Consider the following 143,495-nt stretch of genomic DNA (forward strand, 5'->3'; position numbering starts at 1 on the left):
CCAAATCCACCATACCCGGTCCCTACTGCTCTGTGCTGTTATGGGGTGAAGAAAAAAAAGGGGTTTAGGCTCTATATGGGGATTTTTTTCTTGCCTTGCACCCCCAAACCCTATATTGTCCCCATGTGGGGATACTCGCTGGGCTGGCTGTGACCGAGAAGCCTTGCCTGGGGGGGAGGGAATTAATCCCTCCCTCTATAGGGTTTCAGGGCAGGACTGGGAGTTGGGAGCATGATTGGGTTTTGGGGTCAGGATCTGGGTTTCAGGGCAGGGTCAGGATTTGGGAGGAGGATGGCATTTTGGGGCAGGATCAGGATTTTAGAGCAGGACTGGGATTTGGGGACAGGATTGGGATTTCAGGGCAGGATCAGGATTTTGAGGCAGGACTGGGATTTTGGGTTAGGATTGGGATTTTGGGGCAGGATTGGGTTTTGGGGGCAGGACTGGGGTTTGAGGCAGGATTGGGATTTTGGGGCAGGATCGGGATTTGGGGACAGGATCGCAGTTTCAGGGCAGGATTAGGATTTGGGGGCAAGATCAGGATTTTGGGGCAGTGTCAGGATTTTGGAACATGATTGGGATTTGGGGGCAGGATCAGGATTTGGGGGCAGGATTGGGATTTAGGGTCAGAACCAGGATTTGGGGTCAGGATCAGGATTTCGAGGTGCAGACAACACCACGTGAGAGCAGAGGGCAGCTCTGACCACAAAACACCAGCACGGATCCGGACAACTGGCACAACCCCAAATTCCTCCACCCGGGCTCACTCCAGGGAGGAAAACCCTAAAGTTAAATGAAACGGGTTTTCCAGTCAAGAAAGAAAACCGACTATAAGGGATTTCTCCACTTGGCATCCACAAAATCTCTGGTCCCACCCAGCACCCACCGCTCCCCCCCACGCCTCCCAGCACCCTCCCGAGGGGCCTGGCCCCAAAATACCAAAAAAAAAAAACCCAAATCCTGTCACATCACCGTGCTTTCCAAGAGAAAAACTGCCACATCACCGTCGCCTTCGCACGTAAAGGCTCTGAGTCACCGGGATGTGCAGTGCCTTTTAATAGGGTCCGAACTGCCCCGGTTGGGCCCGGCCCTCGGCGATCCCGTTGCCGGGCTCCCGTTTTGATAAATCTTCATTAATTAATTAATTTATTTATTTAGAGGGAGGTTTTGTGGGATCTGGGGGGGGGGGAGGCGCTCGCTCCCGTGACCACCCCGTCCTGTGGGGTTTGAAGCCAAAACCCCGCAGCCCCACGGCCTGCTGAACCTCTCATGGGTTCGGGTGTTTCCCTCTGCTTGTGACACCGGGGAGGATGAGAAATGTGTAAACGCACCCAAAAAGTGATTTTTTTACCACCAAAAGGTGCTGCAGATGGGGATAGGGGATGGGGTTCAGCACAACCTGCCCTCATGCTGAATGGCTGAGGGGAAGGTCGGCCGGTGGGGTGCTGGGGGGGTCCCCAAAAAGTGGCTCCATCAGGGGGGGTCCCCAAAATGTGGTGCCATCAGTGGGGTGCCCTAAATGTGGTGCCATCAGTGGGGTCCCTAAAATTGGCTCCGTCAGTGGGGTCCCCCAAAGTTGGTTCCATCAGTGGGCCCCCCAGAAATTGGTGCCATCAGTGGGGTCCCCCAAAAAGCGACTCCATCAGTGGGGTCCCCAAAATGTGGTGCCATCAGTGGGGGTTCCCCAAAACTGGCTCCATCACGGTGTCCCCCAAAAGCGGTGTGCCCCCCAAAGGATGCTCAGCGGTGGGCACGCCGCCCTTTTCCCCTCTTTTTGATGTTTTATTTCTCAGCTTTCTGATTTTTGGGGTGCTGAGGGGGTCGGGTCCCTTTGGGCACCCCCAAAACTCAGCCCTAGGGCCCCCTCCTCACCCTCCCCACGCGTTTTGCAGAATTTTGTCCCTAGCGGTTGCCCGTCCATTGCCGCAGAGCCTGCTGGGATTTGTAGTTCTTCCCGCCTCCCCTCCACCACGCATGCGCACATCTCCCCGCCCGGCCAGTTTGAGCCGTGAAACGCGAGCCGCTCGCCGATTGGTCGCGGCGGGCGGCCGGGCAGGCGGTCGCCTGCTCTTGATTGGTGGGGGCGCGCCTTCTCCTTTCTGATTGGCCGGGGGCGGCCGGTGGGCGGGGCCAAGGGACGGCGGCGGGAATTGTGACGGCGGCGGGGCCGGGCGCGAGAGGCTGGAGCGGAGCGGTGAGGGGGGGAGGGGCGGGGGGGACCCTGAGGTGGGGAAGGGCCCTGAGGGGGTCTGAGGGGACTTGAGGGGGGGAAGGGGGATGAGGGGGGGCTGAGGGGCGAAGCAGGGGCTGAGGTGGGGAAGGGTCTGGGGAGGGGAAGGGCCCTGAGGGGGAAAAGGGCCCTGAGGGGGAAAAGGTCCCTGAGGGGGAAAAGGGCCCTGAGGGGGGAAACAGGGGCTGTGAGGGGGCCTGAGGGGAGAAACGGGCTGAGGGGGCCTGAGGGGAGAAGCAGGGGCTGGGGAGGGGAAGGGATCTGGGGGGGGAAGGCTTGAGGGGGCCTGAGGTGGGCAAAGGGCTGAAGGGGGAAGGACCTGGGGGAGCCCTGAGGTGGGGAAGGGCCCTGAGGAGAGAGGCAGGGGCTGTGAGGGGGCCTGAGGGGAGAAGCAGGGGCTGGGGAGGGGAAAGGGACTGGGGGGTGAGGGCTTGAAGGGGTCTGAGGAGAGCAAAGGACTGAAGGGGGAAGGGCCTGAGGTGGGGGAGGGCCTGAGGGGGGCCGAAGGGAGAAGCAGAGGCTGAGGTGGGGAAGGGCCTGAGGAGGGGAAGGGGCATGGGGTGGGGAAAGGCCTGAAGGGGCCTGAGGGGAGAAGCAGGGGCTGGGGAGGGGAAGGGGGCTGGGGGGGGAGGGCTTGAGGGGGCCTGAGGAGGGGGAAGGGCCTGGGGGGACCTGAGGGGGGAAGGGGCCTGGAGTGGGGAAAGGCCTGAGAGGGCCTGAGGAGGGGAAGGGGCCTGAGGGGGAGAAGTAGGGGCTGGGGAGGGGAAGGGCCTGAGGGGGGTGAGGAAGGGCCTGGGGTAGGGAAGCGCCCTGAGGGGAGAGGCAGGGGGTGAGGGGCCCGGGGTGGGGAAGGAGCAGGGCTGGTGCCCATGGAGCTGGGGGGGCTGTGTCTGGGCTGGGGGGTGGGTCTGGGGGAAGCTCAGGGGTTGGGCTGGGGGGAGTGGGGGGAATTGGGTGAGAAAATGGAAGTTTTGGGAAAGGAGTATGGGTACGGGGGGAGCTGGGGTGGGTTTGACCTGTGCAGGTGCACGGGGAGGGAGCTCTGGGACACGAGGGAAGCTAAAGGAGTGGGAACATGAAGGGTTTGGGATCTGGGACCAGAGTACAGCTGGTAGGAAACCATTTGGCAAAGCGCAGGGAGATGTTCCATCCCTCGGTGGATCGGTACGGTTACACGGGAGGAAAATAGGGCTGCGAGAACTCGTGCCAAACCGGCGTTTCTGTCTCGCTTTGCTTCTCTAAAAGTCAATTGTGCTCAAGCGAGCTCGGCTGCTCCCCAGCAGGTCTCCTCCTCCCTTTCCTGCACCGCTCGGCGAACGTGTCCGCCTGGCCCTTTTTCTTTTTCCACAGAGCTCGGGCTGCTGCGGACAAATCGATGCCGCTCCCCATGCTGCCGCACCCCGCTGTGCGGTCAGGATTGTACCCGATAACACCTCCCAGTTACCATGGATATGGGCTTCCTCTCAGAGCCCTGCTCTAGCCCTCCTCGTGCAACTACATCCCGTAATGATGTCCCTGGAAGTATTCGCACTTGGCAGCTGGGTGAGCTGCGAAGTTTTGAGCTTTTTATCCTCTTTTCTTCCAGGGTTTTGCTGCGGATTGTCATGACTCCGGGTGTTTTCCCCTGATTTGCTGGGCCGAAGCAGGAGATGGCGACGGAAGCCAAGTACAGCATCGTTCGAGAAGTGGGCCGAGGGAGCTACGGGGTGGTTTACGAGGCCGTCCTTAATAAGACCGGAAGCAAAGTGGCCGTGAAAAGGATGCACTGCGACGTGCCCGAGAACGTGGAGCTGGCTTTGCAGGAGTTCTGGGCCCTGCAAAGCATCCAGCGGCAGCACGAAAACGTGATCCAGCTGGAGGAGTGCGTCCTGCAGAACGGGCGGGCCTTCCAGCCCATCGGCCATCGCCTCAGGAAGTCCGACAGCCACCTGCTGCTGATCGAGACCTGCCTGAAGGGCCGGAGGTGCATGGACCCCAAGGCCGCCTGCTTCCTCTGGTTCGTCATGGAGTTCTGCGACGGCGGCAACATGAACGAGTACCTGCTGTCGCGCAGCCCCGATGCCCAGCTCAACAACAGCTTCATGCGGCAGCTTAGCAGCGCCGTGGCCTTCCTCCACAGGAACCAGATCGTGCACAGGGACCTGAAGGCCGACAATATTTTGATCTCCCACAAGCGTGGCAGCCCCATAGTGAAGGTAAGGGGATAAAAGCTCTGCCCAGACCAGCTTGTCGTCCGCATGCTCGCACGGTCCCGTCTTTGGGAGCGGTCTCTTGGTAAGTTTTGTGATAAGCTCTGCTCGGAGCTCGTGATAAGGGCGTCGAGAGCATCTGATGTCCGCTGTGGGCTGGGTTTTAAGAGCTTTGGAAGGAAGTGGAGCTCACGATGGCTTGTATCTCTCAAGTCCTTCGTCCCCTGCTCGTCCTGCGGAGAGCTGCAGCTCAGGGTTGTCGAGCTGCTGCGCGCTAGATAATCGGAGAGATCAGCCAAAGACGAGGCAATGTTTTCTCTTCCCTTGAACCTTAAGAACACACAGTCCTGTTACAACAGCTAATGCTTCCAGTATCGCCGCCTCAAGCACGCGATTCTCAGCTTAAGGGGAGGTGGGGAATGCTCGGGCTTCGTGTGAGGTGGTGCCCGATCGAGGTAAAGGTGAGCCAGCTGCGTTTCTGGAAGCACCGGGGTGAAATTCGGCTGTGTTGCCCTGAGAAGCAGCTGCAAAGCTGGGAGCCGGCTTCCTCCTGAACTCGCGGTCCCAAGAGTTCCATAGCCGGGCGTAATTTTATAGCTCGGTGCCTCGCGGATAATTCACGTCTTGGCCGCTCAGATCAATAATGCTATTTGTGCTCGGACCCGGAGAGCCATCGAGGGACGCTTAAATCAATGCCCTCTTCATCACGGGACGATAACGGCAAGGCCAGAGCTTCGGTGCGCTCCCCGTGGGGCAGTAAGAGCCGCTCCTGCCTCAGCTGTTGCTCCAGGTACCTTTGTGCCCAGTCAGATTTGGTCGGAACGAACTTCGCACGCAGAGCAATCGGATATTTGGTTCCCTCCCCCTGGGGAAGGGAGCAAACATCAGGGAAGGGGCGAGGGACGGGCACCTAAAGGACAGGACGCGGTAGCTCTGCTCCACGAGGGGTGCCACCCGACAGCTCTTGGTTCTCTGGGGGATTTCTGACTGGAATTTGTCGGGCCGCTGCTTGTAAACGTCCCTGGGAGTTTGGTGTCTGCGAAGAGCTCATTTTCCTTCTCGTCTTCGTCTTCGCAGGTGGCAGATTTTGGCCTCAGCAAGGTGTGTCAGGGGAAGGGGAACGTGAACCAGCACCGCTTCTCCTCCGCCTGCGGGTCCAACTTCTACATGGCTCCTGAAGTGTGGGAAGGGCACTACACGGCCAAGGCTGACATCTTTGCCCTCGGCATCATTTTCTGGGCTATGGTCGAGCGGATCACCTTCCGGGACGGGGACACCGAGAAGGAGCTGCTCGGTGAGGACTGGTGCTTTTTGCCCCAAAAGCGCAGGGCGAAATCCCTTCTCTCTAGCGCAAATTTCTCCTGAAGTGGCTGCTGTTCGCGTAGGGTTTCCAGGGCCTGAAAACGTATCAGTAAGGCAGAAGGAACACTTCTTATGTCTGCAAATTATTATGTTCAGAAGGTCGTTCTTCTGCCAGTGAATGTGTGTGGCTGTTGTTTTTTTTTTTAATCCCAAAAACACTTTGTGGGGTTTAAAGGTCACGGGAAACATCGCTTTTGGCTTCTTTGCTGCCGGGCTTTCCTTACCCCAAGGAGCTCTGCTCAGAGCGGGGTTGGCCCCGGTGGACACCAAGGAGTTTTAAGACAGAAAGCTCTTGGTGAGGCTTGGTCTTCGCGGAGCATTCCGTGTCTGTAGGCTGCCGTTCGCTCAGGAGCGCTCCTAATGCTCCCAAAACCCAAACCTGCCCTGCCCGGAACTGCTTTTAGGAATTTGCTTCTACCCTTGACTTGGCACGTCCAGGGGACGGCAGCGCTGGAAGGATGCTCCAAGGAGCCAAGCTATAAACTTGGCAGGGACGTTTAGATCAGCCTCGCTGCGCCCTGGCTGAGTTTCCTCGTTTCGAGGTGCAAACTCTCCCAGGGATGACTCGCCCGATGGCCTGCTCTGTCCCAAACCCCCAAACCCACCCCCCACACACGCGCGCTTGGAATACGTGGTGCTAAACGATTTCAGAAAAGTATATTGCGGTGGGAAAATCCATCTCGAGAGCAGAGAATGCCGGTCATGCAGATTAGCATAACAATTGCAGGCATCTACCCTGGCTCTGAGATCGTAGAGCACCTGTCCGTCTCCTAAACGTTTACATTTTAAACTTAAAAGGGATTTCTACACAGGGACTTGGATAAGCTTTTGCGCTACCCCTTTAATTATTATTTTTTTTTGAGTAGGCTCGGTTCTAATTGTATTATTTATTTCTCTTTAAAACGCCAAACGTTGATAAACGTTTTAGTTCCTGCCTACAACAGCAAGCAAATGGTTGCAGCTGAGACCAAAGCATGAACAGATCTCATTAAAATAGCCGCCCGCCAACTCGAGATAAGGAGTTTGCGTGGCCAACCTTTTCCCCACGCAGACAGGTCGCTGCCTTTGAAACGTTTATTCTTCGCCTGGTGCAGGGGCAGAGCAGCCCGAGCGAGCAGAGCTGTTTTCACTGTCTGTTTGGGAAGCCGGTTAATCATTTTTCAACAAGCGGTGAAATTATTTAGATGGCCGGGAGTAAATTTACATTTCCCTTCCTTAATCTCGCCGAGGAGAAGTTGGCGAACGGCAAATGGCGTGCGCTGTCATTTTAATTGAAAATTGTTTGACTTGCTGAGCAAATAGGGTTTGTCTTTAACTCTTTCGAGTCACCCGGGCCAAGCTCAGTCCCTTCCTTCCCCCTTTGAGAGCTTCCAGGCCTGCTGTCGGGGTGAACCAGGACCAGATGGAGGAGGTTCCTTTCCGTATTTGACCTGGCCTCCCGAGCAGTGATCTTCCCGGTGATCTTTCAGATGTTTTGTCCTCCAGATTGCCTCTCCCTGCTTCTCGTGGCAGTCTTTTGCGTAGATTTTCCCCTCGTTTAAGCCGACTCCTTCTACCCTGTGTTCAGGAACTTACATCTGCCAAGGCAAGGAGCTCATTCCTCTGGGCGAGGCGCTGCTGGAGAACCCCAACATGAAGCTGCAAATCCCTCTGAAGAACAAGAAGTCCATGCCGGCCGATCTCTGCGAGCTCCTGCACGACATGCTGGCTTTCAACCCCAAGGAAAGGCTGGACGCCTTCCAGCTGGAAGCCCGCATCAGGCAAATCTCCTACGGCAAGAAGCGCCAGCGCTCGCTCTCATAGACCAAGGGCGCTCAGGTCAGTGTCTGTGCCAGGCCCCTCTCGCTCCCCGTGTGGGTTCACGGGGTTTTTAGCTGCTGACCTGCTGGCCAAAGCCCTCTAAAATCGAACGTGACCTGGGGCAGTTCTGAACGCTTAGCGCCAGAAGGGTGCAGTCAGATGGGAAGGAGCCACCTCGTTAAATTAAACGTGTGGGAAATCTGGGTGAATTACCTCTGACAAAGAAACCTCTGTCTCTTTAACGGTGTGCAATCAGGGAATTGGCCGTGTTGCTCCTCGGTCTGCCTGTCCTTCATCCGAAATCTCAACTGCTTCCATAAATGGGGGCAGACTTCTGGCATCCCTCCAGCGCTTCCCTGTGCTGTGTTTGTCCCTTTTGTGATGTATTTGCTAACGAAATAGAACCCAAGGTGGGTGAAGTTGCTGTATGTCTGTAGGCGTGCACCCTGGGTATGTTCAGGTGTTTTTTATGTTCTCCTGCCCTGGGCTCGTTAACACAAAGGCCTCGATCCAGCCTTGAAACGACACTGACTCACTTTCATGCCCACTTTTCTTAAAAACAAACAAAATTCCCTATCCTTCTGAGTTTTTGGTGACCTCTAGTCCCTACACAGATGGCGGTTTGAACGCCCAGTATAAAATCCAAGACGTTCTGTTGGATTTCATGTCTTTGAGCAGTTAACGGCAAAGACATGGACTCGCAGAAGGGAGTTTCCAGGATTTTCAGCTCCTGTTTTCTGCTGTCGTGGGCATCGTGGGGTTGAATTTGTTGCATGCATCGTAGCAATGAAGTCTCTTAGGTCCTTGTAAAGCACTAGTACTTATGAACTAGCCTGGAAGTCTTCCTCCCGATGTATTCCAGAATTACCTCTCCTCTTTCACACCTGTATCGCTTATTCCTCTTCTAATTACTTTGTATCCTAAGGCCCTTCTTGACCTGAGTCCTTTCAAATAATAACATCTGGGTTACAGTAAAAACTTTTGTTTGCAGACGCGTAACCTTCTGTTTTCTGTTACCCAGTCTCGTCTCCAGTCAGTTCGAAGGTGAACGACCCTGACTGTCTTCATCCTTTCTTGTAATCATAACCCCTCAGCCTTGGTGCGCTCCTAATTGCTCATCGGATGTTAGTGAAAGCATTTAATTAAACAAGCCTCTTCCCAGTGCCCATCTTGATAAAGCTCTGCTCTGGTGTCTTCGTTTCCAAATTACCCACTTCAGTTTTTCCCTTGGGCCAGGTTAGCTGCCGCGCGTCTTCCTCTTTACTAATTGCAGTCTTCTCCTGTTCGTCTAATACTTTCTCGAGCGGTGCTACATCAAACGTTTCCGGAAATCTCAGTGGACAAACCCAACGCTGCTTAGCCAGGAACGCCGCTTTTGTCACCAACAGCTGCTCGAGCAGCAGCCTGCTGCGCTCGGCGGTTCTGGGGGCTCCGTCCCGAGGCTGGCCTGGCGCGCTGTGCTAGCAGCAGTGCCACTAGTTGGCAGGCCAGCCCCGAAGTGGTTTGTCCTACGGGAGTTTGAAAGAACAAAGTAAAAAGGTTGTAACGACGCGGCGTCAGGTTTAGTACTCTCCATTTTCCTCTGATTTTCCTTTTTTATTACGATCCCTTAATGGGAAACAGGCTTGCAGAAAAAGGGCGGCACAGCCGGGGCGTACAGACTGCCCTGAAAAGCCCCATCGATCTGCCTCAAACCTCTTAATTTATCTTATTTTCCTGTTAGGTAGAGTGTGATGTGAATACCTGCCCTGCCTTCTTGGTGCGTGCATTCTGAGCTGGTGCAGTGGCACGGCGCTCTGTGCCACACGGCGCCGTTCACAAGCTGAGGCACCGATCTGTGGGTGCTCCAGCCCAGAAAACAGACCCGTTTCATATCCTCTCCGTATCGTTTCCTAATCTAAAATCAGGAGTAGCCCAGAACCGGGGTAGGGTTCCTCACAGTGCAAGGCCTTCAGAAAAAAAACCTCTTGAACCAAACAAGGCACACCTTTTCCCATAAACAGTGGGTATGGGGACCTGTGGTATGGTCGGTGCCCTTGCCAAGCGTATTATTTTGTAACTTCATCACGTTTCTTTCGTAGGCGCTGTGTCCCACCACGGTCTGGGGGCCTCGCAGACGGTGAACGACTGATTTCTTTCGCAAGGAGTGGCCGGATCAGGAAAGAACGAGACGCCAACCTTGCAGGCTTCCGGTTTTCCCAAACGGTTGTATTTAAATGGACGATAACTTTATTTATTTGTACAGTAATTTTAAGAGAACTACAAATATTTTATTTTTGTGCAACATCCCCCCCCCCCCCCCCCCCCCGTGCTTTTTGTACTTGTGTTCTTTTATGCAGCCAGTAGGTAGGTCAGAGCTTGGCTGGGACGCCTTGAACCGTTTGGCACGGCCGCACAGGAGTTTCTGAACCTGCTTTCCGTTGCGTGTCCTTGGCGCGGAAGGCAGGAGTTGTCTTTACCAGGTTTACTTGGAGCTTTTCGTGTTAATTCTTCGCCCCGCGTCGCTGGGCCACGTAACTAAGCGATGGCTGCGGAGCGAGCTGGCAGAGCGTTCGGTGTCTGTTCTGCAAAGTTTTAACAGAAACAAAAAATGTATTTTCCTCCCAGTAGCTTTTGAATATTCTTGCTTAGATTAACTAAAATGCTTTCTTAAAATAAATACAAAGAATGTTAAAGATGCCAACTCTTGATTAGAACGTATGCGTCACTAACACTTAAAGTAGCTTAAGGAATCGTGCTTCCTGCTGTGCTAGCTGCTTGTGCCAGCTGTTCTCACAAGGGAAACGAGAAGGACTGAACTGGAATCTTGGCAGGTAAACGGGGAGTCTAATTTGTGCCCTGTTTGAGAAATATTTTCATGTATCTGCAAACTACTGCTGATCCCTGCTTTTCTTAAGCCGGGAGCTCCTGGAAGCTTCCTCCGATGCTCTTCTGATGTGCAGGGGTGAAATAGTGCCCTTCAGGGAGAGCTTCCTTCTGTAGGAGAGGAATAAACTGCCAAAAAAAGATAACTTAGGGAGCTCCTTTGCCACACAGAAGACCTTGGCTGACTATGGTTTTCCCACCCTGTCCTACTCCAAGAAGGCTGGTCCTTAAGTGGCACGATACGAGCTAGATTCAGGGAAAGCATCTTTCTTCCTGCGCTGCCTTCACCCAGGGGCTCCCCCGGCCTTCCAGGGGGAGGTGCAACGCTTCCTCACCTGCTCCCCAGGCTGTAAAATTCGGTCTTTGCTCGTCCTGCTCAAACAAGCAGCAATTGAGCTCTACCTTTTGTCGTTCTGCTTCGCAGAGCTGCCCCTCTGAAGTACGGTTTCTTCATCTCTTCCTAATCCTGTAGCTGCTCCAACTCCCTCGTCTGCCCTGCCGTCTGCTCTCAGAGCAGGCCAATGCTGCCTGCCCCACGGGAGTGTTTTTACTCGAGACCAGCTCCATTTTTCTGGAATACCGATGGGTCTGCACGCCCTCACAGCACGTGGACAAACGTGGGGCACACAAATGGGTGTTTACTCTTCTTTTTTTCTTATTTTGCTGTCTAGCAGTGTATCCTCACAGCTGCTGCTGTTTTTAGCTCTCTGCACATCCCTCGAATCTCCGTGCTTTATAAATTAATAAAATGTTTGGTTTTTTTCTTACTGATGCATCAGAGTGCAGTAATACTTAGCATCTGCTTTTTTTTTTTTTTTAAGTGCCATACGTGGTTCTAGGTACGATAATTCAGTAAGTCTTACTCTAATACCGGCTGAATTGGTAAATGAAATTCTGCAATGACAACCTCTAATTTAACTGACTGCTTCGGGAAGGCGGGGGAGAATCCCGGAGCTGCTGGCTGTGGCTCTCTGCAAACAAGCTCAGGATTCAAAGGTGATCTAAAGGGTGCACGTAATGCCCGCACCAGGGAAGGAGCGGGATAAAATGGAAGAGGGAAGGAATCCGTGGGATCCTCCGGGATCAAAAGCTGGGTACAGCTCTCATTGTAACGATATTTTGGTGGAGAAGAAGGGAAGGCTGCAGAAGAGTTGGACAGAGATCTACAACTGGAAATGGGGGCTGGGGAGAAGAGGCTGGGAGCTTGCTTGTTATGGAGATGATGAATTCCTGGTCGTTGGATTCCTGGTCCTCCCTCCTGGTGCTACGGGAGCTGGGGGATGCGTGGGTTGTGGAGATGTGGCATGGTGCACGACCGGGCTGCTGAACGCCCTGCTGGCAGCAGGTGTGTAAGAGGGCTCCAATTATTAAAGTTTTTAGAAGATAAATTTGTGAGTGGCTACTGGCCAGTGATTTAGAGCCAGTTTTCGTTCAGGGACTTCCTAAACTCAGCTGCTGCTGGGGCTGAGGCGCCCTGCTCCTACAGCTTTCTGTCCTCCTGGCTCTTTAGGTACGAGGCATCGGGCGGAGCAGCAGGGCTGCTTTCCTAAAGCACCAACCCCTAGGAATTCCTGCGCTGGGGTAAAGTAGCTGGCTCTTGGTTAAAGCTGCTGCTCTGGTGGCAAGAAAGGCCCATGATGGTGACAGTGACAGCGGCAGCGAGTGACTGCAGTGTGCTCAGGCTGAGAGCAGCACTGTTGAGCGTGTCGCCAGGCGGCAGGGCTGAAATCGGGTGCCTCAGCACCCTGCTCCCCAGGCTTTGGTGCTCCTCCGGGTCCGAGCACGAACCTCAGTGACTAAGGATGCGCCACGCCATTGATTACCTGTGGGCCCAATCTCCCGAAACGATGGAAGAAGGGAGAGCAATGCGGTGCCGTGATTCAGCCTTGTATTTCACCAGCTAGCGAGCGTGGAGCTTCGCCCTTCTGCTGCGACTGGGAAAAATGTGAGTTGTTCCTCATTGTTCTCCTCTCCGAGCCGTGCGTGCATCCGAGCAGCTCGTTAGAATCGCCTCCAAATGCCGTTTGTCCGTTGGAGGCAGGCACTGAAATTGATTGCTTTGGATTAAGGATGCTTCAGACTAGTTAACTTTTTTTTTTTTTCCAGTGGGACAGAAATAACATCGCTCACAGAGAGGCGAGATAGCCGGGGGCAGAATTTATCAAGGGTAGAATTAAAGACTTGCTGCGGCCCCGGTCAGGATGAAGTCAGTTAACGCTGGTCTATCTGTCTCCAAAATTAAGCACCGTGTCCAACTCATTCATCAGCAGAACCCTCCGTTAATCACAGGGCCCGGCACGTCTCGCCACGCAGCAGAAGCAGGAGAGCTCTTCCCCGTGCCGGGTTCCTGTGCAGGCAACGTGTGAAGACACCCACGTGCCCCGGCTGACGGCGTGCGGGACCATCGTTAAGAGTTCGGCTCTGAGAAGGCAACGAGCTCGTACGGCTCGAGCTGTCAGTCCCTGTTGGTCTTTCAAGATTCTTCATGCGCCCTTAATTGATTTTTTTGCCGAGGCTTTTTGAAGTCGGAAGCAGAGGTTCACACCCGGTAAGGCTTGCTTGGCTCGCCTTTATTCTCGCGGAGCCGCAGGATCAGAGACTTTAGATTAAATTGTTTTTAAATGGAAGCAACGTGTGCTCTGCCGGGGTTATTCACCCTGCCGAGCAGTGCCTGGAAGGAAAAGAGGGAAAAGCCCCCGGGCTGCCCTGCGAGAGGGGCCGTGGTCCCACCACGTGCTCCACCGTGGCAGCAGGACACAGGTGTAGTACCCAAAAACCCATCGCTGTTGTCCCTCTTGCAGCCCCTCCAAACATTTGGCTGTTAAGTTTTGGAGAAAGCCGTTTCGATCCTGGCTTTTTTCATCTCTTCCAAGCCGTGCTGAGAGTCCCAGCCCCATATAACTGAGGGCACGGATCCCCCTGCGCTCTGCTGGGATCAAGCCCCTGGTCTCGTGGCCTTGCCACCTTTTTTTTACAGGCTCCCCTAATCCTAGAGACCCAGGGAACTTGCCAAGCCAAACAGCATCAGGCTTTACTTAAAATATACTAACGGGAAACAAATTCCCAGCACTTCTGTCTGCAATGAGGCAGGAGTTTGAAATCCCGGTGTTAGGGGAGGGGAGATCTGCTAAGGGTGAAACTTGATTTGCACAAGTTCTGGGGGAAAGCATCACGGGTGGCGCCTTACCAAAGGCGGGCTGATGGCTGCAGAGTGGTTCGGAGATGCTCCCTAAGGCAAACAGGCACCCACAGAGGAATTTGTACACACTGACTTCAGGTTAAAAAAGAAAAAAAAAAATCTTTTCCATTTACTTCTCACCAATGCCTGCTGCAGACAAGCCCCAGATGAATTCAGCTGTCAGCCTGGCACTGAGGAGCCTCAGCTTTTTGCTTACGTGAAAGATCGAGGCCAAAACCACTGCATTCGACTTTTCCCCCGCAATTTTTAACAGACCGAAATAGGGGAAAAAATTATAAAGGCAGCTGTGGTGCCTCAAGAGTTTAAACCCACCGAAGCAGCTCTGGGGGGGGGGGGTCAGAGCGGAGGCTGGTGGTCTTTAGAAGTGGGCTTGGGGAATGAAACCCCACAGAGCCACAAAGGGCCTGAACAAACTCGTGTCCCTGGCTGAGACGGGGCAGGGGAGGTGACAGCACCCATAAATCGATGTCAGACCTCGCCTTTCACAGGGCAAAGGCCCAGTGAGGAGCCCAAAGGTTTCCTGCTGCTTACCCGTGGTCTGAGTGCTGCTGTTTCACCTTGCCTTTGTTTTTTTTTTCAAACCACTCTCTCCTTAGTCTCATTAACCAAGGCCGATGAGCACAGCCTGATCACGACTGCTGTATTTTTTTTTAACTCGGGCTCCTTTCTGGCTCCTGCTTCTCTTGATTTAATTTTCTCCTTTTCTTGCAGACTCCCCGAGCCCCCGGCGTGCCGGCTTATTGCCCTGCAGGCAGGAGGCCGCCCCCGCTGCTGCTGCACCACGGACACGAGCGAAGAAGGCAAACAAAAAACCCGAGCTGGCAGGAGGGGCTCGGTCCTTGGGCACCTGCACAGCCCGGCCACCCAGCGAGCTGCTGGGGCACGAGGCTTTGCAGGCACCAGAGAGCCTACCTGGTGTCTTCAGGTATTTCTGGTTAGTGTATTTTTTCTTTCCTTATTTCTCTCTTTTTTCCAGTTCACTTTTTGATATTGGTTAGAGCTGCCGGGGTTTCGGAAAGCTAACCGCGGCGTTGAGTTACCAGCTGGACACAGGAGGTGCCAACCGGAGTCTGAAAATGGAGATTCTTTATTTCCCCCCCAGCTGAACGACATTTGTTCTGCTAAACTCAGCCCTTCCAAACGTCGCTGTACAAATCGCCCCCAACAGCAATGTCAGCAGAGCAGCTCGGCCGCTCCTGCCCGTACCACGTTCATCGCAGACTCGGCGGCCTCTTGTTTTATGGCTCAGCTCCCGCAAGCGACGCTTCATCAGGCTTGAACGCCTCGATTTTTGGGGTGGCATCCCCCAGCTGCCCTTAAATCCCCAGCTCCCTGCTGTGGTTGCTCGGGCTGCAGCCAGACGCACTTCCCCTGGAGCTGGCCCTTCACGGCGGAGTTCCCGTCCCGAGCCGCTCGACGCTCTGCCAAAAGCCATCAGCGTGTCAGACCCTCCCGTGGCTCCTGGGAACAGCTTTTTCTCTACGAAAAGGTTGACTCGTGGCCAGCTCGTTCATTTTGTTTGATCTGGGCGCTCACCCACGGAGCTGGGAGCAGGACCCACTTCAGCCGGCAAAGCCGCAGGCAGACAGCGCAGGTACGGCACCAGGGCAGGCAGCGAGCAAGCCCGCTGCACGTGGCCACTCGTGGGTTTCTGTAGGGCAGGGGGCTGAACATCTCTTTTCTTTTTTCAGCTGCAGAGCCGTGCAAGCAGAGCGATGCCCGCCGGGTCCTGCAGGCTTGGGCTGAGCACCGCAGCAGCATCAGGCCCGATGGACGCAGGACGCCTCGGTGCAGTGCTGACGCAGGGAAGAAAACCGAGGGCTCAGACCTGCCCGAGGAGCGCAGGCACGGCCCTGCCTGCCTCCACGCTGCTCGCTTGCAGCAGGGGCGAGCACCGGGTGCAGTGGCGTCCTTCAGCAACGGGCTCGCGGCACGCTTTACCCGGGCACAGAACGTGCTTTCTTCTTGGGGTGAGCACCTGCGGACACCTGCATGACGTGGGCAGCAGCCCCAAGCCCCCTGGTAGCAGCTCTGAGCCCCCTGGCAGCAGCCCCAAGCCCCCACCGGCAGCCAAGCACCGCTGGGATGCACGGCAGCGGTGGCAAGAAACAAGGGCAAAAGCCCCCGTGGGCCCCTGGGGAAGGAGGAAGCCTTGTAAGCAGCGGCCAGAGGCACCCCCAGCCCCAGCAGGGCTCCCCCTGCCTCTGGCAGCAGCAATCCCGCGCGAAGAGCGGCTCCCTGCAGCCGGGGAGAGCAGGAGCTGCTCTGCAGCCCCGAGCTCACCGCGGGAGCGGTGGGTGCACTTAGCAGGCTCTCGCTAATCGCTACCGAGGCAGGGGCAGAAGAGGATTTGAAAGCAACGAGGAAGAGGTGTATAAATAGAAGCAAGAGAAATATTGAACCTGGCAGGGCTGCTTTTCACATCAGCGAACGTAAAAGCACGGCAACGGAAGCGGGGCGCGCGCCCCGGTGCTCCTGCCCCGAGCTGGTTATTGCTCCTCCCGCTGCACCTGAGCTCCTGAGCCTGTCCCCCCGCTGCAGCCAGCGCTGAGGAGCACCAGCATCCCAAAAACGACAGCCCAGGAGAAACGCAACACGCTAAAATGCCGTGCTGCCCGAGCCAGGCGAGCGAAGCACGAACTGCTCCTGGCATTCAGAGCAGCGCTGCCTTTGGCAATTAGTTGCCGAACGCTATTAGCTGACTTCCTACAGCACAGCTCAGTAAGGAGGAGGCGCCTGCTCTGACACGGGTGTTGTTTTAACGAAGGACAAACCAAACTCGTGTAATATCCCCGACTTTCGGAGCGTTGCAAATAATACATAAGTGGACAACTAGAAAAAAAAACTTCCTTGTGGCTGAGCCGCCTCCTGGCCCCGAGGACCAGCAGCCCGGCCGGGAACAAGCCAGCCCAACTCGCCCAGCCTCGGCCCTGGCTCCTGGAGCTCAGATGTCTGCACGTCACCTGCCCGTGTGAAATCCGTTACAAGGCAGCAGCGGCGACACGGCGAAACAGCGAGCAGGGACTGGCCTGGCAATGAGCAAGACCGTGGCTGTGCCGTACAAGCCCCGGTGCAAAGAGCAGCTCTGGGTACAGCTGAGCTGTGCCTGCTGTACGGGGTCGATGCCGTGCGCCCACAGCCCCACCAGGAGCCTGTTGAACCCCCCCCAGTTTGTTATTTGGGTACCAGGTCCCGTACGCTGCCCCTCTGCCCACCCAGCGTTAATTAAGTGCAGCTCAAGGGGCGGTCACAGTGCTTCAAGCACCGGCACAACAAGGCTCCGAGCGGCCCCTTTCCTCCCACAGGTTCTCACTTTGCCTCTGCTCCTTCCGTTTTTGCAGCTAGAGCTGTGTGAAGCCCTCCTGGCCATCATGGATTTATTACTGGTTGTTCCCGGTGTGCTTCAAGCCCAGGAACGCTGTCAGCCCATCGCAGCGGCAGCGGGAAGCGTGGTTTTGCTTCGCCTCCCCCCCGCCAGCCTGCGGCGTGCAGGGCAGGCAGCGGCCGTGCCCAGGCTCGTGTCCAGGCACCGCAGAGCCCCCGAGCTCTGCTCGAACCCGCTGAGACCTCGCACATCCGAAGGCACCTGCTAACAGGGCCGGCTCCCTGCAGGCAGTGGACACGTCCCAGCGTATTTCTGAGCCCAGGCAGACGCACGAAGCAGCAACTCGGGGCATCAGCCTCCGCAAAGCCCAGGGTGGATGCAAGCAGGGCGCGCACCAGGAGCGGGATTTGGAGGAACTCCCCCTGCCCAGCGGAAGAAAAAGCTCAGGCTGAAGCACAAAGGCACTGCTCGTTCGGCTGCGTTCATCTCACCCGGTCGCATCGATTCGTCACATGGAGAAACCAACCCCAGCCCCTGCAGACCAGCCCGGCGCGCCGGCTGCGCGCAACGCTGAGCCAGTGCAGCATGAAAGCAACACAGAAAGAACAGGAAAGCTAAAAATAAGAGCCAGAAAAAAGGTTTTATTTCTTGATAAATCGGCTAGTAAGCTCAAAATGGCCTTAAATAAATGTATCCGGTATTTCCTGGTTTTGCCAGAGGGCCAAGCTTTCAGACGTGTGGAAGCGTTGAGTTTTTCTGGCGGGTACCTGAGAGCGGGGCCGGCAGGGCTGAAAGCATCATCGTGAGTCATAATTTGGTACCAGAACACCTAAATTCCGCGGAGCACCTCAACGGTGCTGCACAGCGATCGCGTCCCTTCGCAGCACATCCATTTTCATCTCTGCTTTTAGTGGCAGAAGCTTAACATGCCCCATTTACCAGTGGCTCGGAGGAAGAAAAAGCAGTTCAAACACCTCCAGAAGCAACAGCCTCCGCCTCCCCTCTTTAAACCAAGCCATCCGTAGAGGGCGCGAGGCTCGGCCACGCGCAGGATTAGGGTCCCAACAAGGTTTTCACCCTCCAGCCCTTCAAAGGCAGGGCACAGGAGCCTCCCCTCGATCATTAAACCTTTATTGCCAGGTGTCTCAGCTCCCCCCCGAAGGGACGCGCTGCCCAGCAGCCCGCTGCCTTCGCAGCCCGTGCGTCAGCAGACGTCAGCGCGGTGCTCGCCGCTGACCCCGGCAGCCGCCGTGCGGGAGCAGCAATAGATCACGGTGGCAGAAGCGCATTTACTGCCCGGCGCCGCGCCGCGCCCGCCCGAGCTTTCCTCGCGGAGCTGCTCCGAGTTAATCACGTGTGGCCGAAGGCTCGTTATTTGCGAAGTTTCCAGAAGGCTCCTGGCAGAGTCATTTGTTATATTTACTCCCCCAAATGTCAAGTCCTCTACAAGCCGCTGCTCCGCGTTTCTACCCCATTTTTTGATTGAAGCGCTACGAGGAAGCAGCGGAGGAGTTCAGAGCTCGGCCGCTGCTTTCTGAGCGTGCCGGCTGCTGCGGCGGCGCCTTTCTGCTTCGTGGCTCCCACAGATTTGGTAAAGTCAAGCAGGCAGCATCACCGTGCTTTTTGAAACCTGGACTTGCTCATGACACTGGACACCCACCTGCCCTGCACCCTCCTCACCCACCAAAGGGCTGGGAGGAGGCGAGGAAGGTGTTGAGCTCTTCCCCCAGGGCACAGCTCGCTCACACCTCGCTCCCTTTGTGCAAGGAAGCTTTAACATTCCTGTATTTTCCAGCTGAATGAATCCCGTCCTGGGGGAAGTTAGGGCCCAAATGCTCCCCAAAGCCCTTTCCAGAAAGGAGGGGAACAGCCGGGAGCAGCCCTCGGGAATTCCTCACGGGCGAATCGTGCCTGAGCAGCCTGACTGCCTTCAGCAGCGAGGTGACAGCAGTGGGGACGAGGACAGCTGATGCCGTACACCTTGACCTTGGCAAGGCTTCCGGCACCACTGGCAGACGGCACCTTGTGCCCAAATCTGTGAGCTACGGGTCAGAGAAATAGAAGATTGGGTGCAGAAAATGAAGATTAAACTGGATTGAGCCTAGTGGAGGGCACCGGGGTGGTTGGTGTTAGGGTAAAGCTTTTTCACACTAGAGGTGGTCAAATATTGAAACAGGGACCTGGAGGGTGTGGGCTCTCCACCATGGAGATATCCAAGCGTTGGCCGGACCGAGCCCTGAGAAACCTCAGCTAATCGAGCCTGCTCTGAGGGAGAGGTTGGCCTGGAGACCTCGGAGGTGCGACTGTGTGTCTCCGCAGAGGTTTGGGTTACATTTTAGTCCCAAATCCTACCACTAGCAAGGACTGTACTGGCTTCCAATCCTCAGTGGCCTCCCACCATACAAGGATCGACGCGCACGTCTCGGGATGGACAGAAAGCAGCCAAGGCAGCAGAAATGATATGCAAAGAGAAGGAATTCATTCGTTTTGAACGCAATTTCAACGCACGTTAAAAGCCCGAAAGATAGCATCAGAGAAATAATGGACGTTTTTCACACTAGGCTGCCTGACAGGGCCCCCAAATTCAGAGCTTTCAGTTCACCTGTGCTTCAGTCCTGTATTGCAGTGCCTCGGAGCCAGCCCCGGATATCCGGCAGGCTGACGTGGGTAACAAGACACACGTCATGCCCATCACCTCTCCTGGGGCAGGGGCAGCTCTCAGGAGAACTGTGTGCCCCAGGGGAGATGCCCCATTTGCTGCTGTGGGCTCTGGCATAAGCAAGTCCTTTGCAGGTGGCAGGCTTTGGTTTTCAGCTTCAATCCAGCACCGTGAGCTTTCCTCCCAGGATGAGGCTGGTGTCGTCCTCTCCTCCTGGCAGCTGGAGGGTGAGGGCCTCCCGGGGCTCAGTCCAACCTTTTCACCATGTACGGCCCTTCCAGCTCGTAGCCGATCTTCCTGTAGTAGTTCCTTGTGCCAACACCTGCAAGAAGGACAAAAAGTTTTGATTCAGGGTGGTAACAAAGCAGTTTGAGAAGCCAGGGCCAGGCAGGGAAGTCACTGGAGGGATGGTGCCAAAAGGAGCTGCCTGCTTTGACCTCCCTGGCTGCTGTGCCAGGGTAGGGATATTTGCTCATTAGCACCTGGACTAAAAATGCTGTTTTTGAGGGAGAAAGAAAATGACGTAACGTAGCTGTTCTTTCTACCCTGAATCACGCACCCTGTCCTCTGTCCTGAGAAAGTCTGCGAGCTGCAAGGGGAAGAGAAAGAAAACAACAGCGAGACATGTTTGAGAGCCAGGAGTTCGGAGCACCCCAGGTACAGCAGAAACCAAAGACGGGCTCTCGAGAGGAAGCAGCCCAGCTGCAGGCACCATTACCAGGAACTGAAGGGCTCTAAAGCCCGGCGAACTCTGTCCAATCGCTCTCAGAAATGAGCTCAGCTCCACTTCAGATAGACGAGTGGGCCCCGCCGCCACAAATCCAATTTCCTCGTTGAAAAGGCAGCCTCCGAATGCCTCCCTTCTCAGACGGCCTCTTCCCTCGCCTTCCTCTCTTAATGAGGCCCCGCAGCGGCGCAGCGCGGGGTGAGCCCGGCCCCACAAACAGCTGCCTTCCCCGCAGCGCCCTGCAGCAGGACAGGGCCATTAGAGCAGCCTTCCCCCTCACCTTATCTAATTACTCACAGATGCAGACATTAGTCATCAGGAGGAGGAGAAGGAGGAGGAGGAGGAGGAGGAGGGAGGAAGGATTTGGCATCGCGGCACCGTTGTGAGCGCAGCTGGTGGGCAGGGACAGGAGGACAGCCAGGACGCAGCCCTACGAGAAAAGCAGCCCCTCGTTCCTCTAACCTCCCCCCTCCGGCCGGTTCCTGGAAGCTGTGGCACTTGGAAGCGGCTCTCCAGGAGTCGGCTGCCATCTCTGCCAGGCGGTGACCCGGTGCAGCTGGCGACCCTCTCGGACCCCACGCCGCTCCCTCTCCGGCAGCTTCAGCCTCTGCCTTTTTGGCAGACTCGGGGACAGGAGCCCCAAGGTGCTTCCTGAGTGCACGCTGCAGTAGCTACCGAGCTGCTTAAGTGCCCCAGCTCCAGGTAAATGCCCAGCCAACATCCTAGAGAAGCGCTACGTTAACTTCGGCATGGGAAGAGACGCGTGAAACATCCTCGTCTCCCCTCATCCTGGCTGAAGCTGAAGGGATCCGAATTCACTTGGCTTCAGAACAAGCCTGAAGGCAAGGAGAAACACCAGCCCGCTGCAACCCTTCCACTCCCTCCTCCTGATCCCTACCCAGGGGAGTCGGGATCTCCGACCCGCAGCAAACCATCCCCTTTATCAGTATTTTGCCTAAAAACCCTCTGGGTTAGCAGAGATGCTGGGAGATGACACGCAGATTTTGGCAGTAAAACAGCAGAGCCACCCCAGCGGTGGCACGACTCAGATAAAAGGATTAGCGAAATCTAAGCCGAAGAAGAGTCCTCTTGAAGCTAAAGAACAATTGGAGTAATTCAGGTGATGGTCTTAAACCCACCTTGATTAGAGTTATTTAAAATTCCCCTTTTTTTCCCCCAAGATCTTGGGAGATGCGTGGATTTTAAAAGAAGGCAGCCGAGGAGGTTGCATCGGAGCACTGTGTGCTGCCTCCATTAATCTCGCAGCTATTAAGAGGCGCTAGTTAAGTGCCAACTTCTTCTCATTTGAGGGCGATGGGTTCAAGCCATTAACAAGACGGATGATGCAGTCGGCCGGCCCCGTGCCCCCGGGGTCCCACGCGGCGCTGCCCCGCAAGGCACCTCCGTCGTCATCCCAGCCGTGCTCGCGGCGCAACTTCTCGCACCATTACCGTCCTTCAGCAGCGAAGTCTTCTACGGGGAGGAGGCAGGAGATGTCCAAGCTGAGGGCTGAGGTGAAGGCACAGCACGGCTGCCTTGCTGCACATCTCCAGCTTGGAGCTTAGCTTGCTCTGAAAGGAACCGCACTGAAATGCAGCAAGGTGTCCGTGAAACAAACCCACGCGCAGCACGGGAGGACGAGCAAAGGCTTCGCTTCAGCTCTGAACCCAAAGGCTAACCAGCCCAGCCTGCAAGATCCACCAGGATGCCATTCACACGAAGGCCTTTCTTTGTAGTCAAAGCCTATCAGGAAATCACGGGCGCTACGGAGAAAGGACATTTTGCGATCAGCGTGACACAACTGGAAGAGAAACAGGGTGTTGGAACGTGGAATTAAAAGCAGGCTGGCAGCCAGAAACCACTCTGCCTTCTTCATCCACCAGAGAAGTAAAACCCAGTAGGCACCGCTACATGGAGTAAAAGATCCGTGGGGCACTAATAACTGCCGGTAAATCATCTCCGTTGTGAAATTATCTCAACTTCGTATGAATGCAAAGCCCAAACGACAGACAAAGGAGCAGGACTATGCTGCTGCCTTCTGCTCGGGAGAGTATCAACGTAAGAAAAGTTAAGAAAAATCACAGGTATTAAAACTACGTGCCATTTCGGCTGCTCACAAGTCACACTAAAGCTAAGGGCTGGAGAAGCAGCCCGCAATGCCTAACACGCACACGGCACTTATCCATAAAGCGTGCTGGAAAGGAAGGCACCCGTCTCTTCCCAAATCCTCGCTGCTCTGACTTAGGGCTCACCTACACAGGGTGGGCCAGCTGGATCCAGGGCAGCACGCATCCCACTCGAAGTTGCACCTGCACTCACGGGACAGAAGAGGCATCGTCTGAGATGTATCACAAAAGAAATTTATCACACGAGAATGGAAGAGAAAGGCCGGAAGCTGTCCCGAGAAGCTGTCTGACCTTCTAAGCCAGGATTAGTTGCATCTCTCATTCTAGGTTTTTTAAAATGGGGTTTTAAATATTCCACATCAAACTACGTGGTCGAGTAGAGCCTGAAGCCAGCAGAGGTTTCAAACAACCACTTCCAGGCACCGCCGGTGGCTGGGAGAGGGGCTGGGGCTCTCGGCACACCGACCTGGACAGAAACCCACGGCTCGGGGCCAGCTGAGGCGTTTTGGAAGCGTCCCTCGCTGCAATCTTCCAGTGACACATCCCCTGGCAAGGGCTGCCGCTTCGTTTCACAGCCTTTTGTTCTCTTCTTTTGGTAGCGGCTGAATAACGGCGCAGCCTACTGATAAAACCCCCGAGCCTGGCTTGTTACCATAACATTTACACCGCAAAATTAAATAAATTAAAAAAAAAAGCTCGCCTGTGTTAGGGGATGGAGAAAGGTGACCGCTGTGCCAGGGTTAAACACTCCTCTGGCCCAGGAGGAGGACGGTGGAAATCAGCTGTCATGGCCCACGTGCAGCCCCCCTGCCCGTGCCCTTTTCTGTGCAGAGCCCATAAATACACTCTTCTGACTCAACTCTGCCACACGGAAATGTTGCAGTGCAGCAGCAGAGGCCGAGCATCCTCAAAGCTTCCTTCCCCATGGCTCACTGGTCACAGAACTAAGTGAAAATGAGACTGTTTTCAGGATCATTAAAGAGCTCCTAATAGTTCATAAAATTTCCATAGCAGAGACTTACTGAGGCACACGAGAGGATTGTCTCCACGCAGGCCTCCACATCTTTTGGCAGCAACCGAAATCCTTCCCGAAGCAGCGCGGTCGGGGCGAACAACAGCTCACGGCTTCCTTCCCCCTCTGAACATTTCTTAGAAGCAGCCACGGGGCAGCACAAGGCACCGAACCCGAATCGGCCGAACTTCCCAAACTGCCTCCAACCATTAGCGTGCCGACCGCAATTCTGCCGAGAGCGAAACCTCTTCCAAATCTTGTGGGACTAAACTACCAGGCTCGGTGCTTTGCCTTGGGAAGAGGGAGCTCTGGGCTCGCTGTGCGGGCATCACCTGTAGGATCTGTCGAGTAGGATCGTCCTCCAAGGGTGCTGCGAGAGGGATTCGTGGTTAGCGCAGGAGAGGGAGACCCTACACTCGAAGCACCATGAACTTTGCCAGAACCAGCAGTGAATCTGAAGCCAGGCAGTGATTCTGCCACAGCTGGGATGTCATTTTTGTGGTTGCCAAATGGCACAGAGGAGGAAGAGACCAATGCTTCCACGCACGCACAGTACTCACAGGGACATCAGCAAAAAACACAGCGGCTGCATGGAGCTGGGCTGGGGGCTTGGAAGCCACAGGACAGCCCAGAAGGATCTGAATTTTCAACACAGCTAAAAGAGCAGAGGGAACTGAAGTGCTGGGAGGGTCTCCCTGGTCTCCAAGCACGTCTCCCGTGATCGGACTGCTGCTGCCAAAGCGCTAGGAGCATTCAAAGGCCATCTTTCATGGATCACAAAGCTCACATTTTGGAGCTCTCAAGACTTGGGGTCGGGTGACTTGGAGCGTGATGTCAGCGGCGAGCGAGCAAACACAACCCTCTTTTTCCCCATGAGTGTTGGTGGAGACTCTGGACTGCTAGTAAAAGAGAAGTTTTAGGTTTTTCTTTATGCTTCTTGCCTTGACCTCCACCAAGTCCAAGAAGAAACTTGGCTGGCCGAAAGAAAAATGCCTCGTTGTGAAATCCACTGCTGTTCAAAGTCTTGTCTCCACGCAGGACTTCAAAGCAAAGCTGACATTTAATGGCACTTGGCAGCCACTCAGAGCATCCAGAGCTCGGGCAAAGAGACTTCTTCAAGTTGGTAGGACCTGCTTAAATGAGGAAGGGTCAAAACCATGGGTTGAAATACTTAAGAGTGGCAGGGAAAGATGAGAAGAAAGAACTTTTTCTTGTCTATTGTGTACTGGACGCTAACTAAAAAAAACCCACATCGCGTTTCCAAAATGATACATGAGTTAAGAATGCGCAGAACATCCATCCCCGACCTCTGATTAGTTTGCTTTGGCATTTACAGTTTTCACAATGCTGGATTTTGTCTTCAGGGAAAACACAAGGCTGCTTCATGTGAATCGCTAGCAACCAACCGCCGAGAACGGTAACAATGGGGAAAAGGCGAAGGATTTGAGATAACCAGAATGCCTTATCAGCACCCAGGAAATGGGAAAAAAAAACACCATTATTAACATTGCTGAGGAAACCCGAGCGTTTCAGAGCAATCAGAAAGAACATTATTAATTTAAGAAACCAACGAACAATCCTTACATCAATCCCTGCAGCAAAGATTTCTTTTTTAGATTGGATAATTGTCACCTTATTTCCCCAAAGTTCCTAAAGATACAGGGAGATTAAAAAAATAGAAGTAGGGGCTTTTGGAAACATTACCCAGTGTCTCACAAATGTGATACTCTCAATTTTCCAAATAGCATGGAGAGGAAGCACAGACATGCTCACTTTTCTTTTAAAACAGCGGATTCTGTTGAGAATTACTGAGAGCTACGCGTACTCTGGCAGTCATCAGAAAACATAATCCAGGAAATGCAAATGGAAAAGAGGAATATAATATTATTTTTTTAAAAAAAGAAGATCAATGAAAGTATACATCAGCTTTAAAAACTGAGCACTTGAAACCATCTTTAATATTTTAAAGCATTTTGCATCTCTAAGCATGTCAGAGCTCTAACAGAGCCACTCTTCCCATGTTTCAGCCATCTCTGGAGGGACTGAAGGCAGGCATGGGAGAGTTCAGTATTTCGTGACCTCCTCCTGCTGCAGCAACCACAAAGAGCTAATTAGCGTCGCAGTTAGAGCTGTGATTTAGATATATCTTTATGTACTTACACAACTCTTAATACCACCGTGCGTGAAGGGCTTCACAAGCCTTGCTCTTGTAAGGGCTGGCTGATTAACAGCACCAAAGGCACCGGCAGCGATCGTGCCTAACCTGTGTTTAGTTTGTGCGCTGCCGTTTTTTGAACCTGGAAGCGAGACCCGCACCTGAAAGCCTCTATTTTCTTCTGTCAAATGAAAGTTGTGCTTTCTTCCTGCACAGATTGCTTGCCAGCAATTTTAAATTACTATTTTCACAACACCTCTGTCTAGCAGGGAGGTACTGTCATCACCACGTCCCAGAAGAAGAGCCGAGATCCCAGGCAGCTGGGTAATTTGTCTGAAATCACAAATCAAGGCTGTGATAAAAAGCATTTTGAAGCCTGCGTCTCTCTTCATCAGCTCACCAACTCACCTCTCTGCTACAAAACACCGATAGCTTTCATATTTGAGATTGGATTATTTCTGAAGCCGTGACCCACCAGCGGAAAGCCCCGCATATCCCCGAGCGTCCCCGCAGCCAAATCCAGTCCCTGCTCTGAAAATCCACGTTAGAACCAACACTGGGGGCTTGATGCGAATGCAAAGAGATGCCGTCCCTTTCTGATAATGTTGATCCCTCCTCCAACTTGCGCTCGGCTTCTGCTTGATAAATAAAATTGATGGAAAACTCACCTCTAAGTAACGCCAAGGGAAACCTTTATTCCCTCCTTTGCAACCTGCTCTTTGTACACCTTTAATTTAATTTAATCCAATTTAAATCTGCGATGGCTTGGCCTAGTCTATGACCTGGCTAATTTGAAAAACTCTTTTCTTCTTTTACATCTCCCGCACGAAAGGCAGCATCCCCTCATCCAGCTCCCGCAGTGACGAGGTGGGAGGCTGGAGGTGCCAGCAGGAGTCCCGTGGGCTCCAGCAAAGAGTCTGACCGCAGCCTCGTAGGCCCGAGTGCTTTGTGAGACACAGATGCACCAGCCCCGCTCTGGAAAGGTATCTCAGTACCTTGACAGAATGATTTAGTGAACCGCTTATGAAGTTTTACTAAAGCAAAGAAGATACACCCCATTGCTCTCACCCTGCCCCGCAAAAGCCTTAGGTTGTTAACAAATTGATCATTCGGGCTGATCTGTTCTTAAAGCCAAGTCTCAAGCCCAAGACTGTCACCAGTGATGCAATAAGTAATAAATCCAGTGGTAGCATTAAAGAACTGGTTTTGCAGCGTTCAACTTCCGGGGTGCCGTTCAGCACACAGGAGGTGCCCTGGTTCTACTTGCAGACCTGCCGTTTAGAAATCAGTTAAGAACCATCCCAGAGCTTCCAGATGGTGAGATTCCATCTCATTGATCTCCTTATTACAGAAGCAATATTTCATTAATGACTACACCGGCCTGCCCCAACCCAGCTGCACTGAAAGCAGCCCCGGTCGGGAGAGGGAAAGCCTTTAACTGGGACAGACGAAGCCAGAGCTCACAGATCTTCCGACTCTACCCCAAACAAAATGAAATATTTAAGACCTAATACAATAACTTCTTTTTCACTTTAACGAAGTGCTGCCACTGGTGTGGCCACCGGGCATTGAGAGAGACAGGGAGAGCGAAACGTTTCTGCTACTAACCCCCAAATTTGTCAAGTTAAAGGTTTGTGAGATTTTAGATGCACAGGCTATGTAATGTCTTGAGGCTTCTTCCAGAGACAGTTGCTGAAATATTCAACCCATCTGGTAAAGTATTACTGAGAGACCGGGGATTTAGGATGACTCACCAGGCACCAGAGGAATTCATGATCAATTTTCTCTCCTATGGCCTACGAGATTTTAAGCACCAAGGAAGAAACACTCAGCAATCTCGAGAGCTAGCCTACCAGTTATTAAACTGGCGTTACCTGAGCACCCACCTCATCCCATAGCAGCTCTCCAAGGAAGCTCTCCCCACGCAGTACACAGCTTCGGAAACAAGTTTCAGCAGCCGCCCAGTGCAGGAAGGTGGGGTCTGAAATCAGCCTTTGCTTCTCAGCTCTCTCTCTTGCTCATCAGAAGCGGGGGGAGACCATTAGCGGTACAAACATAATGTCTGTATCGAGGAGCAACTGAAAAGGTTTCCACAGATCTAGAGCTGAAGAGCTCAATCAGACGTTAATGACCTCTGGTGAGCAAAAGGAGGGAGAGAAAAGAGCAGAAAGAAGAGAGCAGAAAGGCTCCCCACACCTCTCAGGAATCCCTGCAATGCGTTCCCGTAAGCGACAGGCACATTCAGCAGTTCAGGTGGCTCTGCCTGAAGGTTATGGCCCCGCACACCTTTAATAAATGCATCGAGACACTCCAAAATACACTGCTACTGATTAACGAGAAGTGAGAATGACCAGGCAGGGAAAAATCCATCAGGATTTAACCTCATTGCTGCCTGTGTTTTGCTTTATTGCCCCTCTTGCAAATTCCTGAGACGATTCCTAAAAGTTTGTGTGTTGCGGAGCCCAGGAGCGCCACAAGTGGACGGAGTCACTCAATTAACACATTTGTACCTCTGCAGTGCGAGGAGGTGCTTAAAAGGCTCCAGCGTGGCAGCTAATGAATGAACACAGGCTACCTAGCCTCTCGCTTAGAACTGTGCAGGCATCACCCCTTACCTGCTCTGCAGAAACACCGTTCGCTTGGCTTTGTTCTGAACAAAGCGCACGGGGATGGGCGGCTCGTGAGGGCTGCGAGCGTTTTTCTCCAGCTCTTCCCCAGCTCCTCGGCTCCTCTGCTGATGCAGCTAACGAAGCAGGCCGGCGACGCTTGACATCACCTGATCCTCCACACCCGCCATTCAGAAATCCAGCCTGCCTTCCCGTCGCCACCTTCACCCTCCGCGCACTCAGGCGTGAAGCATTCCTGGCCTGCGTCCACGTTAATTTTCTACTTGACAGAACACAAATAGAAACCTGGTCTGGGGGAAAACTGATCATCTTGCCGCATAGTAATTAGCTTACAGCGGCGGGGGGGGGGAACGGCGGCAGTGCCAGACCTCCACACCGCCGCGATAAGGCTGCTACGTCACGGGGCTGGAGCGAGGCTACAGCGAAATCTCGCTGCAGGGAGACATTAAACTACTGCTTCAGAAGATGAGGCGTGCCGGCGCGGATTTGGCTGCTGTTCCAGCCACCTCTCCAGTCTCGGAGTAAATTATCAATGAGGTGCGTTTCAAGGCAACCGGGGACGGTGTAGGCACAGGTGACAAAATGCCTGCACTTCAAAGGAAAAAAGGAAAGGGTGCTTATTAAAGGACCTCTGTGCGTTTGGCTTTAACAGGGCGAGCACCTGCGATAGGGGAATTCAATCTCATCCCCCACCCCTCCCGAACAAGCATCTTCTGCACAGAGATAAGGAGACAATCCTGTTGGTACAAGCCAAGCTAGCCTGCTTTTCCGATGCCAGCATAAACAGATAACGCTGACAGACGTCACAGCAGATACTGCAGTTGAAAAAGCTCTTCCGTGCAAGAGCACTGTATTTATAGAGCTGGCTTTTACTGTTCGAAAAGTAATTTACAGTCTTTACAACACGTAAATACTTTGTCCGCTCATTCCCGGCCCCTGCCCTTGGAGTCACCAGCAGGCTCACCTAGGGCACCTCCGCTTTCAGATTCACTAAAGCAGGGAGCCAGCTCACCTGCTGCGAGCGGCATGCTGTTCAAGGACAGCGAGTGAAACACCAACCCGTTAAGGATGACACGGCAGCAGAAAGTTGCTGTCTGTCTCCTTCTGGCAGCCGATTTAAGACGGGTAGGTAGAGGTAGAGACAGCTACTCGGCGGCTGGGTACCTTCAGTTCCTCTGCTGTGAATAAAAGGAGTCCTCAGTCACAGCCCCACCTTGACTTGGTAGGTGAAACTTGGATCACAGAGGTAAAACAAAAAAGCCACGTACTGTCACTGTTAGATGCCACTGGTACTAAACCTGCTGATCTCTGCTGTCTCCACAGTAAGTACAGGTGGAGGGAGCTGCTTGTGCTGAAATATACCTGGTGCCGATAGGGCTCTGCACATGCCAGTGCTGTAAAGCTTAGAGGAAAGTGGCTGTCACACAGAGATGTGTGTAAATATGTGAAGGGCACAGAGAGGCAGTGCCGGACAGCACAACCAGTGTTTTGAGATGATACCGTTGGAAATGTACGTGTACAATCAGCGGCTATCCTTGAGGCAGGAGGGGACACATCCTTTAAAGCAAAACAAAAAAACCCCACACATCAATATTACACCCAGAGTCAAAGCAAGGCATTTCGGTGCCAGGACAGGATGTTGGTTTGGCACAGCCCCAACCCTTCTCACAAAGAGGAGCACGCGATTAAGGACTTGGCAAGGAGCTAGCAAAGCATAACAGCCCAGATCGTGCTCGGAGCCAGGGGAGCGTAGCGTAAAGCCAGGCTGCCTGGGCACGGGCAAGCTGTGACGCATGGATGTCTCGTGCTCATTTATTGCTAAACTGTGTGTTGGCACCGGCTGGCCAGAGCTGCTCAGGTATCTGCCAGGGCGCTGGGCCATTCCAGGGGCACTAAGTCCTTGGGAGGGAGCTTGAGAGTGTGTGTGTGTGTGCTGCTGCCATCGCTGCGCTGCCACGTTCACCCATCTTCACCCTTCTGTCCCTGTAGACCTGCTGCTGATAGTTTCTGTCCAGGTTTCCTAGATGGCTGAAGTGAACGACACATGCGTTAAAAGAACAGAAGCATTTGGGATGGGAACTTCCTCAGAGCTGCACCTGCATCCACATCATTTAAGTGCACAACTGTTATTTGAAAAGGAAGTAGGGAAACATTCCTGCTACATGTCTTTCAGTATCACGTGTAACTATCGCACATTGAAGAGGAAGGTCTCAGTCTTGAAATTTTATTTTTCAGATGCTTCACGTAATTGGAAAGCACTGGCTTCAATCTCTCTGGTCATCATTACTGCAAAAGCCAGCCACCAAAATGAGAGGATGACAACAGAACAATCAAGTCGATGCTTAGAGGAAAAACAAAAGCTCCATAATGGAGGAATTTGTGTAAGTACATCAAGGCAGGAGCTTTATGCTTCTGTCATCCGGGGGGGAGGACTCTGGACTTCCAATATTTAAAAACGTTATATGCTACGTTCACATGCTCATCACTGGTGCTGTTTTAAAGAAAGTGTAATTCTTTAAACACGTGACTTTCCTGAAACCAAAGCACTACAGTGAAAAACACAGGCCCAGCTATCTTACCTTGGGTCACTAGTGTGTGCATCCCCGTACGACTGCCTGATACTTGCTACACAATGAGGGTCAGATGGGGCTAGTTATGGGATGCCGAGCAGCAAAGCCAAAATAATGGTAACAGGAATACTCAGGGAGACAACGGGAAAGGTTTTAAAGAGGGCTGCCCTTCATCCACCGTCACTTAGGCTAAAGGATGACTTCTCCCAAGCTCAAGGTAAGCCAGCGAGGCATTACAACCAACACTAGAAAGCTCGCGGAAAGGGATGGGGAGAGAAGTTTATCAGTTGTTGCAGGCAGACAGACTGGCAAGGCAGCAACTCCCTCGAGGCTATCGGATACAAAGGCACTCTCTCTGACTTTAGAAGTCCTTGAGCAACACGCGGCTGGGGAGCGAGACGACGTCTGTACGCTCACCCGATCTTTACTCCCCTCCCCAGACACCCAGCATCGGCCGTGTCAGAAATGACATATTGATCTGCCCCGCTGCAGCGCGCTCATGTCCTGACGGAGGCAGAGTCTGGAGCAAAGGCGTTGCAAGTTGGATCAAAGAACAACAGGTACGAGGGCTGCGCCATGCTTATGCCGCAGGCTGGGAGGAACACGGGTAACAAGCACAGAGCTCATTTGTTTGCTCTAAATCATCCTCTGAACGCTGTGCAGCTTCTGACAAAAAAAAAAAAAACACGTACTGGTTGAGTCACTGCATGCAACAGCTCCTCACTGACTCCCAAAAGGAAGTGCCAAGACCTATGGGCTGCGAAATGGGAGAGGCACATCGAGCTCTCCAAAATCCCACCCTAAATAAACAGATACCTGTCCGCTGCTTCAGTGGTCCCCAGAAGTCCCCAGAAGGGACTGGAGCAGCATCATCCTTCCAAAAGGAGAGAAAATGCTGAATGCAGAACTCGAGCACCTAGTTATTGCCAAAAAGGAAGAAGCAGTTACAAATTCAACAAGCTTACTGGCCCATCCACCGGTCTCAAACACCAAGGTTGTTGTTTTTTTTTTTTCCTCCACATTTTCAGCGCCTAAAGACATGTGGATATCAGAGGAGGAACGTGTTTGAAATTGTTTTAGTGTAATTTAGGTTTTGGGGGGGGCTTTATTAAAGGGGAAAAAGATGCAAATTCCAAGCAGGTACAAGTAGAAGCAAAAACAAAAACAAAACAAAAAAACACAAAAAGCAAAAAACACACAAAAAAACCACACACCACCACCAACAACAAAAAAACAACAAAAGGCAAAGAAAACACACATGCAATTACAAATGCTGGAAAATGGAAAAACAGACATTTCAGATCAGACCTCCCCAGAGCTCTGAATAATAGAGTGATGCCTCCAGGGTCTACCATTCAGCTACCCAAGCCTGCATACTAATATACTACTCACATCAGAAGAGTAGAAAGGCACCACTCATGCAGAAAATTACCTTAAATGAGCAACGACTTCATGATAAACAAGCCGCTTGCTTTTTTACTTTGCTCTTTGATTTAGGTGGTGGGGGGCACCTCCTCCCTACCACTGAGGAGCAGAGAGCACGCTGCTGGCTCTGCGCAAAAACCCTGCCAAGCAGGCCCCCAAACCGCCCCGTTGCTGCAAATGTTTAATTCTGGTTTGTTTGGTCAAACACCCAGGGCTGAGACTGCAGTCACCAGCATCCAAGGAGGCAAGCTTTGAAAAGAGCATTCGGAGAAATCTGCATGTTGGCAGTACCAGAGGTATCACCACAGCACCATGTAAAACACGAAGGGAGGATATCCAGGGCTTTTCTCGTTTCCCGTGCCATCGGTACCCGAATTTCCCCATGCAGTGCCAGAATCCAAACTGCCCGTCCTAACCTGGCTCGCAAATGCTCGTCTTGCTTTGCAAATGCACTCCTAGTGCATTTGTCATTGATTCTATAGTCAATTAAATGCAGTTCTCCCACCGGCCCTCTTCAAATGAAGTGATATTTAACTAGATACTCCACGAGGCAGCTGCTGTACAGCCGAGCTTGCTTTGTGCATCATTCCCCGGTTCATTGCCTGCGATGACTCCTGGGTGCCTGATGCAGGGGACCTCAGATTTTCCTTTGTTTGAGAGTAACCTTGCATGGTTTTACATACCGTTGTAATGGCGATCCTGTTAAATCCTGCTGCATCTTTTGCCTTGTCTGCTTGCAGATTAAACATCTCCAAGAGCAAAGAGACAGCTTTTGAGAAGGCAGGTTCAGCTGAACCTGTTTACCCCAAGAACAGCAAGAACAAAATACCGTGGAAAGAGTCTGCTGGGAAACACTGACATTTTTTTTCTAGGAGTACAAACTAATGTACTCTGAAGGAGCGCAGGAACTGATGGCGTTCATTTGCACAGTCCTGGTTTGTATGTGCTTGAAAAGGAAAATCTGCTAACTGCTTCATGAGCACCTCAGCTCCTGGCACAGGGAGAGGTCCTCACCCTGCTCTGCTTAGGGCGAGCGCAGCTGATGAGACGCAGGATGCTCCCCAGCCCACAGGGTGAAACCAGTAAACCAGGGAGCAGAGTTACTGCTTCTGTACCAGCCTCCAGAAGTGGGCAAAGTGCACTGGAGATAAGTCTGCCTTAAGCCAGAAGTAATTCTTGGCTGAAGCAGCGGTTGAAAAGGTGGACTGCGAACCTGCATCAAAATTTGGGTTGTAAACACGACAAAAGATGAAACCCACGACTTGACGAATTCCAAACCCAAAGCTTTGGCTAAAAACAAGCTTTAAGCCCTTAACCCCTGTGCAGGCTTGAAAAGGAGGATTACCACTTGTGGGCAGTGTGAGAACACTGGCGGTCAGAGAGGAAGATTCCTAAGAAAGAAAACTATATTTATTTTTAAATCCCTAAAAACTGCAATTGCTCACAGTTCTGATTCAAGGCTATTTATACCGCTGCGTATTACAAGTCGCTTGCATGGAAGTCACCTCCATTTCCTCATGAATCTGATCTCTGAATACTTCCTGCCTAAGCCAGCCTCACAATTTGTGGGTATTTTTTCCCCAGCTGTTTGGGTTTTATAAACTAGGGGATTGTTTGGGTTGAGGTTGGGGAAAGAGTTGCTGAGGATGGAGGGAGCACAAAAGGTATCCCCACACATTCAACCCCTGTGTCAGGTTTGTCTTACTGGTTCTTCCTCGGCCCGCTCTAAGGAAAGCTCCTGCAGATGGAGACAGGAAAAAACACGATGGAGCACACGCTAGCAAGGAAAGCATGCACGGAACGGTCAGACGGATACACTCCCCTGAATTGATCGGATTTTCAAAACTTAAACAGAAAAACAGCAAGGTATCTCAGTGCAGCATTGCCTGGAGATTGTGGGATGTCCATATACACAAAGCCTTACCGAATGAATATAGCTGAACGTGTTTTAGGAAGTGGGAACCTGGGACAGATGCAAGCCAGCCAAGAGTCTCTGGTGTGTATTATACAGAAGCAAGGCCACACGACTATATATTTTATGAAACTATACACTTATATATGAATTTATAAAAATATAAAAGCTTCCTTCCAAAACATGCCTGCAGAATGCTGTTTTTTGCAGCAGTGTCCTTGCTTAAGAACAGCAGTATTCCTGTTCATGCCCGTACCAAAATCCCAGTTAAGACAGTATCAAGCCTATTTTCAAAGCTGTTACATTCTTAAACCTGCAAAAGTGAAGTTCGTTAAGAACCAGGGGATTGTACACAGTAGCTACTCCATAGCACCAACCCACTAGCATGGGTTTATCCTTGGCTTCTCCCAAATCCACCTAATTAATTTTTTTTTTCAAAGGCCATCAATCTAAAGCAGACAAACATCACAGAGGCAATTCATTAACGTCCCTGTATTTCCACTTATCTTGGGCCACTTCTTCTCTTATTAATAGCTAATAAAATTGGCGTTTCTAAAAATATCCAACCAGCAATGGAAGTAAAACTCCGGGGAGCCCTAGCAAACCCCATCAATCCTCGCAGCACTTCAGAGCCTCGTCCTATGGTCTCCTGAGTGCACCTTGCCAGTTGGCAATCTCCGAGGCAGCCCATGAATCAACAACCAACAGGAACTCTGAGGCACTGATTACTCGAGTAATTTATTACTTCGAAGGTGACCAAAAGGCTATTTACATGAGCAAATCAAGATACTTCAGAGTACCATCGAATGTGCCCTGAAACTTTACCTCTGACTTCTGTGCCAGCTCAGTTTCTCTCCCCTTAACGCTTTCCCTTGCAGGTGAATTTAACACCGGTATGATGCATCACATTTACTTTTAGAAAGTTCTGAACCTCCGTAACTGCAAAAGGCAAAGGCACAGTTTCCTTAAACACATGAGACAGTGTGCTCGAGCAGCACCAACAGACTGGGAGATGAGTCACCGACTGTAATGAACGATTTTATCTCTCGTGGAGACCACAGAAAACAGGTGGTATTAGTTTAATTTCTATTCGCAGCCTTGTGATTGTGGATTCCTGACTGCTGCAGCATGCATAGGAGAAAGATGTTGGGATCAGTCACCCCAAGCTGATTATTATGGCCCTAGCGATCTTAATCAGGAGGCAATCACGACTTACTCACTTGTCTCCCATTTACATGTTTGTATCAAGTGATTTTACAGTACCGCCTGATACAGCATATAAAAATGTGAACACGGTGAAATACGCCACTGACTCACTGCTGAGGGGGAAGGAATTTTTGCCCTCCTGGAAGCAAGAAATGGGAAAGTGCAAGACACGACGCCTGACCCAGCGAAGGGGACATGCGAGCTTGCAGGGAAGTGAAATACTGTTTAATTAAGAGCATTGACTGGGTTACACGTGGGAAGGAAGCGGAGTCAGAGGGGAAAAGATTGTGACTGAAGTCCTCTGGGGTGCCTGGACAAAAGAAAATTGGCTCTGGCAGCTAACACGCTCCTCCACGGAGAGAGGTTTCCTAGCAAGTGGTTTCCTAGCTCTAATGGCCACAGCCCGAGATGTCAGGAAATGTTGGCTGCCGCCTTCATCAGGAAGGGCAGCAAACCACCTGGACAGGAGAGAGATGTTGCTGCTGTAACCTCGCTAAAAACAGACTAGCCATGATTTTTTTTTTATTTCTTCCCTGTTTTTCGTAACAGTTGTGACAGCACTGCTTGTTTTGGATGTTGTACATCGATACTTTCATTTGAACTGACCTTAACCTGCCTTGAATTAAATGCATTTCCGAGGTAACTTCAAGCCACGCTTCAGTCCAAGGCTGTGGCAAAGAACCTGCCAGAGACTCCTGGAGCCCTCTGGACATACCTGGCTCCCCCATTCCTCCTCTACAGGGTGAGCAGACCCCAGAGCAGCCGCATGACTCCTGGCGTGCAGAGAGGAAAACATCTTCAGTGACGGGCAGAGCAGAGCAAGGCTCCCTGGCAGCAGCAGGGCACCAGGGGACTCCCTGCCGCTCGGGGGCCCAAGGAAATGTGCTGCCCTAAATAAATCAGTAGGAGAAGCCAGGGCAGGGAACAGTCGCAGATGATGACTGCTGCTGATTTCTAACCAGAGCTGAACCCGAATCTTAGAGATGAGCCCTAACCTACAGCCAATAATCACAATCCTTTGCAACGCCTTACCTTAAAACCTCACGCATTTCTTTTGGAAGAAATGAAAGAGAGAAGAAAAGTATTCCTAATTTGCAAAATAATAATCGTCAGAGTACAGAAACTCAGCCATTCACTCTGTTACTTTACCAGCAGAGCCTCGGGAAGGTTTTGGTCCAGAAGGACTAGCACTGACCCACACAGTTCTCTGGCAGAGAGCATGCATCGGGGACCATTCCCTGAAGAGGCAGTTTGGACGTTCTGGCACTATTTAATTAACTAGTACTGATGTAGCCCTTGAATGCCAGACTGGAAAATACTGTTGAAGAAAGGACACTTAAAGAAAACACTGCAACAAAGCATTAATAAAAACATGTAGTACTAATGAGATAGGGAGCCCTGCGAGAGACATTTTGAAAGCAGATTTCCCTTCCAGGCTTCTCTCTAGACAGTAGTGAAAATTTTGCAGTATGTTGGAGACCTAACCTCTCAATGGCTTCTCAGATTTAAAATCTATTCCGAAACCAAAAGCAGCAAAAACAAGTTCATCCTCCGATGCAGAAAGAACTTCTGTCTGCATTTGTATTTCAGATAAAAGTTACAGGAGAACTGAAATTCAAGTGGAATCATCTCCAAGGAAACAGCTGGAAAACTTCTGTTCTTTGCAGATGCTGTAGTATTCTGTTATAGAGACAAATTGTACCATATCGTACTTTGCAGTTCAGGAAAAAAAAATATTAAAAATCACAGACAAGGTCTTAGTAAGATGACACAAACTGTGCACGCAGCAAGACAGACTTCTTGCACTGCATTTCAATGCAAAGAATACATTCTTCGTATCAGATTCCTAAAATACAGCTAAAATTAGTAACGTGAATGCTTCAACAGATCATTTTTTAGCAATTGCTACGTGTTTTCTGTTCCTGATGAACTAAATGTTCTTCATCACAGAGAGACTGTGGCTGCCTCTCTCCATGCATCCCAAACCGAGACGTTACTGGCAAAAATAACACCAAAAAACCAACATTTCCACTTGAGGAGCTACCTGGTACGGACATTTCTTAACCAAATGAAATTCCCAGTTCAAATTTTCAAACTGACTCCTATGCAGCAGCCATAGGGAAACACGAGTGGCCTGTGTCTTAGGAAAAGAAGGAACAGGGAAATCTAGAGAATACAGAATTATCTTGAAGCATCTGGCTACTGCCGGCGCATTGTCCTCACTCAGGCTCTGGCCCTCGTCACAAGTACTTGTTGAGACAGCTCACTTCAGCTATCCTACACCCCGTGACATGACACAGCTGGAAACACGCACACAGGCTGTTCCCTTCAGCACTCGGCAGCTTGGATCAGATCTGTGGTTTGCTGCTTTTCAGTGGCGTTTGGTGAGGAGGGAGAGGATTATTGTTTTTTTTAAAAGGCCTAAGTTACAGCTCTTCTCGTCAAGTCCCAAAGCACAAATGAATCTTAGGCCAATAAGAGTTTCTCTCCCCATACAATTTACCAGCTTCCTCTGTTATAGAACCTGTAAAAGCTTTCTGTAACTACCGTAACTGCTAATATAGGAATAAATTAATGCACAAAAGTAGTTCTGACCTTGACTTCACACACACGCGCGCGCACACACTATGAGCTGATGCCACTCTTTTTAGTCACAATGCCTTGAAAATGAAACAGGAGAAAGGGCTGCAGCTCTTTCTTATACAGCTCGCTTCTTCATGATAATGCTTAATGTATCCTAAAAGCACATCTGTCCACCCTAATGACGGTACTTGCAGAAAGGCTCGAAAATGGAGCCTGGCAATTTTCTATCCTCACAAACTCTGGAAAGCAGCCCTCAGCAATAACAACCTGTGACGGGGCCAAATCAGCGAGTTCAGAAATAGCAGCCTTCGGAGGAGGAAGCCACCCATGGTCACGCAGTCTGTCTCCTTCGGCACTAAGAGCAGGATGGATCCCTGCAGCGCGTCCTCTGGTATGCTGCTTACGATAATAGTATTGTACTGGACAAAGCTATGATGGAATTTGACTCCATTACTAAGAAGCATCTGCTGATGCTCATTTTCAAGCTAATACGATGAATGTTCACAGCAGTGGTGCTAGCTGTAGTGGGTTTATTTTCAGATTAAGAAGAAAAAAAAAAAAAAGGATAAAGCAAAGGTACCTGAAATTACAGCAATTTTCCATGACCCATGCTCCTCCTTGGCTATTCTTTCTGCCTCCTCCATGAGCAACATACCAAATCCCTGTAACAGGAGAAATAACAGGAAGAAAATATAAGTTCTGTAAAAATAGAAAAGTATAAGCAAGGTCAGGATGTAAGCATTAGTACATTTCCAACAGACCTATGTTCAGGCACAGGAATGATCAGAATCTTATTGCAGGAGAGGGCAAAGTACAGCGGCTTGGGAAGAGTCCTGCACAGAGGTGTACAAACACTGAACGTTACCATGCAGCTTTCCCAGTTTTTGGTTCTTTCTTTTTCAGAACATGAAATTATCCACACGCAGCTCTAGTGCCTGGCAGCTTCGCAGTGGCAGAAACAGAATGAAGTTAAATGCAGTGAAGGTTAAGTCAACTTGGTGCGCGTCCCATGACTCCTCGTGCTGCAGAGTCTATCCTGCTGAAATTACCAAGCCCAAACACAGCCATCCATCTGGATGGCTGCCTTGCTGGACCTGGCTTAATGCTAGGGATTAAATATGGAGCACGGGCACTGGATGCAGGTGCCTATACTGTCAAAGTGCAATTCTGGCCAGGGACATCGGTTGTAGTGGATGTGCCTAGAGCTGCTGTTGGCTTTTCTGATATAACTGTTGCCTTAGCGCCTCACAATCTTAATTTCCACTGCCCCTCTGGGAGCCAGGAGCTGTTACCGTGCCCATTTCAGGCTGAAGAACTGAAGCACGCAGTGGCCACCAGGCTTGTCTGAGTGTCAAGGCCTGCATCAAGTCACCTGCATGCCTCCTGCAGACCCACACCGCCCTCCAGAGCTCGTGGGACACCTACGAGGCTCAGCTCGTGAAATAAAAGATGCCAAAGCAAAAAGAATTGCAGAAGATCACGTTAATATTCTGGACCAGATCCACACCTCTATTTATGTTTGGAAATCTTGCACAGCAGGGGTGCTACTGGAATCAAAATAATGCTTCAAAACAAGGGAAGAGCCTTTCCACTCTATTTAACAACTTAGTTGTCTTATATATCTGGCAATAATTGATGGGATTAATTCACTTCTAACATTAGGATGCAGGAACTATCCTTGGCTCTTTGTTCATCTCTTTTCCTGACACGATGTACAGACTCAGGCTGTGTTGAAACCGAAGTGGATGTGATTTAATTCTAAAAACACTTAACACTTACAGGCATTTTTAAATAACACACAGAAATTCTTCATTCTAAAATGTTCTTCTAATCAGAAATTGTCCCCGCAACAGCAAAAGACGTTTTCTGCTTAACCTCTTGAACGCTGACAACTCTGAATGAACATCAGTGCGTCATATGCCATGAAATTTCAATTTCCAGCCTATTTTAAGGTTTGCAGTTGGCCACTTCCAATTGATTTTTTTACTTTTTATTTTTTTAATACTTTTTGATGACCACTTTTTCCTTCCAAAATTTTGAAATGTTAGCTGTTTTGCAGTGGATAAATTCACTGCTCCTTTATTATTATTTTTAAACCAGCCACTGCATTACGGCTATACGTCATCAGCGTCCAACGAAACCGCATCTTAACACATATACTCAGGGAAAGATTAATAAATACAAGGAAGTTAATTTAAAACATCAGCCCTGAGCAGTTCTGGCACCGAGGACAAACTGATTGCTTTTTTAAAAGCTCAGTTGAAAGGTTCAAAATCTACCAGGGCAAAATTTAATTCACATTTTTGCTCACCGCAAGCCACAGCATGTTACATGCAGCAGAAGGATAATGTGCAATTTTCATACAACTCACTGCAAGGAATCAGAAACACAGCTTTCCACTCGATTCTTTGCATTTTAAGATAAATATTCTCTCGTTCGGTAAATGTTCCCTTGAAGGAAAACTGGGAAGGACCAAAAAAATCTCGCCTTCCCATCTGTAATTACTTTCGATTTCAGAAGTGAAATTCATCTATTGAACAAGATCCATTTTAGGAGGAAATAAAAAGACACAATGGATGTATCCCTTTGTTTTGCTCTTACTCAGTTTGCAGTGAAGTCTGATGTACATACAGTACAGGATATCACAGGAAAGATACCTCAGAACCAGAGCTGCTTAGCACTTGAAAGCCAAATTAGCAGCAGGTAATGAGCTCTCGTATTGTATGGGCATGAGTAACGCCGATAGCATTCAGCCATGCTTTTTTTTTTTTATCTCAGAGCAGTAGCGACTGCCTAAACACCATCACACTAGCAAAAACTCAGAAACAGCAGGATTTCAGCACAAGAAATGCAAGAAGGAGCTTAGATTCGATTCTGTTTTTTTACTGCAGTTGACCGTATTCCAAACAAAGAATGAACCTCGGAGATGAAATTAAATTCTTCTCTAATTAAACTGGGAGGGGTGAGGTGCAAAAAAGAAGCACAGATGAAAAATAAAGATGGCCTGAGGTACCTGGTGCTGAAATTTTGAAGGATCCCGGCTGCTCACTGGGACCACGCTCCCATACACGTGCAGCTCCCGGACGATGGAAACACCTCCTTTCAGCTCGGGTCTGAAGGACTCCTCGGAGCACTTCCGCAGTCGTAGAAGGCCAACGAGAATATCTTGTTCTGGGTCTTCATAGGACAGGAAGGTCTCCCAGCCACCATTAGCCACGTAATCTCTTCTAACCAATTCAATCTGGTCGAAGAGAAGAAGCAGTGAAGAATACAAAGAGGAAAAGAGAAAAGAAAAAAAACCTTCAAAATATTTAAGCAACATGTTGAACAGACCGAAACCAATTTCATGGATCCATAAACTATTATGATTCAGAGAAAACATGAAGTGCTTTCTTAAAGGCCAATTTAATTCTAGATGGATTTTAGCAGTACTGGATAAGAACTGATATTCCTGCAATCATTAAAGATAAAAACACGGACCACTTTAACAGAAACGTTTTTGACAACGGGACAGAACTAGTCTTCTATGCCTATTTGCATGCTTCCAGAAGGGCTGGTAACCCACGTGGCTGCCAGTTTGTAAGTCAGCAACCTAAAACTGTGATTCTTAAGTTACTTTTCATAATTACTGCAAGATCAATGGGGGCAGCAACTCTTTCGACTAACCAAGGGACTTGCTGTAATTGAAATTCAGTTCCAATAGCAACTTAGCTAATGTAGAATGAGTGGTTTTGCATCTGCCTTCACTAAACCTGCTTTTAGGGCCATGTCTTTGCATAAGAAAAAGCTTGAGTTATCTACAGAGCATGGGTTTTCTAAGCAGCAGTCAACTTTACTAATTATCAGCTGTTTTTTTTCCCAGCAAACAGCCTGGATATACCTACACGAGCAAACTGCAACAAGAGTCGATCTGAAACAGTTGGTTGAGTGTCTGTTGAGTTCCAGAAATCTTTGCAACACATCATAAATTATGTGTGCTTTACAGAATCAGCAGGATGTGCCTGCTTACTCATTTAGATTGTACCGGAGACACCGAACCGACCCCGACGGGTACCCTGAGAACTGACCAGTAACAACACACCACTTGCCTCAAATCCAGTTTTTGCTAACGATCTACATAAAGGCAGTTCTGAAGATCACAACAAGTGGAAGGGAAAAGCAAAGTGAGAGCTGACTGTGGGCACAAGATCGTGCTTGGGTAGAAGAAATTGGTTCTGCAAAGCACCTAGAAGCTATAAAAAGTAATTGACGGAGAAGAAAGCAGAAAGAAGGAAAAATGTCTTTTTCATGTTATCATGACCTAGCATCATCAAGGAGCTGCCCCAGGACCCAAAAAACTACACAAAATCAAGCTTCCTCACGGCAACACGAGACTTGATCAAATCTCACGTAACGGCAGTTGCGTTTATTTGTAGCAGAGTTAGCACTGAGTTAATTTGACGTATCCTGTTGCTGATGATAAGAAAGTCACATCTCTGGCGACGTGAGTCACTCTATTTGTGCCCTGAATTGATCTGGTGCGGCTGGAACAGCGACCCATCCTTGCTGCAGGGACTTCCTTGCCCACGTGCAACAACCAGCTGCTAAGCAGACCAAACTTATGGCCCACATTGCCTGGCTCAACAGATGAGCGGCAGCAGCCCTTGCTTAGCTTGTGGTATTGAGGACCTGATGCCCACACACAACATGTTTGGGGGTTTTCAGTTCTAGGCTCACCCCAGGAACTAGGCACCCGTTAATGTCTCGTGTACATTAGGTGTGCTCCTGGAAGGCACCTTCTAAATTAATCTGAAAGCAATCAAGTTTTTGTGTTTCCTGATGGTTTTGAAGTTAGGGACTGATGATCAGGGTATTTATTTCAAAAGCCTACCCCTGAGCTAAACTAAAACCATGGTGTAGACATAACTCCACAACTTTGAAAGACTCCTTTAACTTTAGGAATTCAAATGTGAATGGCCAACAGGAGTGGATGCCCTGTGCACAAACGTGGCACTGGTGTATCCAACCTTTCCTTCCTGGTGGCACAATACAGGATTGATCCCCGTGTATACCTTGCCATGCTCTTCCCAGTACTACTATAGAGACTCAAGCAAATGACATCTGTATTTTTTTTTTCTGCAAATCCTCTAATACCCAGAAAACCATGAATTAAAGATTTGTTTACAGAAAAGCCATAAGGGATTCTGTCGCCTGCCTGCTCTACTCCATGACGAAGCCTGGGTGAACACAGCTCACAATTAAATCCCTTACTGACTACAGAAGCAGGGCTCATTTCAGCACTGACGTACAGCTCACGGGGTAAGTGCCCGAACAGATGTCTGCCAATGTGCCAAATTCTCTGGGAGCACAGCTACACTCCAGCTTGCTAAGGACGGCTGGCGCAGGCTGATCCAGATCTACTCCTGTGTACATAACACCACGAGTAAAATGGAAATGTACAGGAAAATAAGAGAGCATGAGATTTTCTGAAATACCCAGATTGGGCTGTTAGTGTCATATGGGGAACCCACTGCAGACAAGCAGTTAGGTTAAAGCTTAACGCTAATTTAAAAAACACAATGTTATTACACACTGCTATACTGAGAGTTCAAAGCAGCAAGATTTGAGGACTTCTGAGTTCTCCTGAGGACAAAAACAAAACAAAAACTAGTAAACGTGGCTCCACTGCTCGTTCTCCAGTAGGCCTAGAAGTTATGCCATTATCGAATCCAAAAGGCACTGGTAGACAGACGAAGTAAGACTGCAGGAACCTTCACCAGGCAGCTTTATACTATTTGTATTTTAATAGCATCATAAGCACGTAGCGGACAACCTCATCTGCTCAGAAAAGTCTTGGATCAAGTCTTTTGTACTCCCCACTGGGCATAACAGAGGGGCCTAGGATAAAAAAATCCCCTTAAAGGGTCTGCAGCGACTCACGAGATGCACAAAGCCTTCTCCTTCTGGGATACCGGTATAAATTTGGCAAAAGCCAGCCCTGCTCACCTCCTGGTCGGGCGGTGCACAGCCACATGCTGCACGCTGCAATTCCCTATGTCAGTCCCTCATCTAAACCAGCCCGTGTGCTGGGGAAGAATAATTCTCATTAGGGTGGGTGACCGTGTCGATATGCAGACCTATTAAATGGCTGGTACAGTCTGTCTGAAACTTACTTTGACAAATAAAGGGAAAACCCAGGTGCAGATTACACTTGACCTAAAGCAGCTACTCCCTGCTTTAAAGTCTGCCTTACCCTCACTAAGGCTCTACACTGAGATCATTGTCTTGATACAAAAAATCCTGTTTTGCAGAAACAGCAGCTTCTTACAGATATGAACCTACATTAGTGTTAAAGCAGAAATTGTAACAGAGCTGTCATTGCCCCTTGCCTTTCAAAAACCGTCAGTCCAACCTCTCTTTACAGCAACAATCCACCAGAGCATTTTAAGGCTATTACGTAGCACTATACATCTTTAACCATCCTGAGAGCAAGCGAATACCTTCCGCTGCAATGGAGAAATGCCACTAATTGAAAAGGGAGCTTAGAGACAGCTCTGTAAATAACCAGCTACAGGCAAGTAATCTACTTCAAATTGATTTTTTTTAAAGACTTTTAAAAGCAGGCACACCATCACCATTATAAAAATACATACAGCCTACTGATCCTGAACAGAAAGAAGTTGCATAAAGTGTAATTAATTATAGGAAATGATTAATTTATTTTACATCTGACATGATAGTCTCTCTTATCAAGAGAATGTGTTGTTTATTTACAAAGCCGAGAAAAACATCATACCTTGTCATTAGTCTAAAGCTCATGAAAAATTATACCATTTTCTGAATTTTTCTCTTGGTTGCTGTCATGATAAATTTTGCTAAGACTACATAATGACATCCTCCTGCCACTCAGATAGATGAGTTTAACAAAGGGAATATTCAACATAATGTTGCTTTGAAAACCCTGTGATAAGCTATTTGCTAACTACTCAAGAAATTTACAATTTAAATTAGATTAGCACTGCTGACAACAGGCATCTTTGGAAGATATTTTGTGAAATGACCACAGATTAGGAAACGGGGAAAGAGCAGAAAGGCTGCATGGCCTAGGTACAAATGAGTCTGTACAGCCTCAGCACAAACCTACTAAGAACAAGATAATTTATTTGGGATCATTATAGATTTCCATGCTGGATTTCTGTTATGCAGTCAGCAAGATGGGAAATATTCCACTCCAGCTGACTCTACATAATGGCAGGAGAAAAATAGAATATGGCTCCCAGTAATCTCTGATTTGCAAAGTGAGAACATCTTTCAGATACTAAGCTCGGAGAATATTCATGCTACTTCTGGCACCTAACTTGGAGCCTCTTTGACGCCTAAACACTCAGCAGAGCTTCCAAAACGCAAGTGAGAGGACCTCTGCTAGGAATCTCTGTGTTGACACATAGATTAGTCCCAGTTTAGTCAGTCACATTTAGAAAGTGGGTATGTGCCCACTGCACGGTGTGTCATTCTGACAGCTTTCTACTTGAGAGAGGCAGTACTTGCTGTCTGGCACAAAGAATTCATGTTTGAAAGAAGAGACAATATGTGATGGACAAACTCTGTAATCACTGCAGTCTCTCCTTGCTGTCAGCGAAGGAACAGGAAGAGAATACTTCCAGGATGTCATTTATATGGCACAGTGTACATGCATACTAAGATGGATCCTACACGATGTGATGTTAGAAAGCTCATCTCCTTGGTCCCAACACGGCCATGGACGTCCTGGCCACTCTCTGGAAGAATCGATCCCTTCTTGTAACTGGAGTGAGATGGAGGATTAGTTTCCTGAACTGAATGCCTGAAGTTCAGCAGTGTATCTTTTCCTTTCTATGAAATAAGCACGGCAATCTCTTTGTGAACTATTTCAGGAAGGAAAAATACACCGTGTGTTATATGCTCAATGGACCTGCTGACATTAATATATACAGATAGATGTGCAGAATTGGATTTATACATGCTCTGTTTGCCTACACAAACATACACATTCACACAAAAGGCCGTAAATTCACCTTGCTAAATATTCATTCCTGTTCAGCATGCACATACTGTGGTTTTGCTATTTTCCAAATCCATTTTTTTTAATGGGGGGGGGGAGAAAAGGGAAGGTTGAGAAGTGGTAAAAAGAATTGCTTATTTTTTTACAGCAGTGCAAATACTCAAATAACTGGTGACTGTAGTCAGTTCGTTGAACATGGTGGCCCATAAATTCCAACATGTGACTGCAGTCAAACAGAAGACATCCAAAGCTGCTGCGAAAATAAATGGAAAACTGGATCCAGCTTCAAAGGCAAACTGCAGGGCTGGATGTTCAACAAATGGATCCCAAAACCTCCATATTAAATGCATGTAACAAATTGTGTCTGAAGCAAGCTCTTATAAAGCAGACAAATCCTACCTGATACGGTCTCACTTTATGGTGAATTTCTTGAATTCCAACCTCTCTTGTCCTTACATCACGACACTTGGAAAAGAAAGGGAGAGAAAAAATACATGGGAGAAAAATATTAGGATCTGAAACGCATGGATTTCCAGCCAACCGTTGGGTTCAAAACTAAGCTGACATAGCATGAAGTTGCGAGGTTGAATTTCAAACGGGTAGGCTTCAATATATAAACGCTTACCAGTCCATCCCTGATATATGTTGGAAAGAGGTCTTTGTACTAAATGGGAAGACATGCTGGTAAAAATCAATTCCCTGAGCAACCATTATGGTTCGTGAGGAAAAGTACCCTTTGATTCACAAACAGCAGGGTCTGGAGGGAAAGTCAGCATCCATAAAAGAAAAGCAGAGAAAGACTTTGGCATAATCCATTTTCACCCTACACTTGAAAGATCTAACACTGGCAAAATCTATGCCAAGGCACCAGAGTGCCTTAACTAGTCAGTTTATGATTTTCAGCAACCCTTTTCTTGCTTTTAAACAATCGCACAAGAACTGTTGCAGAAGACCTACTCAGATATAAGAAAGTAAAGCTAACGCTGATCTGGCCTCCACAGAGGCTTGGGTCCAGGAGAAAGTAGAAAACAGACAGCCAAAAGAGATCTTCTCTCCCTTAGAACTCACAAAGGGGAGGAGACAAAGCTCCACGCTCAGTGCTGAAGAGATGGGTTACAGCTCACATAACCTTTTGCGCTTATCAGCAAAACCAATGGAAGTTGAGCAATTTGGCAGTGATTCGTGTTAGTGAACAGTTGTGATACTCCTAGTGCAGAGACTGTGTGAATTCACGTCTTAGCAGGCCTACTGTCAAGTCCAATGCAAAGGTTAATCCAACTTTTGTCAGCCAAGCACAGCCACAACGCTTTTACCCAAAACAGCTGAGTTTCAGTTATTCACTGCTGTACTTGGAGGGAAGGAAGCCAGCCTTCACCAACGGGCTGTAATTGCTCCATCAGCAACGACACCTACCTGTCCGTATGTTTCCAAAAGCCAGACTTTTAGACAGGAAAAGAAGGTGTCAAAATCCAATTCACACAGTAACTCAGAACGTCCACAACAAGCACAGCTCTATATTATGCCCTGTGCTCTTCTCCATCCTTTTAAATACCATTATCAATATAGAACAACAATCTCACAAATAGCAGGAAAAAGTGGTTTTTGTTTGTTTGTTGTTACAGTGGGCTATGCCAAAACTGGGATTCACTGTAGTGCCACGACTCTAGAGCAAACTCTTTGTTTTACAGTTGTTTGACTACCCAAACAGCGCAGTAAAAAGCAGGGCACTTCCCTCTCTTCATTAAGAGCCGCAGACCTGAGAAAGGACGATGTATTCTTGGATGATGGCTTTAAATTCTGTGTCCCAATCTATCGTTTTCACGTCTCCAGTTGCAGCCAGTGGCTGACAAGCACAAAGGCCAGCACCCTGTGCCTCCAACAAGGCTGCTCAGGAATAATTTCTTTCCAGCAATTGCAAACACCAGTGGCGGTGTTGGCGCGCCTGATCCCCAGCCCTCAAAAACTCCTCACCGAGACATTCTGCAAAGACAGGATAAGCCAGAACTGCCACAGCTGGCTGATCTTTACTGAGCATATATATATGATTCCTGCAAGTCCCTTCCTCATCTTGGCCTTCTCTCCTTTTCCAAGCTAAGAGAAAAAAGGACAAAGCACATTTCTAGTTTCCTCCTCTGACACAAGGAAATCACACCAGTACCTTGTATTTCAAGCTATATTGCAGCAGACTGCCCGGTTCCTCATTCCACCAGCTGCAGTGTTTCTGCCTCACTAAATTAAAATCTATAATCATCTGCACAGCAGCAATTTTTTTTTACAGATTTGGGTCTTCCCACAGCGATGACTGCCAGCTTGACGAGCCCTTTAATGGTTCAGCTCAGTTACTGGGCTCAGCCCTGACCGCCATGGATCAGGTATCCCCGTTTCTCCAGCTGGTCTTGATCAGGTTCAGATCAAGTGAAGTGGTTTTAGCATCAAAACCAGGGAAGAGTTCACTATTAGCCCTAAAGAGCTCAATTGAAAAGACTTAGCTGCGGCACAGAGGTTGTCCCCCCTGCCTGGTTTTGAAGTGAAAAGCCAGCAGGAGGGATGGAAGCTTTTGCGGCCAGAAAAGCTGTCTGCCAAATCCTGGCTTGCTACTGGAGAGAGTCTGGAAGGAATGATTTAAGGAGAAAGTGCAGGGCATCAGCTCAGGAAAGATTAAGTTGGTAGAGAATGCCCAGCTGGAAGGAAGACAGTCTGGAGTTTATTTGCTGATCTTTTGCACCGCAACTGCCAGATCCAAGTGAGATGGCAAAGGCAGTAGGGAGCTACATGTAGCCTAGAGAACAATCCGTGTTAAACACCAACAACATAGTTCAGCAGCGTGAGTTTATGTGGGGCTACAGGTACACAATACGCAACACAGCAGATGAAACCTTTATTATTGCTTCTTCGGTATCCTTGGTATTTAAGCAAAGAGATTAAAGGTTAGCTTGTGTACATCTGCAAAAGCTGTAATTACTGTACTGCCTCAAACCATTCCTTTACTTCTGTTTTCTTTCTTTTTTCCAAAGCCTTCCCCTCTCATCCCCTGTGCCCCAATTAGAATAAAACAAAATCTAACTCATCCAGAAGCACACGCAGCCACATATCTGGATTTGGCTTTTGCATCCCTCCTAGTACACCAAGGCTCTCACTACAGTCTGGGTTGCTTCACGCTGGCCTCTTTCCCATCCTGCTGGATGCAGTAACACCTCAAAACCTCTTTAAGGAAAGGTGAGCTAGAGGGAGGGAGCACTAAATCACAATACACATGTATGGAACAGTCGTGGGGAGGATCTGCCTCTGCACCAGGACACCAAAGCAATTAAAGCCCTAAAGGAACTGTGTGAAGGAGAGTGGGGTTTGTGTGATGTTTCGTCTACGGAGCTGGGTGTCCCGGTCCCAAGAAAAGCAGAACCCAGGCATAACTTCACCAGAGGCTGCAGGATCTTCAAACTGTGGCTGAGCAGACTGTATGGGGCACAGCCAACACTGACTGCCACAGTGACCTCCTGAGGAGCATCACGGCTGGCTACGCATACCTGCCTCTGACTTCAAGTAAAACTGCACTTCCTCCCTCCTCTCCTCTCCTCTCCTGCTCATATTTTTTATTTGACCTTAGAAATATCAAGAATATCAAGTCTCATTTGTCTGTGCTGAAATCTCTCTTTGAAGACTTGTCTGGCCTCAGCCTGAGAGCTTTTCTTCCAATTGTTAGTCAAGTAAGTGCATGCGTGGGAAAGAGAAAGGAAGAAGAATTTCTAATAGCATAAATTAAAAATAAACACTCCTGCCTTCTCTCTGGTTTAAAAGGTTCCGTTCCATTAAAAACCTGAATATCAGAAAATATTTATCAAGTACCTTCAGGAACGGGGGCAAATTCTAGACTAAAAACCAACAAAATGTGTCAAACAAAAAGAGTTTTTCCAAGATATCATCACATCATATTCTGGTCACTACTTTCTTCTCAAAAAGGATCTGCTACTTTGTGTGAAATTACCAAGCAGCTCTCCCTCAACACCAAGTGACAAATATTTTACCTGTGTCCCAAGATCTTTCATCCTGGCCAAGGCAAGCTCTCTCAGGTTCCCGTGCTCCACTCCGGAGCTCACTAGTGGCATCGGAATATCTCTGCGTGTTAAAGGAAAAAGAAAAACCTCAAACAACTGCATTAGCAGGCAATAAACCAGAAAGTACCATTATGGTCACCTAGGCCATGATCCCAAATAGCTGACCACAGAACGTACCTGAATTACCTTTGTTTCAAGTATTTGGTTGAACAAGAAATAACACAGGCAAAAATCAACTAAAAGCAGGAGGAAAATGAAGGGAAAAAGCAATAGAGTTCATTTTAGTAAAAAAAGACCGAAGACGAAAGTAGGCTTTTACAACCCCGAGAAATAAGCTACAATTTTGCTCTCAGTTCTTCACTTGGAAAACTGAAAAAAGGATCACCCAGCCCAGGCTGTGCCTAGCCTTGGACTCCATGTCAGACGTTCTTCATGGTCCCTGCTGCTGGAGACCAGCGGTTGGGACCCAGAGCACACCTTTCTGCTGCGTCTGAGCTGAATGCACATCGGGGAAAATACATCAGAATGACAACGTTTTTACGTTGGGAAGCTTGCTGTTTAAAAGTGAGAAAGTTTTGTTTAGCTGATGGTTTGCAGCAAAGCCCAGCCAGAAAATCGAGGGTCTTCCTGTGGGAATATAAATCAGTGAGCCTGCGAACGGCAAGACGCCCTCTTTCAGCTCTCCAAGGCAGGTACTAAAATTGAATTTGAAAGGAAGACCAGATTTGGCCTCTCCACTGCCTTCCACAGGAGTTTGTCCCACTTGACGTCAGGAAAGCAGGATACCATCCCTAGGGAAGGGAGGATTTATGCACCCAGACCAAGCTGAGAAAGAAGCATGACGATTAGAAGGACATCCCAACCACACACACCTTCTCTTTAATGCAGCATTCCACAGCGGTTCCAAATGCTTCTCCTCCCTCCTCCTGCTCAAACTCCACCCTGGCCCTTCTGATAACACACCAACCCAAGTGCTCTACTGGAAAATTCAAAATCCCTCAGATCCTCTACAAAGAACCAAGGGCTATACAAGTGTGAAAGACACTCAGCATGTTGTAAAATAGGTTGGTCTTAATATGTAGACATTCCTTGGTGAGTATTTCTCCTTTGTCTACACAAACGTTCAAAAGAGTAAAGCACAGAGTATCACAAAAACATACAGAGAATGAGATGGTTCAGGGAACTGGTAATGTAATTAGCTTAATCCATCTTGGTTCAGTAGTGACTGAAAGTCATCACCATCTAGCAGCTGTCTGATGACCTCTTAAAATGTATTAATTGATCTATTCTGTTCCTTGAGGACTTGCATTCGCATCACGGCCACCATGAACGACTGCTGGGTTTGGCAGCAGCTGTATAAAAGAGAAAGGTCTTCAAGGGTCCTAAAGACTTGATCCTTGTGCTGCTGTTGCCTTACAGAAATCTGAGACACTGGCAAGGGGGCAAGAAAAGGAGTTTTCTTTTACTGTAAAGAATGAAACAAGTGCTTCAGACTCCACCATTCTCTTCCCATTTCAGCATCACACACCACCAGTTCCAGTACAGCTTTCTCCAGCATATGGTTTGTGTTTTGCTTCCCCACCCTGTTTTCCTTGCTCTTCTTTCTCCAGAAGCCAAAAGATCCATGCAAAATTCCGCGCCTCTGACCCTCGCACGCCAAAATGTTGAGGCAAAATGCAATTAGCCAACCAGTTCATTTATTCCGTGGATTTCTTTGAGTAAATACGACGCTGTAGAACCAACACAACATACTTCAAAGAGCTTCAATTAGAGGAAATGAGCACTTCACATTGTGACTAAAGGACACACTAGAGGAGAACAGCGTTTTCACCAGGGCATGTTAGATCTACAGTGATAATCTAACTAAAATGCCTTTTTTCTAATTATGGAACAACTCCAAAAAAGTCAGACTGTATGTATTTCTCCTAGAGGGACGTAGATAAAACAGCCTAACATCTTCCAGTACCAAGTCTTTAGTTAAATCCAGAGTCAGCTATGAAAGAGCAGATAATCTACTGTAAATAAATGAAAGATTACAAGATACAGTAACTTGAGCCGCTCTCATCTCCCTGCTAGGCGACAAATTAAATTGAAATATAAATGCGAAAAATAAGCTTTTTAATAAAAAGCAAGCAAGAAATAGCTTCTCTAGCTGCACTTCAAATGAGGGCAGAGTATTTAAACAAATACCCTGTGTGCATCACTAGTGTACACATTAATGGCCTGTTTTGAACACCCACCAGACAGCAATGTACTGATTTCAGGAGCTGTTAAAATGCAAACTAAGTTGAAGGATACAGGGGATTAAATCCTGACCTTACTACAGTTCATGTGCAATTTGCCAGAAGCTTCAACGGGGCCTATTTCATCTTCTGTTTGTCGAATGCGCAGGTTCACAAACATTCAGGACAAATACAGCAATAAGCATCTCCAGAGTTACGAAGTAACCACGAAGAATTATTCCCCTCCAACCAGCCATTAAAATCTCAATCTTTCCGCGGTGTTTTGCCAGGGACGCCTCTCCTGTGCTCCCCCAGGTCGTTAAATTGAGTATTTTGAACATGCGGCAGACCACAAGAATATCAAGTCCCTTGTGTTTCCTGAAAACCTGCTACTAGGGACCAGAGATCTCACCCGGTGGTCTTAATAAGGAAGGGGATGGATGGCTCAGCCTTCTTCTGGTGGTGCTTGGTACAAAACCCAATGCACGTACCAAACAGCCAGGCAGCGTGCAGGGAGCTCAGCACAAGCTGCCTTCCAGGAAGGCAAGCTGAAACTGGAAGGATGGCAGAAATAGAGCCTGAAATGCAAGAGGTGAAGGAGGGAGGAGCTGGGAAAGCAGACAGGAGGGAGGTGGAAAGGGAATGTTGCAGGGGGCTGCAATGGGGAGCTGGAAACGGTCGCTGTCCTCAGCGAAGCAGTGCTGGGAAGAGGCCACGAATCCTTCAGAAATCTGGCTTTGTTCATTATTCTGCTGCACAGTCACACAATGACCCCGAAAGCAATTTAGATCAAAGTAATAGCTTTTGGACTTTGCACTGGAGGTGTAAAAATCTGTAATCACCAAGAACAAGTTTCAGATAACATTGAGGCAGTCAGCAAGAAAACAGCTATTCCACTGGAACATAATAACTGACAGCTGGATGACAGCTGGACGGGGGCTGCTGCCGCCAACAGAAGAAACCCGTCATCAGGCTCTGGGAAAGCAGCACACCACGCAAACCCTTTGCCAGGCCCACGTTCTTCAGGAGATGACCTGCAGACTTCTGCTTTCCTCTAAGAATAATGCTATTTGTTTCAGGTACAACCTATGGTAAGAGCATCACCAACAAATGGGCCACTACATCTGTACCGGAATCCATCAGGAAGAGGGAGAAGAGCATACAGGGGGAAAAGACAGGAGTTTTGCTTTTAATAATGCTTCGACAAATGATGTGAACAGCCTGGGGGAATATCAAGTAGGTATTTCCTCTAAGACGTGTTTTGCCTTCTTAATCAGCATCACAACCTTCTTCTCAGAGCTACAGACACGAGTCTCTCGCAGTAGCGGAGATCTGCAGGAAGGATCTCCTGCTCACTGAATCCATGTTACCAGAGTGCTGGAACGTGCTCACATGCATCAGCCTAATCAAGTTTTACTATCTTCCTACTTTCTTCTCCTCCTCTTCGGTAACTCTGCAAAGCTCCAGAATCTCATTCCTTTGGCTGAAAGAAAATTTCCAGCTTCCTGTGTCGCTTTATCCGAGGCTATTTCCCATTTCGTTCCGTGCCCAAATCAATCTTCCCATTTCTTAGAAGGTTATTTTCCCTCTCTCATAAACTTGCAGAGATTTTCTGTCCACCTCTATCCTTCAAAAAGAAGACTGATGCGCCTGTGCACACACTTCCACAGTTCATTTTCTTGAAGATGGGGATTATTCCAGATAAGGGCTTACCAAAGTCTGCATTAATACCTCTGTCTCTAAAAAGTTATCTTGGAAAAAAAATGCTTTCCACAGCTGCTTTCACCAGTGGCTTATTTATATTATGGACCAAGGCAGTGGAAACATCTCCTCCTCTGCTATTTTCACATGGCAGTCTCCCAGTTTGCAGCACAACCTCCTCAGAGCTTTATCTCAAACTTGCCTGAAGTGCATCTCGTTATTACGCCAGCTTCAACTCCACCAGATCCTGCTTGTGCATCCTCTCTTTCAGTGATGCTTTGCACCATCCACAAGGCTTCCTCAGTGCCCTATTACTTTTTGTATTAGTGTAAATAAATACAATTTTGAGCAAGACTGTTTTTTTAAATGGACGTTTGAGAAATTCCACTGATAAGGCTGCATCCAGACTTCGTCAAGGCTACCCGGTGTTTCTTGCCTTCAGCAACTTTCTTCTCTGCCTCGTTTTCCACTTATCCCTGCTCCGTAATACATTTCCAGACGGGCACAAAAATCAAGTGCCCTACAGAAGTCCAGCCAGGTGAGGTGTAAAGCACAAGGCTTTCTCATTCTGCACTCTAGAGCTAGGCACTGGCACTGTTTCTGGCTCGTGTAGCTGGAAGCCAACTGAGTAGTGCCTGCACATGCAAAAATAGGTAAGTGTGCTACAGCCTCCCTTCCTACTATCAGACACATACAAGATAACAGCAGAAAAAATAATCCAAGAAGGACCCCACACTGAAAACACAATGCTAGGGCAAGTATTACTTATCGCCCCGGGAAGGGAGGTTTCTGAATGGAAATAGCAGCACTACCATAATACACTTATGAAAACCCTGCAATGCCCATGGGGAAAGACAGGAAGTCTTTAGAGCAACAGGAAAAAAAAAAGCCTCGTAGCTCCTGTAATAAATATAGGAAACTTCGCCCACAGCCAAGAGGCAATTATCCATCACTATCATTAGAGTACTGCGTGTGCCACATCCTATGCTGGCAGTGAAAATGGGGCCTCCAGAAATCCTGAAGTTTCTGGGTGTATTAGAGAGGCAGTTCAATTTAAATGGTTTCTCGTTCTACTTGGCCTTTCCCATTCTGAATAGACAGGAGGCAGTTTAAAAATCTTTAGTGCATTAATGATTGCAACTGAAAAATAGTAACAGGCCGAGTCAGATCTGGCTGTGATTAAAGCAAGAATCCCTCCAAGTGCAATAAATCAATACCCAAAGCCCACCACAGAAAATTACCTCTGAACACGGTACACACGTGTCCACGGTGGGACGAGAGCCAAGATTCTGGCCACCAGATCCACAAGAGTGCTAGGGGGGTAGCTCTTGTATCTTCCAGTCTTCCACAGCTCGTACAGGCCAGTGCCACGGATCACGAGCGTTGGATAGAGCTTCATGCCGTCCGGGCGAAAAGCAGGATTCTCAAAAAACTCCTGCAAAAGTGGAACAAAAATGTGAGTCAGAGAGAAACAAACCAGATCTCCTGAGGTTTCAATGCCCTAACAAAACTAATTTCAAGACGGGTTCTGTAAAACACAATTGTAAGCGTGGCTTAGGAATGACTGGCTTACATCGAATTTTCAGTATTTATCAGTTCACGGCGTTTTTAGAAATAAAAGTATATTATAGACTTAAAGGGAAAGCCGATAAAGAAAAAAAATCCACATGACAATGCTACCAATCAAATCCGCGCGTTGCCGCTACCTTTCAGCATGAATTCAATAGATACTGCTCCATTTATTGTAACAGACTCTGCTCAGAATTAGAACAATAGAAATGAGCGCACTTATCTTCAATCTCAGCAGACCACATTTAGAGATTAATCAATGTGTCTGGGACACATCATTTGAATAGCAATGAAGAAAAACAGATTTATTCCACAATGAGGTTCTGAACAATCCTGGAGAGCGGGAGGACACGCTGGATCTCCTGCTAACTTCTGCGAATAAATCCCAGCGGAGAGCTGCAAACTGAACAACGCTAGCTCGCACTACACATCCATCACGGTGGTTTTTTTTTTCAGATTAAATTTCAGTAATGACAATTAAAATAATTTACTAATAACAATAATAATATGTTAAAAAAACAACATGTAAGGCACCCTGAACCGAACAGCCATTAAAGTGACTTAAGTGATGGTATAGGCCTTCTAACTGCATCTCCAGGCTAAATATAATATTGGATTAGACCACTGAACGCTTGAAATCTACAGCTTGATCCCTCTCCAGCACAGTGTTCTTGTAATAAAAAAACCTCAAGTTTATTAAGCTGAGTTAACGGCCGGCTATTGCGGTCCCACCAGTTGCTGCGCCAGCTTTGGTGCTCCCCAGCACTTTGCTTTAGTGCTTCGATGCATTCACGTGGCCCGGCCCCGCTCTGCGACTTCGCTAGGTTTCCTGCCGCTGCTGTGTGTTAAACCAGCTCCCGGAGCGCTCCTGCAAGCCCTGACGCCGGAATAAAGTGCCATTAGCAGCCTGCTGGGAGCAGGACCTCCCCGCGCCGGCAGCGCCGAGCGGCTTTGTTGCTGCACAAACCCATCCTTTAACTGCTCAAAGAAACGGCAAATGGTTTGCTGCTGGCTTGAGCGCGCCAAAATGGATCTGCACGGGCTCGAATGCGTGCGAGATCCAGCACAAAGATGGGAGGAAGGGAGCGTGGTGAGAGGAGCAGCAGGACAACATCGGCCTGGGCCATCTCAAGCAGGCACCCTGCTGAAGCCCCGGCCAGCTCCAGCAGCCTCTGTCCTGCACGCCCACACCGCTGCTCCTGCTGGGCGGCTCCAGAGCAAAACACATCAGAGCGAATACATCTGTAAAAAAGAAAGTGGTCAAAAAACCTTTTTCAGGCAGAGCCGCCTCCTGAGCCATTGTATACATCTGAACAGAGACCGGCACAACCGAGGATTCAGCCTAAGACACAAAACAAGATACAGACTGTGGATCAAGTCCACGTTGCTGCTGCAAAACTAAAAAACTGTCAAATCCTGCATTTCTCCTCAAAGAGTGCCCAAGACACAAGGCCACGAAGCACCCCAGAGGGACAAGGTACCTTGTGTGTGTCCCACTAAGCTGTGCTACTTGTGAAGTGAGTGGTTTGTAGAGAAACAAGCCAAACACCGACAGAAAGCGATGACTGGACCCCAGCATCACGGCGCTCACGCTGGAGTGCGTGTGGGTACAAAAGAGGCAAAAAAGGTTGGTCTTCTCCTTTTCCCAGCTGTTTGTGCACTCTATACAACCCCCCTGTTCATCATGAGCCTCGTATCACCACCGGGAGAGGAAAAACACTCATTTTGCCAGCTCCGTGAAATCATCACCATCACCATCATCTCCGAGGCGAGGACGTAAATGACTTACTCGGAGGCACTTGGGGCTGGCTCGCGCTCCCCAGGCAGCGGACGTGATGGCTCCCTGCCCTGCCCACGCCTCCTGCCAGCTCCAGTTCCCGCAGACCCTCGGCCAGGATGACTCACCGATGTGGGAGAACGCATTTTGGGGAGAATACTTTTGTTTCGGCGTTGGACTGGGTTACGGAGCAGCCTATCGAGCAGCAGAGGTGAAGTGGTGGAAGCAGGATCTGCCCCCAGGTGTTGGGTCTGCTTAGAGCACCCCTCAGAAGGGCTCGTCCTCCCCCTTGCCCCAAGGGTTCAGTTTGACTTTGCAGGTAAATCATAAATATCATAAATCATAAACACCATAAATCATAAATATCCTAAATTATAAATATCCTAAATCATAAATATCATAAATACCATCCTGGTGGCTGAGAGGGAAGGCAGACGTGTGTGCCCTTGGCCAACCACTCTCCTCACTTCTTTTGTGCCAGCCCCAGTGTGCATCCGACCCTCAGGACACAAAGAGGGAAAAAAAATAAAATTCACCAGGCTCATTTTCGAAGCAGCCAGCTGAAGCAGGTGTTATCCAAAATCATACAACATGTTAGGGGTCAGAAAAATAAGTTGGAAAAGCGTTGTCCTGGACCAACCCAAAAGGACAGCCTCCCCCCTTCTGTGGGTGGTTAGAGGAGCTCTAATGTAAAAGAAAGCAACTGTGAAAAAAGGAATGAGACAGTCTTGTAAGAAGTGACTGCTCTAACGAGAGGAGTTATATGGCCAAGTAGAGCTGAAGAAGAGAAAGACATTATGGTAAGAAAGCAATGACGCTTCCACAATGAGATACAGAAAGGTAAATAAGCCACTCCAGCAAGGAAAAAAGCTTCCAGATAGGCAATGTATTAATATTCGCAACAATACTGAGCTGAATGCAAAAGCATCTATGATTCATCAGGCAGAATATTTAAAACACTCCCTGATTTACATTGCAGATTAAAGGCAAACGCATCAACACAGTGCTAAGGTTAAAAACATCCAGCAGTCAAAGGCAAGGTCAAAAGTTAAGGTTTCTAATCACATCATGAATTTTGCCACTTCCTCCATAGTGTGTATTTTCTGTCATTATATAAAGCCAGCTGATAATGCTACGTCACATTTCAGTAGCACTGGCGTTAAAAAAGCCAAGTTTCATATTTATTTCTTAAATAATTTCTCAAAATATTCCTCAAGTTTAATTAATATTAATTATTTTTTGAAATAATTTCAAAAATACAACAAAGCAGCATCTCCTTTCTTCCAGAATCCCTTTTTTCAGTGGTAAACTTTAAAGAGTTTCCATAAATCCCAATGTTTAAAGCCTTAACCTTTTCCCATTTGTAAACAGTTTTGATTGAGTCTCTCATGAAACAAAAGGAGCTATAAAATGCCAACACATTCGAAGCTTTAGTAGTAACTGTAGCCTTTCCTTTTTTTAATTAGACACCTTAAAAGGTGTCTTCAACTGATAAAAATGCTCAGAACAGCTTACTGCCAAAACAAATTTAATCCCTTGTGCAGCATCTGTTCAGAGACCACCATCCAAAGCACCTCTGGAGTCAACAGGAGGCTTTCCATCAGGTCTAGGCAGGCACTCGATCAAGACTTAAATCCACTTCTGCTAATGCCCTGTGACGCAAGAGGCTAACGACGACCTGGAGAGAAAGGATCCCTACACATTTCCAGTCTTTTTGAATCACTTGAGGACGCGGCGTAGTACTCTCACACGCATGAATATTCTAAATGGAAACACATACAACTTCAAAGCTACTAAACCAATTTTCTTTGAACTTCCAGTTCTCTCCCCTCTAGCTAAAGACTGTAATCCAAGTAGCACTTAACACTTCTTGTATAATAGAGATGGATGCTGGAGTAAAATTTTAAATTTGTGTACGTAGATGATGGACAGGATGTAAAGGATTGTCATGGTGGTTTAATAATAATAAATACATATATATAAATTCAGATCAGTCAAAGCTTTTAATGATCTGGAGGTTCATAAACATGAGCATTTTTATACCCTAAAATAATGTGTGTCATAACCTTGGCCAATTTATGTGGTAGGAGAGAAAAGTTGAGTACTCTTTCACAGCAAATAATATATTGAGTAACCAGAAAAACCTGGAATTCACAATTTTTTTTGCTTCACCTGAGCTCCATTAAACATACTTTACTTGTAGGAACAGCTGCTCTACGAACTACAAACAATGAATCTTAATAAGATCCCATCAGCACACATTCAGGCTACAAGGTTATACAAGTTAGCTGCTAAAATGTTTTATGAGAATAGTAATTGATTTTACTAGCATATGCCTTTGTTGTAGAAGTTCCCTGTTATTAAAGCTAATGGCGTCTGCAGGATCCATTCATCCACCACCTCACAAACTCACTGCCACTATGAATAATCAGGGTCCGACGGGTGTAAAGTTAGTCATTTAGATGCCAAGAAGCCGATGATTTTTCCATCAAGGCAGACGTATCAAAGTGCATGATGGAATCCTTTTGTTCAACTCCCATCAATTGCTTTGAGTCTTATAAATTGCATGACACTGTAATTGTTGTCCAACAAAACAGACATTAGTTAAAAATCAAAAGTCAACATAACACTAATGTGAACCAAAAAAAAGCTCAGAATATGAGATGGAATCTGGAGGTGAAGTCCTGAGCTCAAATATTTCACTTTCTTATGTGTTTGCAACAACCTTTTTGAATTATAAATCTGTCAGTCAACCATCTATCTGTTCACAGTCGCAACAGAAAGGTCACAATCATTTGGAATCATAATGAGACTACACAGTGGTTTGGTCCCATTTTCAAGTTTGGCCATAGCACACATCAGCCAATATTAAAAATTTCATCTTTCCATTTTCATCTGATTTTACTGACCACTCTAAGCACAAAAAAAGAACAGAAATGTTTTGAAGAGACCCAAAAGCTGTAGTTCTTCCCCTCGCTCCAAAAAGAGAATGTTTTTATTGGATTCCATTTCATCTTCTTACCAAACAGAGATTCAGTTGCCATCTTTAATCTTCCTGCTCTCAAGAAGTTCGACTGTTGTAGGAGATATCAGTTATAGGATAAGCGAAGCAATTTATGTTATGCGTTTTACAAAAATGTCAGGTTTTGCTAAAAATAAAGGTCACCAAAACCTAGCTTTTAATGACTGTCCACTAGAAATGAGGTGCCTCTCAACCTGATTCCATAAACTTGAATTGGTTCCTTTGCTATAGTCCCTGCATTAGACAGATGATTAAATTCATGTCTGACTGCATTAAAATGAATGGTATCTTAACTCTCCATATCGCAGCATTCCTTATCTCCATCAGCCGTATTATTTATAACTATTAACAGTGGTAACACTTGAAAGCTACTGCGTTGAGTGACACTTCCAGCTCTACAGGGAGTGAACAATCACTTAGCAGTTTAATTATATGCATTAATAGAAGCTTGTGGCTCAAAAATGTGGCTCCATTTTAACTTGGAATTTGCATTTTCCCCCCTCTTTCTTGTAAATGCTGCTCTAATTAAAATGTAATGATAGGATCTGCATTCACTGATACTTACAATGGCCTACTGACCGAGAAGTAGAGACTGTAATGCCTTTTTACTGCGCTTTGGTACAGCCTGCGATTACATACATTGTCAGCTACCAGATGTCACCTGGGAAGCAGGGAAATGCAGTGCCAACAGCGAACCAAGACATAGTCATTTTAAAGTCACTTAACATCAATATCTGTCAATTGTGTGACCTTTGTCGTCCCGTTAAGAAGTTACCAGGAAATAATAAGATGCTACTTTGCAGCTACTCTGGACACCACCTTTCTGTAGACAGAATTCTGATAAATTAGACATTTTTGGATACAGTTTTATCACACAGTGACAGAATGGTGAAAAAAAATCATGATTACTGTAATGCATTTTACGAATTGCATGTGTGTTATACACTGTGATCATAGGATCACAGAATATCCTGAGTCGGAAAGGACCCAAAAGGATCATATCATAGAATGGTTTGGGTTTCAAATGGCCTTAGAGATCATCTAGTTCCATCCTCCTGCCAAGGGCAGGGACACCTTCCACTAGAGGATCACTTGGCTCCACACAACACCCCCCAAAAACCAGACCCTGTGTCTGAGAGCCTTGTCCAGACACTTCTTGAACTCCGGCAGCTCGGTGCTGTGACCGCTGCCCTGGGGAGCCTGTCCCAGTGCCCGACCACCCCTGGGTGCAGAACCTTTCCCTCACACCCAGCCTGACCCTCCCCTGTCCCAGCTCCATGCCGTTCCCTCGGGTCCTGTCGCTGTCCCCAGAGAGCAGAGCTCAGCGCCTGCCCCTCCGCTCCCCTCGGGAGGGAGCTGCAGGCCGCCATGAGGCCTCCCCTCGGCCTGCTCTGCTCTGGGCTGAACAAACCAAGGCATCCCAGCCGTTCCTCACACGCCTTCCCCTCCAGACCCTTCACCATCTTTGTAGCCCTCCTTTGGACACTCTCTGGTAGTTTTAAGTCCTTCTGATATTGTACCACCCAAAACCGCTCCCAGTGCTCGAGGTGAGGCGGCAGCAGGCAGAGCAGAGCGGGACAATCCCTTCCCTCGACCAGCAGCAGTGCCGGGCCTGATGCCCCCCAGGGTTTGTTTGGACACCGAGGTGAACACGAGCCAGCAACGTGCCCTTGTGGCCAAGAAGGCCAACAGTATCCCGGGGTGCAGTTGGAAGAGCATTGCCAGCAGGTCAAGGGAGGTGATCCTGCCCCTCTACTCAGCCCTGGTGAGGCCACACCTGGAGTATTGTGTCCAGCTGTGGGCTCCCCAGTACCAGAGGGACATGGAGCTACTGGAGCGGGTCCAAAGGAGGGCTACGAAGATGATGAGGGGACTGGAGCAGCTGTAGCACGAGGACAGGCTGAGAGAGCTGGGCCTGGTTAGCCTGGAGAAGAGAAGACCAAAGGGAGACCTCATCAATGGGTCTGAATATCTGAGGGGAGGCTGTCAAGAGGATGGAACCAGACTCTTCCCATTGTGCCCAGCTACAGGTCAAGAGGCAACAGGCAAAAAAAAATGAAGCCCAGGAGGTTCCATCTGCATATGAGAGGGCACTTGTGTGCTGTGAGGTGACAGAGCACTGGGACAGGCTGCCCAGAGAGGTTGTGGAGTCTCCTTCTCTGGAGATATCCAAAAATCCGCCTGGATGCCATCCTGTGCGAAGTGCTCGGGGTGACCCTGCTAAGCAGAGGGGTTTGGACCAGACGATCTCCAGAGCTCCCTTCCAGCCTGGGCCATTCTGGGATCCTGTGATCTCCCAAAGCCACCCGGACGTGGTGCTGGCCACCCTGCTCTGGGTGTTCCTGTTGGAGGAGGGGTGGGATGCGAGGACCCACACGTGCCTCCAGCCTCAACCATTCCCTAATTCTGTACGTGCCTTCCATGCAAAATGAGCACAAAGACAATGCAGAACACTCGGTGGCAATAAGGCAGATGAGCCCGCTATGAAAGGGAAAAGCAAGCTCTCTAGTATTTCACCTCTGGCAAGCTGGAGCTTGTTCTGCTGACTGTGCACACCCACTCTCCAAGGTATCTTTAACTGGCATTTATTTTAAATACCTATAATTAAAATACAATTGAAATATTTCTGTAATAGACCCTTGGGAATTTCCAAAGGTGCCTTGCATTTATATGAAGATGGTATGCTGAAATCACTCATGCCAAATATAACATTATTCCTGAGGCCTGTGAGGAAGGGGAGCGTTATCTATCCTCAAAGAGCACAAAGAGGTTTTTGGGGGAAACGACTCTACGCTGCAATTAGTAAATCCTGTTGTTGCGTCAGTGATGTCTGATGCAAACACACTACAAGGTGGCAACGTTTTTAATTAGGCTCCTCTGAAACGTGTATGTTACAATATATATGGTACCATGAATCTCTGTAAAATTCATTCAAAGGCAGGCTTAAAGCAGAGAGAGAGCAACTCATTTCTGCTTTACGTCTACACTCATGACAAAATCATGACAGATCTCCTACAGACGTGACCATGGGACAAAAAGTTTCTAAAGCAGGTGATCCCAACTTCCAGCCCTCCAGAAGGTAGCTGTAAAGCATCCTGCAATCAAGGGAGCAAAGGCCATTTTCCAGGTGAACGTTGTAATTTTCCTGGCTATTGACAGCTATGTAATAAAAATCCTTTCAGTTCCTGACATACTGAAGCTGTCAAATTTCACCAGAGTACATAAAATATGATTTTGGAAACTACTGAGCCAGGAAAACAGTGCCATAAAACCCAACATTTCGGCCACAAAAGGGTCAGTTCTGTGACTATTATTAACACCGTTTTTTAGCCCATCTGCCTGCAAATTTCTTCAACAATAGTATATATTAACGTGAAAACAGCACATCAGGGCACGCTGTAGCACAGTAGCGTACAGTAGGTGGACCAGAAAAGTTTGTTTCATGTTCATTTCTCTAGTCTTTAAATTCCTGAAGGTACAGGCTCACAATACTCGAGAAGTTTCTCAGTAGCACATCACAGAGGACCCTGATGTCTCATACTGAACTATTACAACAGCTCAAGTTAACGAGAACGTATTTATTGGTTGCCACTTAATGGAATAATCTATGTGCTCACTTCGGGTTGTTCCAGAGTGCCTCATACACAGCCTTTGAATGCCAAATAAGAAAAGTGGATTGGCCTGTTAACGTCTGGAGAAAACACCATGAAAGACCTTGTAATTCACCCTTCAAGGTGCAAAAGCTGTTATTCCTCCACCCTTCCCTGGCAGCACCCAAACCATGAAGTCCATGTGCCAAAGGGAACTTTTCCACAGGTGTCTAACACAAGCTAATCCTCGCACTATCCAGCTTCAGAAAGAAAGCATTAAACATAACCAGACCACTCGTGGGGTGCAACACAACAGTCGTAGTGGAGGTGACCTAATTTACGGGAGCATTTAGCCCACAGATGAGGTGTTGTCTTCAGTGAGTTATTTACCAATGCTATGCACTTCAGTTTCATAAATACCCTAACTCTAGGAAATTGCTGCTGCTGGCCGAAGAGGGAACATGCCTGCCTGCCATCCCATACCTTCCCTGGTCTTTTTGTATCCCTGGACTGTTCGGATCTGCATGTTGCCTCCTGTCTAACGCTGTCGGATAGTCGCTTTCTGCAAGGAGATGCTAGCGTATGACAGTCCCGGGCACCGCTACAATACAACTCAATAAGGAAAGAGACATTTCACATTTGGGAGATGCCTTGGGCATCAGCAGCATGACCTTGGAGCGTGGTTTTGACTCCTGAACACAGTATCTACGCGAACACCAGACAAGTCTCTCCAGATTGTGCTCACTGCACCGAGCAGCCCCATCTGCTCCGTCTTGCAGGTGCTCCAAGTGACTCTCCATTTATTACGCAGTTCTGGAGAAACCCATGAGAATACGTCAATAAATTTGCTGTGAAGTTTCACCTTCACTTTTACCGAGCACAGGACTCTGGCCTTTACGTTGCTGGAAGGGTCAGCTTTCCCCTAGGGCTAAGTCTGGGAAATACAGCATTTTTCATTGTTTTAAGTTAAAACACAAGTTTTGCGACACAGATCACTTTAAAGAATGTCTTCTACCCTACAAATCATTGAGACCAGCAACTCTACAATCTTTTTTGATAATCTAACCCTCTTTCATCAGACCTCTCCTCTCCATAACAAGCATCAACACAACCACATGCTCCCTCCCACCCGACTCAGCCCTGCAAAAGCTTCTCTCAGTTATTATGTTCACAGCAAAACCATTACGCTTTTCTATTATGCTTTAAAGAAAAGAAAAAATCAAGTCCTTGAGGATTTAATTTGGACATCACGGTTTACCACCCTCATAGTAAGCATACAGTTGCTGCTGCTGAGCTGTGCTAAAATACATATTTTACTAAATGATGCTTTGTTTGCCTAAATGCCTAGCAAATTTGCACTCTATCCAAGACGCATCCTTTTATTCCTGTACTGCTTTTCCATTTGGCTTTATGTTCCCAGACATATGCTCATTATTGACTTCAGCAGCAAGGGGCCTTAGTGAAAGAAGCCCAGAAAACAACTTCAGAATGCTGGCTTGAAAACCACCACTTGAATAGATAGAGCAACTGTATGAGCCTACGCAACCCACAGTTGTCTGGGGATTGTTAAGTTCCAAACCGATCTTTTAGTTTGGGTAGAAAAAGGGTCTCAACTGTACCTTTACACTTATCAGAAGCTTTTTCTGAATGGGAAGCTATTTTAAAGATAGCGATGGTTATTAGCATAACCTTTATGGCTGCCACGCCGGAGGAAATTTTATGTGCGGACAAAATACTAATTCACAAAGACAAAGGAAGCAACCCAAGCAATCCAAAACGCAGTCTTTCCACGCAGCCTTGCAAATCATCACGTTAATACTAAAAGGTACAGCAACGCGTACCGTGTCTGGGCAGCACGATGCAAGGCAGCGGCGCTCACGCCGCCACTGAAATCCTCACCCTCTGCATTTTCTGGTTTAAGTTGTGACACCTTACCCATGTCACGCATGGACCCCCAGTGATGCAGAGGAGAAGGGACCAGTTTTACCTGTACTGTTCAACTGATTCAGCTCTTCTCTTCCCACACATCATCACACGGAGGGTTGCAGCACTAACTTTACTTTGTTCTCACATTGCACATATCCAAAGAGAGAAATCTGATGTGCTTTATAAGAAACCTATCCAGAGCTGCTGCAAACACACCCAGTGAGCAAATAAAAGTTGGTTCCACACAGACACTGGAAAGGGAGAGAAGCTTTGTGCACGCAATTTGACCATCTGCAGCAGTGGGCACAAGCCGGGCCTTTATCTACACATTTTATCCCCAGAAATATGAGTGCAATTATCTGTGAAAATAGTTTCTAAAAATAGCCCGTTCCTTACTACCACGATTCCCATTAACATAAAAAATTACCATGGCGTTGGCCACAGTTCATGAAACTATAATTGTTTGCGAACTGAAGAGCTTTTTAGCTCTAACGTTTAGGAAGTCTCCAAGAGAAGCTCGAGTAACTGTTTCAGAAGGACTGATCATTAAACACTGCCTAATCTGTTTCTATAAATGTGCCCGTGAAGAAAAAAAAAAAAAACAACAGAAGAAATTTTCAGAGGTAATGCTGGCTACCTGCCAATAACAGTGTTTCAATGAGACGTTTAGTAGGAACTGAAAGGAGAATCATTTACCCCACTAAACATTTCAGAGATATATTTAAAAACAGAGATAATTGTCTTCCCAAAAGAGTACAAAAATCAGTGGAGATCAGCAGTTTAAGCATCTTTTATTACATTTATTAAAAGCTCCTGATAGCGCTGTAATAAATTACCTTCATTATGAATTTCAACTCCTTAATAAAAATGAGAGCCCTCTGGAAAACTATCTCCTTATTTACAGCTAAAGGTGATACAACAGTATTTAAAGTTTTACAACACCAAATACATTACAGAGAGAAACAGTCATATCACCCGTTGCCTTACTTGACCACTATATTTCTCTCTGATGTTCACACGCCAAAATAAAGCCGTAGCCCTCTGCTTAACTTAAGCTTGGATGCATCAGGCATTTCACTAAAATTAGTCTATTTCTGATACATGCTTATTTAGCCATTCCTTCAGGAGAAAAAAAATACAGCCTGACACATGAGTGTAAGAAAAGGAATTTTCTACCAGACTAAAATAATTCAGCGATGGCATTTTATTTAAGAACCGTATGAATGGCTCTAATGAATCGAACCAAATCTCTTCAGTCTGATACTTGTCTCCAATACAGACTAGTAAATGGTCCTGCCTATGCTTTTCCCATCAGCTTTTTATTTATATGAGACTTCAGTTGGAAATGATGAGGCCAGAAAACCTCCCTACTGATCACCTCAAGGAAAAGGAAGGTTCTGCCAATGACTTGCTATGACACTTCCTCTGACCCTTCCCACACTTGAAACTTCTCATCTTCTGGCCCTCCTTCTTGTTCCTTTTCCCTTTTTCTGTTCCCCCAATTTATTTCATCTACATCGGGTCTTTCAAGTCATTTGAGATGGGCTTACAGACATCCCTTCTGAAGGACCAAAATGAACCACAACGGTAAACCATACATGGGAAAAGACCCCTAAAAAATAGAGCAAACAGCCCTGCCTTCTCCGTTAGTAAATGTTACTAGCTTAGCAGTATTTATACCAGAAGAGATCCAGCTTGTCGATGATACTATTGCTACTCAGTGACTCTGCAGAAACAGAATGAGGAATTAGCAACAGCATCCTGGGAATTCTTTAGCCTCCTAAAGTTTTTGCTTAAATCCAAAGTTCTGCTTGGTAGCCCCGTTGGCAAGTGTGATTCATGAATCCTCCCAACCATTTACCCCTAGAGTCACCTCATCCCTCTCGTGCTACAACAGCAAAGCTGAATGTTTATCGCGTTCCACAGAATGAGGTGTCTGCTCTGGTAACAATTCCATTATTCCCGCTGAGCCCTTGATTTATTCTAGCTATTATTCTAATTATTTTCTCCGACCACCTGCTACGTGAGGCACTGCAAAGCGGTCTTATCGGCTCTGCTTGCATTTGCTAGCTAGAAGCAGCAGAGTGCATGTGTGTGCACGCGTGCACGCTACCTGACACGAGGACACGGGCGGTGGGAGGGAGCCGAGGATGCTCCCTCCTGCAGCGTGTTCCCGTATTTGGAATGGGGTGAAAAGACCTGAAGGAGAAAGGAAATCCTCCGAGGCTATAAAAAGCATCTGTAGTAATGGGAAAAAAGGGGCATGCTGGGGGAAGGAAGGGTGGAGAAGCACAACATAACTGGTACATAGAACCAGTACATCCACTCTGGTTAAAAAAAGGAGCTGCAGTAATCTTTATACTGAAGACAGACAGAAGGGCAGCCACCTGCCCTCACTGTAAAAGGGACAATATGTACATATAATAAAAGATATATCTAATATTCTTACTCCTATCAATAAATTACAGTTTTGAATAATCATGAAAACACTTTCCAGGAGTACATTTGCTATACTCACATCAAACTTTGAAAACACAGATATGCTTGCAAAAGAGGAACTGATGGGCATCGGAGCTGCTGGATGGAAGAAGCAGGTAACACTTCAAAATCAATAGGTCATGAGGGACAGAAGCAATGTTACTCTTGAAACCATAATTACCTGTTCAATTTGAAGAAGCACCCAGTATTTTTAGTATGCAGTCAGCACAATCAGCAAGTTATTATCTTCCCAGGAGAAACCTCCACGTTTAATCTATCAACTGGTAATGGAGGCAGTGTTTAGACCTCCTTCTAAAGTCATCTGGGTCCCTTTTTGTCCTACCCTTCCCTGGCCTGAAAAGTGCACGACTAGAAAGGAAGTTAGAATCGCAGCAATTTATTTTCTCTAAGCTTATTTGGAACTACCAGAGAAGCAAAAATCTGTAAGGATCCCTGACAAGGCGCAGGTGTCTGTCCCCAAAAAGTCAGAGGTAGCTCATAGCAAGATACATATTTGTGTGATTTAGGAGAATAAAGAACCACAAACTGTGTAAAAGAGCACTCCTCCTCGCGAACAGCTTGGTGCTGTTGCAAGAACACAACAGATGCTCTCCTCTTGGTTCGTCTCTTTGTTCTCACATTAGTTTTATGCAATAGAAGTGTCTAAATATTTACCAGCGTGGACTAACATTTACACAGCACAACTTATAAGTTGTTTCCAACAACTCAAAGCTATGATAGAAAATTTTGGGTAGGAAACAGAGAGTGTACTCTCTAGCTGAATCCCCGGGAAAGGAGGCATTGCTATCTGCTGTACACTTCAATCACGTTTGCCAGTGCAGGGCTGTGGAAAAACAAAACAAAACGAACGGCTGTTTTCACCCTCTCCTCTCTCTTATTTAAGACAGAGCATCTTTTAAAAATAAATTATAAGGCATTTAAGATAGGATGAGAAGGGCTGAGGAGGAAGGGAAACGGAAAGGATGCCTCTTGTTTACCATTCCATCTTGAAACGTGTCACAGTGATCCACAACCTCTCCACTCTCGTTCCCTGCAGCTCCATCTCCTGAAAGGCACAGCGATCACTTAGCTGCCCATCAGCCTCGCGGCTGCCTCTTTCACGCAGGTTTCTCCGTGCACTGCCTGGTCTCAGAGTGCAGACCCTGTGCACCTCTCCAACACGTTCATTTTGGTTCCTCCTCCTCTCCCTTCTCAGACTTTCCTCTCTTTAAACCAACACCGGTATAATTCCTCTCCACGTTGCGGTGCCCGAGCACCTCTTCCCCAGCAGCCTGCCTCTCCGTGTCCTATTTCTCCTCCTCACTCTGCAGCATTCACACTGCTTCTTGAGGGCTTCATCCTCCACGCCGATTACTCATCCTCCAGCTCCTCATCTCTACACTCGCTGGCATCCAATCTTAATTTGATCTGCGAGTCCCGCTTCAAATTTCTGAACTCATTAACGACGTGTCGCTTGAGCTGGCCACCCCATCACCCTCTCTGCATTCTTAAATCCCCCTCCTAAGCTATCACCTGGTTTTCTTTTTTCCACGGCTTTGCATTTCTCTTGCCCTCCAGCCAGCTTTTTGGCCGATGCCAACCCCTCACACCAAAATTCTGATCTGGTCTTACCCCTTCTTTTTCTAAGACCAACGATTTCTTCAACAACAACGTGCAAATTCCTTCCTGCCATGTTCCAGAGCTGGCATACCACCAACTCTGATGTCCTCCCAGCTCCTAAAGCTGAGGCTTGTCCTGCAAAGATATTCTAGACAAGCTGACCTTCTCTACTCTGCTTTCTCCTCTTGCTTTTCTATGCTAACCTCTATTTTCCCAGCTTTTTTTTAATCCCCCCTTGCAATTCCAGCCTTTTTACCACATTCTTGTCCCCTCTTTCTGAGGACTTTGCCTTTTGCATCTGTGTTTTTTCTATTTCTGCAACAATTGTCAATAATAAATGGAGAAAATCCAGCAGGGCACTCCCCTTCCCCTGACAAGCAGGGGAGCCCTGCAGCCTGCACGTATCGCAGGCAGTTGAGCATCACTTGAAGTTAAGCAGTGCTGGAAGAGTACTTCCAGAGTGCTCGTGCGCTAAAAGAGGAGCAACTCCAGATCCTACCGTGGGAAAGCCTTAGCCATTTGTCACGGATAAGCAGCAGAGAATAGTAATAATTAAATAAAATAATCCTTTCTATAGAAGCTTGAAATTCTGCCTTAAATAATTCCTCCCTCTTCAGTTTTACATCTTGCAAATACTTGAGATTACTGTGTCCCCTTTGCTGGGTCTCATCCAAGGATAGCTCTTTAAATCTTTTAGTCGGTATTGCTGTTCTTCCGTCATAAATCCTCCCCAGCCCAATACTACTCCAAGTAATGACAGGCCCATAAAGAACCCAGAACTACAGCTGCTACTTCACTAGGTATTGAGTCGGGTTTTGCCATACCCCGCAGCACAAGTAATTATAGGAAAACACAGCTAATTTGATGTCCACTCCTACCCTCTCTCTCCCCTAGCATTATAAGAAAGTAATCCAGGAGCAACAGAGGCTGGGGCATGAATTTTGAGCTGAATTCACTTTCAGCTGTCACTGACTTCATCCTTCCTTTTCTGTGTGTTGCCTAATTGCTTTGCCCCAGACTTCTCACGTTGTCACATGAACGCAGTATTCACTAAGTGCCATCTATGTTTATGATGTGCTCGAGGAATCTGCACAAGATCGCTTGCAAAAAGCACCTACCACAGGTTTCAGAACTTCCTCCATGTGCGGTACAGCCGCATTCTGGATTGCTTCTTTCTGAAAGTGTCTGTCTGCGGCACACCAGGAAAAAACATTGTTTCCTGCCTGAACTTCTGATCAATACATTCTGTTGCGCTGATAGTTTTTTAGTGCCAGAAAGCACCCAGTCTGACCTTGCAGAGAAATATACCTGTGATTCCTACATCGTGACTGCAATTTCTGAACTATTTTAAAAAGACAACCCACTTGGACTTTAAAATAATGAGATCATGAAAAAAAATCTACCGCATTATCAGGTAAGGTGCTTAATTCCCTATGATGTTTACCATTTGCTCTTTATTTCTCATTTCAATTTCTCTAGAAATAATTTTATATTTTCTTCCACATCATTGATAACGCTATTGAGCGGCGCTGAGCCAAGAACAGAGATGCTATATAATACACCTATACACTCTACTTTGCAATTAATTACCTTCGAGATAGCATGCTTTTAACTTTGAAACATGCACTATTGTAAAGCCAAGGAAAGAAAACCATCTTGGAAAAAAGTAAGAGCCCTAGTTAGCATTGGAAGAGCTATATTCCACTGAGACCTGAGTGACTCAGTCTTTCAGGAGGCAAGGATATAATTTTCTGGATGAAGTAGTTCAACAAATCTTTCTTACCCTCCACCTTCAAAAATGAATTTTAAATTGTTTGTCCTTAAGAAATAATTCCGGCCCAGTTCCTAACTAATAGCTGAGCTAAGAAAGAGAGGCAGAATGAGATGGAACAGCTGGAACGAACCAGAAACTCCTGGTGATCCTAAGCCATACTCACAACAAACTGGTCCGTGTCCCTTTCAAGCCCCATGTTTGGTAAGTCGGGCATCATGTGTGCCACCACTTTGAAGCCAGCATCCTTGGCTAAGTGAAAGGACTCGCACACAGCCTTCACGGTGTGACCTCTGGGAAGAGAAAAGGAGAGATTTAGAGCCCCAGACACCCAAGAGAGGCAACCCAGGTCACACAGAAAAAGACACCTTTTGATATATTTAATTCAGATTATTTTCCAGGAAATGAGCAGGGATGAGTTTTTTTTATCAGTTTATCACCATCCAAGTCTGGGAACGTGGCTGCTATTAAGGTAAATTAAGCTAGTGGCTAAAAGCAGTCGGGTTTGCTGTTTCTGCAGCAGGTGAACCACCCCGAGAGTACAGCTTTCCAAACCCCAGCCTGAGAAACTTCCAAAAGCTGCTGAAATACCGTGTAAAGTGATGACACAAGGAGATGTCACAGCACAAGCTAGGACACACTGCACTGAAGACTCTGTATAATCAGAATAAACTATAACCAGAAACAAAAGCAACAGAAAAGGAGAAGGATGGGGGCTACGCAGAACCAGCTGGTTAGAAAATCGTCCTCACAAGAGGCTTGCCAAACTCCCAGGTACTCCCTTTAGAGCAAAAGGAACTCTTCACAGGTTCTGAGAGGTGTCAGACCTCCAAGACATAGACCGAACCGGGACTCGGGAAGGATTTCATGTTCTTCCCTGCCATTAAACCACACCAACTCAGGCTTGCACTGCAGGAGCTCGGAGAGAGTGGGAGCCTGCAGGGGCAAAGGCTGAATCACACCTCACTCATCAGCCTCTAGCAAACCTCTCCATCCTCCACGCTTCAGGAGCCTTCTTCTGCCTCCGCAACAGCGACCTCCCTGACTGTGAGCAGCTCCGGGGAGGTGCCCATCACACGGGATCAGTCTCCCCACGACGTCCTTGCTGTTGCTGTCGCCCAGCTGCGAGGGCTCTCCCGGCGCTGGCTGACACTTGCAGCCATTTCTGCCCCGTCAGCATCCGCCGCCGTCGTCCTCCCATGGCGCTCGCCCACCAGCTCACCCTGCCTCTTGGAATTCCTCGCCAACGGATCAGCTCAGCGGGCGGCTCTTCCTCTCCTCGAGAGTCTTCTGGATGAAAAATCGATGCCATCTGGGCATCTCCACGAACGCCTGCCTTCTGCCGAGACCTGATGTTAACCAAAGCAAACAGCCACTTCCCTTGTTTTAAGGACCTTTTCCTTTCTCTCCGCCGGTAGATCCTTCCTCTGTTAAACCCCTACCTGTATTTTTACAACTACAGTTTTATTAATGATTTTTTTCAGAAGTATTATGGTGTTTTTCCGAGACTGTTCAAGGACAGTATTACTCCAGACCTTGAGTAGCCTGAGGGGAGTAAATGGGAGACTTGCTTCATAAATAAAAATTATTTTCTTATTAGAAGTGGAATCTGAGCTGCATCAATAACTTGATTATTTGATGCCTAGATCTGTTCTTGAATATTTTTCTGCCTCACAGCCACCCAAAGCACTCAGAAACCTCACTAATGACTTATGGAACATAATAGAAAGTAATTTCCAAACAGTTAGCCTAATTGGTTGTAATCTGACATTTTGCTACAAGCAAAATATTAAAAGTTTGAAGCAAAACACATCCCCCACAAAGTAGGAGAACAGAAGCAAAATGAGGTCATTTCAGAAGAAAAAGAAAACTTGAATCACTCTTCTCTAAAACTATATGCCAATTCATTGTTCGGAAATGTTGGAGTGGGGCATATGAACCAACAGCCCGTGTTGGCTCTGCTGTGAGAGCCTGCAGCAAAGCCTTTTAGGAATTCTGCAAGCAGCTTTGAGAATGTCAAAAACATTTAAAAACATAATTCCATACAGGATTAGTTCTGAGTGAAATAGTCAGTAATATACTACTTCATTCTTCTTCTGATTCATCAGCAGGAAATCAAGGGTTCATTAGCAAATTCACAAGCCAGAAGTGACATGCGGCTCTGAATGATTTATGGCACCGGCTCTGATCTAACACAGAAACCACAGGAAACCCAAAGATGACTGCAGCGATCGCTAAGTGGAGCTTTACAGTTCCACTTTAGGATAGGGCACCTTTTGAAAGGAACTTGTGAAAAAAAAAAGATTTTAAAAGCTGAAAAGAAATGATTTATTAAATTTACAATGTGTCAGAAGTAACCAGTAGTGAATACAACTAGTCGAAAAGTAAGATCTAGCCCAGGATGGATCTTTTCCTTTGGAAAGCTCTGACATCTAGAGGAGGAAAATACCACCTATAAATGCGAGCTGTCTGCTCTTGGACTACTCAATAAATGGCTTTTCCAGTGCAGTAGCCTGACTGTTTCATAGTAGTGACGTCCTGAGCTTCCATGCACAAGCAAGACTACGGCTCAACCCGCAGGAAGAAACTCATTTGGGATTCTTACTTTAAGCCTCTAAAAGAAAATGTCCAACATTTTCAGTTTTGCACTACTGCCTTTAAGGTAGGTATTAACAAAAATGTGTTTTGCTTATTGAGCCATACTGCTTCTGTCGTTATCTATGATTACGGTTATTAAATGTCTTTGGTCGGTGACTGGAATATACAACGAAGGCAAGTTGTACAAATGTCAGATGTGAAAAAATGATCAAGAGAAGAATCACTTCTTTCAAAATATCACCAGAATTATCAGGAAAAAAAAAAGGAAGTACAATGAAAGAAAAAGATTAGCTTTCTTGCCTGTAAGGGATGGGATGAACAATGTATTGCACACTCTCCTACGTAGGACAGCTGTGCTTTTGGCCACAGGTCCAAGATGACAAGGAATAAATCACAGGCTTCTTCTGAACCTATTTTGCCAGCCCTAGACGTGTTGTAACCACAGAATGACTGGGGTTAATCCATCAACAGGTGCCGTTTCTCACTGTGTCTCACCCCCTGTACTTGCCATCGTCATTTCTCCTCTCCATGCTCAGCAGAATAAGGTGTCTGGTGCAGAGAGCAGGCTGTTTGCTGGCAAAGAGCCTCCCATAGATTACACTGCATTGTATCTGCTCGAGACTAAAGATTGTGAATTATGTAGGATGAGAATTACAAGTTCTCTCCGGGCACATTTTCTCCTTCACAATACTGCATTTATTTATGAAGCAACAACAACAACAAAAAGAGAGAAATGTACAATGCAGGAAAAGATCCTGAGTTTAAAATACTACAAATAACTCCATTTTGTTATAACATGGTCTACACAATGCCACAACAAATTCCATGAAGCCACTGCAGTTTATTACTTTTTCTTAACAGACATACGGCCACACAAGCAAGGAAACGAGCCAAATGTTTCAATATTTGATCTTAAATGGGTGTTCAAATAGGGCTGCTGTTCCGGAGCATTTCAAAAAGCATACCACGAGCATTGCAAGTTCCTTCTCACCTGTTGGTGTCCCTGGCCACGTCCTCATACACGCTCTGCACTCCGATCTCCAGCCTCGTGCAGCCGTAGGACAACATGTCACTTAGATGCCGCTTCAGGCAGTAATCGGGCCGGGTCTCTATTGTTATCCCGATGCATTTTGTCAGGCTTCGTTCCGAGTACCTGCAACAAAAACCATCCTCTATTAAAACTGTGAAGCTGTCGTAGGTGACCAGAGAAGTTTCCAATGTCTTCCAGGTGAGTTCTTTGCAGTCTCCATCAGAATTAAAGTCCAGGTTTAAAAAACGATGATCCCAGCTGGCAGGGGGCTGCCGACCTTACTCCAACACGCGCCTGAAACAACACATGAATACACACGGTAGTAAAGGGCTGGGGTTTGCTGTGCACAGAAGAGCTGACCTTGGTACAGCCTTGCAGGGTGTTTTTAAACAACACCAGCTCGGTAGACGCTTGCAGAACAGAGTGAGCCTTCGGTACTCAGCATCGCCCGAGCAAAAGGGGAAGTCCGAGTAGGAGATGAGAATTGGGTTTGGTTTTGGGGATGGAGCAAGGATGGTGTGAGCACTCGTTCCCACTTACAACCACAGAGGATCTCACGTTAGGGAGATTTTGGTATAGCAGGGACATTTTTGATCAATTCCTACAGCACACAGATAGACCGCAGGGATTAGGACCAGAGCCAGCCATGATCTGAAAACATACAAGCCATGAAAAACTACACAAATCATCGCCTTTCTGAGCCAGTCGCAGGCTCTCAGCTTCACTGAGTCCAACACTGAAACAGAGCTCACTGGTAGCCTTTTTCCCTCCTCTCCCCCATTTATCACTGGATGTCTACCAGAGACTAATTGTTCCAGCCAGTGTAAAAATCCTCTACTGACGACAAATGGTAAGTTATTGACCTACGAGGGAGTAAAACAAAGGAAAAAGGAATCCAAAGCTGCCTTGAACCAAAGTTCGCGACAGGAAACCATAAATCAAGACGAACTCCTACACCACCAACAGAGATGATATTCACTTCCATTTAAGAACCATTTCACATACCCCCCCCACCCAGTAGTCACCTTTCCTGCAGAATACGGTGGTTGTGTAAGAGGACTGCAGCACAGGGCAGAAGATTTACAGCAAGAAGAATGAAACTTCCTCTTCTGAAGCCATTTGAAACTGCGGAGGTAATCTGGATAGTTCCCAAATTGCGATGTGGGCAGGATTAACGGCTGCCCTCCGAGAAGAGCATCGGTCTCTTTAATGCTCCCCAATGATGAAGATCTCGGTATTCATATTAAATGTTGCTGGAAAGAGGACACCTTGAGTAAGAGAGAGACGTTACGCTGATACCTGAAAGAGCACTGCACACCACAAGCCACCAGGATGACTAACTTCAGTTCTTTATTAGGTAGTTTATAAGGATTCATCACCTGGTTTCTGGCCCTGGATGGCTGGAGACTTCTGAGTCAAAATAAAGCTCCGGAGAGTCTAACTTTTAGCATGGCGGAGGTCCAATTTGACCAAAAAGAGGAAAAAAAAAGGCAAAAAAACAGGTAGATTCAGACTCATGGGCAAAACTTCCATTCAAACTGATACAGCCTAAGATATTGGGGGGGGGGGGGGTAGACAATAATGGCTGTCAAAATAAGCATCTTTAAAAAAAACACAACATAAAACATTTCAGAGTTTGTGGCTCACTGATCTGACAGACTAACAGAACAAGTGTTTATCGTGCCAAGAAAAACACTGCCAATGTGCGATTCATTAACATCAGCCTAAAAATATGCTCACTTTTAAAGACGCCGTGTTTTGCAAGAATTAAAGAGAGAAATTTTAGCTAAGGGAAAAAAAAAATAAGTCACCGGATAACTCAGCCATCGTGCCAGAGGGGACGTGCTTGTATTAAGCACCTGCAATCATGGCTGGAAATACAGAGGGGAGACAAAAGTAATTATATTTCCCCCCCTGGAGCAAATTTATAGCTGAGTTATAAGATGCTGAATCTAACGAACACCAGCAGACCCCAAAATGATAACACCTACTGAGGGCACCGACAGGGTTTCAGTATGGTGCCAGGGCTGGCAAAATTCTCTTGTCCAATTCAATGCTGGAAAGAGACACGTGTCTTAACTATGTTTTATTATTTATTTTACGTTTTATTTATTATTTTATGCAGCGGACAGGTAGAGCACAGCCTAACACTTTGCTTTATTAACATAAAAGCTTGAATCAAGTGGTCCCCCTTTAATTAAGACTACAAACTTCCTTCAACTAACTGGAAAGGAGAAAGAAGCACGCGATCGTCAGCCATCCACCGAAGGCACTTCTGGCAACATATTTTTATCATTTCCTGAGTAGAGGAGAATAAACTTGACTTCTCTGCTCCCTTTTCGTGACTTTTGAACTTGAAACACTCGTTTGGATATTCACCATTTTTTCCATTTGCAAAAAGAGCGGCTCTATTCCACTTGAAATGTAATCCTAAAACTAAGGGAAGGCACAAATAGCAAGATTACGAATTAAGAAGCCAAACAGAGAGCACCAGAAGTGGACATCGATTAAAATCTTTACTAGATTTATGTAACCTGGTGTTGGATGGAAGGAGTAATCAATCAGTACCCATAAAAACTGTAGCAATTATTATTATGCCGCATACAGCTGCATTACACAACTAAGATAATTTTTTTCATTTTTAGACAAATAGACCTGCCAGTATTTAACGTTGAAGCTCACCGTTTCCCTATGCATGGCCAACACCTCCGTTGCCAGCCAGGCTTTCATAGAAAGGGCCAACAGTGAGCTATAAAAGAGAGCTTGGGGGCCTTAAAAAGGCAGAAAATACTATTTAGAAGGTTATCTACTAAGTGTTGGATTTAGACTGAGACAGAGACTGATTTTTTTTTTTAAACCAGCATGGCAGTATTTCTTATTTCAAAACACTGTCAGGATCTGAGACAAATGTTTACCAGCCAACAGAGAAAAAGAAATGACAAACTGATATATACTTGACTAATACTTTACTTATTTTTTTTGAGTGGAGAAAGCTTTTTTTTTTAAAAAAAGTATATCTTTGAAATCTAATCCTGATTTGTGGATCTCAAGTCACATTTTTTTAGTTTTTATTATTAAGCAATGATTTCTGTAACGATTTGCAGTAGATTAGCTATTTCAAGACTGACTTTGCTTATTGCCTACCTCTTCCTGGGTCTTTCCCGATGGAGCTGCCTGCCTCATCCAGCAGCAGACCCACACTGGTCTTCCTTTGCTGACAAGGTACCTATGGAAGTGAAGTCCTTCTTGTTGCTCTGCAGTCCCTTGGAGTTTCAGCTCCAGCTAAGCTTTCCTCGTGCCCTCCTTGCCTGCTTGTATCCCTCCTGGGTATCCCATACCACATACAGAAATCCCCCAAATTAACTGTGCTCCACTATATTGCAGGTATCAGGGTGTCAGACTACACTGAAGAAGTTTTGTGTATCATTCATTACATTCAAGGATTAAAACATACACTTTTTTTTTGCCTTTTCTCAGCACTATCTCCAGTTTTTAAGCATTCTTCTTGTTGCCTTTGATATCAAAAACAGCCACAGAACTTTGCAGACACACCAGTGCTAAATCCAGATGGAATATGATTTGCCTATTCCTATCCAATTTACCACTATTTATACAGTCAAGGGTAATTTGGCTGCTGAATCATACAGAAAGCTCATGATAATGTGACTTAACTCCTAAATCTTTTCTAGATATTTCGCCGCTTCTCGGAATAGAATCCTGCCCCATTCCTAGAAAAACAGCTTTATTTTTTTCCCATAACAAAGTACCCAACTTGCTCGTATACAACATGCTATGGAATACAGATGAATCCCTTCTTTGCCCATCTCCAATATTGATAGCATCTGCCAACCCTCAGAAATTACTATTTTAACACAAATATTAAACGCGAGGCCCAGAGGCAAAAACAACAGAATCCTATTAGAAACCATTCAGGTCAATGACAATAATTTTCTGCAATGTCTGTTTTGAAAATCAATGTAATGAGTGACATGTTGTTCTAGTCTCTATTTTAACGTCAAAATATCTCACTCCAGCCAAATCTCTTGGAGAAGTTTAAGCACGTTACGCTCAACTTTTCCAAAACCCCGTAAGCTCGCTAACAGGATCCAGTAACTTATCGTGATAATGGAAATGATGGATTTGACTTCCCTCAATCTTTAAAAATAACAGACATCTAGCCACATATCCTGCAGGAATGGCACGCTAGCCAAGGCACACATTAAGAGGGAACAGACGCGATCCAAGCAGGCAGACAGGCTGAAAGCAGATAGCTATAGCTCTGAAAAGAGTGACTGCAGGATACTTGGTCACAAGAGGTTAAGATGACCTTGCTGATGACTAAGGCAAACAAAACTATTATTAACTGAAGACCAAAAGAAGTAAAACACAGAAAGTCCTGAAAAATGAGATGAGCCCAACGAGCCGAAAATTGCACCCAATTTTGTGGTCTTGTATGTACAAGCGGAGCAGGTTTGCAGGTTCATTCTGGTGTTAAATGTTTGTGATCTGGATTTCTTCCAGAATCTGAGGCTGGAAATGGATTTTATCTTCTCAAGCAGCAACAAACACCTCATGGTATTTCACCTCCTTCCATGGAACAGTCTTAGTGCTCCACCTTCAAGATTTCCTTTGGCTTTTGAAGTCACGTTGGAATGTCCTGGAGGCACCTTTTGGGGGACTGTTGGGTTGGGTGAGTGGTTCTACATCCCTCCCTTCCTTCCCTACAGACAGGTACACCTACAAACTTCTTGCTTTTTATCTGTAGTACAGCAGTGCTGAGGAATCCCAAATAAGAATCCAAAATCTGTCACGCTCTAAGAGCAATCAGAAATCAAGATAAGTATACAGCACAAGATGACAGTGGGGCAAATTTAATAACAGACTAACCACAGAGATGAATTATACAAATGAAAGAGATGCTAAGCCATACAAATGAAGCAAATGAGATCCAAACAAACCTTACGATTAGCACAGACATAGCTAGTATAAAGTCAGTTTTCTGCATGATTACAGAACTGTCTGAATCAAGACGAGGCACAAGAAAGACTATTAATTTTAATCATTAGAGAATAATTGAGTGGATTTGCAGAGAAAGCCAGTACATAAAACAGACCTTCAAATCAGAATCTGCCTCTTAAATAGGCAGGGATTTTAGATCAAAAAAGCACCTCGCTCTCCACCAGACACAGCAGTTTCACATAGGCTTGCAGGTACTTTCTCATTTAGAGAAAAAACAGATGGCACAGTCCTGACATAAGAAAACCTCTTTTAACAAAGCCTCTGTTCTCTCTCATTTCAACTCTGGTCTAGAGACAAAAGTCTCATCAGCTCCGAGACCCGAACATCAAAGAATCAATTACCTACGAGCCATCCCACAGCAGCATCCAAACTCCCTGGCTGGGATCGGCGGCAGGATGCCAGACAATACAAGAAGACTTGCCTTGTCCCAGGAAGCTCAGAAAAGAAAAACTGTGAGAATCAAGCGAGTTAACACTGTGTACGCAGCATGGTCATCGCATGCCTTTAAACCATTTATCTGCTTTACAGATTTCTAAGTAGGAGACTACCTAAAGAGGAGGTAAACAGAAAGGCAAAAGAGCAGAAAAAGACACAAAAAGCAGCTGAAGCAGCTGAAGGGCAGCACCAAAGAGAAACAATCACCGAGAGCAAGAAGTTTTGAGGTGAACATGGCTATAGGGAAGGAAGGGAGGGATGCAGAGCAACTCACCCAGCCCAACAGTCCCCCAAAAGGTGCCTCCAGGACGTTTCAATGTGACTTCAAAAGCCAGATAAAACCTTCTTAAGGTGGAGTAAATAATGATGTTGCTCGCATTACTTGATCAGCATTGTTGCTCATGCGTTACCCAGCAGCAGCGATTTCCACACAATATGGTGCTCTGAGCTCTTACACGTCCCAGTCGGCAGTCCCAGCTCGGCTAGAAAGGGAAAACGATGAGCACCGCTGCTCATCTACCCTCAGCCTGCTCCAAGGAAAATTAAATATGAAATCCTGCCTTAGGAGAGATGCTCAGAGCCTTGCGGGAAGAGGAAAGTGTTGGAGGGCTGGGTGGGAAATGAAGAATTTTAATCAGGGACAAAAGGAGCCCTCAGCAGAAGGCTGCTGGCCTCCAAGTTTAGCTTGGAGCAACGATGACCGCGAAGTTGAGCAACAACGGCTGCGAATGTCCAGCATCTCAAATAAGCGTGACTTCTTCCCAAAAAAGCACTTCTTGTGCCCTTGAATTTAAGGGAGCATCGCCCAAAAGGAACCCTAAACCACACGTGTGCAAGGCAGACGATGACGTCTACGCACACGGAATCATGCCAAAAGTCACACCCCGGCTTTCTGAAGAAGAGGCTGCTGATAACAAAGCACACCAGCACCTTCTGCATCCTCACCCGTTACATAAATGGCCTCCTTTTTCCCGATCCCTACTAGCTGCGCTTTTATTACCACGCCGCTCTCTGAGACGCAGCTAGCAATAATTAATTCAACAGCTACAATTTCCTGCTAGCAAACAGGACAGGTGGCATCTTACTCACCAGACGGGGTTCAAAAGTTGCATTTTTGATGATTGCCCAGAGCAGGTATTTCTGAAAGCTCAAATGCCAGTTATTTGGCTTTCTGCAGCTCCCTTTTTATTACAACATTTCAGAGTTTTCTTTATCACCGCCACCGCGAGTATGACAGACTGCTTTGGTTTCTTAACAGCGTCAGGTCCCCAAGGTTCAGCTCTCAGGCACTGAAATCTTACATTTACCTAAAATACAGTAATTTATTGGGTAAAATATAACTTCCCGATTTTGATAAAGTAACAGTATTTATACCTGCTAAAAGATAAGTGAGAACGAATCTTTCTTTCCCCCCGAAACGCCACTAACAGTTAAGTCACACGTAAACACGCTCCCTCCTGCTGGGTAACCCGTGTGAAATCCAGGATAGGGTCTGCGTTTAAAATAGCATCTGTTCTGAAGAAAAAAACCCCAGAACTTACTGGTTTGCTCTCTTTCTTAATTTGTTTACCAAGCTGCAGCCACAATGAATGGATCTGACATCAGAAAACCCTCGGAAGAAAAAGCTCAGCACGAGCAGAGGCAGCCCACCTACGTTAAGGCACTGTGGACCCACCCCGAACAGGGCTGTTGGCACTGAGTAATTAACCGCCTGGCTCTAACGAAGGGGAGGGAACGATACTGGCTCTGGAGGGAAGGACGGGGGGGTTCCGTGGTTTATTTTTGTACCATTCACAGCTTTCACAGAGCACCAGCGCGTGAAGGAGCTCCGGGCAGGGAGGCTGGAGAGAAGGACCTCCACTTGGGCAATGCTGGCTTCATACACACACAATTATTTCAAAAGCCACCGCGTGTCCTCAGAGGGCACACGAGCAGGGCCTGGAAGGTTTTTCTTAGCTCAGGAGGTAAAAAAAAAAAAAAAAAGGACACGGAACAGGAACCCCGGCAGGACCTTCTAACATCGGCGGTTGATTTTGTAAGCCAGCTCCCATCCATCAAGTTGGAGGCAACGGCAATATAGATAATGTTTGTTGTTTTTTCCCTGCAACAAGTTATTAGCAAGCTGTAAGCGAAAATACCAGGACGAATAAGCATATGCTAAAGCGAAATGTTTCAAACAAGAAAAATCGCAGATGCACGGTTCTACCCGGAGCAAAGCTGCAACTTCTGCTTTACCTCTGTCAAAGCTAAAGGTTTAGGGGGAAAAAAAAACACTGAAATAAGCCTTAAATGGGAAGGAGAGTGCTTATCTCATCCTCCCTTATGCTAGCTCTTTGCCCTTCTCAAACCTGGTCCTGGTCTTCTCCATGCTTCTCAGGATTTTATAGAGCCTCTACGATACCACTCTACGATGTTTTCCCCAGTTCTACAGTGTCATTCTCCTCCCTCCCTCCCTGATTTTTAAAACGAACTGAACACAGTTCAAGCTGTGAAGACATTGCCGAATTATGCAGCAGCATAACAATATTTCCCATTTCGCTCCCTGTTCCCTTCATTACGATCCCTCACACTGAGCTGGTCTTGTAACTAAAACCGAGCATCAAGGCTGGGTTTCTCACCGTCACCTACTACGACTTTAAAGCTTTCTTCCTGGGTGCCATCAGCCAACTTGGAGCTCACTGTCCTGTAGGAAAATAAGGAGAACTCTTATTTTTACACACATTGCTCTTCCTCTGCATTGATTTTCCCCTGGCCCCTCACCACCCACCCACTCAGCATGGTGAAGGTCTTCTACAGTTCTCTGCTGGCAGCTCATTGCTACTGCTCCACATAATCCAGCACCACAGTAAATGGTGTCAGCAACCCTTTTCAGATTATTTACGCATCCCTCTACCAGATTCCAACACAGACTCCGCTGGGGCACCTCTAATGACTTCCCTCTCTTGTGAAAATGGACCTGTTCCCTCTCCCAACTTCCTTCAGTCCTTAATGCATGCAAGACTTTCAGTCTTATCCCGTAATTTTTTAGGATGCTTTGGTGAAAGAGCTCACTTTCGGAAATCCAGGTAGTTTCACCTATTTGTCAGACGCTTCAAAGGCACCCACTACAGCCTAGAAGTTTCGTTGAGCCAGAGGAAAAGAGCCCATCTGCCCTAGGATGAAAACTTGTACCAAGAAAACAAGAACCTCTCTCTCATTCTACACAAGGAGGAGGTGGTTTGCTGTTTTAGCAGGTGAGACAACAAAAAAAGTTACCCTAATAAAGACACTGAGGTCCAACACATCAGGGTATTTACTGAGAGCAAAACACAACTTTTCCCAAGATGTTGGCAAGAAGAAAATAGGTAATTTCCTTGTAAAATGTCCACTTCTTAAGCCCATACCCAATCTATCAGATGAGGAGTGTACATAATTCCCCTCAATATGAGCCGGATACTTTGAATTGCAGAGTAATATATGAATGCCAGTAAAAAACCACATGCGTTGTATACATAGAAGATGCAACTAGTCCTACAAGCCATGCTGATCATTCCAGCTTGGATTTCAGCAGCCAAGACAGTTCAATGAGCGGGTCAAACCATAGGTGGGCTACCCGTGCACTCAACCAGCTATTCCAAAACCCCTATCCTTGCTTCCAGGATGCTAGCACGGCCTTTACGCCTCCTTTGATTACCATTAATAGCACTTGGAAATGGCAACCAGAGAAAAGAATCCATGAATCCTGAAAGACTTCAGACAGAACTGCAAAATGAGCTACAAAAGAAGAGATTCAGGTAATCAGAAGGTTGAAGGCGTTACGAAGATCTGGGCTCGCTACAGGGTAAGATTTCCTGTGCCAAACAGCAGCTCCTCTCCTATTTGAAAAAAAGAAAATAGTTTACAAGTAATAACATACCTTCCTGTGCTACCAAAATCACGCAGTTATCTTCCGAAGTGAGAAAAATGCCCACACGTGAGGGTCACCAAGCCCCGTGTTGTTTTCAAAACCACTTTGTGGCGCACAAGAAAAGCTTGGGAAAAAAAATAAGCTCAGCACAAGGAGAGAAAACTGGAGACACTTTAGTGTATGAAGTTTTAGAAAGACCCAAATGCATTCCTTAGCAGTAATTTGGGAGATTCTGCCCAGTACTGAGGGACAAACCCTAAATACAGCCCCACTCTCGGCTCTGAGCACCAGTTCTGCGCAGCACGGTGGCCTTGCCCCACACAGGATTTAGGCAGAAGGCCCAGCTGCAGGCTCCATTTGGTTAATACCCCATCTTGGTCAGTTTTGCCTTTCTGGTATCCCTCCACCAAGCAATACGCAATCAAAAAAGAAGTGGATTTTAGTCCAATTTTAACTGTCCCTTATGTGGATTCCAGCACGATTTTATTTGACCTTTAGTTCAATTCCACCTCCGCCAGGCAATCGATCCCAGCTACTCCCACGGGACAGGTTTTACTCCACGTCCCTTTCCCTTTCCATCCGAGCGTCCTGAAGTCGACGCGAGGAGCAACAAACGACGTCGGAGCAGTGACACCAAAGAGCCAGCACCTCGTCTGCCCACCGCATGCAGCCCAACGAGCAAAACCTGCACGAGGAGGTGCCCAACATTTGCCCTTGGCTCCTCACATCCTTGCGGTGCGATTTAGTCGAGGGAAACTTGAAAGAACAACAAATTTAAATGCCTGTGACCAAATCGATACGACCAACAGTCAAGTCGTAATTATATAGGCAGTTTACCATGGAATAGTCAATACACGGTTACAGACATGGGCTAAAAAGGGACTGGGGAGGAAAATGCTTAGGTCTAAAATTAAGAAAGAAATGACGTGACAGGCTCTTTTATTAAATCTAAGCCGGAGCTGAAGCTTTTCTCGCTGCAGTTGATGAGAAAGGCTGCACTAGGTGAGACTTATATGTATTAAAAAAAAATCTAGTTCCAATTTCAGTTCTGATATTGACTCACTGTGGCCTAGGGAAAGTTGCATATTCTTAGTAACAACCACTTCCTCGCTGTTATTGAGGAAAATAACCGCTTCTGGTGCTGCGTAGACGTCTGACAGCTAAATGCCCTAAAAGCTCTTGTTGCATAAAGACGGTGTCCAGCGAAGACCTTGCTTTGTAGTTCCTGCATCTAACCTATTAAAGGAAATTCATCTCGCCCCCACCTGACGCCCCTCTGAAAACATTCAGCTGGAGGAAGGAAAACAGCTTGATTGCTACTTTGAGGAAGCAACGAGATCGTACCAATAAAATGATAAGCAGAGCTAATAAAAAGCAGTCATCAGCCAAAACTGCCAGCGAAAAGCCCTGCTTTATCTCGCCAAACTCACTCCCTCGTACATAAAGCACCAATATGATCTCTCAAAAGAGTGCTAGCCAAGCCGTACACGCATTTGTTTCCTCTGAGCATGTAAAAGGACATGTCTGGGAAGGCGCTTGCTGCGACGGACTACGAGACCTCTCCGGTGCCATTTCCCGGGCTCCATTTGTCACCATCATGGCTCCAACGCAGCGCAAGGTGCCCACAGCTACTGGGCTTCTAAGGAGCGATCGAGCTCCTCGCTTTGGAGAAGTAATTCAGCTTTGAGCTGCTGGATTCCTCCCGCGGCTCCTCCTCCCTGCAAAGGGCACTCCTGGCTTGCACTGAGATAAATGCGGAGCAGAGGAAAGAGAGGATAAAACAAGGGAAAGGAGTGTGCAAGGAAAGGGGAGGAAGGGTGACCGCTCGTCTTAGGTGGCTTGGGACAGGAGGAGGTGGGGAAAAAAAGAGAAGACCTGGAGAGGAAAAGGGAGCAGGAACGAGCACTGGAACAAGTAAAAAGCTACTCTTGCCTCAAAAACTGGCTCAAGTCAGTTGATATTGAAGCCACAAGGGTGCTTCCCACCAACTTTACAAACCCAACGACCCCAAGCAGCGCACAGCCTGTCCCGGAAGGCAAACCAGGCGAAGGTCTTGCAGGCGACCCCATAATCCAAGGCCCAGAATTAAAACGTGCTGGTAAAATAGTGAGCTGCAGTTTATGGTTCCCCCAGCTCTGCCGGCTCCTCGCTTTTCAGTACTTGCCTTTGCAAAGCGCCGGGCCGCGAGGAGGCTCAGAGTCCCACAGCACATCAGCTGCAACACATCCCAGGAAGGCGTATTTCAAAAGCAAACAGCCTGCGCTCTGCTCGGTGCTGCCTTCACAAAAACCGCCCCAGGAAAACCACTCCTTGACATCTTTCCGTAAGAGGATGAAAATTAAACCTGCCACTTGCCTGCATGCATACTGCACCGCCGTTTTACCGGAAAATGGCTTTTCTTTTAAGGGAATTTAGCGCTGTCGAAAGGCAGTGGGTCTCAGCTTACAATATCAATGAGGCAAGTACAGCACAGCTGAGGGAACTATAAACCGCAGCTCACTATTTTACCAGCACATTTTAATTCGGGCTGGAAAGCAATCTCTGCTGAAAAGGAGGAGAAAAGGTAGTGCAGGCTGCACGTTACCTCTCCAGGGCATGGGAGCAGCGGTTTGGGATTGCTTTTGAGTTCAGCTCCAGGAAGCAGAAGCCCAAGCTAGACCCAAGAGATGCTCGCCATCTCGCACCCTTACGGAGCTCCAAAGCGAGTCTGATCTTCGTCGCACCTGGAAAACTGGAACGCGACGGCAACCAAGGCAATGCTTCCGTAATGCCCGGGAAGGTGTGATACTGCCTGTGCTAGGGAGGCCCTTGGAAATGAAGCCAGAAAGCTTATTTAGCGCACGATGCACCTTCTCTTTGTGACATTACCTTCGGATCACCAGCGTGACTTGAACTAGAACTGTGTAATAAACAGACCAAGTTCCTGCTCACACAGGTGACCAAGCCGTGAATCAAGCTCCGTCTCCAGTCCCCAATCCCACCCGACCACTCGGATCCCATCCTAGCATTAACATTTTAGCACAGGTCACCGGAGAACTTGTTATGCTTGCCAAATTACACACGCACAGCAGTGAAGCAGCAAAAATGAGAAAAGTATTCCCTTTGGCAGGTGTTCAGCAGTAATTTGCTGAAAATGTACAAAAAAAAAAAAAAAAAAGCACCGAAATTCATTATTTAGCTCTGACAATGTCATGACCGCTAGGGCCGTCGTCCTTTCCGCCCAGGCAGGAAAAATGCAGATCAACAGCACTTACAAACGGGTTTCCATTAGGTGTAGCCTGAACGCCTGCTATGAATGAACACTACCACCTCACAGACCTGTGCCAAAAATATTTTTGGTACCGACATCTACCTTAGAAAACCCGAAGTCACCTAACGCCAGATGTCCTGGTGCACGTGGGCAGAAACATGTGGGTACGGATTCCTCAATCCACCTTCCCCAGCCAGCGCTCGGTCGCAAACCTGAATATTTTACATCCAAATGAAACCGCTGCGGAAATACTGAACAGGACAGATAACGGGGTAGGCAATCACTTTCCGTAGCTACGGGAGGAGAAAGATAAACAGCTACTCCTAACGAGATTAGGATACAATCTGATGAAACGACTTTCACTTTGGCACCTTCCAAATAACACACCTCAGCAGCTAAAAGTTGGGTCTTGCGGTAGAAAATAAGCGACGCAAAAGTAACAGGGTACCGACAAAGGCCAGCCGACTTTGGGGTAATTTTCCTCAAATTCTGCCAGCAGGGAATATGGTATCCATACTGAAGGCATTTAGGGGTAAACGCTGCAAAAAAAATAGGTTTTAATGGCAAATGCTGCTTCTGCACCACTGGAGAGCTGCGTCGAAAGCTGGGAACAAAGAAAACCTGCCCGCCCCTTGAGAACATTAGGAACCAGCCTCCAAATCCCGGGGAATAAAAGGAAATTTAGGCAGAATCTCTGTCGCAAACGATCTGGCACTAAAACAACAGCCAGTTATCTCCTGCCTGGCACAGAAAAATCACTGCCCAGTCAGATGCCCCGAGGGATTTGACAGACAAGCTCTGATGGATACAAGCCACAGTAATTTGCAGTGCTGCTGCCTCCTGCTATTCGCTTCCCTCTCCGCCAGAAGCTGCTGCCTGCTCGGGGGGGGGGGGGGGCTGCGGATCAGGATAAGTGCCCATAGCCCCCTTCGACGAGGAGCTTAAGCTGGCAATTACGGCGCTTTGCGCGCGGGCTGCGAGAGCTTACCTGTCGCGGTACCCTCTCATTACGGCGAGGCGAGAGGTGAGATGCAACTATCGAATTTTCGGCAATTTGTCGCGGGGCAATTTACCAGGCCGGGCTCCCGCAGCCGAAGTAGCAGCAAGATCCTCTCGACTCTCTGTCCGCTCCAGATTATATTAATTTGCCACGGGGTGAACGCGGGCGGCCGAAGGGTGGACAAGTGCGTTTAGCTGCCTGTTTTGGAAGCGCTAACCTCAAGCAGAGGGTCAAGGTAGATGGAGGAGAACAGCAACCTCCCCAAATCGCTCCTGCATGAATCACTGGAGCCAGTGAGTCAAAGCCCTCAGTCATCTTCTGCCGGAGTCACAATTCGTACTGGGAAAGCACAATTAAGATACATTAGTGTAACAAGCGCCGCTTGTCAGCCGAGCCACCTGGACGGCAGGAGAGCATCTTCTTCGCCTGCGCTAACCCCACGGGGAAGGACGTGTGCTGAAATCTCTTTTCCTAAGATTCCCGGTAAAGCAGAATTTCCCACAAGTGGTGTTTGCATCTCGCTGGCCCGAGGTGAGCTGCAGCAGCACAGGAGCACCGTGCTCGGGCGTCACCCTGGGTCACTTCACCACGTCTGTGAACTGGTAAACTGCGGCAGTAAGACAAGACGTACCTGCAGAAACCTGCACCTTCCAAGGCTCCTCGAGTCCTAAGAAGGGGAAATTTGAACAGACTTTGACTTTGGCACGGTGGCCTTTTACAGACAGGTTTATTCTTCAAGACTGAAAAGCAAAGTGAGGAGCTGCTCAGCGGCAGTCAGCCTGCACGATCGCTGTTTCCTGTAGAGAAATTGCAGCTCCTGTTAGAAGAATTACTGATGCACGAGCCCTAATGTGGGGGTTTGAGAAAAGAGTATATGGAGCTTTCCAGAAAACACATCATCTGATAACCAAACAAAACACATTCTTCATGGGTTGCCCAGATCTGGTGCATTCAAGTGACTTCCAGCTGGGTTTTAAAATGCATCAGGAGCTCCACACATCAAACCAAGCGCTGCTCAAACCTCCAGAGCTCGTTTTCTTTTTTTTTTTTTTCCTCAGATGGGCTAATGGGACTTAAACTAGGCACACAATAAGCCAGCCCCAAACAGCGGTTATTTAAAACCTGTGCCCTCTCTTCCAGAGAAGGCTCTCAAGTAGCTGGATCCATCTGCTCACAGCTCGCCAAAAAGTCAAGGTGGCTTTTGGGATACCTACAGGAAATTTCCTCGTTCGTAATGAAAACATTTGTGGCAGAGGGAAGCGCTGCTGCCTGCTCACCAGCCCAGCTGAGAGGGAAAACACAAAAGGACGCTTGGCAAAAGCAACCCACGACAAGGCTGGGCTGAAAGGCGCTCCCACGGTGTTGGCCAACACTCGGAGCTGCCATTTCATAGAACCAGAGAATTTCTCCGCAAGGAATCCGGTACGGCCAACAGTTTTGTAAGTTCTGCATGTCAGAGGCTGATGCACATGGAAAATGAGCCTTGGATTACAGACCTAGCAGGGAAATAGTTATCGTGTCTGCTGTGCACCCAAACACTGCTACAGAAATACCAGGTAGAGGAGATGCTCGAATTGCAGAACATGAGACTCCAGCGATTTTATTCTCTTCTTCCCTTGTTGTCAAGATCACAATGACATGATCGATCATCAGAATAAACACCATGATAAAATTTTACAAATACTTCCTGTGCGTTTTTAAATATTCTGAGGGAAGGCAGGCCTGAAGGTGCAGTCCAAGGAGCTCCCGGGTGCGTCGACTCGGGAGACCTCTCCGACACTTGCCTTTCTGAACACAGGCGAGTTCTCGTGGGGCCTCAATCACTAATTAAAAGTCAGCTCCCGGCTCGGAGAAGAGGTGCTCAGCCCTCGGGTTATGCGGTGAGTCACTGTTGCAGTTAAATATGCCCAGCACCTCCAATGACTCACGGGTCAGGTGAGAGGAGCAAAACGATGGGGAGAAGTCACTTTGATTTGCATGTGTATTTCACACCTTCTTGGTTCCTGTTTTCCTTGTCCTCACAAAAGAGCAAAGGCAGCCGCAATTAGTGGTCAAGTCAACGCTTTGACTTGATGGGAACAACTCCCGGAGGAAGATGCATTTCTGTAGTGACAAAAAATATCTATTTTATAGCATTTCTTCAGCAGTAACTACAGCTCCCCTCGTAAAGAAGGGAAGCTTATCACCAAGTCCACAACCTCGTGCTGATAGACATCCAGAAACGCACTGAAATCTCCTACGTGGTGTTCTTGGCACATAAACGTTAGAACTTCTTGGTCTTGTCACACACACTCTGCAAAACAAAAATCCCCTCTGGCTCTGCTATTCTTTGCTCATTCATCAGCCAGCTTCTTTCTCAAGCACACCAAAGCGCCTCCAGCAAAGACTTCTGTCTGAATAGTCTAAGAAGTGTTTATTACCTCAATAGGAAGGTACTGCAGAAATATTAAACAGCAGCAACACTTTCTGGGGGAAGTTGTTTCCTTCCTCCACTCGCAGCAGCGCTGCCACGAAAGCCCAGCAGTTGCTCCGTTTATCTTTTTTAAATCGCATTTTTGCTTGACCGGTTCCTGTGCACAAATAGGGTCACTTCGAAACTCATGCTTTATTCAGGCATCCATTAAAAAAAAAAAATCTGAACCCACTTCAAGTCCATTCATTCATAAAGGATCTCCCTAGTGCTTTGTAAGTACGGATGTGAAAGGAGATCTTCACACCTCCCAAGTTAGCTGCCCCAGTTTACCTAGAAACAGCTTAAAGCAGCAACCTAGCTTAGATGCTCTCAGCCATCCCATGAAGATGACCATAAAGACCTGGTTTCAGGTTTATTTCTTCCACAGCAGCCGGCGGGAGCAGTGTCCCACCTCCCTGAGACAGACTGCTCCAGTCCTGTGTCACTTCTGTCACACAGGCACTGCTGGCTGTGCAGCTGTGTGATCTACCACGTGGCCAGATTTTAAATCTCTAAGCAAGCCAGGCGGCAACTCAGATCATCACCAGGAGTCCAAGAGCCAACAGTGTTTGAGGACGTACTCCTTCGGTCAGACTTGCAGTGCTGGCTTTGTGAGGAACAGTAAATACCTCCGAGGCAGGTAGTGTACTGGTGGAACCTGCCCAGGGTCACATCCCTCTTACCTGATGAACTGGGACCAGAAGCTACAGTGGTTGAGATGGTCAAGATGAAGAAAAATTCCAGATTACGTCAAGAGGAGGAGCCCTTTGATGCTGCGTAATTTAGACAGTAAAGGTCAGCTTACCAATACCACTGGAAAGACAACATTTGACATGGAACTGGACCTCAAGTTTAGGAGGAAGAAAAGAAATGGCTGGACTAAGGGAAAAATGCTGGGTTCACAGTTAGGTGGACTGAAGTCTTTATAGATAGATGCTGCACTGGTTTGATCAAGGGACATGCATAGAAAGGCTTCAAAAAAAAGTATTCTGGCTGAAGGTCCTTTTCCCAAAGAAGGGGATCGCTGTACAAAATCTAAAGTTAACCAATTATTTTCATGAGAAGGAAAATTCTCAAAGCTGCCACGGTTCCATTAAAAATAAGGGGTGAGAGAGACCAGATCCCAGGTTACAGCCAAATGCAGTACGATATACAACAAATAAAACAGTACAATATAAAACAAATAAAATACTGTCAATATTCCCCACGTAGCATGGCTTCTGCCAACGGAAGTAGCGAGGGGGAAAGGCTGAATCCTCAAGTACAAAGAGAAGCATGCAAAGCTGAATTTATTTCTTCCAAGTGTCATTGACCATCTCCAAACAGCACTGCAGTGACACAGTACAACAGCTCTATGCAAGCAGCATAAAAAGTAAAAGGTCTGATTCATCTCGAACACAATTTTCTTGCCTCTGGAATATTTAGAAAATGCAACATGAATAACTCCCACATACTTCCATTTACTAAGCATTTAACATGAATTTTATGTTAAAAATACGTATCGCTTTATTTATCTGCTGGAAAAAAAACACATTGTCAGTGCGGGTTTTCTCACACTGCTCCGTTTGTGTGCTTGCAAGGCAGCACACTGACTTCAGTCACTTAGTTTTCGCATGCTCTTAAAATTACTTGGTGACACAGTCTGTGTCGTAATTAGTTTCCTCGGTAATCTGCAGAGCCAGGGACAGACTACTCGAAAAGCAATTTTGTCTCCAGTAAAATTAGCTAGGCACCCGCAGCAGAAGACGCTGAACAGCCACGTCCTGAACCACCTGACGCCCGTACGAGCACAGCGCCAAATTGAGCAGACACCTGCAAACTCCACCCTTCTTCCAGAGCGAGCTGGGTGTCCTTAAGTGCTCACAACCGGCGTGCTAGAGCAAAAGAAAAGCAATTTTTTTTTTGCAACCTGTTAGCTATTTTATTGCCTTGATTGTTGCTCTTGCAAAGAGCAGCACTGCACTTTTTGTCTGGTCTTCGAATGACAAGGGAAAAAAAAAAAAAAAGAAAAAAGAGAGTAGAAGCGTTTGCTGCCCTCCAGAGGAAAACCAAATGAAATTACAGCTTTAAAATATGATGGTAGACATGAAGCTAGACAAGGGCTGGTCCTAACCAGCTTTAAAACTGCTTTCTTTAGTGGATGACAGTGGTATCGAGGAAAATTCACTGCACTGAGCTATGACAACAAGGTGACAACTAAAATTGTTAGAGGGATGGTCGCCTAGTTTTAACAGCTCCAAAATATCATTTTTTTTCGAATTTGCTTCTCAGTTTCACCCTACAAAATGTACCTGGAAAGTTGTGGGTTTAACGAACCAAAGCACATGTAACTGCAAGAGTCTCCGATTTTCGGCTCACCAACTGTACAAGGAGAAGAAGAACATCTCCCCGTCACTCAGAAATACTGCAAGGGTAACTGCGTTGGAGACCGCAAGGGGCTCAGAGCTCCTGAGCACTGACGCTCTCGGGGTGAGTCATCCCTTACGGGAGCTGACGTCTGGCTTTCCTCCAAACCAGGATCAGTTCCCCTTCCCAGCTAGAGGAAATAAATCCCACGGCAATGGGATTCGTCACAACTCCAAGTCAAGGTGACGAAGCATTAAAGGTAGAAGTCCAGACGGAACGCCAAAGAATTAGGAAAAGCTTAGCATTTCCTAAAACCACGGCGCTACGCAGTATGCACGGTAATGCTGGAGGCTGAGCTAGAAATATTCTGTGCCTAAAATTGTTTAACTGGATAAACGCTGCCTTTCAAAAAAATGAGACACGAATATTCAGTGTTTGCTGTTCTTAACAGCAGCTGGAGAATACTTTTAAGTGATTACGTTAAAGAAAATCAAAGCACTTACCTGACAGCCTCTGCTACGTTATTGGAAGTGTGACCCGATAAGGCATCGTGAAGGTTTCGGATGAAGTAATCTCGGTAGTCTTCAGGCAGGGCCATGAAGGTTCCGCCCATCACGATGAACTCCACTTTATCCACGCTGTGGCCCAGCTGCTTCAGCTGTAAAAGCGCCAGTGAAAAGTTACCAGTGACTTAGCTGAAAGACTCTTCTGAAAGCCCTGGCACTCCTACACCATAATAGTTTCCTTCACCAGTTGTCCTATCCTCTATAAATGACAAACTATTAATACTTTTGTACAGATTTCTTATAATCCCCCTCCAAAACCCAGGGATTACTTCTCTACTGCAAGAACACAGTGCAGACTCTGTGCCCAGTGCAGATTTTCGTGACAAAGCAGAGTACTTTGAGCACAGCAGCTTGCCAACGTAGTTACGCAGGTTCCAATTTGAAGCTAACATAGATATGGCCAGTAAGAAGTTTCTTCACTTCTGCTTCAATCCATGCAGAACCATCCTTAAAAGCTTGTGGGAGAAAAGGACTACGCTGAAGCCACGGAGAATTTTCCACTGGGTTTGGAGATAAACAGGAAACCAGTAAAAGCAGAATAGGACTAAGAATGAAATCACATCTTTTAATTTTCCAGCAAAGACCGAAAAAAATCATTTTGGTAGGAAAGACACTATTCCAGTAATAAATTCTAAATGTAAGCAATTATCAAGAACTAGCAGTTGCCAAAAATCTCTACAATCTTGTTGTAATAGGGCCTCCTATCAGTAATTAAGTACCCTTCAGAAAAGATAACACCTCGTAAGAGCTGCAAAACTTGTTATTTATTTAGTGGAAATGACAGTCAGACAATTAAAAGGTTTAAAAATAATTCCTCCATGGGGATCAAGTCAGGCTAACTTTGAATTACAGAATCATGGAAAAACTGAGGGTGGAAGGGACCTGTGGAGGTCACGTAGGCCAACCTCTGTGCTCAGAGCAGCGTCAGCTAAAGCAATTTGTCCGTCACGGTGTCCAGGCAGGCAGCGAGTATCTCCAAGGACGGAGACTCCCCAACCTCTCTGGGCAACCTGTGTCAGTGCTCAGTCACCCTCACACGAAGAGCGTTTCCTGATGTTCAAACAGAACCTCCTGGCCTTTTCCTGAGGAGCCCAGAAGCGGACACAGCTCTGCACGCGTGGCTTCAGCAGTGCTGAGGTGAGAGAAGGATCCCCTACCTCGTCCTGCTGGCAATGCTCCCGCTAACAGAGTCCCCAGAAGTGAAAGCTGGGGCATGCCGCGAGTCACCGGCCTCCAGCTGGGCTCGGTGCCGTTCATCACAACCCCTCCCACTCACCAGTTCAGGCAATTCAAAGCATTATTGGTATTTGGATCACAAACGCAACACGCTCCCCGTTCACTGTACCTGTTCCACTCTGTGTCTCGTCTGGAGATAGGGGTCGTACCTAGCCCGAATGGCCCTCATGGATGTTGGCTAAAAAACACAAAGGGATTAACAAAAAAAAAAAAAAGTTAACACAATTAAAGACAGTGAGAAAAAGAACAAAAGTCAACTTTCAGCATTGAAATGGATGCTTCAGTTTTATAAGAACTCGACCCTGAAGTCTTCAAACTCACAACTAGAGAGCCCATCTCACTGTAAATTTAATTTGGCTCCTTAATTTTGTAAAAATAGCAACAAAAAAAAACATTTTTAGCCCACTGAGATGGCAATATGAGAAAAAGAACACAATTTTTCAAGTGCATTACAGCAGGATGCAAAGAATCTCTGAAGATTCAGAAAAAAACATTGCAAAAATCACTAGTGAAATGTTTTTCAAAATACCATTTTTTTTTCTGTCCTCCTCGTTTCAGTTTCTCTTTAGTTGCACACGTTACCCAAGGAGTGTCCTGTAGAGCTCAGTTTAAACTTTTAATATCCTTTAAATATTCTATATATATATTTATATAAATATAAATATAAGTTTAAATATTCTTTAACGTAATCTTTCATTTGAAAATCCCAAATTACTTTTTATATTACTGGCTGATGTAAGCCCATTAATAAGACTCAGAGAGAAGATTTTGAAGTATCTTGTGTATCCTGGATTTGTTTGGTATTTCCTCATGTCGTATGAACAGCTCTGAAGGATAAGGACTCTTTTAATCACGCACAACTCCCACATGCTGTTCGTACTAAACAAATGAATAAAACATATCCCGAACAAAATGAATTACAGAGCAGTTACGTATACACAGGACTTTCCTTCTTTGCACTAACATTTCAGAAACAAATTTCACGACACCAAAAATGGATCACCGCAGACAAAATCCATGTGAAAAGGCTGCCACCTCACCATTTCCCAAATAGATTAATTTGAATGTTTTAATTAGAATGTATTGTACTGTATTTTGCTACTTTACATCGGTGCAATGGCCCTGAGTTTTTTGTGAAAACCAATGACAATAATTTAGTCACAGGGAGATCTTCTGCTGTGTTATGCTGTCAGCAGACAAGAGAGAGCTATTTCTGCTCTACATATTTAGTGAGATATCACTGCAGATGCAGAGACATACTCTCAGACCAGGATATTCTAAGGGCACGGATGCAATATCAGAGGCACTAACAACTAAACAAGGGGCTTTTTTCCTGTAGGCTGGACAGGACTAAAGCAGGTCCAGTTTGAACAGGATGCTCAGGTCACTGTCCAGTCAATATCTGAGTCTCTTTAAGGACTGAGATGCCAAAAGCTCTCTGGAACCCTACTGAAGTGTTTGATGACCCTCATGTTTAACATTCTTTTCTTATAGTAAGCGACAATTTTCCATGTTCCAAGGTGTGCTTGTTGCCTCTCATCCTTCCAGTGGGCAGCTCGAGGAAGGGCACAACTCTGACTTCTTTGTACCCTTCCCTGAAGCCCTTCCTGAGTACAAGTAGGCATCTATGCTTCTGCTGGACTGTTTAGTTAGGAAAATTTTGATGCAGATTGATAACTCCTGCAGGAACCATAGCCAGTATTCATTTAAACAAAGCGCATGCAGCAGCGGCCCCTGGGAATCAGCAATGTCACCTTCAACTGCTCTTACTCACTCATCACTTTCCACAGCTGGAAATTCAAATTAACAGCTGTTCCCACACCAGCAGGTCATGCAGCCACAGCACAGGAGCTGCACTCGTCCTGCTCAGAATCACAGGCTGCTCCACAGCGTATTACACGTGTAACACTATGAACAGCTGCAAGGTGAGGAAAAAGAAGCAACTGCTACAAAAATTCGGAAGAATTTCCGTTCTTGTAGTTGAGCTGCTTTGAAGCTCAGAGTTTGCCAAGTCTGCTTTTGTTTCTTATTCTTGCAGCATGGGTGAATTTGTAGAATTAAAGAGCAGCCGAATCCAATCTTACAGGGTGTAGGCAACGCATTATGGCAGACAGAAGTAATTAATACCTCATATCCAGTGTAAGACTGCGTTGAATATTCAAAGTCAGAATCAGGCCCACCTGGGCAGTACCTGCAAATATCAAAAGACAGAAAACAGGCATCAAACTCATGCAACTGCAACAATTAATCTGCCCGAGGTATGGATATAGAAGAGGGTGCAGGTTGAGCAGACACTGCTCTGACTACCCCATCCCTCACCAGAGAGGCAGGGGAACACAAATTCCACCCAACCTGACCACAGCAGCACATCAGCAGCTCTCCTGGCATTGGAGAGCTCTCAAATCCACAGATACAAACGCACAAAAAGAGAAATCCACAAAAGGAAGCCCTTACTGGCTCAACCACTGTGGTACCTTAATGCTACCCGGACTAAAGCTGGCTCACAACTGGTCAGAGTTTTCTGATATCCATTAACACTGCGAGGAAGCGAGGCTAGGCATGTACAAAAGCTAGGTATACAGAGCACTGCAAAACAAGATCGCTTAATTTTAATGAGAAAGAAGTCAAAAAAACAACTCAGATCTGTCGAACTACTACATGAAACAACTTGACAAGACTAAACAGAAGCAAAACAAACTGTGAACATAGCTCTGGAACATGGCATTATTGTAGGGAGCTGCCCTACAGTTCTGGACTGATTGTTACATGCTGATAATTAGATTTTAGAAAGAGTAATTTTACAGTCATAAACAGTTTGAACGCTTTTCAAAAAGTTCCATCCAAAAAATTGTCTCTGATGCAAAATATTTTTTGTTTGGCAAGGAAAGACAAAATATGGACATCATCCAGTCACACAATCTGCATTTATTTTCCATGTATTTATTGAATTTAACCATCTCGATGGTGAGAAAGCTTATCCAAATTTGTCTGTTGAACTTAGGAACACGCTAGCTAATAAATACTCACATTTTAAGCAGCATTCTAGGGCTACTTGAGAAGAACACAGTCCATTTACTTTGGTTAACTGTAGGTTGGTGTTAAACGACAATTCCTGCACCTAGAGGTTGGTTTGGAGCTCATTCTTTGACGCAGCAGGACAGACCTGCAGCCATCCCAGCACGACAGCTAGCGAGGAGAGGACTGGTACGTGGCAGACAGCGATCTAACGGAACACAAATTTATTCCGAAGTATCCTCAGCTTTCTTCTGAGGGTTAATGGCCAACCTACTGCCATTGCGTGTTCAAACGTGACCTGACACGGGGAGGTTGGCAGCCCCGCCAGCTCGAGCTGCGTGCACTGAACACGGTAAAGGAGCAGTCAGCGCACTGTTACGGTGCAGATCTTCAATGCACGGAGACTAAGATAACGCCATCTCTCTCAAATCGGAGGACACATTTTGTTCCCCGCATAATTGATTGGCTTCCTCATCGCCTGCCCTGCACGCTCAACCCAAATCATCTGTCACCATTATAAAATTAATTACCAAATTACCATGGCCGAATTAACTGGCTGGCGAAAGTTGTGCGATCCAATTGAAGAGATTTCACATACATAATTACCTGGAACATCTCAAACACAATAGCTGCTCGTCCAAAAACAAGCACGGAGCCAGCTCGCTCTGCTGGGCAGCTGGTAGTGAAACACGCTGATGTTTCAGAAGTGACAAGGTGGAGAAGAGGAGCAATGTTTTTAAATAGACGAGCTGATACGCTCAGGGAAAACAAAAAGCATGCGATTTCAGGAGCGCAGACTCTTAAAGCAAACAGAAGCAATATACTTCAAGGTAAACTGAGCTTGGCTTTCTCAATTAAAATAAAAGTCAGAAGCTATTCCCTTAATACCGCAAGCTCTTGGCAGCTAGAGGCTTTCCATCTGTGCTCTCATTTCGTTCCAGAGCCAGGCAGAGCCAACAGCAAGCAAGTTTTTCGTAGACAACACCTGCACCTCCTCAGGTGGGTTTCAGTTCAGTAGTTTTCAAACTTTTTAGATTGAGTCCTGCTTCCTTTCTGTAATTGTCTTCTCCTGTCTTATGCACCCAGCCTACTCTCACAAACACAACACGTGCACACACCGTCTCAGTAATACGACTTGTGTCTGATCGTTAATATATTCTCCTAATTACTACATTCACAAAAGTTTCTAATTACTGAGGTAAGTAAAGTTTCACCCGTCAAAGAAGAAGGTTTTCTGCTTAAAGAAAAACTGCAAACAAGTAGAATTTGTAATGTAATGTGTAGGTATCAGCAATCTGCAACTCAGCACTTGTGCAGAAAAGTACTCTGTCCCTAACACGGTGCTCCTGCAATTTATACAAAATTATACAAATAATACTGGAAAAGAGCTCTCTTTTAGGTCACCCGAGTCATACTTACACACATATGTTGCCCGTAAAGTTAATGTGTGGACACCTGTGTGGTTTACACATCACAGCCACGACAGCAATCTGAAATAAGCAGAATTACAGCAGAGAGAAATTACAGTAATTGCTTCTGAAGTTACAAAAATAAAATGCATCTTGGATGGCTACGTAAAAATGCGCATCTGCAAGACACTATTTAAAGATGTTTTCTGCTTAGTCTGCCACCTCAAATATCTGTGCATTAACTCTTGAGAAAACGAAGATAACAAATGTATCAAGAAGCAGGAACCCTATTATTAAGTATTTTCGTAATTCAGAATAAACTGGCAGTGAGCTATAAAGACCCAGGTGTCATATCGAATCTGATTAACCACCCTGCCAAAAAGACACGCTGACTGGCACGCAGGTATTCACCAGGACCATCTAGCACGCATCTAAGACAGCGCAAGGGTGAGAATGTGCCTGTAAGCACCCCGAACACCATCTGGAAGATGAAAAGGGGGAGATGAAGAGAAGCAAAAAGACATAAAGAAGCACAATAAAAATAGCTTCCTCCCTCCACCTTAGCTGAGTCTTTTTTCCAGGCTGGTCTCACGCAGCTCTTCACACATCAAATGTAGGCACTACACAAGATGCCACCTTCCCCTTTTGCAGGAGCAAGGGGAAGAAAAGAGACACACACTTAAGATTTTCTAGTGTTTACTGCTTCGGGGCTCCCGCCTTGGAAAGCACATTTCCAATTTTCAGAAATTCCGGTTGGAGTAAGAGTTTAATGAAATATTCTAAAGCCAGAAAAAAGGAAAGTAACAAAATTAAGATTTTTTTTTATAGTTATGAAAACTGAACACTTCTGGGATCTTGGTTTCTGGTGGTTGGGTGGTGGCTTTTTTTGGTTTAAGCATGCTATCTATATAGCAGAGAAGCTTGAAAACACACAGCTGAATCTCACTTATACCTGTATTATTCTTTTCAGCTTGAAATACCTTTCCAAGGAACATGTTAAATCCTAACATTTCACCTTTGTTCACCAAGAGGGCCTGCAGATTAAGCTGCAGTGTTTCTAACAGCAACTAAAAAGCTAGATATGCTACCCTGAGACAAAACCTCCACACCTCTTTCTCTTCTCCCAAATGCTCTGCAAATAACAGCCCTGCAGGCACATCAGAGAAGACAACGTGGAACCTGGCAGTGCAGCCAGCACATTTTCGTTGAAGTTTCTGGACACTGAATGCCCTCCTCTTTGAAAATAATTAAATCCATGATAACTTATCAATGAGAGCAGGGGAGGACGGGGGTGGATGGAGAGAACGACGACGTGCTTACCCCGCTAGCAGTCCTTATGGGCTTGGCCTTCAGCTTCGGCACCAGCACCTTGCGGTACTGCGGCGGAACGGCAGCGATGATGTCGACCAGACGTGGCTGCGCCGAGAGCCCATACTTGGCTGAAGTCTTGGTTTTCAGCCTGAAAGCAGAAATACCTCCAATTAATGACCCCATCCGGACTTCTGTACCCATTCCCACAGCAGCTCCAACACACTGCTTCAGTTCAGCTCGCTGGGGATCTAGGTGGGTTCACCTCATTTGCCTTTCCAGGTAACTTATTGAATACAGTAATTCCTTACAACAGCTGCTCTGGGTATTTAAGATACAGAAAATAAACTCCAAATAAAGTCAACAAGCAACAACTGCCAATGTTTTGACTCTCTGTACGTTTTACTCCTAAATGTGGTTTTGCCAAAACATTGGCAGAGGTGCCCAGAGGCTGTCTCACCAATTTCCAGTGATTTAAGTCTTTTCCTAGGATTTCCATCTGATTAATCTACATATGCAAGCTCTAACTCAGTTCATTTCTAAAACATTTATATAAATTATTTCCAGCACCAGCTAAGTGTTTACAATTATACATGTAAATGAGATACGCTGGGACAAGTTCAGTTTTTATTATTCCACAAAGGTAAAGAAGAAAGAAGTTTCTGCAAACAGCAACTTCATTCATAGGACGCTGCTAAACAAGTTCAATGTAAACTTTATCTATAAATTAACCTCTCTTTTCCCTGATAGAATTGGCTTTGGGACTATCAGGATGAATTCCACACAGGTGGAAACACAAAAAGACGATGACAAATTTCCCTGAGCTTTTTACCACTTTGTAGTCTGCCAATGAAGTAGTAAGGGGTAAATTCAAATCACCACGATTAGCAGATCTTGGCATCTTTAGCGACTGCACCAGTTGACATGGGCAAACCGACCGATGTCATCTCCCTGGACAGAGAGAAACTCAGGGGTTCTGGTGGACAGCAGTGCGCTGTTAGAGCAGGTCCTGAGGAGGCCACGAAGATGATCAAGGGGCTGGAGCACCTCTCTTACGGAGAAGGCTGAGAGAGCTGGGGCTGCTCAGCCTGGAGAAGAGAAGGCTCCGGGGGGACCTTGTTGTAACCTTTCAGTACTCGAAGTGGGCTTATAAAAAAGACGGAAAGGGACTCTTTACTCCATCAGGTAACAACAGGACATGGGAGAATGGTTTTAAACTAAAAGAGGAGACATTTAGATTAGAGGTTAGGAGGAAATTCTCCACTCAGAGGGCGGTGAGGCACTGGCACAGGTTGCCCAGAGAGGTTGTGGATGCCCCATTGTGAGAATCAAAGATATTTCTTACACCATCCCTGGAGGTGTTCGAGGCCAGGCTGGATGGGGCTTTGGGCAACCTGATCTAGCGGGAGGTGTCCCTGCCCATGGCAGGAGGTTGGAACCGGGTGGGCTTTGAGGTCCCTTCCAACCCCAAGCCATTCTATGATGATTCTATGATGGGCATTATCAGGTAATGGCAAGAGAAATGACAGTAGGTTGTGAAAATAAAACATAAACTAAAGGCCAAGCATAAACAACTGTACAGGACGTGTTCAACACTGGTGGAGCAGCTCCTCAGTGTCATCCGCCAGTGACTTACTTATTCAGATTCACGTCTTTTCCCTGCTCGTGAGCCTCAATCAGTTGTTTTATGATGTCGGCTATCGTCATCATCATCAGTTCTGCATGGCTGAGATCTCCTGAAAGGGGAACAAAACAAACCACGTGTATACCCACTGCTTTCTTGTTGCCTGTGACAATCCAGGTGCGTCCACTCTGTCCCTCATTCTCAGTATTTCCCACAATTTCAGGGCATTGTTCCCTCCAAAGGACATTTTGCCACTGCGCATCACTCCTGACTGGCAGCAAGTGACAGTCGCTGTTTCCTATCATCGTGGTTTTTTTGGCTTTTAGGACAAACTCTATGGTCTTCCATCAAAGTGATGTGCACAACAGCCACAAACAAAAAGTCCGTGGAAGCTAAACGCCATCAGCAGGCTAATCTGATGCTGCCAGTGCCCGTGGCAAGGAACAAGACGCATCCACTGGAGGCCGGTGGAGCAGCCAGGTGAGGAGATAACCCCGTAGCCTCATCAGACACACGCAGGGGGTTGCTGCAGCAGCCAGCTCCTTGAACCTTCCCCTGAGGGCTGCAAAGAGGGTTAGTGCTGTACACGCTGGATATTTTCGTTATATTTATTCCACACCGGCTTTGGGAGAAGAGAAGCATTGCTATTAAGCGATCTGACCCCAAACACGCTTATTTTAGGTTGTGCAGTTCGCTTTACACCAGGAAGTGTTGGCGCAGTAAAATACCACGCACCAAACAGGGCAGAAAAGCCACCAGTGGGGATCTGGCTGAGCACACTCCTGCCCACCCAGCTGTAGCCTGTGCGAGCTGACCAAGCCAAGGCACAGCACCGGAGAGGTGCTCGCAGAATTGTGGAGCGGTTTTGGGTTAAAAGGAGCCTTAAATCTCATCAAATCCCAGCCCTCTACCGTGGCCACGACCCCTGCCCCGAGCCCAGGCTGCCCCCAGCCCCATCCAGCCTGGCCTTGGGCGCTGCCAGGGGGACCCGCAGCTCCCCGGGCGGCCCGATCTCACCGTTACCGATACCGATACCGATACGGACACCGATACCGACACCGATACCACCACCACCGGCCGGTACCTGCCCGCCGCCGCCCCATGCCGCCGCCCCGCCGCTCCCTCACGGCCCCAGCCGCCGGCCGCTGCCACCAAGCGAGGCCGCCCCGTCGCGAAAGCGTCGCCCGGCCGGCAGCGCTGCCGTAAAGCGTTTGCTTCTCGATGGAAATTTTCCTGCCTTTTAGTCATAGTTTATTTTGTTTTGTCACATTTCACTCAGCTTTATTGATTTTTGCTGTTTTAGCGGTTTTGGTGACATTTCGGGGCCCCCGGCAGCCGCACCGCACCCGCTTGCCCCAGCGCAGCCAGGCCCTGGCTCCCCCCCCCCGCCCTTCTCCCCTCCGGCGCTAGGTGGTAGCAAAGTATTTAAACGTGAAATCCCAATAATAAATAAAATGTTCAAATCTGATAAAAAGCCCCAAGTCTCTCTGTGAGCAGGAGGGGCGGCGCGGATCGGGCAGGGGGGAGGCAGGAGGCCTGTGGGACACGAGGGGAGCAGCAGAATTAGGGAATCTTTAGGGTTGGAAAAGACATTCGAGATCACAGATAACAGAGGGAATGGCCTCAGGTTGTGCCAGGGGAGGTTCAGGTTGGAAATGAGGAGACATTTCTGCTCAGAAAGAGGAGTCAGGCAGTGGGACGGGTTGCCCAGGGAGGTGGTGGCGTCACCGTCCCTGGGGGTGTTCAAGGAAAGGTTGGACGTGGTGCTTGGGGACATGGTTTAGTGGGTGACACTGGTGGTAGGGGGGTGGTTGGACCAGGTGATCTTGGAGGGCTTTTCCAACCCTAATGATTCCGTGATTCTATGATTAAGCGGGGAATGTGTTGCCTCGTGGCCCCAAACACATGCTTCTGTCCCTTTGAGGTCCTGTTGATTTCCCCCACTGGAGTCCAAGGAGAGCTCCCCACACTGCCAGCACTTGGTTACCTCCAGAGCTGGTGGCAGAGTGAACTCCGAGCCGCTGGGAGCTCTCTCCCAAGCACCGCTGTCTTCAGGCTTGTGGCTGACAAGGTGGGGCAGCCCTGCGCCTCTTCCAGCCGGTACAGCCCCTGGCTCCGATTTCGTACGAGATCCTTCCGTGAACCTCCAGTTACTTCTGGAGCCCACGTGAGCTTCAACATCTGCCACTTCTTGAGGCAGGGACTTCCATGGCTGAATTACGTCTTGCATGAGGAACTACCAGTGAATCCTAGAATGGTTTGGGTTGGCAGGGACCTTAAAGACCAAATAGTTCCAGCCCCCTGCCATAGGCAGGGACACCTCCCACCAGCCCAGGCTGCCCAAATCCCATCCAACCTGGCCTCGGGCACTGCCAGGGATGGGGCACCCACAGCTCCTCGGGGCTGCCTGTTCAGTGCCTCAGCACCCTCACAATAAAGAGTTTCTTCCTAATGTCTAATCTAAGTCTTCCTTTTTTTAGTTTAAACCCCTGGTATCTTAACCTGTATCCATCTATCTGCTTTTTTTGTTGTTCTTGCAGTTAGCCAGAGCCTCGCTGGTGCCTGCCAGCTCCAGCGTCTCCTTGCCCACGGCCTCCTGCTCAGCCAGCAGGTTCTGGAGGATCCCTTTGTGAGTTAGGGGAACCTGCCACTGAGCAGAGGGGAGAGGCTGCCTGGGCGAGAAAAATGCTTTGCAGAGAAGGAGGGAACAGGCAGCAAGGAAAAAAAAAACAGGCCACCTAAGAGAAAATAAGGAAAAAAAAAAAAGGAAAAAAAAAAAAAGGAGGAAAGAAAGAGATGCTGGCAGTTATGATTTATGGGCTGGTAAAAATCTTTATTTGAAAACCTCCTGATTTGGGGCTGACCGGAAGATTTTCAGCATCACACTTACGGCTGGTGCACATCTGGGGACTGAACAGGAAGCAAAATTTGCAGGAAGGGAAGAGGGCACACAGAAACTGCCGCGGGTCGGCTGTTACCACTGTGTGGGTTGGTTTATGAAGCAAGCAGAGCCTGCCCTGGTGCCTTAGGTCAGCATGCGCAGTCTTGCAGGTAGATTGTAGCAGAGTGTATGTGTGTGAGACCATCCTGCCCTCCCCATCGCGGGTTTGGCAGCCTCCTGCCCGTTCAAAGCAAGATCCCAGGATGGAACAGGTTGAAAACGCAGCTTAGACCATCTGCTCCCGTTGCTACCATTCTCTTGGTGCCTTCAGGCCTTTTTGGAGAGCCAAATTCAGTTTCCTTCCCCCTGTTGTGCTGGGAGTGCCCTGCAGTGCCTGGACCTGTCTGTACCAGTGGTTTTACCTCCCAGGGGGTCTCCCAAGCATCCTGTGCCAACCAGCAATTTATGAGTGGTTTGGAGAGTGGTTGTGCTCAGGATATGGGCTGCGCAAATGGTTAGAAAGCATCTATCCAGGTGTCTATCCTCCTGCCATCACCTTTCTCAGACCTATTGCAGCAGCTGCTGCACACCAGGGGACATTTCAGATGCGATTGTACTGTCAGAGTTTGTCTGCTTGCCTAGCCCATGCTTTGGGCTACCTGGGACACGAAAGCAGTTCCTTCCCCTGAATTATTTGGGGGTGCACACACTACAAAGCATCCATCTGGAGGAGGCCTGGGATGTCTCTGTTGTTTGAGTTCATCCCCTAAAAGAGGACACGAGCATATGAGAGGTAGGATGTCTGTGCTAGACACACGGTAAGGCAGTGCAAGCGTGCCAGCTGAGACAAGGCAATTGATTTCAAGCTGATTTTCATACCCCTCTCCCTTCTCACTTACGCCCACCAACACAGCCCTACACACTGACTGCTCACCTCCCCGTCCCTTTGTTACGTGAGCTGAGCTGTGCTCCCCATCTGTTATCAGCTTCATCCACCTATTACAGCAACTTTTTATCTTACACGTAGCTACTATCATCAGCTACTTTCCATTTGCCGCAAGGTCTCCGTGCTTTCTGTAGCCATCTCTTAACCTGTTACAACCCTCGTGCTGCCACACGAGTTGGATGTCTCCAAAAATCCTCGGTTTTAATCTAACTGTGCTCCCACCTGCAACTCCTATCATCTTCAGCTACGCGTAGTCCTTCTCTCAAACAAGGCTCTGTCTTTAGCTCAGAAGAACAATAATCAGGAAAACTTCATTTGGGCTAAAAAACTACAGTACCAAACTCTGCCATTGCTCCCAGCAAGGAACATGAGGTAAATTCAGGTGGAGTTTTTGGCAGAAATGGATGGTAAACCTTGGGTAAGAGGAGGCTGGCATGTTTGGGTTTGTTCACCACATCTGAGCAGGGCTGTAGCCTAGGGCTCACATTCTGATCTTGCTTGTACTGGTGGAATTCAGATGCAGCAGTGCTGATTCATTGGCCTGTGGGGTTTAAAAGGTACTTTCATTTCTTTAATCAAACGCTACGGCTAATCAGAGTTGTACAGGATCTGGAAATACCAAGCAGTGCAGGGAAATGAGCATCTACAAGGAACGGCACAGGCATAACAACCTTCCTCTGTAGTTGTTTAGCAATTTGTTATCCACACATCTCGAGGCGCGTTATAAGGTGGGTAAATAACCATCTGCCCGTGCAGATCAGCAGCCCAGGGCGCGGAAGGTGATGCAGCTTGCCTGAGGCCAGCCAGCAGCACAGAGGCAGAGGCAGATGGCTGGGAGTGTGTCTCTCTGACTCTTTCTGTTTCAGATTCTGACCTATTCTGCAACCTCAGGAATGTTTATAAGGTGTGTTGCAAGTGCACGTATTTTATTCTAATACTATAATTGGTAGAAGTTACATCAAGGCGTTCGTTATACAGGTCTGCTGTTACTTCAAGGATAGGCTACTGGGCTCGGCAGTTTCCTTGACAATGTTGCTGTTAATTATTTCACGGCATCATAAATACAAAAGCGTTATAAATCGGAGAAGCCTGAGCCTTAAGATGTACAGTGAGCACTCAAAATGCTTGGTTTGCTGCAGCAAAGGCACAGTATCTGCAGTAATGCCTGAGCACTCAGCTCCAAGACCCTGGGAACGTTACCCTTTGAGTGAGTATGCTCACTGGTGAGAAAAGAAAAGCCACTGAGGCAGGGTTACATCATTTCCTTGCATAGCCATTTGCCGTTTGGTACAAAGACCTAGCACTGAACTGATGCTCAGGAAACTACCCAGTGCCTGGAACAAAAAGGAGGCTGGAGCAACAGTTTGGACTTCAGAAGCCGTAAACACCCACGAAGCAATCCATTTAACTTGATTTTCTCTGGGAAGAGGTTTGTGAGGAGAGATTTGCAGTACCAGGGAATCGATGTCGATGAACGTTTTGGGTGGGATTTATCCTACCTGATTTCTGGTGCCCAAAAGTTAGCTTTCTTAATTGAAATTAGTCAGTCTCTTGCGTAATTGATGGTGTAACAGATAATTGCCATCTGCAAGTTCCCATTTCAGCTAATCATTTCAGAGGTGACCTGCTTAGACTTAAGCTCTCAGGCCGTTATTTTGGTTGAGATGAACTGCCTCTTCCAAGCATCCAGAGCAGCTAGAAAAATGAAAGGACAAAAACAGGGAGAGGGAGATGCGCTAATCATTGCTCGGGAGTTGGGATTTATGTGGTGTTTGAGCAAGTACCCGAGGAGCAGAGTCTACTGGCAGAGGCTGTCCCTTCAGTTACGATCCACGGTGCGTTGTGCCCAGTGCCTGGTCTTGACAACGTCCAATGTCCGTGTCTCTTGTGCCAAAAATCTTGAAATCCTCAAGTGACACAGTACAGAATAATCTGCTCACAGAGGGGAAAGCTTCTCCTAATCCTTGTCAATTAGTAGGTGGCATTTGCTCTGAAGCGTGGTTTCTGGTCTAAAAAAGGCTGAGAATTCATGGGTGTGCTGTGGCTCATCCTAATGTATGGGAAGTTTTAGCTTTATCCCAGTCTGGGTTATGATAAGGCAATGAGTTGCAGTTGCTGTGCATTCAGTCCCCTTATCCTTAAAAACTCCTATTCCTTACATTTTACTGGATACTTCCTTAATTATAGAAAAGACAAATAAAAGCTCATGATTTACAGTCTCTTAAATAATTAAACTAGTGTCAGCTCCCTGCAGGAGTCACATGCAATGCTGTAATCCAGAGCGTGGGATTTGATTTCATTCTCACTAACACGTTCTCACTAACATGATTGATACGATGGGCTTGCCTTGTTTAACAAGAGAAAGAAGTTCCGTCTCCAGTACAGCACTAACAAGGGTTTTCTTCAAGCATTTTCCCTGAGCCTCCTTTCTTCCACATGTTAAAGGCTTTTCCCTTAAATTCTGTGGTGCTTCTTTCACAGTCCTGCTGATTTGGCAGGGACTGTAGGTTACAGCTGAAGGATCATATTAGTGTTGGTGATAAACCACTTGCTTTGTAGGGGGGATGAAGGTGTCTGGTAGTCCTCGCTTCTTTTCCACTGCTCACAGGCAGGCCAACTTCCATCATTCTCTGGGAAAGCATCACAGAGCAGCTCAGGCCGTGGGATGCACCCCAAGGTGTCTGAGCAACACACAGGCAAGCTCAGCGCCCTTGAGGTCCAGCAACCATAGCAGGGATCTGCACAAGGGTTTTCTGTGCGTGGTCAGAAGTTTAGGTGAACTCTGCAGAGACGACGTACCCAGAAGAAAAAGAGGATATAGCACCAGTTCAAGAGCAGCAGCAACACGAAACCAGGCCAAGAAACACATCAGGAAAACATTCCGACTCCAGCTTGGAAACAGGAGATCCCACCTGGAGATCCGAAGGCAGGAACGAGTCATTGCACCAACTGCTGTACTTCCAAAAAAATACAAAGTCATTGCTCCAGCACCTTGCTATCTAAGCTGGCTGCAAGGCAGTTAAGTTTTCTTTTGGACAGCCTAAGTGAGAATGGATACAGGACCTTCATGCTCATCCCTTTACGTGGTGAGGTCAATGAAGAAAGTCTTTTCAAGTGCAAGAGCTGAAAAAAAATTAAAACTGGGTCCTTGCAAACGACTCAAAAGCAGCTGTTCTTCACCAAGCACAGCCTGTGACTCAGGCAACATTGCTGCTGTTTCCCCAATGCCAGGCAGATAAGCTTCTGTTCTGCTAAGATGAAGGATACACTGGATCCTCCCTTACTCTGTATCAGATCCTTGGTTTGATGGAGGAATGCGCCAGGGCTGAGCCTCAAACAGTGGAGATGCTAGATGAAGGTGAAAAAAAACCAAACGTGAGAATCAGACAGATTAATTTAGCCAGAGATTTCACATTCTAAATATATATAGGTACCCAGCCAAACCTTGGGATTTTGGTGGTATTTAATGCCTCAAATACTTTTACAAATCTGGATTGAATGGTTAGTTTCCTTTCATTAATTCATTACAGAGAAAATAATTGTGTCAAAACATCAAAACTTCTCCTGCCCAGCTTTCTGATGATCTGCAAACACGGCCGGGACAGCCCATGGGGCACTACCTAAAGCTGGTAAGTTTACCTTGGGAAAAGCCTGGCAGAGATCGCAAGGCCCTGGAGAGGTCACTGAAGGAATTAAGACCCGATTTGTCTCTCTCTCTGATACAAGAAATACATAGCTTTGCCTAGCAAATTGCCCCTAATCCAAATGCAATCCGTCAGGGGTAATTTACCTTGGTCGTTTCTGTGCTACAGCAACAGCAGTGGTAGAAACAGCTCGCATGTTTCTCCGAGCACCTGTTCCCTGCTATCCGAAGCCCTTCCCTCGTGCACAGTTTTAAAATTTCTTATGCAGAAGACGCTGGATGCAGCAGGGGTCAGGCAGGATGCTGCACATCCCTGCACGCTCCCTTCTCCACCCACCTGGAATCGCTCATAGCCACTGGGTAGCCACTTCCCCGCAGGAGCTCCCCTCACTCCATCCCCCACATCCTCTCTGACAGCACCAAACCACATCTTAGCAGTTGCAGATCGCTTCACAGGCGCAAGAGACAGCAGAAACACACTTCCCAGTGCCTCCCGGTGGGAGCCGAGCGCCGCATTCCTGGGAGGCCACGGCAGCGCTGCCAGACCAGCAGAAATTCCCTGGACTGACTGGAACAACCAATAACGCAGCCAAGCCCAGAGCCTACGCATAACTCTTCGTGACTTGGCCCCAGTCCCACGTGGAGCCTTCCTAAAGCTCTGTCCATGCAGTGCTACGTCAGGGTGAGGGCCCTAGTTAATAGGACCTTTGTGGTGGAAACTTATGAAGGACTGTAACCCTCTACCCTAATCTTGATGCTTTCCTCTCTTGGCTTTTCTAGCCAGGATGTATTTTTGTACAGCTTCCTACATGAAACAGTCTTCAAGTGTTTTCCTTGGGCCTCAGAGCAGTCTTTCCAGTGCCTCCCCCAGTGCCCTTATCTGTGTTTAAATCCTTTCTTTCATCTGCCACAGAAGGAGTTGGGATCGCTCACTTGTATTGTGGGTCCTCCTCATGGGGGCTCTGCACCTGCTAAAAACACTAAATGCTGGGGAGACCCAAAGGGGTGATGGAGGTCCCAGCGTGCTCATCTTTCCCCTAGGTGGGACCATTAATAATTACTGGATAGTCACTGCCAAGTGCCAGGAGCTACCCTCTTATCCTACTCCTGTGTTCTCTTTGAAAATCCTAAGCAGTTTCACATCAGAGGTCTCTTTTCCTTTGTTCACTCCAGGTTCTTTATCCACTACCCTTGTGCTGTTAAAAATCACCAGGGTTCAGCCTGCAGTCCTTACGTGGACAAAGCCCTTGTGAACTAAGAGGACTTTTACCAAAATCTGCAAAAATTTGTGTGTTTCTGAAAGATACCAAGTGCTTTCCCAGCAGGCTGCAGACACCGAGGGCCTTAAGGAGATGCTGGGTTTATCGAGAGGTGAGGTCTGGATGAATAACACCTAGAATCTACGTTGAATCTAGGCAACCCTAGACTGAAATGGCATAAAACCGGTTTTGATGGTGTCGGTCTGCCTCCTTATTTTTGGAAGGCACTCACAGATCAGCTGTTTTGTCAGCTGTTGTCTCCCTGGAGTTGATTTGCTTTACCCCCTAATTTTCTGAATGCTCGGTACCAGTTCCTCCTGGCATCTGTCCAGGGCCTGGCAGAGCTCATGGACTTCGGACTGAGCCCTGCTGCCACTTACGCTCTAAGATCTCTTGCTCTGCCACTGAATATCTGTGAGTCAAACCCACGTGAAGCCCATGCCAGTGTTCAATATCATGGCAGAAGGTGGATCTAGCAAGTGCTAGATATGAAGCGAGAAGATTTTAGCCATATGTTCTCTTCTGAGGCAGCAAATCCCCATCATCTGGATTCCCACCATCCAGAATGACTGCCTTCTCCTTCGCCCACGGAAATGTACTGCCAGCACCATCTCCTTCCCTCCCAGCACAAAATCTGGGTACCAGCAATCTCTGCAATGAGCTTCCGCACGGGACACGGCGGTATACTAACGTGTAGACCTGGCGTTCGTCCTCGTGAAGTCTTTCTTTCCTCTTTCGCGTGGCTTTGGCACTGGGGCTCGAACAGGCGCTGGCCGTATCCCGGCGTTCCACTGGGAGCTCTGGGCTAGGGTCTTTGCTGCTGCTTTGGGGGTCAGGTTCCCGGCTGACGGGCGAGTGGCCCAGCTGGGATGAACCGGTGGTTTGGGAACAGGCTCGAGATCTGCAGTAAGTGACAGCTAGGAAGAGAAGGCAGTAAGTATCATATTATCATCCTAACAGTCTCAGAGGGACTGAAAATGTTGGAGGCTGTTGAAAACTTGAATCTATAAATGATTCTCATAACGATGATACAAGCATGTCTTACTGCAGTGACCTGTGTTCTGTTATGAGTTTACCTTAAAGACAAAAAGATCCAATTAGAAATTGATGCTAGTAGAGCTAAACCCATGTTAATTGGTTCTCGGCATTAATTGGTATCTCAATGCACAAATTCTCCCCTGTGCATATGGCTGTGGCTGATTCCAGTCTTGCTTGCTCTTTGAATTCTCACAGTGTAAGGGATAACGTTTATTTTAAAATACTGTTCAATGAGCATTTTACTAAGCAGTACAGAAGTTAAGCAAAAATAAAATCTTAATGACACAGTGATTGTTTTTTTTTTCCTTGAAAAAGATCCCAAATATCCAAAAAACACAGGTTGTGCATACCAACAGCTTTGGCTTTTTTTTAACTGCAACAAATTATTTGGTAATAATAGTGAACAAACACCAACAAAACCAGACATCGACACAGAAACTCATTAAAAAGCAATATGGGCAGATAGTCTTCTGTGAAACTAGAGTCCACAGTAAAACGGTTGTGCAGAAAAGTCGATGCTGTTCTGCAGTTCCTGACCGCCTCTTTCCCTTTTCCATTATTTGAATTGGCAGCAGTGGCAGATATATGGTGCTTCGTGTCTAATTGTCTAGTAATAAATAAGCAACCCAGCAACTTCTGAATATCGGCCTAAGGGAAGGCCAGGGATTATACAACTGGCTAAAATACTCCAGGTTCTTAGCAGTACTTGATGTGTAACAGAGAGATGGTGTAATATAAGCAGCTGCAGCTTTTCTGTCCTAGTGCGGAAAGCACAATGCCACAGAAGCAGGAGTAGTTGCAGCACAGATCTGACCGTACCTTGCTTTTCGGCTCCTGTGTCTTTGGTGGTTCAGTTTTAGAGTTTATAGGGACAGATGGGTAGAGTATCAAAGCCAGGCTATGCCTTTAAAATTAGAGTGACATATATAAGCTGGGTTTGAATTCCAGACATTATACTGAGCTATTTTCACTCTCAGGGGTGGTCCCATGTAGTTCAACAGGATTTCTTGTATGAATCCGTAAAATTCAAAATAAGGTTTGCAGAATATAGGTGGTGTAAATGTACACTGGACCAGACCGTGTTGCATTGCCAAGAGCCCTGGATCTTCATGTGGGATATACCCACACAGAATGTAGATGTGATCCATCCTCAAAACACCAATTCCCTATCTGTATGTCATAGGATAATTTATTCCTGACTTCAAATGCTGCAATCTTACTACCTTAGGCAGTGAGGCAAGAATGAGTGATCCTGTCAAAAAAAATGTTATTTAGTATGCACTAAAAATAAGTCAGTAATTCAAGAACAGCTGTGAGGGTGGAGCAGTGTCTCCAACAGAACCAAGCAGGCAGGCTGAAAGGCAAAACCAGCCCCTAATTGCTGACATTGCAGTCATTTGCAAAGCTGTCGAAAGCATCAACCTGATGGATTTTTACCTTCCTCATAAAGTGTCTGTGAATTTTGACATTTGAAGGGGATGTGCCATGAAGCTGCTTCTTTTGCTGAGAGCTGCAGAAAACTCCTTATCGGGAGTCCTTCAGGGAAGAGAGCCTGTGTAAAGAACACTGATGTGGCAGCGGTGACACCTGTGAAGGGACCTGTGGGGTCAGAACCGAGGAATCACAGCAGGGCAGCACAGCTCCATGCCAGAAGGAACAGGAGGGATGAAACAGTGGCCCGAAACACAGCCGTGTGTTCCACGCCTGGCCTGCTAAAAGCCCAAATGAGTCACTGAACCCATTGCATTCTTCACTTTCCTTTGTATGATACTGGGACAGCAGCTGCTGAAGGCAATGTAAGCATCAAGGTGGTACAGGCAAGCCACAAAGCCTTGATCCAAAAAAGTGCTTAAAGAGACAATTAACAAGGAAACTGTACTTATCTTTAGTGTAAGGCATTTCCCTGCGTAAAGACAGAGCAGGCATTCCCACCCCACCGTGGAGATGGGGGGGTTGTGTGGACATGCGTATGAAAGAAAGTGGCCCTTCATTCAGACACCTAATTAACTCAATTTATTGTAATGCACTATTTAAGGTAATTTAGATAATTTACTTTAATTTATTGTAAATTAAGTGTGAGTCTGGTCACATTTTCTGCTACTATTTCCGTGATTACTAATAAACTCCAAAACCCCACAAGTTTACCAGGAGGAGACTTCATTCACCATATGCAAACCTGGAGCCAGTGGAGGTAATTCCAGGAGTCAGGTCATCACCTTAATTACACGTTTCTTCTATTTTGGTGCGTTGTTGTTTAGTCTCCTGAGCTTAGAGCTCCATATAATAGCCCTTTTTACATCTTCATTGTTGGCTGTAATATACCTTATTCTCATCTACTTTCTGCCCTTGAATCATTGATCTATTTAAGAGCTTCATTTTAATTTGACTTGATGTTTGCTTGCTTGGGGCACTTATTCTTTCATCATATTCTATTCTTCTTCCAAGGATTTACTAAAAGATTTGAGTATTAAGCTGCTTTATTTGGAATTGATTAAGTAAGAGTCTTTTCACAGGTCTTCATTTCAACACGATTCTCCAGCGCTACCCTAATAATGAATGGAAATTAATTTTGGATGATTCCTAGTGAGTTATACATATTCTTCTATGCATCAGCCTACTGTAACCTAACTTTTATTGTCCTGTAGTGTTGTAATCATTAATGGCCAGCGTAACAGCAGGATTATACTTTGTGATTACACAGAGGATAAGAACCACGGCCCTTGTGCTGAAATTTGTACAGCTCTAAACTCAAAGCAAATACAAGTGTATTTTCAATGTAAAGGTCTAGGAAAGAGTGATGCAGCACAGACTATACCAGATTTTTAACACAAAAAGAAGCCAGTGCTTCCAAGGTTGCACAGGATAAAGACATGGAGCTCACTTAACCCTGGCTTACGCTGTCCTAACTGGCCAGAAGGGACCAAGGAAGGATGGTGGACCTGTCAGGCCTCGATAGCGTGCAGTAGCTTTAGGAATCTTCCCAGGGCTTTTTGTGGGGAGAGAATGCGGTACCCACTACCTCTGTGTGCTCCCTGAGACGTAGCATTTTGAGTCAGCTGAATACTTTTTGGTGACTATTTGCTACAGGAATAATAACGTCTCTTTAAAACTATGAGCAGCCAACAGAAGGGGACACATACATAAACACAACTCAGCCCTGTACTAAAGACATTTATAGCAAAAACTCCCACTGACTTTATGTAGAAGGGTTCAGACTTGATGCTGGGAATGAGACTAGGTGCTTGTGCCCTGCTGGGCTGCAGGTTAAGTAACTTTCAAGTTCCTAAACTCTAGGGAAAGAAAATCAAACTCATCTCTTTCTACCCTGAACTAAGATCCTTTCACCTCTGTACTGACAATAAAACAGCTTTAAATTTGAAATGAGAAGCCATGGTGGGATGAAACTCTGTCAGGGCCCTCTGATCTAAGGGCTATAGAGGAAGCCATTGGAGAATGGAAATTGTAAGACACGGGCTGCATAACTTTAATTATATTTTCTGTTCTTTGACACTGACTGAATCCCTTTCCTAGCAAACAGGCTGTATTTGGGTCAGGAGAATGCCTCTCAATCTCAGGAGACAATGCCTGTCTTTTATGTAAACCTTCTTTAGCTCAACTCACATGCGTTCCCTGGCTTTCGTCGCTTGGGAAACATGCTTCCAGGTTTGCAAAAACCCCCGATACGCTTGTGAGCACATCTTTCTTCTGGCGGCTATTTGCTGCCATATCTACAAAAGCTTAGACCCATGATGCTTTCTGGAAGCCTGACTTCCCTAGACTCCTTTCATGTGAGGGTGCCCTATTTTACCCGCAATGAGCACAAAGAATCCTCAGTGTTAAGACCTTCGGGCTGCTTGCGCAGGCTCAGCCCAATGAACAAAGCATAAACTAACTTCAGACTGCAACAATCAAAAGTCGCGAGCACGGAAGAGCAGCTCTGGGGAAAGATGCGAGTGTCGTAACCGATCCAGGGCTTTGTAGGGTGTGGAAACTGGTTGTCAGGATACTGAGCAGTAAGCAAAGCGAGGGAGGAGCAGACAGCCAGATCACTGCCTGCACACAGCTAGTTGCTGTCTCTTTTTCCCACCGAAGGCAGATGGACTGTGTCTAGGCTGCAGAGAGAGGCTGTCCCTGGAGCAGCCAGACGTGGCATGCTTTGTGTCCTCCTTATGCCTCCGTCGCTTCTGGCCAGATATCTCCCCTGAGGACAGGCACAAAATGCGCCTGGCAGCCTCCTTACAGTCAGGAGCAAAGTTTTGCAGTTACCGAAGTTAAGTAAATGCTCTGAGCTAAAATATTCCTGGGTGTAACTGACACCGGACCCCAGCTGATATAATTACAAGCCGGTGATACTTACCAGTGATTTTGCCTTCCGGAGCTTATTAGATCCACGACCTGCTCTCTTTTTTTTCTCAGCTGCCTGCCGGCTGAGGTCTGGGGTCTCTCCTCCTCCCTTCTTTCTCCTGCAGAGTAGAACCGAACAGTATTAACAAGTGCTATGGAGTTGGTTCCCTGGCGTTGAGAAGAAGAAAATCCCTTATGATATGCCACCCAAAAAGACATGGCTTAAGCTAATACATTTTATCTTGTACCTGGAGCAGACCAAGAGCGCACAATCAGTTGTGGCTCAGAGAAGAGTGGTAACTTGCCTTTTTTTAAAGTAATGATAATTTCACAGCACTCAAATGCTTGAGACTTATGGATTTAAGCTAAATCCACATAAACAGTGTTACATCATCTTAAGGGAATTCACAGAGAGGGAAGTTTCACTAAATCATGTCAGTTAAGTACATAAGGTTAGAGGACTGCTTCTCAAGTTATTCATTGTTTTTTAGCCAAATATTTTTTCTTGTACATGTATATAAATTTATTTGCAGCTACTATTAAAGTTAATATAATTAACTTGCAGACTGGGAATATTCCAGAGTATGAAAATTAAGTGAAGTACACCGGATTATGGCCATTTGTCACGTTATTCCGATATCAGGAGTAAAATCAGTACTATAAAAAAGTTTTTTCAGGAACTCAGGTTTGCTTGGAAGGTGTTTGTTCCCCTTCCTCATTCCAATTCTGCATATCACAGGTAACTTTACAGAAGCAGTAAATTTAGAGCAGTGACTCTGTGTGCTCTCTGGGTTCATCTCCCAGCTCCATCACCAGCATCTCCGGGCTCTTGGAAAGAACGCTAAAAAGCACATTGTGAAAAAAATATATATGATTTCACAGGGTGGAAACAGATTCTAAAAGCAACACATCCTAAAAAAAACAGGGCCACGCCGCGTAACATGCACGTCCTCCCAAGCAGCCAACACCACTACGTCTGCTATTCACTAGTCCCAGACCAGCTGCAGATCAAGAACCACAAAGACGAATCAGACAAATTATTTCAAATAGCAATTTGAGGAAAATTACCATCTCTTGATAAGCACTTCACTAACAGCCAAGAGAGAAAATTCAACCCAAAATATTATTATAGGGAACGATCTGCTCATCGTCAGATAGAACACGGTCCCTTGCCAGAAGGAGTTAGCACATGGAATGATCTCCCATCGTTACAACTGGGAGCATTGGAAGAGGTAAAGGAGAGGCTCTGACTCCATTCTTCAGAGTCCGGTGACAGCACTGGCATAAGCCTGTTCACTTAGAGAACTGAAAAAAATGAACTATTTATGCAGAGATAAAATACCAATAACCTGTCAAACCTGAGCTTCTGGTCGTAAATTAAGGTATGAAGCTCTACTGCTGTATTCTAACGTCCATGCCCACGGTGTCAGAGCATCCCTCTGCAGCAGGTCCTCACCACGATCTCACTTCCAGGTCAGGAAAATACGGAAAATAAGCAGTGAGGATGAGTTTCTCAGCGCTGCAAAGGAAGACGGCGTCAGAGCTGAGCTGGGAACTTCAGGTCTCACTCCCAGTGCTGAACTCGGTGTTTCTCACCCCACTTCTCTCTCTCAAGGAATGTTTTAAATTCCCACAAGCCGAAGGTTTTAAATTCCCACAAGAGAGTATTGGGCTGGCTATTCAGAGACATGAAAAGCGAGAGGCAGGCGTGAGGATTCAGAAGAGCAGTGAGACAGCATGCCCTTCGCACGCAAACCAGCCCCTTTTTGTCAGAAACTGGGCCTAGGCTGATGACAGAACAATTACTGAACGTAATTATTTTCTCGTTGGGTAAACACTCCAGTACAATATGCAACTGTTTTTAGAGCCGGCCTCTGCCCATAAATTATCCGACTGAATTAGCGCTGGCTCCTAGGAGCCACGGCTGGTTGCAGGGGGGGAAAGGAGCTTTCATTTTGGTCGAGCTGCTGTCACGAGGAGGAGCAGGGCTCTTCCTTGAGGCACAAGGACACAATCTTGGCGGGGGTCCAGCGCTGGGCTAGAAGCAGAATTCATTAGTCATGATAAAGTGGGAGGCAGGGCTTTTTGATTTATCGGCACCGAGCGGCACACCACCAGATGCCTTCCAGCAGAACCGTACGTGCACGGCCGGAAAGAAACCCCCCTCCTGGTCCTTCTTAGGCAGGTCGGGGTCCCAGAGGGAGTTTTATAACTTGGTCCCACACTGCAGATAAAAATGCTTCATTTCACCTTCGCAATATTGCTCTGTGCTCCTGAAGAGACAAACCCGTCCTTGCTGGTCTCTGTTCTGTTTGCATTCAGCTACCTGGACAGTTCGGGCAGAAAACAAAACAGACCTAAAAGAATTCGCCTTTATGATAAATTGCTCGCATACGTGCAGCAACACTGAAAGCTGCTGCTATAATTCTACCGAGTGATTTTGATAAACCCTTCCAGGCAATTTGTAATTCTACCCGTCTGTATCTCTCCTCTATCTCCTCGCCACTCCCTCGACTACGCATCTGCTCATCGCTGTGCTTAATTTCACTGCTCAGTGACTGCGAAGCTTTTCCCACACTTCCCCATCTAAAGCAAATAAACTTTCAGCGAACATCCACCCCGATCGCTGTCCCAGCTCCTTCAAAGTAGCTGGGGCAGGTTTGCCAGCGAGGCTCCCGAGTGCCATTTTGTTTTTATAGTACAAGCTCAACGCCTTCCAGAGCAAGCAGCAAAAAAAAAAAATGATTCAATTATCATCCAGATTGCAAATTAACCCCTTTCTGCTGTCCTTCCGGCACTACCCAGCAGGATTTCTCCTTCCCAGTGGTGTGAAGCACCAGCACCGGCCAGGCCAAACCCTCACCCAAGTGCTCTACAGAAATTTATTTATTTGTTTTTCAAAGGTAAATGCCCAATTACGGTCTTATAAGCCAAAGAACACATTTTAGGTCTTATGTGCTAAAGCACATATTTTGTGTTACATCATTTAGGACTTCCGTTGACTCTACTCTCCTGCAAAACTGAAAATTGAGCGTAGCTTGGTACGCCTCCCGTGTTTCGCTTTGGCTAAGCAAGGCCAAGTTCTCTGCTACGGATTCACAGCGGAGTAGTTCTGATATTGCTGAAGAAGGGCGCTTGTAGCTAATGATGCCTCTGTAAAGATCAACAAAGAAGCAGATGGCGGCCCTGCCATTGAAATGACAGCATTTTGGCTGCAGAGACACCCTGTTATGATGAACAGGAGAGCTCTCTCCTCTCTTTGGACCAGAAAACAATCATAGAGCGACCTCCGGCTCAGAGAAGATTTCAGCCATTTTCAGAAGCCATGAAAGAAAATATATATTTTTTTTGTTACCTCTTAAATTCTGCAAAATTTAACCTGACATTAGGCAGATTAACTTTGATCCAAAGAAGTAGCCAGCGACTAGTCTCACACACTGCTTTGATGATAGCGTCAGGTATTCCTTTGATGTAATCGTGTTTGTTCACAAGGAATTTTCAACAAGTCCCTTTTTCCTCAACGCAGCAGAACTCAAATGGAAAGAATGGTTTGTTTGCTCGTCGCTCTCCAGCCAACCTGCACGCCAACAAAAGCTCCTTCTTGTCCTTCTCTCTCGGCCGTCACATCAGCTGTCTGCTGCTTTTCTGCTCGTTCTGCTGCGTCTTTTTATGCATGCTTGTAACCTGCCTCAAGAAAATAATCGTTCCTGTCTGTGTGCATTCAAACTGCAGCAAAACTCATTTCCGCTCCCAGCCTACCACTGCAAAACCCTATATTATGGGAAATCAACCCTATTGTTTTAGGAATCTCATTTTACATAGATTTCACTACTTCTGACATTCGCTTTACATGAAGAGTGGATGTTATGCCCTTGAGCTCCAAGAATTCGTCTAATCTGAACAATAACTACACCTCACACAGCCTAGGGGGGCAGAGATTTTTATCTCGGCTCTCTGTTCTACTTTACAACCCTGTACACTGGTCAGGCAGGGTCTGCCTGAGCCTGCACGCTGCAGTAAGGTGGATCAGCTTGCACAGCACTCGCAGTACGCTCCCTCGTTCAGGCGACTAGATACCCGCAGAGCATTGCATTCAGCAGTCCAGAACAAAGCCTGGCATCACGGAGGGGCACGCTGACCGTGTTGCCACTGTCAGGCAGCCAAGAGCTGCCAAAACTGCCGGTTGGCAGCCACTGCCACCTCCAGCAGATGCCCACGCTTGGGGACAGCACAAACCTGGCATGCGACGTGGCACCGCGGACAGGGAGCCAAGTGGGGTGCCAAGACCAGGTCCCCAGGCTGCTGCCTCCAACAAAGAACAGAGGACACAGAGGTTTAGTGGGAGGACGTCTGCGAAGGGGCTGCAGACCACAGAAATGAAGCACCAGAACGTCTTTAGGTAGCTGGGTCAGCACCTGGAACGGCACACCCGTATTGCTGAATAAGAGTCATTACAGACAAGACTACACACTAGCAATTACTTTCAGCTTAAGTGATATTAAAGGGAGATCCTCGATAAACAAGTAAATCTCGCAGAATTCATTTTCCTCTCCTTGCGATAATCCCCTGTAATTATGGATAAACGCCAGATTTGCTAGATCACTAGGCATTAAAATATTCTCCATTGCATACAAGGATAGAAGCTCAAATCTCACTTAGGAGAAGAAAACAGTCAGTGTGCTTACTGTATCATTAGCAAATCAATCGTTTGCATATGGTCGTCAGCTGCATCTGCAGCCCCGTGCTGGAACAAGTGACTTTTAACCGTTTCAAACAGGGGCTGTCCCTTTTTTGCTGCTCAGCCATGACCAGCACCAGGGAGCCCTAAACCTCACCTACGCCCTTGGGAAAGGCTATGTGGAAACACTTAGCGCAGCTGAAAAATAAAACCAGCACCATCATTTGCAACAAGAGGCATTTTGGCAAAATATTTAGTTAAAAGCCTCAAAGAACTCTACCTAAAATGGCACTAGAGTTTGGAAACATACCACAGAAAGAGGGTGAGGTGGAAACTGGAATGCTCTTTGAAGTGCTGCAGTATCCAGGGACCAGGGGACGCGGATTAAAAAATGATTCATAAAAGGCTTTTGCTCAGACACTGGGAACTTTGCGGAACACCCCGGAGGAGCGGTGGGTCCGGCAAAGTTAATCGCATTGAGAAAGAACCCGTGCAAGTGCGTTACTGCTTAGCCAAATAATCACCGGGCTGGGGTAATTCAGGGCTCGATTGTTCCTGTGCACAGGGCTAATCTCAGCTCTATCGGTTATTTACTTAATGTACAGTCTGGCTACTTTCGCTGTGGATTAATTGGTTCCCAAGGTTTTTGTTGGCACAGTGAAGAGGAATATCCTCCTCTCTGCAATTTCGGTTGGGTGAGAATCTGGGCAGCCCTTCTCACGGGGACTCGCACAGGAAGGAGGCAATGGTCAAGCTAATCCATTACCTCTAAACCAGGCTCAGATTAATGATAACATTACCACGATTTCATGAGTTACTACACATCAGCTGAACCGAGGTAACTGCTGTGAGCATGCCCATGAAAAAATGAGAGGCGGCAGAGATTTAAATGAGAAATGGGCCAAATCCTGCACCCAGACAACTACAACAGCCTCCTTGCTATTGCTCCTGCCAGTGCTTGTTAACGTACAGAAATCCGACCACAGACATGAGATTCTGAAAATATCTTCCACCAGATGTGTCAAAGGAAACCATGGGATGGCCCTAACGCAAGGGAATGTGCAAAATTACGCTTTGGGTCAGAAAAGCCTTTCTTTTGCCAGTTGCTGACCAGGTAATTCTGGGAGCCTGAGAACTGATGGAGATGGGCAGTCTATCCCAGGCAGTGTGGATACAAACACTACTCATTACTTAAATATTATATAGTATATATACACACATGCATGCTTTTATACCTGCACCCCTTTTAAACATCCAAATCTCTTCTCAGCCAGAAGATCCTTGAACTGATAGAATTATATTTTATCACAATTAATTCATTCTTCCTCTTCCGTGCAGAAACTGCATATTCCTCCCATCCTTGCAGCTTTGTTTAAAACCTCTTGAACAAACTGTTGTCCTGATTCTTCCCATTACAGCTGTGTAACTTCTCCAGGGGTTACAGCCTGTTTTATAGGCAGACAGTAACAAGCTTGGCAAATGCTCTGTGCCGAAAGGACACAAACTAATGCAACTACAAGAGGACCAAGATCAATAAGAGAAAAGGGAAAAGGGCAGCATTGCATGCTAGCTTGGGTTTACAGCCAGGCTGGTGCACTAAAATGCTTCCAGGCAGCTCGGAGCACAGGCAGAGGGAGCGTGCAGAGGACATGGACATACTCTGTTATCACAGACAAAAGGGAAGAGACTCTTACGCCTGCCTCGCCTGCTCGATGGGATCGTAGTTGTCGAGGTAGTTGAATCGGATGGTGTCTGTAGGATGTCTGTCTGACGAACGCCACGGCGGGAGCTCTTTTTTCTCCTTGTTTGTCCTCCTTCCTAGCACAGGAGGTTTTGCCTCTGGGATGTTGCTTCTCACCGGTTGCACATCAATAACTACAAATTCGTCCTTTGGAGGAGTCTAATAAGAGACATGAAAAGAAGATAATACATTTCATCCTACAATGAAAATTAAATTTATTTTGCCTAACTTTAGACTTGTGAGAATTAGGTATTAACTCAAAATTAGTCTCTCCAGGCTCTGTTTTGGTCACTGGGCAGAAATAGGGGCCCAGACAGTGCATGACATTGTCCATGTCCTGAACGCTGTATTTAGATGAGCTGAGCTCCATTTGAGATGTGTTGGCTTCATCCATTGACTACGGAAACAGCCTACGGGGGAATTTGGTTAGAATTAGAGATCTGAGTTTTGAATTCAGGGCAGAGACTCCTACCCTCACAGCTTCACAAACCAGGCATCCAGATCAATGAAACTCAGGAGAAAGCAATGGCTATGGAGTGATGCTCCACCTTCCCAGAGTGGCCCTGCCACCTCTGAAGAAGACAGAATGGGAACAACATCAAAGGCTGTAACAGGCAGATTTTCTGCTTTCTTTCCTTTTCACCAGCTAGACTGATTCTGAAACTTCAGCAGGGGTCACGTTGGGCACCCCACTCCTGCTTATCAGATTGAGACAGGCTATCATATGTTGTAAAACCTGGGGAAGAAGAGAAGGGAACACCCTGAAAGGGTAGGAGGAGAGAGAGACCTTGGTGATTGCTTCTCTCCTCACCAGTGAGATTTTTCATTTCCCCCACCCCCCCCAAGGATGGAAGAAGGGAAAGCAGAGCACATGGCAAGACATGAGCTTAGATTCTAATTTAAAATTGTGTGTCTTCTTTTTTACTAATGGGAGACCAGAGAAAGCTAAAGAGTTAGGAACTCTGCCAGCCCAGAATTTTCCCACTGGTAGGAATATACCTTTGGTCTTGTAACATGCAGCTCTTTCACCATCTCAATGTAATGTTTCTTCCAGATTCCTTGCTCAAAGGGGGTTGGAGAGAAGTTGATGTACCAGCCAAAGCGCAGGCACTTCAGCATCCAGAGCTGATCCAGTTCAGACAGGTATTTCCAGTGCCAGCTCACCTGCGGATGCCCAGTAACCATGTATAAGAGCAGATCAACACCTTGGGGTTTCAAGCATCCAAGATTATATCTAGAGACTTATCTCCTGTGGATGCAGCTCCCCTGTGTCCTTAAACTAGTACAATTCTTCAGCACTGTTTACGCTCCATTTAAACCCAAATTCAAGGTCTTTCCTCATGATGTGCTCATGTATAAGCGTTGGCTGAACTCCAGTGTACGGCAAAATACTCTAAAAATTACTGGCCAAGAGGAAAGACTTCAGCTTATTTGGAGCAACTGCCTGCATTTTTACTCAATAAGCACACAGATGTTGAAATAAATGCTTTATTAGTGTCTACTGACAAAACCAGAAAAATATCCCCCCACCCTCGATCTGATAGACACGTTCTGAATGTTTTCTTCCTAGCCATGATCTGCTGTTATGCCCCGTCACAGAGTCACCTTGCATCCAATGCTTCCTCCAGCCTAAGGGCAAGCATCATCTACTCGTACTACCACGCTTATAACAGCAGCCATCCAATGATATGACCCAAGTAGCGCTGTAAAGACTTTTCTTCCTAATATCCTAACCTATCTGCTCCCTGTCTGTGAATGAATACTGTGAATTTCATCTCAATACAATCTGCTGGAGAAAGAAACTAAAGCAAGTTTTAAACAAGCTGAGATCTTGATGTATTGGTATTATATTACAGAGTGCTATGGTAGTGCTTTAACCTCAAGCTTTAGTGGTTTTTTTACAGATATTGCTGTCACCAATATCTAAGCTTATTCATTCATAACTACCTTGGGTGTCACTTTAAGGCATGAAAGGCCATTTTTGGAGTCTTAGCAGACTGAATCCTTAGACACTGTGCTCAAAAGCACATTGATAACTTCTCTGCTTCTCCACAGCCAGCGCTTTACCTTCGAGCATTTTAAAGGATCTGTTTTTCACTATTTTTCTGAAAGCATTGTATGCACTCCTTTACAACAAACACAGGGCAACACTTTTCAAAGCAACTAATGATTCTGCACACTGTGTGAAGTACTTTAAAAGAACATGGTTTTTAGAAAGTGCCAGGCCTCCTTCTTGGGAACAATCAGCCTTCTAAAGCGCCATACATTAAATGCTTTAGAGCAGAGCACCCCAAATTACTCTTCCCTTTCATAAGTCTCAGCCAATCTGGTTTCATTTAGGGTGTGGGGAAGTGTTGCATCCAATCTCACACAAGTGCCACTAAGCATATGGCACCGGGTTGCAAGGTCAGAAAGCATTCTTGCATTATTCAGGACAGCACTGGCACAACTTTATAGTAGTTTAGTGCTGTTTCTTTGGTTTTTTTTTTTTTTTATCTAGCTTGACCTGACTTTCTGAACCTTAGTATGTGTTGGCTTTTTTACCTGTGCACATCGACAGAGGCTCCGTGGGTCCAGGAAGGAAAAGATGTACAAAGACAGCACTCTGGGGAGCCTGGTGGTGAAATCTAGAGCTTCGGTGGGAACTCGATCCTGGAGCTGCTTGGCACAGAATTTCTGCTGTGACAGGGAGCAGCGTTCCAACAGGTCCACCAGGATCTTCCGCCTCTGACCATCTGTCCACTTGTCAAACTGAAAAAGGAGTTTCAGGTTCTGAGAAACCGGAGATTCAGCTTGTTAAAATAAAGCACGCATGTAAGGCAAGGGAAAGTGCATAAGCAGCAGCTTCTGGTGACTCACTCAATAGCAAAGCACGTAGGAACTGGGAACAAATGGAAAAGCTACATTAAAAGAAACTCTGAAGCCACATAACATATGATTTATAATCCTCAAAGGATCCCAGATGGCCTAGTCGAGGACACACTCATGCTCACAAGACTCCTGGGACCAGTTATGAGACTTGGTTTCACTCGTGGAAAGAAAGAGGCTCAGATGTGTGTTTACAGGATTGGGTCCTGAGCTGACTGCTGCTTCCTCATCTATCCTGACACTTCTATGGCCCCCACTACTGCAGGATTTGGGAGCCTCACAATTTGCAAAGCGTTTATTCTCACACCGGAGAGAAATCCCCACTGCCTTACAGAGAGCTGGAGCAAAGAGAAACTCAATCAATTGCCAGTCCCTCACAAGGAAAATCAGTGGTGCAGATCCGGCAGCACGGTAAAAGAGATTTTTCCAGGCATTTCTGTCCTTATGCCAGACACCTAAAGAGGAGGATTAAAAGAGTTGGACTTCACTGTGGGAAGGAGCAAGCACTTGGGTAACCAGGCGAACACGTGCTGTTGATGCAACGGCACCAGTGGGACGCAGAGTGGGGCAGAGCTGTGTAAACAGGGTGGGAGCAACGGTGGCGGTACCGGTGTTTAGCTTGTGTTGATAGCAGGGGCTGGAAAGGGCCCCGTCAGCAGGAATCTCCTGGGAGGAGACTGACCTCATCGCCACAATCTGTGCAATCTGCCTCAAAACCTGCAGGAGCAGTCCTGGCTGCGAGGGCAGCGCAGGGTGCCAGGAGGGAGGGAGTCTCAGGGGACCATTTCGGCAGCATCAATAGGGCAGCAAACGGCGCGGTATAAAGGTCCTCTTCCAGAGGCAAAATGCAGATTTTGGTGAAGTCCTGCTTCATCCTGCTTCCTAGCAGCTTCTTGCAGCAGGATCAGCTGCAGGACAAACTCACCTTCCTTACGAAGGGCAAGCTCCTGAGGTGCTGGGCCTGTCTGGGGAGCGCTGCCTTCCCCTGCTTGTCTCTTCTCTTCTTGCCCATAGCCATAACACACGCTCGTCTTTCTGTTTCCTGAAGCCAGCTTTCCACAACCAACTACTGGCTCTCCATGGGTCAAATCATAGTAATTTCTGCATTTAACCTCAGGGGTATTTAAAGAACTTATTGAAACGTGACCTCCACAAATTAAAAATAATAATAATAATTTTAAAAAAAGTGCAGCTCTTCATATATATATATAATATATAATATATATAATATATATAATATATATAATATACATTATATATATAATATATATAATATATATGTAATATATATTATATATATAAGATTCAATTATATATATATAATTAAACAATTTATCCAGCTCCCTACATATAATCTTCTATATATGAAGATTCATATATATATATATATATGAAGAGCTGAGTAAATTGTTTAATGTCCAATGCCCTTCCCTTTCTTTTCCTTTCAGAATATCTTTCCCTTACATCCCTTTCTTTCCCTCTCAGAACAAAGCAGACCAGATATTTAGATCTTTTTTCCTCTGCTTCCCCACCAAAAAATTACGGTCAACTGGTGGACTAGCAGAATTATGGTCTAAAATAGACTGTGCAGATGAAAAGTAGCTGAGATGTAATTCATTTCCAGATCATTTTAATGAACCCTTTTTTTCTTTCTTTATTTATATTTTATTTACTTACATTTCATTATTTATTTATATTTTATTATTTATTTATATTTTATTATTTATTTATATTTTATTTTATGTATTTAATTCCAGTACTGGACAATAAACTATAAGAAGTAAATAGCTCTTCTCGTTGCAGACACCTCTACAGGACCTTGAAGTAGGTCAGCAAGGACAAGAAAGGGCGCAGTGGGCATTCCTGAGATCCCGGAGACAAAAGCCAAGAAGAAAGCTCCCAAATGCCCAGGCCTTTTCATACACAAACCGACAGGGAATTAAGGAATACACCCTTTCCCTCCCATCCCTATTTTGCATATAACTTTCACCTCTAGTGAAGTTCAGCAGAGCAAAAACTCACGCAGGGCTTTGGGATCCGGCACTGGGAACCACGTCCCCTGGGACCACCCCACCAGACCAGGGTGCACCAGGGGCCACAGAGAGGGTCTGGACATGAAGGGCTTTTTCTCTAACACGGTGAACTCCTCGTTCATGATCACAGCTACATCCTCGTCTCATTAAAACAATCTGCAGTCACCAGTTTGCAGGTAAATTTCTCCCATATATGTTGCAGGGGGTAACTGGCTCATCACTCTCTTCCACACCGAGAGGTGAAGTGAGCTGATCAAAGCAAATAGCTTCTCTTTCAAAGGGGCACAATATTTGCTTCTGGTTAACTCTTCCCACCCAGCCACGGCTTTGCAACGAAGCAATTCCTCCCAGCATCCTCCTCCTGAGCTCACACCACGAGGCAAACCCCATCCAAACCAGCGTCACGCCGCCACCAGCGCGGGGACGCGCAGCTTCTCCGTGGCACTCGGCAGCAGCCGAGTAGTTAAGCAGGCAGAATTTGTCTCTTTTCCAGCATTCGCAAGCGTGTCCCCATCCCACTTTTGGCTGCCTTGCTCCGTGCCTGTGCCGAGGGCAATCCAACCAGTCAGACTGGATTCCCCTTCTCAAGGCTGCGCCTTCCCCAGCCGCAGCAGCCGGGAAGGGTTTTCCCTCGCTCTGCCTTTCCCCCAGCCCCGGCGAACAATGGCTCTCCCCGGGGACAGAAGGCCCTGCTGGCCACCGCACCGGTCCCGCGATCGGTTTACAATTAATCCCTGAGTGCACACACACAAATGATGCAGCCGGACATGAAGGGGGAAGCCCGGGACCTCGGTGGCGAAGAACAGAAGCTCTGCTGCTCAACCTAAAGAGGCCCCTCTCCTCTATAAGACGCCGGTTGTACTAGAACGGGACATAATCCTGCCTCCCAGGCGGCATATTGGCACGAGTTCGCAGGGTTACAACTACATGCAGGCACCCCTGTGCTCTGCGAGGGTAGCACCGAGTCCCCTGGTCATCGAGGCTCTCCGGGGACACCCCAAGTGCAGAACAACGTGCACGTGGATGGAGAGGATTCATCTCGGCAGAGCAACTTGCCTCCCCCCCAACCATCTCCCGGCCCTGAACATGGCTGAGAAGAGAAGGGATGAAGCAGGCAGGCACCTGGGATCCGCCTCGTACACGGGTCCAGCCAGCAAAACCCTAAACGTCACTGCTGCCAAGTGGCTCCTTGTCGGGAATTAATGACTAGCCCATGGGATCTGTTCCTTTTTGCTTTCACCACTGCACTTCGACACCTAACCCTGAAATTTTGGAGGAGGAGACTCCTGGGAAGGCCGCTGAGGGGCACGGAAAGCCAGCAGCTGGGTGATGAGGAGCTGGAGCCATTGCTTCTGCACCGTGGCACCAGCATGGGGTAGAGAGGTGTCCACAGGTGGGGGCTGTAGGGTCTGGGACAGAGCTGCCCAAACACCACTGACCTGGGCTGTGGGTGTCCTGCGAAGCCTGCAGCTACCTGTCCAAGGGTGACAGTTGTCTGCAGGCCTTGTGTCTGATCTGCCGTGCTGTACAAGTGCCTCAGCTGCCCCAGGATGTTTCAGATGGCCCTAAGGGACTTTCAGTTTGTGCTCCTGAACCCTGCCCTAAATGCCCCAGCTCCCACCGTGGTCAGTGACGGTGCAGTCGATGCCGTCAGCGAAGCCTGGAGAACACCAGTTCAGCTGAGCAGCCACTACTGCTGCCTCTACCCCAGTAAATAAAGGTGCCCAGGGCCATTTTCTAGCGATGACACCAAGAGGCAGACGATGCACATGTCCGTACCATCATGCTCTCACCCTTCACAACAAGGTGGCTGAATCCACCCTGCTCTTTTGGCACAGTTCCTGGCTGAGGCTGATGTCCAAACCGTGTCTGAACAATGCCTGGAAGAGAGCTACCGGCCCAGGCCAAAACTGTGCCAGGGAGCGTGCTAACAATTTCATGGTGTGGATGAGCGAGTTCCAGGACCTGGGAACATTCAGATGCGCTGTATAAATTACTATGACAAGATGTAGCCCACAGGGTGAGTTGAATCATTGTCTGGGCTCCCTGACTTGTCTACATCTCATTTGGCTTTAGCGGAAGCTGCGATGCTCAGATCACCTGGAGACACTAAAGCTTTGGTGTCTTAATCTACAAGTTCAACCCCAGCCTCGTTGTCAACATATTAACCCGGGTGTCAGCATGATAGCATTAAGCATTAAGGTAGAGCAAAATGCTTTTATGTATTGTAAATTAATGGGAGGAATTTTTGGCTTGCAGTATTGAAAGACAGCAGAAAGGGAGGCTGAGAGGGAGCACGTCAAGGCATCTGCCCCAGGTGCAGTATAGAATAGCAACTGGAATAAAACAGAAGAAACCAGCAGAGAAATGTTAACCCTTTCCCAGTGCAATCATCAAAAGGGTTTCAGCTGAAAGTCAGCAGCGTAATTTATCTTTAATATTTTTCTGGAAGGTGTAGGGGTTAAGGATTTAGTGTGACAGAAATTCAGCAGAAATGCCTCCCGTAAGATCAAAGCCTGCAAATACTCAAGCACGGGAACAGCTACGTAGGACAGGCTGCCTCCTGCCACCACGCACTACCGCTGCTTCCACGAATACCCCGATGAGTTGAGAGCAACCTGAGCCAGCCAAAAAAGTGTACGGGGTCCCGTCATACGTCTTGAATACTGCAGGTGACAGCACAGCTAGTCCCACACCCTCTGGGGCTGCCCAGCCATGCAGAAGCAGAGGAAAGAAATCCCTTCAGGTCACGCAGTTCATTGATTCTCAGCCTGTGTTTTAGGGACCACAATAGGTTGGGAGACATCAAAGATGTTCCGTGAGACAATTGCATAGAAATAACAAAATGAAAACACACACGCATAGTCCCTGAACGCATGCAAATAAAATGAGGAGGAATAAAATAAACAATAAACTTAGAACATTTAATCTAATCTTTTTTTTTTTTTTTGGCTGGCTGTAAAGGATCACCACTCTGGCAACGCCGCACAAGGAAACTGTTCTGCTTTCCCAGAAGGTTAGATGGTCCTTCAGTTTAAAAAGGTTCAGAAGCACTGCACTAGTTCATCTCCTACTGCAAGGCACCTTACCTAGACCATTCGTGACAAGTGTTTGTCTAACCTTTTCTCAAAGGACTCCAGCACTGGAGATTTCCACCCAAAACCCTCAAGGCAAGTTATTCAGGCAGTGAATTACCTGTAGGTTTTGCTGGTGGCTAAATCGTATCTCAATAATTATGATTCAAGCCCATTTCTTGTCCTACCCAATGTAAACATGGAGATCAGATTATTCCCATTCTCTTTGTGGGGAATTTTTATGTGTTATTGGAAAGATGTTACTACATCTTTTATTCATCTTCCCTAGAGTGAACAGATCATTTTCAAATTTTCTGGACTTAAGAACATTCTCACCTTTACCTGTTTTCAGAAGCATCGCCAATTGGTCCTCAGCTTTCTTAAAATGCACTGAATGGCACTGGGGATAGCTCTGCCTTTCAGACAGCCCTTTGGGATATTCCCCTTTTTTACAATTATAAGACAGTCATCTTGTATTCAGTTTGTGATGCATCATAACTCCCAACAATTTTTATGCAGAATTGCTGCATAATCGAGTTTTCTCATATCTGCAGTTTTTGTAAATGTCATTCTTACTTGTAGCACTTTTCACTTGTCCTCATCAAATTGCAGATCATTTCATTTTGATTTCTGATCTCCAAAGTTCATGAAATCACTCCAAGCCTGATATCACTTGCAAATTAGTGTGTACTTTCCATTTCATCACCAAAAATACCGAACGGTTCTAGATTTGGGACAGACTTCAGCCTCCTAGTTTCATAATAAATCACTTGTAACAACACCGAATGTGGATTCCCAGCCATACAAACCCACCCTTCAGCAGTTGCATCCAGTCCATACTTCCTGAGAGCACTACAAGAAGGCCATGCCTATCCGTGGAAAAAGTCCTGCCAAGAGCACTGTGATTTCTTGACAAAGTTTCTCCCAAACTCCGAGTGCCCTAGGCTTTGCATACCACATATCATAATGCCAAAGGCTTTGAAGGGAGTTAAGAAGAGCTTTTGTGCTTTTTGTGCTTTTTGTGTTTCCACACCCTTTTCATTGGCATGATGGATGGCAGAAGCACAAGGAGAATTAACTCTGAAGGAACATGATGACAAGCACTGATCGAGTGACATAGAAGTGTTAGGTATTTAACCTTTCAGAAGATGTTTCAGCACTCTTCATTGCATTTGGGGGAAGGTTGTTTCCAGATTTTGACTCTTTCAAATGGGGTTCCAATAAAAATGCTTTTGCATTTTTGCCAGCATACATCCCATGGGCATTATAAAGCATCCGCCAATTTTCAAGAAACAGGTTTTAGGTCTGTCAGTTACTGACTATCATGTTAAAAGATATGTTTTAATAATAATAATGGCTTTTGCACAATGATCATTTAATTATTTTGTTTTCTTGGTTCCCATGAAATCCCTTATTATCAAAATGCATGCAAGTCAACAAATTATGGAAAGCATATTTCCTATAAAGATGAATAATTCTTATGAGGTTAAAATCAAAATACTTGTTTATAAAAGCCAATTCATTTGCAAAATAAATTCCACAGGAGTGACCTACTGAACATAAAGAATAAGCACCATATTTCAAGTAAAGTAACTGTGCAAATACTCTTTATCAAAGAGCGCTGATAAGGAGCATCATTTCTGTACTTCATAGAATCATAGAATCATACAACTGCTTGGGTTGAAAGAGACCTTAAAGATCATCTAGTTTCAATGAGATTTCAATTTAGCTTGTGTGTGATATGTGACTATACGCCTGGTTCTTTGGTTCCGTTTATAAAGATGTGCATAGGGCTCAACCATGCAGTTACTACTGAGCCCCTTTAATACATTCACTCATTTATTGCAATAAACTCACTGAGTCTGTGTTCCTCTCTTCATAGGAGACTAAGCAGATTACAGCTGCTTTCTCATAAAGGTCTTTATATAGGTTTTGCCTCATAAAAGAGAAAGCACAATGTGATATTTCAGGTGTGAGCTTAGGACTAAGGCAAATATTGTGCCACTGCGTGCTTTGCCATCAGGTTCCCAGGTAGGTCTCTTAGAGCTGTATTCCTTTAAAGCTGCCAGCTACAACTCCCTTCATGGGCTACAGAAAGAAACAGGCATCTCTGGAGGGCTGTTCTTTCATCCCACATTAAGTGAGATGAATTACCCTCTGGAAGCACTGCTTTCTTTCTCTCTGTTGACTGTACATGGAGCCTGTGATGACCAGACCAGCCAGGCTTAAATATCTATGTTTCAGACATGCACACTCAGCCAGAGAAAACCCATCCTAAATGCCAACCTCGCAGTGATTTGTGGCTGGGGCAGACGAATCCTATCTCAAGTCTCTCTCTGCCCCATTTTTTCGTCAAAAACAGGGTGGCAGCACTTTCCTGTCTCACATAGGAGTTGTGAAGATAATGACAGTGAGAGATTGCGAGATGCTCAGTGATTGCAGCATTAGGAGCCCTATGTGTGCACTTAGTAGATAACATGTCATTTATTACCAGCTTTAAAGACTTGCTAGCAGGCAATGGCAGTATCTAAACATCCAGTATCCTCTCTGAAGACTTCACAGACTTTTCCCAGGGCTTCTTATCCCATTTCAGATCATTTTGAAAATGAAATATGATTTCCCAAGTTCAGAACTTACAGAAATAAGGCACTGAGGAAATTTACACCTTTAACTTCACCAAAAGTACAGCAATCACAGCTCACTTGCACATCCACATGAGGAAAATGAACCCCTTTTTCAAAATAGGTTATGTTATATACTCTCATTACGGCAATCTCCTGACTAATTCAGAAACCCAACTGTATTTAAATATATATTTAAAGGGAAAAGTTTACCCATTTTCCAAGCAGGGCTCTTCTTTCTTCAAATACCTATAAAACATAAACACACAAATTAAAATGAATACTTAAAGAGGATTCAGTATTTCTGAAGAAAAAAATACAGCTTGAAAAAACATTTGTGCAACCTACAAAATATAAACAGAATCACAGAATGGGTGAGGTTGGAAGGAACTTGTGGAGATCAGTTAGTCCAAAGTCCCTGCTGGGTCAACAGAAACAGATTGTTCAGGGCTACGTCCAGCTGGGTTTTGAACATCTCAGATGAAAGCTCCACAGTCTCTCTGGGCAACTTGTTCCAGCGTGTGACAACCTTCATGGCAAAAAAAAAAAAATAATCCTATGTTTAATGGAATTTCCTGTATTTCAATTTGTGGCGATTGTCCCTTGTCCTTTCCCTGGATGATACCAAGAAGAGTCTGGATCTGTGTCCACGTCATCCAAGTCATTAATGAAATGTTCATTTAAATGATCCTGGCCCCGGTGTAAATCCCTGATGTACTCCACCAGGGACTAGCCTCCAGCTGACCTTTGTGCTGCTGATCACAACACTCTGAGGACCGTAAATCATTTTTCAGTCCACCCCACTGTCTATTTTTCTAGTCCACACTCCATCAGCTTGCCTGGGGAGATGTTATGGGAGACAGCATAGAAAACCTCATTAAAGTCTGAAAATCAACCAGTATTCCTGGACCTCGCGTCTCTCCAGGACCCTATCCCAATCAATTCTTCGAAGCAGATCACTGAAGAGGTCAAGGTCTGCTCTTCTCATGTCCAGGGTTGTGATCCTGCTATTTGCTTTGTTCTTTCCTCTTGGTATCCTGAACTTTGTCACTGCAGGTTGTTCCTTTAACTGTAGGATACTCCTGAAAGTTCAAGGGCTATGTGAGCACACCTGCGAAGGACAGCTCCGGCAGACTGGCTGCAATGTGCTGCCTCACTTCTCTTCTTTGCAGCTCACCCTAGCAGTCTGCCCTCTTGGGCATACAGTGACACGTGGTGTCTCACGTGCTTTGGTGAGACCAGAAGCTGCGCTTCCTAGATCTTTATTTTAGAGATTTCAGTTCTCCTGAGTTGGAGATATTGGGTGCCTGAAAGCTCCTAGAATGGACACAACGTGAGTAGCTATCATACAGCCCTGGCAATGGCTTCAATCTTAATGCAGTGAGACTGGCAGGAGTAAGAGTAAGACCAGTCTTTATGGCTCATGCTGTGCCTAGGCACTTTACAGTGACAACTAACAAGAAGGATGATCGGTATCAAAATACAGCGGAGGGCTTGTGATGTTGACCTTTATCCATAGGGAGCTAGATCTGAAAGCACCAGCACGTGGCTTCCCACTACCACAAAACTGCCTTTACACTCAGGATTGTGACCTGGCAAGTGAGGAAATGTTGTAGATGTGTTTTCTTTCCAGAAGACAGATCAAAGAGAAAAAAGCCCAGCTTATAACTGCACATAAAAACAGCTATTAACCACAACTAGAAAACACGCTTGATCATTATAAACTCCAAACATGTTATTGCTTTGACAGCCTGCAAAGAAGGTTCCTGCAGAGAAAGACATTATCAGTGCTGATGTCTGGGACAGCAGTTGTCAGCGTTAGCTCTGTCTCTCTCAGCAGGAGTGTCTCTCGTGAGGGGTGGAAAATGTCATTTCTTTTGTTTGCATGTTGTCAGTTATTATTTGCTTTATTTGCATGTGGGACACTTGGCAAAGTTAAAAACAACAACAACAACAACAACAACAAAACACTCTAACAAGCTGAACTTGGAAAAGGATTTGCCACAAGCAAGTGATGAATAGTCAAAGATCTAAGTTTTGGGTTGGATAACTCCAGTGAAGCAGTGAGCTATTTATATAACTGAAAGCAATGTTAATGGCCTTTGATCAAAGAAAGACGCATATTTGCTTTCAGCATTCTTGGAGATACATCTGAAGCCGACTTTGTCAGAAAGTTCTGCCTACTCCAGGCACTTGGAAGCACTAATTAGCAATAGAATGGCCCCAAATTGGTATAATCATCCACTGACTTAATCAAGACCATGTTTACTGTCCTCTCCTCCAAAGCCTTCAAGTTATACCTATGGAGTACCTAAGCTGGCTGGCCTTGGATGCAGCCTAAGGCCTAGATTGCTCCCAAGACCTTCCATCTCACATCCGTGTCTTTAGGTGGTTTAAAACAAGCTCAAGTTCAAGGCTGCCTGGCGAATCCCTCCAGCCATTGCTGCAAATGCCACTGGGGGCTCTTCTACCCCACTGCTAGCAGAAGGGAAATCATCTCTTCCTTAAAGGCAAGACTGACACTGAAGTCTGCCCAGTTTTGCTGAGGGTGAGCATGCTGCCCTGTCTCCTGCCTTTACTACCTCCTCAGCTGTAGCACACCCTTGGCATATCTAAGATCCATCTCTGGTTTTCTGACCATGAACGTTGCATAATTCATCATTTCCTAATTCTGGCTTCTTGGCTTCAGTCTGTCCCTGATGGTGATCCTGGCTTTAAAGCAATCGTACCTGCCCACGGCCCAGTAGTAACACCCTGGATGTGCTCTGACAGCTGCTGTAAGGGCAGAAAAACATAGATGGAGGCTACAACATTCAGGATGTACAACGGGCAGGAAAGATCTTGGGTCCTGCCAACAATGCAGGCAAGTGCACTCCTGAGCATATATAAAAATCCAGAGAAACCTGCAGGAACTACTGTTGGAGCACCCCATGGATTAACCAAAATTAGAAAGGTAGCAAATTTACGCTGCTATCTGTTATTGAGTCTTCTCCTAGCAATGATTTAGATGGAGCTTAAATGCTACCGCTTTGGATCAGCTCTAAATTCTCACCACTGCTGTCCCTCATTTCCTATTCAACTAACAAGTTCTTTTCTTAGGCACCTCTTCTCTCTGTGCTTTTATCCTGTCATTGTTTTTCACATACCTTCTATCTATAAACTCTTTTCTCCCTTCACACTTTGCATTCACTCGAGTGCAGAAATGAACAGAGATATGACTGTATGAAAATGGCACCTTCTCACTCACTGGCTCCTTATATATATCAATTGGATTATCTCCCAATTTCAGCTGTCAGCAATATTTTTGTTTTCTGCTAAGTCGGTAGAGCCAGCGCTGGGAGTAGCACAGTGATAAATGAAGAAGAGTTTCGAGCAGGTCAGTGCTATAAAACTTGGATCAGAAACAAGTAAAGACGTTTTATCACAAACTTCATCACTGACCAGAGGTAGTAGGAGGTAGGTTCTTTCCTACCTGGCACATCATTAAGGGCTGGAGTACACAACAATCCAAGATGAGCTTTTAAAGGTTTTGCTGCAGCTAAATGCAACATCACACTGCCTAAGGAGCAGAGGAGTAAGAAGTTGGGAAAGGGCAGTTTTACCCACGCACTCACTGCTAGTCAAATCACACTTTATTGCACAGTGATGTGCGTCTGTAAAAATGTGTTTTAAAGAGTGTAGGAAACAGACATTAAAATGATTCAAAGGCGGGAGAATCTGCCAGATTGAGAAAACTTCAAAGAGCTCAATCTGTTTAGTTTATCAAGAAAAGATCAAGTGTTGGCTTGAAGCAGAGTAAAAGTACTTCCACAAGGAAAAAATGCTGGTTACAAAAGAGTTTAATAAGCTAGCAGAGGAAGATTTAAATGATGGAAGCTAATGCTACAGGTATTTAGACAAGAGACAAGGTTTAATCTTTTAATGGTATGGAGGATTAACAATGAGAAAAGAAACTGAGGGAAGTGATGAAATTTTCATTTTGTGATAATCCCAGAGGCACACTGGATACCCTCACGGAAGATATATTTTAGGCAAATTCAAGTTATGGAGCTCCAGACAGGGAGAACTGTGTGAAATGAGGGACTGAGAAATCCAGGAAGTCATACCATGTGATGTAATGGCCCACTCTGGATTAAATTCTGTGAATCATCAACAGAAATTGAAACTGAATTCTGAGGGAGGAATATGCTCCTGCTGACACATGAGACATTAGCAGATCCCAGATATAGTATGCAGAGTGGGAGACTAGGAAATGCATCTTGTTATTTATAAATTGAGTGCATCACTTCAGCTAACAAAATATCAGTCTGGCCTCATCACTGCCAGGCTTAGCAGAGGAGACAGGTACTAAGATCTCTCCTACAAAGTGGGCTGGAGCTCACTGGCCACTCAGACACTTGCACTGACACTCAGTTTGCTCTGGGGTTAAACTGAAGTCTTCTGAGGCAGAAAAAGAGTGATTTAGCAACTTTCACTAAGAAATGAATACATATTTGTTTGTTTAAAAACAGTTGTTTGGCAAAATAGCAATACTTGAACTACATACTTATGTGCTTTAAACAATAAAGGTTAGAGCTTTCAGTTTTTACATAACATAGGAGGTTTCATGTGTATATATATATATAGACTATGTATGCTATATATATGTACTTCTAATAGCAAAAAAAATAATCTTTAATTTCCTATTCTATTACTCATGACCTACACAGCCAAAACCATAAGTTATTTTTTTTCTGGGACTTGAGAATTTGTCAAGTGAAACAGAATTTGCTTTAGGATTTGCAAATATTCAAGACCCAACTGGAAAAGGTCCTGAGCAAATCCTCTAGCTCACTCTGCCTTGAGGGATTTGACTAGGTCATCACCAGAAGTCCTTTGCAAACTCAACAGTTCTGTGATTCCATGAATCCAACCCATTTGCATGGAACTTGCCTTGTCATTCATGAGCTGATGGTTCAGCGGAGTCCACGTGCTCATCTTGGTTTGTAGCTTGGGGCCATCCATGTTTCTAGGAGGTGCAAATGCCATAGATGTGTGAAATGGGGAATCTTTGGCGTCTGCTCAGCACCAATGGCTACAACAATTGGACAGAACAAAGACCAGCATTATCTCTGTGCTACTCCATTACACGTTAGTGAAAAGCAAATCATTTCAAGATGTAATCCAATGACTTCATAGCACAGCTACAATACAAGCAGAATTATTTGAAAGTCAGTTAGGAGTAACGCCTGCATTTTATTTTATGCACCCACAGTAACAGCGACCGTAAAGCCCAGATTTCCTGATGGAACCTCTGTGCATTAATATAATATAAATAGTTAATAATTAAGCAGGTCTTTCTCATTGCAAACGTTATTGAATATGCCTTTGATTTTTGCTGCATAAATGATCACAACAGGGTATCTGCAGCAAGCTCGAAAGCACATTCGATTTCTCTTTCCAGTTGTTGTCACTGAAAATTTGAGATAGCCTGTGCATCTACTTAAGTGACACTAGATGGGTTTTTACTGATTTTGATGGGCATATAATGCCAGGTCTCCGAGGGCCAATTTGTTTCTATCACATTTAACTGAACGAATGAAATCCAGAATGGTTCAGAATTGACTGAAATCTCTCAGCGTCCTGTCGTCAGGCAGATTGGTTTTGACATCTGAACTGACTGTGCTGCTCTTTCAAACAAAAAAATTCCTAGGTGAAGTAAATAAGGCATTTAAGAAAATTTCCCCTTGCCTTTTGTGAAACCAAATAATTGGACGTTGTTCAGGCTAAGCCATTTATTCATAATTGTTTGCCCAAAATAGGAAAAGCTTTATTTTTTTCCCCCCTTCATCCTGTATCCTGCAGCTGGATTCAGCAGCATAATGTCGTTGCTCACCTCAGGAAACCAATTTCCAGACTGGAGGTTTAAACTGCAGCAGCCTGAAAACCAGGTCATTTCTTTACAAGTAACATTAAAAAATATCTCTGTTTCCTTCATACAGATATTAGGTAATTGTTCTGTAAACACTTCAGACTGTTTTAAAGCTTCATGGTGGCAAGGTGAACAATAGGACATTGGGAATGAAAGAAAAGGTAACTCCATTAAGTAACTCCAATGTTGTGTTGCCAGCTTACCCTGAATCCAAGCACCTCAAAACCTACACAGCAAATAGACCTTTACAGCTAACACGGCTTTAAGGCTCACAAAATACACTTTCGTGAAAGCCCAGTCCTTCTTTCCTTACCCAGGCAAAATTCCTGTCTATATCAATGGGAGATTAATCTTCAAAAAAGCACTGCAGGATCTGTCTGGGCACATCACCTTTTTTGATTAGTTTTTCATCCTCTTCTCTCTTAAGTTATTTTGGAATCAAAGAAGTCTAAAGAAAAAAAAAATCAATCAGTTATATTTTTCTCTCTGCATCTGGTGATGTAATACGGACCATAGTTTGAAAATAAGTTCATTACAAGAGTCTGAGTTCTTTCTTTCTTTTTTTTTTTGTTCTATGCAGATAGGAATTTTAACTTCCCACAGAGAAGCCACTAAAAGCTAAAAAAGCTTACCAAGGCTCCAAATCTTCACATTCTGTAGTTGGCAAACGTTAGAGGCTTCTTGTGCAATTTGGTATGTGCATTATGGGTATGCATTATGATGGGATCACTTACTGGGTTGTTCTTGTTGATCTTTTTTGTTTGTTTGTTTTTTTGTTTTCCCTTCAAGGCCCCTGCCCTTTTCAATGCACAGAAATACGACATCACGAGCTAGAGAAACAGCTCCACTGCCAAAAAAACAGGTTCAGGCAACCATGTCCTGTTTTTCAGGGACGACCTTCTACATTAGTCACAAAAACATCAGTTGTCACTGCAGCACACTCCCAGCCCTGGATTCATGTTCCAGTTTGCCTCCCCTGTGCATGCAGGGCTTTCTTGGTGCTGGAACAGCTGCGCTCACAAAGCACCTTTCCGAGCTGGCGTGTGAAACAGCAGTGCCTCTGGACCCTCTTGTGCTCCTTACGTACCGAAATTGTGGCTCACAGCACAGCTGGCAGAAGTCATAGTCCCTGCTATAAAGCTGTTTGCTTGAATTGCAGTCAACGTTCAAGCCTGATATGTAAACCGGGCTGCAAAGGCAGGTACCATCAGGCAAAAAGGTGAGCGTAGCCAAACTTTTTACATTCGCACATTAAGTGCCAGCCTGCTATCGCTCACTCGCTACCCCTTTCCTAAAAGAAGCACCCAAACAGCGCCCGCTCTGCTCCTCGTCTCTGCAGCCACGCTCGAAATCACGATGAGGGGATGCAGGCAGGGAGCAATCAATGTGGCAGCAACCCCACGTCCAAGCTCAGTGGCATGTGTCTACAGAATGAATTCTTTGGTGAAGTCAGGACTGCACAGTGTCACTTTAGAGCACACGTTTTACTTGAGTTCCTCAAAGGCATGCCATGCCGTATGTGCTGGGACTTGGTTCACTTACTAAGCTTTGAATTTCATGGGATGCATCAGAGTAGTCAGCAGAAAACCCAGAAGCATTAGAAAATCTAGAAGAATTTCACCTCTAACATGCAGCTAGCCCAAACATTGGACTGCAAGCTCTTTACAAGCCTTCTAAGAAGAGCTTTGGTTCACTGACTACAGTTTAGCTATCTGTTCTCCAAAGGAAAACCTACACTTCTTGTCTTCCCCCCCCCAAGTCCTCCCCATCCCTGGCAGGATTAACAGCTAATCCTGCTCCTTCAAGAGTCTAGAGTAACTCTGATCAGAGTTAATCTGTGACATGACACTGAGGTGGCTGCAGCAGCTTGTTCGTTGTGCACTAAAAAGCAGCTGGTGTGGTGTGCAGACCTGCGATCGTCAGGCTGTTTAGCTAGGGCCCCACGTTTCTTCTGTAATAGTCGTTATCTTTGGACTGGTTGCCCAAAATAACATTCCAGAGATTGCTCCAGCTTGTTCTTCACGTATCCTGGGATGAAATTAATCAAGCTCAGCTGATTTGGAAACATTCAACCAGCAAGAGACATGAGATGATGTTAACAAGAAATCAAGCTTTAAATATATATAAGGAGAATGTTCATTACCCGCAGAGAGGAAGCTATTGACACATGATGCTAAAAAAAATATCCTTCTAATAGGAAAACTAGAAAGGCAAACTAGGAGTGGGTGGCAGGCATAAAAAGTAGCAATGCAAATGAGATTTGGGGGAAATTCTGGCAAAAGACCAAGTTCTGTGAATATATGCAATGTTTTCAGGTTGGTTGCATTTGACTAACTTCGTATCAGGATGCTTAGAGGTCTCTAGCTGTTTCAAAGCCGTTGTCTTACACAATTTACAGAGAGCATGTGGGCCTGGCAGAGCACAAGTGTTAAAAACGGGTAAGACTAGCAGGAAAACTGTGCATCGGACAACTTATCCCCAGCTCCTAAGAGAACTCCCAAAGTAATAATTTAACTGGATGGTAATAAGGAGAGGGCTAAGAACCAACCTTTATTTGTCAAGAAGAAATAGTGCAAATCAATCTGATTTCCTTCTACAACAGGCCCTGTGAACACAAATTGATGATATATCTTAGTTTCAATCCTTTGACGTAGATTAACTTGCTATTCTCACAAGCAGGCAAATAAAATTGGGCTTTGGTGATACTTCTGCACGGGTTACTACTGCCAGAGAGTACCTAGGAATGGCTCAAATGAAAGTTCGAATGAAAGGACGTGTTGAGTGGGCATCCAAGAGGTTTGTGCTTTTTGTGATGTGTGAAGGCAGCAAACATTAATTCCATAGGGCAGGGAACGTGAGTGGCATTGTCTAAAGTAGCAAGACAATTTCAAGGCTGATCGCAAACCAGCTGAAGCCAATGGAAATACTTTCACTGATTTCAGTGCACATTGGGTCAAGCCCTTGGCTTGAAAAAATGTGATCACATTTCAGAAAGATTAGCAATACATAATGATCATATCATATTAACTAAGGGCACAGGAATCATTCCCTTTAGCTGGGTTAATCTCCGCTTAACCCTCTGGAACGGCATTCCAGAGGTTTGTACAAACCATACTCAAAACAAGCCCTTCAGAAGCAGACCCACTTTATTAATGTTTTTGACCACATCTCTGTAGCAGTAAGCCTTTGTGGTTCAACAGAGCCTGGTGCACTCAGAGGTTTAAGAACGCATTTTGCAGGGAAATAGTCTAATCACATTAATCGATGGTGCAGCCGAATTCAGCTTTGAATAAACAGAATTTGACTGAATGAATCTAAAGCTCAGGCAAGACAGTCATTTTTATTGTAAATTAGTTTATTGCCAATAAACAGTTTGCTGACTAATGCCATGGAAGAAATGCTTTACAGAGTAGTAACAGAAAAGTGGGCTAGGATACAGGCCAAACTAAGGGGCATTCAGCACAGAAAAATTGGAGAGGACAGGTCTGGAGGGAAAAGATAATGTGAAACAGATACTCATATTAGAGGGACACTGAGAAAGATGGCAAGAGGAGAAGGGCAGCA

General features: G+C 46.6%; 3 protein-coding genes across 5 annotated transcripts; 1 reads left to right on the plus strand and 2 right to left on the minus strand.

Annotated features, from left to right (window-relative positions):
• Positions 1-1,363: 1,363 nt before the first annotated feature.
• Positions 1,364-17,598, plus strand: LOC310897776 (serine/threonine-protein kinase PDIK1L-like). 3 transcript variants are annotated; one of them, XR_014582583.1, is made up of 6 exons: positions 1,364-2,194; positions 3,816-4,425; positions 5,497-5,713; positions 7,349-7,599; positions 9,663-12,391; positions 12,553-17,598. XR_014582583.1 is itself a non-coding variant. In XM_083831734.1 (5 exons), the coding sequence occupies exons 2-4, from the start codon at positions 3,880-3,882 to the stop codon at positions 7,582-7,584; spliced, it is 999 nt and encodes a 332-aa protein (XP_083687860.1). In that variant the 5' UTR covers positions 1,364-2,194; positions 3,816-3,879; the 3' UTR covers positions 7,585-7,599; positions 9,663-12,392. The 3 variants fall into 3 exon arrangements, 2 of the variants coding, with proteins under 2 accessions (XP_083687860.1, XP_083687861.1); XM_083831734.1 differs by lacking the exon at positions 12,553-17,598 and having other exon boundaries at positions 9,663-12,392; XM_083831735.1 differs by lacking the exons at positions 1,364-2,194; positions 12,553-17,598 and adding an exon at positions 3,219-3,733 and having other exon boundaries at positions 9,663-12,392.
• Positions 17,599-19,430: 1,832 nt separating this feature from the next.
• Positions 19,431-104,128, minus strand: ELP3 (elongator acetyltransferase complex subunit 3). Its single transcript, XM_083831733.1, has 15 exons — positions 103,979-104,128; positions 102,907-103,006; positions 101,283-101,421; positions 99,973-100,043; positions 97,666-97,729; positions 95,648-95,716; positions 94,240-94,394; positions 75,310-75,471; positions 71,887-72,013; positions 55,209-55,402; positions 50,015-50,105; positions 46,392-46,457; positions 40,986-41,213; positions 38,553-38,634; positions 19,431-19,951 (listed from the first exon to the last, which is right to left on the minus strand). Exons 1-15 carry the CDS (start codon positions 103,995-103,997, stop codon positions 19,875-19,877), a joined length of 1,644 nt encoding a protein of 547 aa, XP_083687859.1. The 5' UTR covers positions 103,998-104,128; the 3' UTR covers positions 19,431-19,874.
• Positions 104,129-123,373: 19,245 nt separating this feature from the next.
• On the minus strand, positions 123,374-128,447 carry FBXO16 (F-box protein 16; the record flags this gene model as incomplete). Its single annotated transcript, XM_083831119.1, has 4 exons — positions 123,374-123,583; positions 124,424-124,588; positions 125,969-126,175; positions 128,367-128,447. The coding sequence occupies 4 exons, from the start codon at positions 128,445-128,447 to the stop codon at positions 123,374-123,376; spliced, it is 663 nt and encodes a 220-aa protein (XP_083687245.1).
• Between the last annotated feature and the right edge of the window lie 15,048 nt (positions 128,448-143,495).

This window comes from Anser anser, assembly GCF_964211835.1.
Source record: "Anser anser genome assembly, chromosome: 3".
Lineage (NCBI taxonomy): Eukaryota > Metazoa > Chordata > Aves > Anseriformes > Anatidae > Anser > Anser anser.

Bases quoted from the DNA above. Each gene is read 5' to 3' on its own strand.
- ELP3 (XM_083831733.1), bottom strand. The intron at 95,717-97,665 runs GTATTAATTACT...TGTGTTTTTTAG, and splicing joins AGTCTTACACTGGATATGAG to CCAACATCCATGAGGGCCAT. The intron at 46,458-50,014 runs GTAAAATATTTG...TTCTTTTCCAAG, and splicing joins TGAAAGATCTTGGGACACAG to TGTCGTGATGTAAGGACAAG.
- LOC310897776 (XM_083831734.1), top strand. From the start codon at position 3,880: ATGGCGACGGAAGCCAAGTACAGCATCGTTCGAGAAGTGGGCCGAGGG. The intron at 4,426-5,496 runs GTAAGGGGATAA...TCGTCTTCGCAG, and splicing joins GTGGCAGCCCCATAGTGAAG to GTGGCAGATTTTGGCCTCAG. The intron at 5,714-7,348 runs GTGAGGACTGGT...CCCTGTGTTCAG, and splicing joins CACCGAGAAGGAGCTGCTCG to GAACTTACATCTGCCAAGGC.